At 38.9% G+C, this 121,896-nt stretch overlaps 2 protein-coding genes and 1 pseudogene across 5 annotated transcripts; 1 reads left to right on the top strand and 2 right to left on the bottom strand.

Annotated features, from left to right (window-relative positions):
• Positions 1–1,880: 1,880 nt before the first annotated feature.
• Positions 1,881–20,672, top strand: LOC106838231 (sulfotransferase 2A1-like). Its single transcript, XM_014852181.3, has 6 exons — positions 1,881–2,134; positions 3,379–3,587; positions 5,500–5,626; positions 13,207–13,301; positions 14,739–14,919; positions 20,251–20,672. Exons 1-6 carry the CDS (start codon positions 1,999–2,001, stop codon positions 20,361–20,363), a joined length of 861 nt encoding a protein of 286 aa, XP_014707667.1. The 5' UTR covers positions 1,881–1,998; the 3' UTR covers positions 20,364–20,672.
• A 26,085-nt stretch (positions 20,673–46,757) lies between these two features.
• On the bottom strand, positions 46,758–65,626 carry LOC106838230 (sulfotransferase 2A1-like). Of its 4 annotated transcripts, XR_011498536.1 has the most exons (7): positions 65,442–65,626; positions 63,988–64,196; positions 61,735–61,861; positions 54,436–54,548; positions 52,842–53,022; positions 48,277–51,408; positions 46,758–47,959 (listed from the first exon to the last, which is right to left on the bottom strand). XR_011498536.1 is itself a non-coding variant. In XM_070498901.1 (6 exons), the coding sequence occupies exons 1-6, from the start codon at positions 65,575–65,577 to the stop codon at positions 47,847–47,849; spliced, it is 879 nt and encodes a 292-aa protein (XP_070355002.1). In that variant the 5' UTR covers positions 65,578–65,626; the 3' UTR covers positions 46,758–47,846. The 4 variants fall into 4 exon arrangements, 2 of the variants coding, with proteins under 2 accessions (XP_070355002.1, XP_014707665.3); XR_011498535.1 differs by having other exon boundaries at positions 48,277–53,022; XM_070498901.1 differs by lacking the exon at positions 48,277–51,408.
• A 31,789-nt stretch (positions 65,627–97,415) lies between these two features.
• On the bottom strand, positions 97,416–110,789 carry LOC106845149 (sulfotransferase 2A1-like; annotated as a pseudogene).
• Between the last annotated feature and the right edge of the window lie 11,107 nt (positions 110,790–121,896).

Raw genomic sequence — 121,896 nt, 5'->3', positions numbered from 1 at the left:
CAGATTTAAAACTGTGGGTTATCAGCACATCATTTGACACACAAGTGCTCAATTCAATCTATTGATCCAGCCCAAGAATGAATAGGAAAGAGATGATGATTCTTCTCTTGATTATCAAATATTCTAATTTAAACTTTGTTGCCCTCAAATTTGGGTTTTATATCATTCATTAGATGGTCTTAATTTTAGCTTATGATGCCCATGGGAAATGGCAGAAAACTAGATGTTTCTTTAAGTTCTCGTAGAGTCGATATTCCATACATTTTGTGGGCACTCTCCCTTTTGCTTGTTGCATGAACATGTGAAGCTGTGGCCTTAGGGTCCTTCACTGGGAAATAGAAGGGCGGGGGCAATGAAATAACAATTGCTGTTCTGCATCTTCCGTGTGGTGGATATGCGAATTCTCTTAGCCCAGTCCCTGAAACCTGAGCATTTAATAAATTCTCGGTATGTTAATGATTAAATGGCAACTGAGAAATGGATCCTGTAGTCTAGTTATAATTTAATATAAATTGAGCCCCACGTGTCTGTGAGTCTAAAGCAAGTTCTTGACCTTTGGCTCAAAAAGAGAGATAGCAGTCCCCGGTTTCTCAATTTCCTTTCAGCTTATTACTATCACTGTATCTATTTATTTAGTTTTACATTTATTTTGAATTATCATCAAACAGAGAAATCTGGCAAAAGTGCACAAAGAATTCTTATATGCAATCGACACAGATTCACCAATGGTAAAATTTTGTAACATTTACTAGATCATTTTCTTTCTTTCTCTCTCGTATATAATATTAATTTTCTCAATCGTTTGAGAGTAAGTTGCAAATATCATTCCCCTTTATCCCTCAAAAATTCTATGTATATTTTCTAATAACAAGGACATTTACTGTATAAACACAGTAAAATTATAGAAATCAGGGAATTTAGCATTGATGCAATATTATTATCTAATCCACATTACAAATTTAAATGTAGCCAACTGTCCCAACAATGACAACATTTTTTGTGGTCAAGGATCCACTCTGAGATTTAGTTCACACGTTCCTTCAACCTGGAACATAGCCTCAGCTTTTCTTGTTTCCATGACAATTTGACAATTTGAATAGTACCAGCCAATTATTTTGTAGAATATCCCTCAACTGGATTTTATACAATGTGCGCTCATGAACACTTTCAGGCCTAGAGTTCATGTTTTAGATATGTTCCACATAGAAAGGGGGGAGAGTAAGTTAACAGCAGAGAGACCTGACAAATGTTACCTCATCCAGGTGATCAAGATCAACATCAACAATGATAGCCAAGTGGATAGGAAGTACTCTCGAAACGTGTGATGAGAATGGTATGTTACCTCCATGATCTCCCACCCCAAAACCATAAGTTCTGTCTAACCATGAGAAAAACAAGTGGCAAACCCCAATAGAGGGACTTCTCCAAAACACCTGACCGGTGCCCCTCAAAACTGTCACGATCATCAAAAACAAAGAAAGTCTGAGAAAATGTCACAGCCAAGAGGACCCTAAGGAGACATGACAACTCAACGTGATGTGGTGTCCTGGATGGGATCCCAGAACAGAGAAAGGATGTTAGGGAAAAACTAAGGAAATGTGAAGAAAGAATGGGCTCTGGGAACTCTCTACACAATCTTCACAATTTTTGTATATCTAAAACTGTCCAAAAATAAAGCTTATTAAAAATAATTTTTAAAATTTGCCCACATTTCCACATCCTTGGGCTTGTTATTGAATTCCTGATTCCCTCTCATGAGTTCAACTCAGATGATCCCAAAATGTTCTCTGAATGATTCACAGTTGCCCAATATCATCAACCTTGGAACCCTCTATCAAGATCCACTTGTCTTTATCAGAAGGCAAACTCCTCAATGAACCAAGATAGATTAATAATTGTTTTATCTTTAGTATTATAGCTGGTCTCCCAGCGGCTGCCACAACCTCCAGCAGTGGCTACAGCGGAAACTCTAACACCAGGAACAGAGAGCTTATCACGATGTCAGACAGGTTTGTGTGGTTCGAAGGGATACCTTTCCCTACCATGGGTTACAAACCTGAACTCATGAGAGAAGCGCGGGACAGTTTTGTGTTTAAGGATGAAGATGTCTTAATACTGACTTTCCCAAAATCAGGTAAGGAAGCTGGATCAGATGCTGAGACTGGCTGTGGCCATGTCCCTCAGTTACTTTGTAGACGAATGGAGTGTTTTCTATATGCCAGACAATGCGTAGTGCTGTGCGGGAATAGAGCTGTGATACCAGTTATACTCAGAGAAAAGGCCTTAGGCAGTTGCACAGTAAGATGAGTATCCAGAGGGCGTAATCTGAGTTAATATGGAGAACCTATGGGGATAAATCCTTAGTCAGAGTCAGATGTTTGTATGGAGGCGTGGAAGAGGATGGCCAGTGAGGTCTTTATAGAAGAAATAGAAAAAAAAGTTAATTATGTGAAATTAGGGATATGTTAATCAGCTTGATAATGGTCATCATTTCACAGTGTATACATATATCACTTCATTGCATCGTACACCTTAAATTGATACAATTTTTCTTTGTCTATTATACCTCAGTTAAACTAGGGAGGGATGAATAAACACAACTGCCACAGCCCAAAAAGTAAAGTAGAAGAAATAGCATCTAATTGAGATGAAAAAATGAATGTGAAACAATTTACTGAAGAGGGATATTTTCAGGTAAAAGTCTCAGCATGGACAATGGTCAGGAATTGGAAAAGAGAAAATTCAAGGGACTGAGAGGATGTGGATCATATTTCTATTAGGGGAGGGGCCTGGAGGGACTGCAAATTGGGCAAGGACTAAGTCTGAAGACATGGGAAGTGGCAAGGTGGGAGAAAGCCAAGGGCGGTGGGAACATGTTAAAAGGATTTAAACAAATAGCCAAAGGGTGGAAGCTACCCAAATGCCCATTGACAGATGATAGAATAGACAAAATGTAGTATATACACCTAATGGAGTATTATTCAGCCTTAAAAAGGAGTGAAGTTCTAACGCACAACACACTGTGGTGAACCGTGAGGACACTGTGCTGAGCTAAATAAGTCAGTCACAAAAGGACAAATATGGCCTGATTCCACTTAGATGAGGTACCCAGAGTAATCAAACTCATTAAAACAGGAAGTAGAATGGTGGTTGCCCAGGGTTGTCAGGGATGGGAGGGAGGGGAAAATGAGAGTTGTTGTTTAATGGGTACAGACTATTAGTCTGCAAGATGGTTGTACAACAATGCATACTTAACACTGCTGAACTGTGCACTTGAAAATGCTTAAGATGGTACATTTATGCTATGCATGTTTCATCACATTTTTTTTAAAAAAGTCGTGTTAAAATGAGTGACCGTAATTTTCTTTCTTTATTCAGGAACAAACTGGTTAATTGAAATTGTCTGCCTGATTTACTCCAAGGGGGATCCCAAGTGGATCCAATCTGTGCCCATTTGGGAACGCTCACCCTGGGTAGAAGCTGAGCATGGGTATAATTCACTAAAGGATAAGGAAGGCCCCCGCCTCATCAGCTCCCACCTCCCCATCCAGCTCATCCCCAAGTCTCTCTTCAATTCCAAGGCCAAGGTCAGTGCTCAATGGTCAAGATAAGTTTGATGAATGCTTTCCAAACTCTAATGTGCCTGGGAATCCCCTGGAGATCTGGTTGACATGCAGCCTCATCCAGTAGGTCTAGGATGGGCCTCAGATTCTGCATTTGGTGATGACAGTGTCCATACTTGAGTACGAGGGTGTAGATCCCGCTACAGCTTATACCACCCAGGTGTAAACCAGAGGCAAAGTGAAACGATAACACCAGAACCTTAGAGAACAATGTTTTAAACCCAGTCAGAATTTATAACTGTGTTATATACTAGATAAATTCTGTCTGTTGCTCTAAAAAATAATCAGCCAATCTTAATTAAGTGAATGCCTCCAGATGCTAGGTAGAAGCACCAGATTTAGAGTTGCCCATGTGGGAAGCAGCCCATTCATAAATCAACGCCTAAATCCAGGGAGATTGCTCTGGCATCGTGGCTGGTTTTTCTAACCACTATGTCTTCCTATATATAACTGTCTATTGAGCTCAGCAGCCGCAGGAATCTCTCATGGGGTTGACAGATCATCCCCAGGAGGGACAAGGACACACAGGATTTACCATATCTCAGAGTGTTTTTAGAAACATGCTTTGCTGGAAGGTACTTTTTGGTTTGTGATGTTTAAAAAATGTTTTATACTTCAGCTGGATGGTGAACCTTAGAATAATATTCTCCTCTCTTGGAAATTTCACAATGGGCTGCAACACAGTTAAGTTTTGTTTTTCTTTAACCCATCACCTCCCAGGTTTATTTATAATAAACTCATTCGATGTGTCTTATTGGTGTTTGTTAAATGCCTGCAAAGGGAACCTGAGGCCTAGAGAGAGTTGGGGCCTAGAATAATGTCACAAAGAAAGTTGGTGCAGAATAAAGACCATAAATCAGATGTTCAAATGCCAAGTGTTCTTGCGTGTACGTGTCTTTATGTGTGCACTTATCTTTAGTATCAGCTTGTTGAATCATTACATGTGTAGACAGCTGGGTTGACTCCTTGCAGGACATTTGGTCCTGTGCAAAATGTGCACAAACGTCTGGTCCACAACGAAGGGTTATTGATATCTGGTCCTCTTCAAAACATCCAAGGGACATTTGGTCCATAAGGTATTTGGCCCATGCTCAAAGGTCCTTGACATTTTGTCCCCTCCAAAACATCCGTGAGCATATTCTATGCCAAATGCTTTTGGACAGGACCACATATCAAGGACTTTTTGATGTGTGAACCCAATGTCTCTATCGACATTTTGGACAAGATCAAATATGACCAAATATCAAGGACCTTTTGGCATGAATTCATGTCTTATGGACCAAATGTCTTTATGGACGCTTTGCACAGGACCAAATGTCTGCTAATTGGATAACTACCTTCCAGATTTAGAACATTTCCACTTCTCTAGAAAATTCCTTCATGTGCCTCCTCAGTCAACACCCACTCATGCAGTTGATCATTTCTCTGGATTCTCACTCTATAGATTAGTTTAGCTAGTTCTTGAACTTCATATAAATAGACCTATACCATATGAATGTCTGCTGTGTATCTATGAATATAGCTCTGTTTATTAATCCATTCTCCTGGTAGTAATCTTTATACTTTACTACACAAATATAATACCACTCACCTTTTAAAACCTTCAGTTGCTTCCCATTGTGAGTGGACTATGATATCCCAGAGAGAAGGGACAATTCTTTGCTCTTCCATTGTTATATCCTTAGTATTACCCAAGTGACTGGTTCATAGGAACTTAAAAATATATATTAGGTTAATGAATGCGATAACTAATATATTAAAAGAATCCATTGATATTTATTGGCATTTTCTAGGAATTGGCTTTTTCTATGTTTATATGATCAAGAAGGATGAGAAATGACTGATTGATTTTTGTTGTCAAATTTTTCTCTTTAAGGTGCTCTATCTCATCAGAAATCCCAGAGATAGTCTTGTGTCTGGTTACTTTTTCTATAGTAATTCAAATTTTACTAAAAAACCGGAATCACTGGAACAATATTTTGAATGGTTCATCCAAGGAAATGGTGAGTGAATGTAGAATACGGAAGTGGGAGGATTGTCAGAGGCCTTTATCAGACCTCATCTTACACCCAACCTGAGATCTCTACATCTCACCATCCCAGGGGTATAAGGCTTCATCACTATGGAAACACAAATTTTCAAATCTACCTTCTCTCCCGCAGAGCAGCGGAACCGCAGCCAGCCTTTCAGCTTCCTGCATTGTAAAGCATCCTAGCTACGTTCTGAGTCTCCAGTGCCAGTCTAAACTAACACAGAGCACTGGCGTTCTTCTCTTCTCTTCTAATTTGTGGCTTTCTGAAAGTCAGCTTTTCCTTGGCTTCCAGGACAACACGACCCTGACTTTCCACTCCTTTTTAGATGTATCCTTACGAAACTCCCTTAATCCTCATGTGCTATCTGTCTCAGAAATGTATGCGTTACCTTAGGATCTCTATACTTTTTTTTTTTGTAGGGGAAGATTCGCCCTAAGCTAACATCTATTGCCAATCTTCCTTCTTTCCCTCCTCCCAAGGTGCCAGTACATAGGTGCGTACACTTTTAAGTTCTTCTGGTTCTTCTTTGTCAGCTAACACCACAACATGGCTACTGACAGATAAGCAGTATGGTTCCACGCCTGGGATCTGAACCCGGGACCCCAAAGCAGGGTGCGCCAAAGTTCAACCACCAAGCCATCAGGGCTGGCTCAGATCACCATACTTTTAATTACACAGAATTTCCAGGCTTTCTCAGATATTGAAATTTTGCAATTTTTCTCAAAACTTTGTGATCAGTCCCATATCTCAGCTATGATTTGTCTCCCTAGCTTCAGATCGGATTCTCTAACAGCCCGTGGACGTCTACACTGGAAAGAGTCATAGACACCTCTACTTCAATATGTTTAAGGTTGAACACATTTCCCGCATATCCCAAACTGTTCACACTGCGGGTTGATCTTATTCAATAAATAGGACCACCCCTCACCCAGGGTTAGCATGATTCTGACAAGTGTCATCTGTTTCCCATCCCACTCCCATGCCCCTCAGCACTTCTCTTTATCTATTTATCATTCAATTCCCATGACCTAGATTAATATCTTCACTCTGCTCTCAGCTAAAATGTCTCTGTACTTAGGGAAGTCTTCTTTTTCTGTACCATATAGAATACTATCCTTCCGCATCTTTATAGTCTTATCTTTTTTTAACCCTACTACTCATCATCAATGAGTATGTATTCTATTTATCTTTTTTATTGCATGTGTCTCCCAACTAAAATGTAAGCTCTTTGAGTGGTTCATTCTTGACCCAGGTCCCAGAGTGGTGCTTGCCACATAGTAGCCACTAATACACCTTTGTTAAATAATGAATATTTGTTCGTCACTCCTTCCATTGGTGCTTTATTTCCCAAAGACAGTGTTAGTTCTCATCTAGATTCACACAACAGACTCATTATTGATGTCTTCACCTCATGCTCTTTGTCCCTTCTAGGCTATGTTGCAGTAGTCTGTTACATATTAAAGGGTTGCCTGAATTGTTTGCCCTCATCATAAAGTTCAATCTACTAAGCGTGGCAGTCACGTTTCTTACTGAGCTGATCCTGGCAGAACTCTTCAGTCCTCTGTCCTGCTTTCCTTCAGTTTACTCTTTCAGAAAGAAAAGGCAACAGTGAAAGCCTATTGTGGAAGCCCAGACATGAAGAATACACCCCCCTCATCAATGCTTTATTAGATCTTGCCAACTGGTGCACAAAATAGTGTGAATTGTACTTCACTTGTCACTAGGAATCCAGGAAAGTGCAATCAATAGTGGTGTGTGATGAACACGTATCCTGTAAACCTCACCACTATCCCAATATCTTGCTTATCTGTCCCTCAAAACTCACACACAGGCCTCTTTCTTATCTAGTTAAAGACCACCAACACCAAAATCTTTATTGTTATCAACTAATATCAAAATCCTGAGTGTCCGCAGCCCTGTAGAAGGTCAATCCAAACGCTTTCCCCCATACCAATGAAGAAACCCTGGGAATTTAAGTCCTAGGGAATATTGTCTTCAGTTACAGGCAACAGGAGACCCTGCTCTGGACCCTGGGTCTTAGAGCAGAGCTCTGGATCATACATGATAACAAAGCCTTGGGGGGTCCCCTGCTCTGGACACATTTCCTTCCCAGCGAGGTAGAATCTGTAGGATTCCTGGGGCTTGCAACCCTTTCATCACCCATCCTCTGGGAACCTTGAACCCTAGAATTTCTTATGCAAAAGACCCACACATGTTTTCATGGCCTATGTAGTCATCTACTCTGGGTCCCACCTCCCAAGGCAGACCATATCTGCACCATGAGCAATGCTGGGTTAGGTGTAGCCAAGAGGAGAATCAAAATGAATCAGCAATAATTGTTGTTTGTAAGCATCACTGAAGCCATTAGGGTTTTGGTCAAATGCTTCTCCCAAAACTGTGTATATCCAAAGTTACAAATTAAATGAGGTGTTTCAAGTTTTAGGCTATTCAGTATAATGGTTCTCTGGTGCACGTGTGTGTGACCTTCTTTCTGGTTTATACACCTGAGAGTAGAACTTCTAAGGCATAGAAAATATGAACTTTAAACTTTAAAAGTTAATATCGAACTATTTTCCAGGGTGGTTGCATCAATTTATATTCCCACAAATAGCATATGAGAGTTCATGATATTCCATTTCCTCAGTAACACTCATTACTGTCAATATTTTTATGATTGTCTTTAGAATAATTTTGCAGATTAGTGGAGAGTTGACATATTTTTCTTAGTTTATCTCCTCTTTTATAGACCTTGTTTATCCCTCCTTTTATGTAAAGCATTTTTAATGTCTTACATGATATTTTATGACTTTTTCTATGAAAGGCTTGCAACTCTTTTTCAGATGTATGTCATTCCTTCTAGAGTAACATCCTAAAATTACATTTTCCAGTAGTTTGTGCCTGATTTGGGGATGGAACTGATTTTGAATATTGATTTAATATTCACCAATCTGAATGAACTCTCCTTTTTAATTCTCATTGTTTCCCTGTAGGTTCTCTTTGACTTTCAATGAAGTATAAATATAACCTTTAAATAATGATATTATCTTCATTTCTAATACATGCATGTTGTCTTTATTTTTTCTTCTCTTATCTCATTGGCCAGGGCCCTGGGACGATGTTGAATAGAAGAGATGATAGTGGCAATACTTGCTTGTTCTTAATTTTAAAGGTAATTATTCAAAAATGTTATGTTTTAACCTTATTGAGAAATAATCAACAAATTAATTGTATATATTTAAACTTGGTTATTTGACATACCTATACATTGTATAATGGTTACCAATAGCAAGATAATTAACACATCCTCTGCCTCGCATAGTTAGGTCTTTGTGTGTGTTGCGTGTGTGTGGTGGGACTTCTCAAGATCTACTCTCAGCAATTTTCAAGTACATAATACCAAATTATTAACCACAGTTACCATGCTGTATGTGGGATCCTCAAAACTTCTTCTTGTAACTGAAAATTTGTACCCTTGAACCTATATCTCCCCACTGTTTCTCTGCACATCCCGGGGCAACCACCATTCTATTTTCTGTTTCTATGAAATCTTAATTTTTTTTGTATTCCTCTTTAAGTGATGCCATACAGTATTTGTCTTTGCTTACTTAGCATAATGCCCACCAGGTTCATCCATGTTGTTGCAAATAGCAAGAATCCTTTCTTTTTTATAGCTGAATAATATATATGGGATATATATATAAATATAAAATATAAATACATAGAAAATAATATTCCATTACATATGATACATATAAATACAAAATGTAAATATAAAATGTAAAATAAAATATAAAATATTGAAAACATATATATATCTATATATAGATATAGATATATACACATCACATTTTCGTCATCCATTCATCCATCGAAGGACATTTAGGTGGTTTCTATGTGTTAGCTATTGTAAAAAATGCTGAAATAATCCTTCAGTGAACATGAGTGTGCAGAGATCTCGTCAACATTCTGACTGTGATTCCTTAAGATATACATCCAGGATAAGGATTGCTGGATTATATGGTAGTTCTATTTTTAAATTTTTCAGGAGCCACCATTCTGTTTTCCATAGTGGCTGTGTCAGATTACGTTGCCGCCACCACTGTATAAAGGTTTTCCTTCTCTCCACATCCTCACCAATGTTTGTTAACTCTCGTCTTTTTTATAATAGCCATCCTAACATGTGTGATGTGATATCTCATCGTGGCTTTGATTTGTGTTTCCTTGATGATTAGCCCTGTTGAGCACCTCTTCATATACCTCCTGGCCATTTGTGTGCCTTTCTTTGGAAAAATATCTATTCAGGTCCTTTGCCCATTTTTTAATTGGATTATTTGCTTTTTTTGCTATTGATTTGTATGAGTTCTTTATATTTGGGATATTAACCCCTTATCATATATAGAGTTGGCAAATATATTTTCCCATTTTGTAGGTAGCTTTTTAGAATTATTGATTGTTTCCATTGCTGTGCAGAAGCTTTTTAATTTTATCCAGTCCCACATATTTATTTTAGCTGTTGTTGCCTGTGTTTTTGGTGTCTTATCCAAGAAATCATTTCCAATCAAATCAAGGAAATTTTGCCTATGTTTGCTTCTAGGATATTTATGGTTTCAGGACTTGCATTTAAGACTCTGGTCCATTTCAAGTTGATTTTGATGGGTGATGTAAGATACGGGTCCAGTTTAACTCTTCTCCATCTGGATGTCCAGTTTTCCCAACACCATTTATTGAAGAGGCTATTCTTTCCCCATTGTGTGTTCTCAGTGCCCTCATCAAAAATTAGTTGACTGCATATGTGTGGATTTATATCTGGACTCTCTATTGTCTTCCACTGGTCTATGTGCCTGCTCTTTTTATGCCAGTACCATACTGTTTTGATTACTGTAGCTCTGTAATAAAGCTTGAAATCAGGGAATGTGAAGCCTCAGCTTTGTTCTTTCTCAAGATTGCTTTGTCTATTCTGGGTCTTTTGCAGTTTCGTACAAATTTTAGGATTTTTTTTCTACTTCTGTGAAGGATGCCATTGGAATTTTGATAAGGATTACATTGAATCTGTAGATTTCTTTGGATAGTATGGACATTTTTACAATATTAACACTTCCAACTTAAGAACACATAATATCTTCCCTTTTATTTGTGTCTTCTCAATCTCTTTCATCAATGACTCCTAGTTTTCAGTATACAGCTCTTTCTCCTCCTTGTTTAAATTTATTCCTAAGTATTTTATGGTTTTTGATGCTCTTTTAGATGAGATTGCTTTCTTAATTTCTCTTTTAAATAGTTCATTGTTAGTGTATAGAAATATAACTGTTTTTTGCATGTTGATTTTCTATCCTGGGACTTCATTAAATTCACTTGTTAGTTCTACCAGGTTTCTGATATAGTCTTTAGGGGTTTTTTTTACATATAAGATCATGTCATCTGAAAATGAAGATAATTTTACTTCTTTCTTTCTGATTTATATATTTTTCTTGCCTAATTGCTGTGGCTAGACTTCTAGGACTATGTCGAATAGAAATGGTAAGAGTGGTTATCCCTGTCTTTTTCCTCATCTTAGAGGAAAGGCTTTTACCTTTTCACCATTGAGTACAGGGTTAACTGTGGGCTTGTCATGTATGACTTTTATTATGATGAAAAACATTCCCTATATACATAATTTGTTGTGTTTTTATGAATTTTGTCAAATGCTTTTTCTGCATCTTCTGAAATGATCATACGATTTTTATCCTTCATTCTGCAGTGTGGTGTATCACATTAATGATTTGCATATGTTGAACCATCCTTGCATGCCATGGTGTATGATCATTTTAGTGTGCTCTTGAATTCAGATTACTAATATTTTGTTGAGGATTGTTGCATCTATATTCATCAGAAATATTGGTCTGTACTTTTCTTGTAGTGTCCTTATCTGGCTTTGGTATCAGAGTAATGCTGGCCTCATAAAATGAGTTTGGGAGTATTCCCTCCTCTTCAATTTTTTTGAAGTTTGAGGGAATTGGTATTAATTCTTCCTTAAATACTTGCTAGAATTTACCAGGAAACCATCTGGTCCTGGGCTTTTCTTGGTTTGGAGATTTTGGACCATTCATTCTATCTCATTACTTGTTATTAGACTATTCGCTTTCTATTTCTTCATAATTTAATCTTGTAGGTTGCATGTTTTAGGAATTTACCAATTTCTTCTAGGTTATCCAATTTGTTAGCATATAACTGTTAATAGTAGTTTCTTATGATCCTTTGTATTTCTGTGGCATAAGTTATAATCTCTCCTCTTTCATCTTTTATTTATTTCAGTCTGCTCTGTTATTTTCTTACTCTAGCTAAAGATGTGTCAATTTTATTTATCTTTTTAAAAAGAAGCTCTTATTTTTGTCAATCTATTCTATTGGTTTCTGGTCTCTGTTTCATTCTCTTCCCTGCTCTGATCTTTGTTATTTCCTTCCTTCTGTTAACTTTGGGCTTAGTTTCTTCTTCTCTTTCTAGTTCCTTAGGTGTAAAGTTTGCTTGTTTATTTGAGATCCTTCTTTTTCAAAATGTAGTCATTTATAGCTATGAACATACCTAATAAAACTGCTTTTACTGCACCCCATAAGTTTTGATATGTTGTGATACTATTTTTGTTTGTTTCATGATATTTTTGTGTTTCTCTTTGGAATCCTTCTTTGACGCATTGGTTTTTCCTTTCTCCTGGATTCACTTTAGATATTCATAAAGAATGACTTAGATTAGCTCTGTCATAACAAAAGTGGTAAGTTCTCTCATTGTTTGACCTGAAATTGTCTTTATTTTGTGCTCACGTTTCAATGATAGTTTAAGTAGAATTCTTAGTTGATAACTAATTTTCCACTATATTTGGAGTTAAGAAAGACTTGGGTATAGTAGACAGCCATTCAAAAGTATAATAAGATATGGAGGATGGAGTGAGAAGACTTACCTTCCTAGGAGGTAACATTAAATGTAGAGAAAGGCGGTTTTCAAGGAAACATACCTGAGAATTTCCTGCATTGATGAAATCTCAATTTGAAGAACCACCCCTAGCCTCACAAAGAATTATTACAAATAAATCTTCACCTAGTCTCTAGGAAAGCTGTGGTAGAAAGAAGGAAAGAAAACCTTAAACCAGAGCAAAGACAGATAATTTCCAAAGGAACAATAATTACAATAGCAACAAGGAAGGCAAGAAGACAGAAAAATATCTTCAAGGTCTGTGGGAAAGACCTACCAACCAAAAATTCTAAACACTCAACTGATATTGCGCAACAAGAATACTATTCTTCAAGCCACCTGGCTCTCTGGACATGATCACCTTAGAGACCCTTGAAAACTGGCACAGAGCCTGCTCCAAATGAACAAGGCTCCTTACAGGGTATATGCATAATGTTGGATAATAGTTTTCCATCTTTATTGTCATTCATTCCCAACTAGTTAGGACAGGCCTAAATGTGCCAGACATTTTGCTGTTAATTGTGCCCACAAAAGTGAACATAATAGATGGATTTTTGCTTTCATAGAGTTTGTAATCTACCTCCTCTTTCTGCTTCCCCAATATGCAGTGTTATATGGATCCTGGTTTGACCACACTTGTGGCTGGATGTCCATGAGAGGGAAGGAGAACTTCCTGATACTGAGTTATGAAGAGCTGAAACGGGTAACTGTGGTCCTTATGATTAGCACACAACCTCTCACCACCATCTTCACTCCTCTAACTTCCCTCCATTCCTCTGTGTCTCTATTCCACCTTCTCAGTCAAAGTTTAGCCTTGTGAAGGGTCATTAGGAGTGAGAATAGCTCCCTGGTCTTCATTTCCCTACTTCTGGTTGACACTGCCCAAGCTCCATGCTCTCTTTCTTCATGTTCTCTTCTTTGTTTCATCCTACAACATGTAAAGGTCATTTTTCATGAAGTGAGACACAGTAGAATGACTTATGCTCACCCTCGCAATGATTCTAAAATTTCTAGGGGTAGGACACATGACACTGCTGATAATCTAGTGGGGAGAGGGGACTGAGGAAGAAGGTGGGAGTGGGGAGAAACATGTCTGCTTCCATAAATGTGTCCAACTGCCTGACATCCCAGATTGACTGATAGAAGAAAGATAAAATCATGAAATCAGTCTGTGTAATTTTTCTGACAGGCCAAGTACTAGACTGAAAAGTGATGGGCAGGAAAAGCCGTAAGATGATGCTCAAACCAGTATGAGTGATTAAACCATTGGAAGAAGAACTTTCCTTATTAGTGGTATCCTGGAGAAAAGAGAAAATAACACAAACACAAGCTTTTGCTTCTAAGAAGGATTACTTCCCATCATCTTCCTCTGGCTACTTCTGTCTAATTCTCTATGACCTCCATGTCAATTTCATTTTTTTTTACCAAGAAGCCTTTTGTAGCAAGTGTACCTACCTCAGGTACATGCTCCTACACCTTCTAGTAATTATGCTTTCCAGCTGCACTATGAACATTTATTGTAGTAATTTCTATAGTTGAGTGTTTTCTGGCCATAATGAGGGCTCATGGGATAAAGAAAAATTTTAAAACATTATAGCTCTAAGAGGAAGGTGTATGTTTCAAAGCAAAGTCTTTCTGATTGTAAAATCAATTTTGTGCCAAATACTAGTTATTGAGACAATATATAAGAAGATATTATGAAACTGTGTGTTATTCAAATGGTAATTATGGAAAGGAGTGTTAATGGAGGGCACATCCAGGATTTGAAATCAATCCCTCCAATCTTTGTCAAGTTATTCATGAAACTCTCCTTGCTTAATCCTGATCAGAACCATCTAGAAGCCTGTCTAAAAGTGTCTTTAGAAAACCCAGCCCTGTATTTAGTGTTAAGGAGTCCTGAACTCAACTATACTGGGAAATCCATGTGGATCCTGCACCTTTCTATCCTGCGTGCTCCTTCTTTTTTACCTTTTCCTTTTCTTCCTCCTAGGCACATCTAGCCAATTGTTTCTAGCTTCTCACATTGTTCTCTCTTCCTCTTCCCTCTCCTTCTTCTCCTCACAGTGTTGTTTCTTCTTTCTCACCTACTTTTCTATTTCTTTCTGTTTCATATCTTCTCTCTTATTTTTTCTTCTTTTAGGACACAAGAAGCACTGTAGAGAAAATCTGCCAATTCCTGGGCAAGAAATTAGAACCTGAAGAACTTAACTCACTCCTCAAGAATAGCTCCTTCCATGCCATGAAAGAAAACAAGATGTCTAACTTTACCCTCCTCCATGATTATTCTTTAGTTGAGAAGAATGCATCACTTATGAGAAAAGGTAAAAGAAAATGCCATGCCTACAAAATAGATCAGAATATGTGGAGGGAATTCTGGTGCTCACAGTAGGGCACTAACACTTGGGAGTAGTGAGTGTTTGAATTTTTCAACTCTAGTTGCTCATCACCCAGAGAACTTCTCAGGTAGCCTTATCAAGGAGTCCCTTTTCATAGTGCTGATGCGGGCTGCAGGCACTTGGGGGGAACTGATTAGGTCTGCAGTGGTCATCTGACTTATGTGAGGTCATTCAGATTCTCTCTCCTCAGAATTTGACATGGTGCATATCCATTCTACAAACTATGACCAGGTTAGTTCACGACTCCTACCAACTTTCCAGCTGGGATTGATCCAGAAAATGATGAAACCCTGGGGATGGTAACGTTGGTGCTCTCACACTGGTGATTTCGCAAAGATAACTACCCTGAACAAAGAAATGTGTAAAAATGGACTCAACTGAGGAAAGGAGAGTGGAGAGACTTTTCACTTAGCTGAGAGCTTGTCTTTCTATCAGTCATTGTAAGGAATCTATGATGAATGATTAATCATGTCCATATCCTTGGGCTCAAGATGAGCTAATTTGCTCACAATTCCATAGTTCAAATATATCCAGGATGGTGATCCATAAAAGGAAGAAATTAAATAGTTGAAAAGACCTCAAACAATTGGCAGCTGCCTCCCAGGACAGAGGAAGAGAGAGCCACCACCCCAGTAGGCCAGGAGATCAAAGGATCAAGACCAAGATGCTCATTCTCGATCCTATAAATCTCAGTGAAGTTGTCCTGCTAGGTTTTGGATTTGCTTGGGACCCAGGATCCTTTTCTCCTTTCTAAGTTCTCCCTTTTGGAATAGGAAAGGCATAAACCTTTCCTACCATTATATTTTGGAAGCAGATAACTTGTTTGGTTTCACAGGTCACAGCTGGAGAGGAATCTCACCTTAGGGTTAATCCTACCTCAAGGCTCATTTATGCTTGATTTACATGATATTTAAATAAAGTTTGGGACTCAGAGTTGATGGTGGAATGGATTTAGACATCTGGGCAGCTGGGATGTGGCAAACGTATTTTGCATGCAAGAAGGACATGAATTGTGGGTGGGGAGGCCAGAAGAAGGAGTATAAGCTGAATTGCATCTCTCCAAAATTCATATGTTGAATTCCTCACCCCCAGTACCTCAGAAGGTAACTGTATTTGGAGATAAGGTCTTAAAAAGTTAATTAACCAAAATTAGGGTGAATCCTAATCCATATGATGGGTGTACTTAAAAGAAGAGGAAATTTGGAAACAGAAATATGCACACACCAAGAGAAGATCATGTGAAGTCAGCTATCTACACACCAAAAGGAGAAACCTCCAGAAGAAACCAATGCTTCTCTGACACCTGGATCCTGGACTTCAAGCCTACAGACCATGGGAAAGCAAATTTCTGTTGTTATAAAAAAATGACCTCCAGCAATCCTAGCTTTTGACACTTTACTAAAACAGAAGTAGAGGGAATACCTAGCATAGAGAGATTGTCCATTCTTAGATTTCATTTTATGCATCAGGGTTTGGCAGGGTTTAAAATGTCATATTTATGTACAATGCTTGTGTGAAACGGCTAAAAGGACAAAGGATAATTGCTTAAAAGAGAAAGGCAACGGGGGTGAATGACCCAGATTTTTTGGCAGGGACAAAATAGAGTGGATGCAATCGAATTTGGTGCATAATTCAATGAATACACCCACTGTTTCTTCTTGTCTAGGATGACTCCTTCAGGAGGCAACCACATTGGATTTCAACCTTTTCCAATTTTTCATGGGAGGTTGAGGGTAGATATAGTAAGGATGATAACAATTGACAATCGTCGTGTGATTATTATTGCTAACCTGGTGATCTGACTACACACATAATTCGTAACTGAATCATCACAATAATCCCATAGGGTATTATTTTCCTCAGAAAATTGTGATAACTGATGCAGCCAGTAAGACACAAGTCCCTTTGAAAACCGGATCTCTGATGCTCGAGAGTAAACTTATAACCACCATGCTTTACAACTTCACTATCCTAGGCCAGAGTAGACTAAGAATAGATAGGTGGGTGACAAAGAAAGCAAGAGAGAAAGAAAGGAATAATGAAAAGGATTAATATCCTGTGTCTCTATCTCAGGTCTGACTTGTGTCCTTTCTTTCATCTGGGAGGCACATGCAGGTCCAAGATTAATTTTAAAATTAATTATATCAATTATAATTAGATAGCTATATAGATCATGATTCACTGAAAAGCTGTATCAAATGTAGGTCAAGGACTGTTCTGTTCAGTTACTTTCAGGATAATTGGGGCTCTTTTCCACTCAGGACACAAGAAAAATACTTTTGATTGTCCCTTGGGGTCTACATATACCGACTGCATTTAGGAGAACCTTGGCTGTTGAAGTCTCCATTACTGATGACCTATCTGATTTTCAGATCAAAGCAATAGTTTTCTTTAACTGATTGTTGTTATTATTGTCCTTGATGATTTTTATTTCAGAAAATAGCTTCTGGTGTGGAGTAGACATTCTACAACTTTTGTTGATTAAACAGAAGGAAGAATGAATAAAAACATAATATATTAATTTTTTAAAGAAATTTGGGGCCAGCCCGATGGCACAGCAGTTAAGTGCACACGTTCTGCTTCGGTGGCCCCGGGTTCGCCAGTTTAGATCCCGGGTTGGGACGTGGCACTGATTAGCAAGCCATGCTGTGGCAGGCGTCCCACATAGAAAGTAGAGGAAGATGGGCACGGATGTTAGCTCAGGGCCAGTCTTACTCAGCAGAAAAGAGGAGGATTGGCAGCAGATGTTAGCTCAGGGCTAATCTTCCTCAAAAAAGAAAAGAAGAAAGAAATTTGATTTAAACCATAACAATCAACAAGCTGTTTGATCATTTAATTTTTATGACAAACTATAAATGACTATATTACAATATAATACAAATATATTTTATTATAAACTACATATGAAGCTGATAAAGTACAAAAATCAACAAAGTGTTTGCCCACCCAATTATGCTATATCTAAATATATTACACACCAGACTATCAAAATTGTTGTAGTATAGCTGTTAACACTAGATCAGTAAATATCAGTAAATATCGTAAGTATGACCTGAAGTTCTAATCAACTTTATTTAAAACTTCACATCATTCAGCCATTATTATTAGTATTGACAGAATTTAGTGCTTGACAGAATGTTTTAAAGGTGTCTTCATAACCAAGATGGTATGGGCCCATAAAAATCCACATATTGAAGCCCTAATATCCAGTACCTCGGAACGTAGCTGTATTTGGAGAACGGGTCTTTACACAGGTAATTAGGTTAAAATGAGGTCATTAGAGTGGGCCATAATCCAATAATAATGATGTTCTTAAAGGAAGAGGAAATTTGGACACGTACAGAGCAAAGATGATGTGAGGACATAGGAGGATACCCATTTATAAGCCAAGGAGGGAAGCCTGGAACAGCTCTCTCCTTCGCAGCCTCAGAAGGAAGCAACTCTGTCAACACCTTGATCTCTGACTTCTGGCCTCCAGAACCATGAGAAAATGCATTTCTGTTGTTAAGCTGTCCAGTGTGTGGTACCTGGTTACAGCAGCCCCAGAAAACTAACACACAAGACTTTGGGGAGACTTCTAAGCGACAAAAACTAGGGAGAGACATAAATAGAAAATTACAGCAGAAGGATTGGTAGTATTTTGAAAATGGGTAGGATATAGATCTTGAGGACCCTGCATAGAAACGTTGGATTCTCTCACGTGGACTGGTGTTTAATAGGAGGCCGCCATATTGAATTTACAGAGACTCTCATGCTTCAACAGCTCTTTCTGGCTTCCCAAATATCACGTGTGTTACAGGAGTCTATCAAATCAACAACGAGGAAAATTGTTCTAATAATGAAGAAAATGAGGAGCATGCTAGTAAGAGTGGATGTTTTTAGGGCACCAGTTATCTTGTAAGACATCCTGTTATATTACTTCTATGCATATAATTTAAGAGTATAATTTATATATCCTCTTATATATAAATTCTTATATACTCTCTCTATATATAATATATATTTCTATATATTAATGTATATAAAATTATAATTGTTCTGCTATATATTCATTTTACTAATGCATTAATTTAGTTATATTAATATAATACATAAGTATTAATTTATATGATAAAGAAATAATTATATAATTGTATCATTAAGGGTATGGCTTCTAGTGATAAAATCTTTGGCTTAAAATCCACATCCATCACTTTCTGACTATCTATCCTCTCCAAATCCTGTTTTTTCTCATTTGTAAAATGGAGATGATAATAGTATATTTTTCATTCTTTTAGTCATCCTTTCAACAAATATTTGAGTACATAGTGTCTATGACTCTTTGAAACACTAAATCATTGGCTATTTAAAAAGAAAAGCGTGTGACTTTGTAGAAGTTATGTATATCGGAGATACGTATGATACACACATACAAAAGAAATACATACAGCATACCATATGTGATAAGTGTATGAAGTAAAATACAGCAAGGGTGAGACTTACAGTTTTAAACAGGGTAGTGGGAGACAATCTCACTGAGAAGATGCAGTGGAGCTAAGACATCAAAGAAGGAAACCAGGAAAACGTGGATGTATCTGAGAGGACAGCCTTCCAGGAAGAAGGAGCAGGAAACGCACATAGGCTGATGAGGGCAATGTATGAGGCAGAATAAGAAGACTCGGTGTGAGGGGGTAGAGCGAGCAAGTGGATGGGCATAGGAGATGAAGTCATACAACAGGGACCAAACCACCTGAAGCCATAAGCCCTTTCACTGAGTAAAACCAGACGTCCTTGGAGAATCTGAGCTACAAGGGACATGATCTGGCTTAACTTCTCAAGGAGTCAAGCTGGCTGCCACACTGAGAACAACTTATAATGGAGAAGGATCAAAAACAGAGAGACTGGTCAGAAGTCTACTACAATAATCCAGGTGAAAGATGCTGTTGGCTTGGGACAAGGTGGTAGAAATAGAGGTGGTGAGAAGTGGCCAGATTCTGGAGGTATCAGAGGATATGGCTACAGTTTTGCTGATGAATTGTATACAGAATCTGTTGGGAGAGAGGAGAATATAGGAAATTGTTTCCAAGCAGTTGGAAGTGTAAATGGGTATGATTTCCAGGCAATATAAAGGCCTACCAATGAGCCATTGGTCATTCTGTTCTATTAGCTACAATTTCCATATCAAGTAGACAGAAGGGATAGATCCAGGAGGAAATATGTTGGTGTCTTGAGTCCTACCCCTAGATCTGATCTGAGTCTCTATTTCATGTTTGTCAGGCATTACTGGAGACTGGAAAAACCACTTCACAGTGGCCCAGGCTGAAGCCTTTGATAAGATATTCCAGGAGAAGATGGCAGATCTTCCTCGAGAACTGTTCCCATGGGAATAATGTTCAAAACCTTCTGGATCTTATATGAATCTTGATATTTGTTTTCCTGTCCTTGTACCTGTGCATGACTGGTGGTAATTGTGTAAAACCTGTATTTCACCCAAGAGCCTCGAATTATCCAATCTTTGCATCTTTGAAGACTTGATTGTGAAAAATTACCATGGGACCCCTAATTCACTTTGGTGCACTGCAGCGTTTTGAAAATGTTTGTAATGTTTCATACATAATGATACAGAAATAATATAATTTTTACCCGAAATTGTCAGAATTTTTTAATAAAAATGAGAAATAAAATTAACAAGCAGTTAAGCCTCATTTTCTTTCCGTTGTCTATATCTCACAATTTATTATTACTCTGACCTTCAGGTATATAATTCCCAACATAATATTTTTCTCTTACTATATGGTGTTTTACTATAAACGATATATGGTATTTTTGGAGGCATTTAAAACTTAGATAAATGACACACTGCATAATGCATTCATTGACTTACATTTCCACTCAGCGTTTTGTATTTGGGTTTCATCCATCTTGATTATATAACTAGTCCAGTATTTAGTATTGAGACTTATAACTTAGTTATCAGTTCTCCTGTGAGTGATTGTGAGTTTTTTCCTGACCAGTTTTTCCCTGACCAGTTTTTCCCTATTTAAATCACTGAGTTGGCCCAACATACGATCTTTCCCGGAGAATTTCTATGCACACTTGAGAAAAATGTGTATTCTGCTGCTTTTGGATGGAATATTCTGTAGGGGGATGGAATATTCTGTAAATATCTGTTAAGTCCATCTGGTCTAATATGTAGTGTAAGGTCAACATTTGCTTATTATTTTTCTGTCTGTTTGCTCAATCAGTTATTGAAAGTAGGCTATTGAGGTCCCCTATTATTATTGTATTGCTGTCTATTTCTCCCTTCATGTCTGTTAATATTTGCTTTATATATTTATGTGATCCTATGTTGGATGCATAAATATTTACAAATGTTATATTGGATTGACTCTATCATTACATAATGTGCTTCTTTTGTCTCTCATGACAATGTGTCTTAAAGTCTATTTCGTTTGATATAATTAAAGCTCCTCCTGCTTTGATTTCCATTTATTTTGAAGCAAGTCTTAATAAATTTAAGGAGATTTAAATCACATCAAGTATCTTTTCCAATCACAGTGGCATGAAACTAGAAATCAATTAAGTGAGGAAAACTAGAAAATTTCCAAAATGTGGAGATTAAACAACATGCTACTCAACAACCAGTGGGTCAAAGAAGAAATTGAAAGATAAATAAAATAATATCTAGAGACAAGTTAAAATGGAAATCCAACATATCAAAACTTAAAGGGATGAAGCAAAAGCAGTTCTAAGAAGAAGTTTATAGTTATAAATGCCCACATTGGGATACAGGAAATATCTCAACTAACCTGGATCTACAACTCAAGGAACTAGAAAGAGAAGAACAAACTGAGCCAGAAGTTAATAGAAGGAAAGAAATAACAAAGATCAGAGCGGATAAATGAAATAGAGACTGAAAAGACGATACAAAAGATCAATGAAATTGAAAGCTAGTTTTCTGAAATATAAACACAATAGACAAAACTTTAGTTAGACTCACCAAGAAAAAAACCAGAGGAATCAAATCAATAAAATTACAAATGAAAGAAGATACATTACAACTGATACCAAAGAAACACAAAGGATCAAAGAGACTACTATGAGCGTGAAATACCACCAGGACTACCTAGAAGAAATGGGAAATTCCTAGAAACATAGAACCTAACCAAGAATGAATGATGAAGAAATAGATAATTTGAACAGACTAACTACTAGTAAGGATATTAAATCAGTAATCAAAATCCCCCAACAAACAAAAGTCCAGAAACAGACAGCTTCACTGGTAAGATCTACCAAACTTTTAAAAAATAATATGAATCCTACTCAAACCCTTCCAAAAAAATTGAAGAGTAGCCAACACTCCCAAGCTCATTTGATGAGGCCAGCATTATGCTGATACCAAAATCAGACAAAGACTCTTCAAGAAAAGAAAATGATAGGCCAATATCCCTGATGAACATAGATGCAAAAATCCTCAAAAAAATATTAACAAACCCAGTTCAACAGTGCATTACAAAGATCATACACCATGATCAAGTGTGACTTATTCCAGGAATACAAGGATGGTTCAACATCCACAAATTAATCAATGTGATACATCACATTAACAAAATGAAGGATAAAAATCACATGATCGTCAATAGATGCAGAGAAGGCATTTCACAAAATTCAACATTGATTCGTGATAAAAATTCTCTGCAAACTAGATATAGATTGAACATAGTTCAATACCATAAAAGCCATATATGACAAGCTCACAGCCAACATCATATTATTCAACAGTGAAAAGCTGAAATCATTTCCTCTAAGATCAGGAACAAGACAAGGATTCCCACTCTCACCACTTTTATTCAACATTGTAGTAAAAGTCCTAGTGGCAGCAATCACACAAGAAAAAGAAATAAAAGGCATCCAAACTGGAAAGGAAGAAGTAAAACTGTGTCTATTAGCAGATGACATGATATTATATGTAGAAAACCCTAAAGAGTCCACAAAAAACTTTAGAACAAATCAACAAATTCAGTAAAGTTGCAGGATACAAGATCAATATACAAAATCAGTGGCATTTCTATACACTAACAACGAACTGTCAGAGAAATTCAGAAAACAATCCCATTTACATTTGCACAAAAGAATAAATACCTAGGAAGAAAGAAGGTGAAAGATCTGTATGCTGCAAGCTATAAAACCTTGATGAAAGGACTTGAAGAAGACAGAAATAAATGGAAAGTTATTCCATGCTCATGGATTGGAAGAATTAATACTGTTAAAATGTCCACACTAACCAAAGCCATCCACAGATTCAATGCAATCCCTATCAAAATTTGAACAGCATTTTTCACAGAAATAGGAAAAACAATTCTAAAATTGGTATGGAATGTCAAAAGACCCTGAATAGCCAAAGCAATCTTGAGAAAGAAGAACAAAGCTAAGGTTATCACACTATGTGATTTCAAACTATATTACAAAGCCAAAGTAATCACAACAGTATGGTACTGGCATAAAAAAAAAGACACATAGATCAATGGAACAAAATAGAGACTCCAGAAATAAACCCACACATACATGGTTAATTAATTTATGACAAAGTAGCTGAGACTATACAATAAGGAAGAACAGTCTCTTCAACAAATGATGTTGGGAAAACTAGACAGCCACGTGCAACAGAATGAAACTGGACCCCTATCTTACACCACACACAAAATTTAATTCAAAACGGACTGAAAACTTGACTGTAAGACCTGAAACCATAAAAATCCTAGAAGAGAACATAGAGGAAAAGATCTTTGATATTGGTTTTGGGAAAGATTGTCTGGATTTGACACCAAAAGCAAAGGCAATGAAAGCAACAATATACAAGTGAGATTATTTCAAACTAAAATCTTATGCACAGCAAACGAGACCATCAAAAAATGAAAAGGCAACCAATGGAATGGGAGAAAATATTCGAAAATCATATACATGATAAGGGGTTAATATTCAAAATACATAAAGAACTCATACAACTCAAGAACCAAAAAAGACAAACAATCTGATTAAAAAATGGGTAGAGGATCTGGATAGACATTTTTGCAAAGAAGATATACAAATGTCCAACAGGTACATCCAAAGGTACTCAACATTACTAATCATCAGGGAAATGCAAATCAGAACCACAAGAAGCTATCACCTCAAACCTGTTAGGGTACTTGTTACCAAAAAACCCTGAAAATATAACAAATGTTTGTGAGGATGTGGAAAAATTAGGACCTTTGTACACTGTTGGTGGGAATGTAAATTGGTGCAGCAATTATGGAAAACAGTTTGGAGGTTCCCCCAAAATTAAAAATACTATATGATATATAGTATAGATAGATAGATAGATATAGATATAGATAGATAGATAGATAGATGATAGATAGATAGATAGATATACTGTTATATGATACTATATGACCCAGCAATCCCATTCCTAGATATATATCCAAAAGAGTCAAATCATAATCTCAAAGAGATGTCCGCACTCCCACATTCAATGTGGCATTATTCTCAATAGCCAAGACATGGAGACAACCTAAATGTCCATTGAGAAATGAGTGGATAGAGAAATTGTGGTCTATGCATAGAATGGAATATTACTGAGCCTTACAGAAGAAGGAAAGTCTGCCATTTGCAACCTCATGAAGGAAGCTGCAGGACTATATGCTAAGTGAAATAGGCCAGAGAAGGACAAATACTGCATGATTCCACTTATAAGAGGTATCTAAAGTAGTCATAAGCATAGAAAGAGACAGTAGAATGGTAGTTGCCAGGTATCAGGGGAAGAGAGACATGACGAGTTGCCATTTAATGGCTATAAAGTTTTAGTTATACAAGATGACTAAGTTCTAGAGATTTGCTGTACAATATTGTGCCTATTATAGTTAACAATTCTATATTGTGCATTTAAAATTTTGTAGCCGGTAGATCTCACATTAAGCGTTCATACCACAGTAGAAAATTAATTAATTAACTAGTTAAGAATAAGTACATATTTTCCCCTTTTAAAAAAGAATGAAAAAGAAAAGCGTAAAATCAGTGATAAAAACTTCTACCTCAAAAAGGTTCAAAAAAGAGGGGCAAAATGAACACAAAGCAAGAAGAAGGAAAGAAATAATAAAGATAAGAGCAAAAATTCAATAAAATTGAAAACTATAGAGAAACCAATGAAACAAAAGCTAGTACTTTGAAAACTAATCAACTTGATAAAACTCTATCAAGACTTATTGAGAGAAAGAGAAAAGACAGTTATCAGTTAGGAATGTAAGAGGAGATATGACAAGACCCCACAGATATTTAAAAGATAATAATGGAGTGCTATGAACAAGTATGTACATAAACTCAACAATTTATATTAAATGGACCAATTCCTCAAAAAACACAAACCACCAAAAGTCACCCAAGATGAAACAGATAACCTAAATGGTCCTGTAATTAACAAAGACATTGGACTCATAGTTCAATACCTTCTGAAAAAGAAATCTCCAGGCTGGGATGATTTTTTTTCTTTGACGAAGATTAGCCCTGAGCTAACATCTGCTGCCAATCCTCCTCTTTTTGCTGAGGAAGACTGGCCCTGAGCTAACATCCGTGCCCATCTTCCTCTACTTTCTATGTGGGACGCCTGCCACAGCATGGCTTGCCATGTCTGCACCTGGGATCCAAACCAGCAAACCCCGGGCAGCTGAAGTGGAACGTGTGAACCTAACAGCTGAGCCACCGGGCTGGCCCCAATAGCATTCACCTTTTAAAACCTTTGGTTGCTTCCTATTTTGAGTAGACTATGATATCTAAGAGAGAAAGGACAATGCTTTCCTCTTCTATTATTATATTCTTAGCATTACTCCAGTGAATGGTTCATAGGAACCTAAAAATATGCATTTAGTTAATGAACACATTAACTAATTTTTTGAAAGAATCCATTGATGTTTATTGGCATTTCCTAGGAACTGGATTGTCTCCATTTTTCTGAAAATCAGGAAGGATAGGAGATGACTGTATCAATTTTTCACTATAGCATTTTTCTCTTTAAGGTGATTTATCTCATCAGAAATCCCAGAGATGTTCTCGTGTCTGGTTATTTTTTTCTGGAACATATTCAATTTTATTAAGAAGCCAGAGTCACTGGAATAATATTTTGAATGGTTCACCCAAGGAAACGGTGAGTGAACTTAAAACATGGAAGCTGGGGGATTGTCAGAGGCCTTTGTCAGACTTCGTCTTACACCCAAGCTGAGATCTCTATGTTATGCCATCCTGGGAGTATAGGGCCCCATCACCGTTGGAACAAAATTTTTCAAAGTCCACATTCTCTCCTATGGACCAAGAACCCCAGCCAGCCTTTCATCTTGCCCCGTCATAAACCATCCTAGCTACGTTCTGAGTCTCCAGGGCCTTTCTAATTCTAACAGAGAGCACTGGAATCTTCTCTAATCTCCTCATTTGTGGGTTTCTGAAAGTCAGCTTTTCATTGGCTTCCCAGACAACAAAATCCTGACTTTCCATCATGTTTTAGATGTGTCTTTATAAAACTCCCTTAATCCTCTTGTCCTATCTGTCTCAAAAAATGCAGACATTATCCTACATTCTCTGTGCTTTTAATTATGCAAAATTTCTAGTCTGTCTCAGATACTTGAAATTTTGTGATTTTTCTCAAAACTGTTTGATTTTTCTTTTTTGAAAACTCGGCTATGGTATGTATTGCTAGATTCAGACTTGATTCTCTAACAGTCCATGGACCTCTTCACTGGAGATTCACCTCTAATTCAATATGTTCAAATTGGAAGACATTTTGCCCCATATCTCAGACTGCTCCCACTACAGGTTGATCTTATTCAATAAATAAAACCACCCTTCTCCCAAAGTTAGCATGACTCTGAAATCTCACACGTGTCGTCTATTTCCCAAGCCACTCCCCCATGTCCCTCACCACTTTCTTTTATCTATTTATTATCTAAGTTGCGTGACCTTGATTAACACTTTCCTTCTGGTGTCTGCTAAAATGTCTCTGTATGCAGGGAAGTCTTCCTTTTCAGTGTGATATAGATAAGCTCTTTCACCATCTCTGTAGTCTCATCTTTTTTTTCCTTTATACTCATCACCAATGAGTGTGTATTTTATTTATGTGTTTATTGCATGTGTATCTTCCCACTAAAATGTAAACTCTTTGAGTTGTTCATTCTTGACCCCAGGTCCTAGAGTAGTGATTGCCTCATAGTAGCTAATAAACCTTTGTTAAATAATGAGTATTTATTTGCCAACCTTTCCATTGGTTCTTTATTAACCAGAGCCACATCTAAACATAAATTCACATAACAGACTCGTTATTGGTGTCCTCACCTCATGCTCTTTGGCCCTTCTGGGCTATGTTGCAATCATCTGTTAGATATTGAACAATTCACATTTCCTGAATTGTTTGCCCTCAGCATAAAGTCCAATCTTCAAAGCCTGGCAGCTGTATTTCTTATTGAGTTAATCCTGGCTGAACTCATCAATCTTCTCTCTTGCTTTCCTTCAGGTTACTCTTTTGGAAAAAGACAAGAGTGAAACCCTACGGTAGAAGCCCAGACATGAAGAGAACATCTCCCTCATCGATGTTATACTTGATCTTGCCATTTGGTGTCTAAAATAGTCTAAATTGTGCTTCAGTTGTCATCAGGAATCCAGGAAAGTCCCATCCACAGAGGTGGGTGATGAAGACATATCCTGTAAACCTCAGCACTATTCCAATATCTTGCTTATCTGTGCCTTAAAACTCACACACAGACATCTTTCTTATACAGTCAAGAACCACCGACACCAAAATCTTTATCACTATCAACTAATATCAATATCCTGAGCTATCTGCAGCCCTGTAGAAGTTCTATCCAAACTCCCCCATACTGATGAAAAAACCTTGGGAATTTAAGTCCCAGGAAATAGTGTCCTTAGACTTAGGAAACAAGAAACCATTCTCTGGACCCTAAATCTTAAAGCGGAGCTCTGGATCATATATGATTTAAAAAAAAAAAAAAGCCTTAGGGAGCTCTGGACACATTTCCTCCTCAGCAAGGTAAGGAATCTACAGGACTCCTGGAGTTTCCAACCCTTGCATCACCAATGCTCTGGGAGCCTTGACCCCTAGAATATCCTATGCAAAATACACCCAGCATGCCTTCAGGGACTGTGCGGTCCTCCACTCTGAGTCCCGTCTACTCAGGCCAACCATAGGTTAGGTTTGGCCAAGGGGAGAATCAAAAGGAATGAACCCTGATTGTTATTTGCACGCATCACTGAAGCAATTAGTTTTTTCATCCAATGCTTCTCCCAAAACTTTGTATGTCCAAAGTTACAAATTTGAGTGAGGTGTTTCAAATTTAAGGCTATTCAGAATAATGCTTCTCTGGTGCTCGTGTGCGTGACTTTCTTTCTGGTTTATGTACCTGAGTACAGAACTGCTAAAGCGTAGTGAATATGAATTTTTGCTTTTAAAAGATAATATCAAACTATTTTCCAGAGTGGATCTATCAATTTATGTTCTCTGTTACTCCATATCCTCAGTGACACTTGTTATTGTCAGTATTTTTATAATTGTCATTACAGTAATTTTACAGAATAATTAATGGAGAATTGGCATATTTTATTTAGTTTATCTCTTCATTTATAGACATTGTTTATCCCTCCTTTTATCTAAAGCTTTTAACATATCTTACATGATTTTTTATCATTTTTTCTATGAAAAGCTTGCAACTCTTTTTTAGATGTAGGTCATTTCTTCTAGATTAACCACATCTTAAAATTACATTTTCCAGTTGTTTGTGCCTGATTTGGGGATGTAACTGATTTTGAATATTGATCAGGTATTCACCAATGTGAATGAACTTCCTTCTAATTCTCATTACCTTTTATGTTCTCTTTGGTTTTCTATGCAGCATAAAAGTATGTTGTCTTTATTTTTTCTTTTCTCATCTCACTGACCAGGGTTCTGGGTCAATGTTGAATAGAAGTGATGATAGGTGTAAATCTTGCCTTGTTCTTAATTTTAAAGGCAATTATTGGAAAATGTTTTGTTTTACCCTTATTGAGAAATAATTGACAAGTATAACTGTATATATTTAAACATGATTATTTGATATACCTATACACTTTGTAATGATTACAGAGATCAAGATAACTAATATATCCATCACCTCACACAGTTGGGTCTTTGTGTGTGTGTGTGTGTGTGTGTGTGTGTGTGTGTGGTGAGACTGTTTAAGATCTATTCTCATCAACTTTCAAGTACATAATACTGAATTATTAACCATTGTTACCATGCTGTATATGGGATCCTCAGAACTACTTCTTCTCATGACTGAAAATTTTTACCCTCGTGCCTACGTCTCCCCATTTCCTTCTCCTTACATTCCCTGACAACCATCATTCTATTCTCTGTTTCTATGAAATCTGCTTTATTTGTACTCAGTATTTAAGTGATACCATACAGTATTTGTCTTTGTCTGATTTATTTCACTTAGCACCATCTCCCCTAGTTCCATCCATGTTGTCGCAATTAGCAAGATTTCCTTCCTTTTTATAGCTGAGTAGTATTCCATATGTATATGATATATATATATATGACATATATATATATATTCCACATATATATATATATAGAGAGAGAGAGAGAGAGAGAGACCATTTTTTCTTTATCAATTCATCCATTGAAGGACATTTAGCTTGTTTCCACGTCTTGGCTATTGTAAATAATGCTGAAATGAACATGGGTGTGCAGACAGCTCCTGAAGGTACTGACTTCAATTCTTTCAGGCATATACCCAGGTGTGGGACTGCTGGATCATATAGTATTTCTATTTTGAGATATTTGAAGAACTTCCACACAGTTTTTCATAATGTCTGCACCAATTTACTTTCCCACCATCAGCGTAGAAAGGATCCCCTTTTCCCCACATTCCCACCAATGTTTGTTATCACTTGTCTTTTTTTTTTTCTTTTTGGTGATGAAGATTGGCCCTGAGCTAACATCTGTTGCCAATCTTCCTCTTTTCACTTGAGGAAGATTGCAGCTGAGCCAACATCTGTGCTAGTCTTCCTCTACTTTGTATGTGGGATGCCACCACAGCATGGCCCGATGTGCAGTATTCAAGTCTGCATCTGGACTCTGAACCAGTGAACCCTGGGCCACCAAAATGGAGCATGTGAACATAACCACTATGCCAGTCAACCCCTTTGCTTGTCATTTTGATAATAGCCATCCTAACAAGTGTGACGTGATAGCTCATTGTTGCTTTGATTTGCATTTTCTTGATGATTATTGTTGTTGAGTACCTTTTCATATACCTACTGGTCATTTGTGTGCCTTCTTTGAAAATATCTATTCAGGTCCTTGCCCATTTTTTAATTGGATTACTTGCTATTTTGCTATTGAGTTCTTTATATTTTCGATACGAACCCTTTATCAGATATTTGGTTTTCAAATATTTTTCCCATTCTGTAGGCTGCCAATTCAAATTGTTGGTTGTTTCCATTGCTGTGCAGAAGCTTTTTAGTTTTATGTAGTCCCACTGGTTTGTTTTAGCTTTTGTTGCCTGTACCTTTTATGTCTTATCCAAGAAATCATCACTAATCCAATCAAGGAAATTTTCCCTATGTTTTATTCTAGGAGTTTTATGGTTTCAGGTCTTACATTTAAGTCTTTGTTATTTTGTGAGTAAATTTTTGTGAGTGGTGTAAGATACGGGTCCAGTTTCATTCTTTTTCATCTAGATAGCCAGTTTACCCAACACTATTTATTGAAGAGACTATCTTTTTCCCATTGCGTGTTCTTAGTGCCCTTCTCAAAAATTACTTGACTATATATTTGCAGGTTTATGTCTAGACTCTATTCTGTTCCACTGGTCTATGTGACTGTTTTTATGCCCATACTGTTTTGATTACCGTAGCTTTGTAATAACACAATTCAGGGAGCGTGATGCTTTAAGCTTTGTTCTTTTTCCTCAAGATTGCTTTGTTGGGGCCAGCCCCGTGGCCAATTGGTTAAGTTCGCATGCTCCACTTCGGTGGCCTAGGGTTTTGGCGGTTCAGATCCTGGGTGTGGACCTAGCACTGCTCATCAAGCCATGCTGAGGTGGCGTCCCACATAGCACAGCCAGAAGGACCTACAACTAAAATATAGAACTATGTACTGGGGAGCTTTGGGGAGAAGAAGGAAAAAAAAGATTGGAAACAGATGTTAGCTCAGGTGCCAACTTAAAAAAAAGAAGATTGTCTATTCAGGACCTTTTGTGGTTTCATACAAATTTTAGGATTTTTTTTCTACTTCTGTAAAGGATGCCATTGGAATTTTGATAAAGATTGCATTGAATCTTTAGATTGCTTTTGGTAGTACAGACATTTTCACAATATTAACACTTCCAACCCAAGAGCACTGGATGTCTTTCCATTTATTTGTGTTTTCCCAGTCTCTTTCATCAACGTTTTATAGTTTTGAGTCCTTCATATCTTTGGTTAAATTTATTTCTAAGTATTTTATTATTTTGGATGCAATTGTAAATAGGATTGTTTCTTAATTTCTCTTTCAGATAGTCATTGTAAGTGTATAGAAACACAACTGTCATCTGTATGTTGATTTTGTATGCCAGAACTTTATTAAATTCAATTATTAGTTCTACCAGGTTTTTGGCAGAGTCTTTAGGTATTTTTTATATATAAGATCATATCTTCTGCACATAAAAATAATTTTTCTTCTTCTTTTCTGATTTGAATGCCTTTATTTTCTTGCTAATAGCTGTGGCTTGGACTTCTAGAACTATGTTGAATAAAATGACAAGAGTGGACACCTTGTCTCTTTCCTAATGTTAAAGGAAAGGCTTTTAACTTTTCACCATTGAGTACAGTGTTAGCTGTAGGCTTCTCATATATGGCCTTTATTATGATGACGAATATTCCTTTTATATCTAATTTGTTGAAAGTTCTTATCACGAGAATGTTGAATTTTGTTAAATGCTTTACCTGCATCTACTGAAATGATCATATGATTTTTATCACTTGTTCTGTTAACGCGGTCCATCACCTTAGTGATTTGCTTGTGTTGAACCATCCTTGCATCCCATGGTGTATGATCATTTCAATGTTCTTTTGAATTCAAGATGCTAATATTTTCTTGGGAATTCTTGCATCTATACTTATAATTGTTCATAGTAGTCTTTTACGATCTTTTGTATTTCTCTGTCATCAGAGAAATACAGCTTTTCTGTTATAACAGCTCCTCTTTCATTTCTTTTACTTTTTGAATCCATTCTGGTTTTTTTCTTAGTAAAGCTAAAGGTGTGTCAATTTTGTTCATCTCTTTTAAAAAAAAAATCTCATTTTTGTTTTTCTATTTTTTCCTGTTCTCCATTTCATTTTTTTTCCTTCTCTAATCTTTGTTACTTCCTTCCTTCTGCTAACTTTGGGCTTTGTTTGTTCTTTTCCTTCTAGTTCCTTGAGGTGTAACTTTCAGTTTTTTATTTGAGATCCTTCTTTTTCTTAATGTAGTCATTTACAGATATGAACACTACCTATTAGAACTGATTTTGCTGCATCCCATAAGTTTTGATATGCTCTGCTTCAAATTTGTTCATTTCATTATTTTTAAATTTACCTTTTGATATCTTCTTTGACTCATTGGCTGTTCTTGTCTGTGGATTCATTTTATTTACTTATAAAGTATAACTTGAAATAGTTCTCTCATAACAAAGGTGGTAAATTTTCTCAGTATTTTGCCTGAAAATGTCTTCATTTTATACTCATTCTTGAATTATTGTTTAATTAAGTAGAATTCTCAGTTTATAATTAATTTTCCACTATGTTTGGACTTACATCTTGCATCTACATCTAATGTTACATCTTACAACATCTAAGGGTCTTTTTTCATGCATTGAGACAGAGGACAATGTCTTATTGCTCACACTGGCAATGGTTTAAGATTTCTAGGGGTAGGACACATGCTGCTGCTGATAACCTAGCGGTGGGAGGGGACTGAGGAAGAAGATGGGACTGGCTAGAAATGGCTTAGGACCCAGAAGTGTGTGCAATTTTCTGAACTCCAAGACTGATAGATGAAAAGTGTAGTCATGAAATCAGCCTGTGTAATTATTCTGAAAGGCTGAGTGCTAGACTGAAGAGTGATGGGCAGGAAGAGATGTCAGATGGTGCTCAAAACCAATAAGAGTGATTAAACCATTGGAAGAAGAGCATTCCCTCTTAGTGATATGCTGGATAAAAGAGAAAATAACATAAACACGGTCTTTTGCCTCCGAGAAATACTACTTCCCATTGTCTTCCTCTGGCTACTTTTGTCCAGTCCTCTATGACCTCCACATGAATTTCATTTTCACCAAGAAGACACTTGGAACATGTTAGGCTACCTCAAGAACATGCTCCCATACCTTCCTGTAACTATGCTTTCAAGCCAAAAAACAAACATTTACTGAAGTAATTTCTACAATTGTGTTTTCTGGTTAGACCATAATGAGAGCTCATGAGATAAAGAAACATTTTCAGCATTACAGCTGTAGGAGGATGGTCAGTGATTCAAAGCAAAGTCTTTCTGGTTTTTAAAACCCATTTCCTTATGATAATCTCCCAGCATGATCTGTCAAGTACCGTTTACTGAGATGATATATAGGAAGATGTTACAAAACTCTATGTGTTATTCAAACGTTAGTTATGGAAAATGGTATAATTGATGGCACAGCCAGGATTTGAAATCAATGCCTTCAATCTTTGTCAAGTTCTCCTTGAAACTCTCCTTGATTAATCCTCATCATAATTGTCTAGAAGCCATTCTAAAAGACTAAAAGAGCCTTTAGCAAATCCAGGCCCTGTATTTAGTGTTAAGACATCTTGAACACAACTATACTGGGAAATCCATGTGGATCCTGCATCTTTTACATCCTTTGTGCTCCTTCCTCAGCTAAAGATTTAACTCGACCACAATTAAATTCCCAACAGGACTTTTTGAAGATCCCTATAGTGCTTTTTGTAGATACAGACAAGCTGACTGTAAAATTCGTATGGAAAGGTAAAGGAACTAAAATAGCTTAAATAATTTTGAGAAAGAAGAGCAACATTGAAGGAGTTATGCTCCCCAATTTTAAGACTTACTATCAAGTTACACTAATCAATACAACGTGACACAAAGATAATGAAACAGAATAGAGAATACAGAAATAGACACACGCAGATGTGATCTATTGATTCTGAATAAAGGTGTGAGCAGGGAACCAGGCAAAGAAAGGGTTCCTGAGGATTTTATCCATAACTAACATGATCTGTCAAATCTTTTTCAGAACAAAAAGAAACTATATGTTCTGTTTTGCAGAAACTGATGTCCCCATTTTGCGGATGTTGCTATCTTGAAAAAATTCACATGCTTGCAGCACTGAGCTTGGGGAGATGCTGCTTTTGGGAAATATCCCAGGTGCTCTTCTTTGCTTGTGCAAGCAACCAATCTGCTTCTTCACCTACTTCTGCCTTGGTTGTGCTTTTTGGCTCCACACTCACCAAGAGGTGAACCCATTGAGTTTGGTACAAAGGGGCAAAACCAGTCAAATGGAGAAAGGATATTCCTTTCCATAAATGGTGATATTACAAATGAACTTGGACCTAAATTTCACATCTTATACACAAATTAGTTCAAAATGGATCATAAATTAAACATAAATCATAAAACTATAATACTTTTTAAAAATATATGAAAGAAAACCTTCATGGCCCAGGGTTAGACTACAGGGTTCTTAAACATGACATCAAAAGCATGACCCATAAAAGAAAACTGAGGAGACAGACAATAAAACATGTTTAAAGTTTTTCTCTGTGAAGACCCTGTTATGAGAATGAAAAGACAAACTACAGATGGGGAAAATATTTGAAAATAATATACGTGGCAAAGCAATTGTTCCAGAATATATTAGAATACATACAGGACTCTCAAAACTCTGCAGTAAGAAAGCAACCAATTTTTTTAAGGAAATTGTTTAAGGAACCATTTTTTTTCAATCTGAACACTTTGTCTAAGAGAATATAAAGATGGCAAATAAGCATATGAGAAGATGTTTAGCATCATTAGCCCTTAGGAAAATAAAAAATTAAAGCCACAATATGACACCAGTGCATACTTATCAGAATGGCTAAAAGAAAATTACTCACACGACCTAGTGCTGGCAGGGCTGGAAGCAGATGAACCTCTTATGCACTGCTGGTGTCTCAGTCGGTCCAGGATACTATAACAAAACACCATAGATGGAGTGGCTTATAAACCACAGAAGTTTACAAGTTTATAAGTTTCTCACAGTTCTGGAGGCTGGAAGCCTGAGATCAGGTGTCCATGTGGTCAGGTGAAGTCCCTCTTCTGGGTGGCAGACTTCTGCTAACATCTGTACAGGGTGGAAGGGAGGTGCTAGCTCTCTGAGATTTCTTTGATCAGGACACTAATCCCGTTAATGAGGGCTTTGCTTCACTCTCATGAACTGACCACCTCTCAAAAAAGCCCCCATCTTCTAATGCCATCTCCTTGGGCATTAGGTTTCAATATAAGAATTTGGAGAAACACAAACGTTCAGACCATGACAGTGGTAGAAATGCAAAATGGTAAGTCACCCTGGAAAACAGTGAGTCAGTTTCTTATGAAGTTGTGTCCTCTTTATAAATTAAGTCACAGCAACACTTTTGTGTCTGGCGTCCTTTACTCATCATGATTCTCACGAGAATCATACTCACGTTCAGCATTTCATTGGGCAAATGCACCAAAACTTATTTTTTCCGTGATGCTGTTGACAGGCGTTTGGGAAGTTTCTAGCTTGGGCTTATAATCCTGGATGCAGTGAATGGGTCTTTCTGTGTGTCTCTTGGTGAACATTTCTGTCGTGTAAACACCCAGGACTGGAATTGTTGGATCGTAAGATGTGTGTCTCTTAGGATTTAGTAGCTTCTGCCAACTGTTTTCCAAAGGGGTTGTTCCGATTTAAATTCCCATCAGCCATGGCTCCAAATCCTGGCAAAATTAGCATTTTCCAGCTGTCTGGTTTTAGCCTTAAATTATACAAGTGTAATGTTGTCTCTGTGTCGTTTCCTTACTTTCCTCTCAATGAATGTGGAGCTTCTCTTCCACCCAGCCAATGGCCCCAGCTTTGGAGAGGTCCTGCGTGGGTGCCACCTGGTGGCCCTGAGGCACCAGAACAAGTATGTGCACACCCTTTCTCTCACAGTCTCATGGAGGTACCTGGATGGACCATATCTTTGATTCGACCCAACTGTGTCTCTAGACACGTTGTTTACTGTAACAACAATTTAAAATCTGCCCTAGTTTAGGGTTATTTCCTGTTAGGCATTTTATTTAGAGGAATTTCAGGTAAAGAGTCAAACAAAATGTTCTTTTTAACAGCAAAATTTCTGGCAGGTACTGTATTCATTCAGTGTAAAAACAATGATGACCATTCAAAAGCTTCCGTTTTATGGCACTTAATTTATTTAGATGAATTTACGCAAAAGGGACCATCAGATACAGCAAATTTGTATTTTCTTTTAGTGAAATAAAGGCTTTGTATGCTCTTCATAATGACAGTGATATGTTAACTCTCTGAGTCCATCTAGTCCTCAGCAGATATTTGACTGAGGGCAATTCTCAAGCTTCGGAATCTCCTGAGAGCTGTAAGACATACCGGTGCCCAGGTTCCACCTGCAGAGACACAGCTTCACTGGCTTGAGGGATACGAATATGGAAACTCCCAGGGATGCCAGTGGGTGGCAAAGTTTGAGAACTGTGATGTAGAGATGTGGTTCTCAAAGCGTGGTTCCTGGGCCAGCAGCATCAGCATCACTTGGGAACTGAGACACGCAGAGTCTCAGACCCCAGCCAGATGTGCTGAATCAGAAACCAGGGATCTGGGAAAACCCAGAGGTCTCCCTGACATGAGCATCCTGTAGAGACACAACAAGCCCTGGTGGACTTGGAATTTGGGTGAGATAGGTAACTTGTCTGGTGGGATGGAGGCTATCTATGAGCAGACTCCAGGTGAAGACAGGTGAGGTGTTGAATTCCCCACCTACCCTGGAGCCAGACTGAGGAGCCAGCACACCTGGATCTCAGGGATGATTCTGTCTGACTCACACAGAGCTCTATCCTCTGCTCCACTCAGAGACTCAGTTTGTTGCTACTAGAAAATAGCTTACCTCTTTTATTTTCTCCAGGACCCGTGTTTTCATCCTAGAAATGGAGCTCCATAGAAACCAAAACTTGAAACTGTGATTACCCACTGCCTATTTCTCCAGATCTCTGGACAATGGTTACATTTTTTTTTATCTTTTGTTACATACTTTGTTCCTCCTGGATAAGGGAACATCCTGTGTCTCTGGGTCTGAATATATCCCATGCTGTTCCCTGGATATCTCAAAAGGGCTTTCTTCTTCATCTGTTGACTCAGGGACCCCATCTGTCCCTTCTGGCAAATGGCCCCTCAGCCCCAGTCTCTCTAGATTTCTATTTGACTGACCATTCTCCTTTCTCCAATCTTCACAAGACAAAGACACTTCTACCCACCCAGCCTCCATCTCCACCCCAGAGCACCCAGAACAGAATTAAGCTTGAACTTTACCCATTTGTTGAAGGTACAATGAACTCTCTTCATATATATCCTGAGTCCTTTTCCTGCATGCACTGTGGCTCCGTCTAAAAGCTTCACCGTCTCCAGAACAAAACACACAGTAGATTCTTATCTTTACCATGATGCCATGGGTACCAATGGACCTGCAAGGGTCACCATGGAAACCACCAAAGATGCATCTCTATGGATCATAGGGATCTCCACAGGTCCCAACAGATCACCAGCGCTGACCACAGCTATACGATTAATGGTGCAACAGTTTTGTTTGTTTGTTTTGCTACAGGGAGGGAAAAAAAGGAAATTCTTGCTCTGGCACTACCTGGGGGGAACACAGATATAGTTGTCCAATCTCACCATTTCTATTCAACATAGAAGTCCTAGCCACAGCAATTAGGCAAGAAAAATCCAAATCAGAAAGGAAGAAGCAAAATTGTCTTTGTGTGCAGATGACATGTCTTGTATAAAAACATCCCTGAAGACTCTACCAATAAGCTTGTAGAAATAACAATCGAATTTAGTAAAGTTCCATGATACAAAATCAACATACAGAAATCATTTGTGTTTCTGTGTGCTGCCATGAAGTATTTGAAAGGGAAATTAAGGAAGCAATCTTGTTTAAACAACATCAAAAACAATTAAGCCCTTGGGAATAAATTTAACCAAGGAGATGAAAGACCTGTATACCGAAAACTATAAAACGTTGATGAAAGCGATTGAGAAAAACAAATAAAGGGAAAGATATCCTGTGTTCTTAGGTTGGAAGCATTAATATGTGAATAACACACAGAGAATCATATTACCTTCATAATGTGTACTTGACACATGACCCTGGGTGTATATTATAAGGAAATGGATTTTATAACCAGAAAGACTTTGCTTTGAATCATGGACCTTCCTCTTAGAGCTATAATTCTTTGCAATCTTTTTTTTCTTTTTATCCCATGAGCTCTCATTATGTTTTAACGAGAAAACATACAACTGTAGAAATTACCCCAATAAAACTTCATTTTGTGGCTTGAAGCATAATTACTGGAAGATGTGGGAGTATGTATCTGAGGTAGCTAAACTTGTTACAAAATGCTTCTGGGTGAAAAAGAAATTCATGTGGGGGCCATAGAGGATCAGATAGAAGCAGCCAGAGGAAGACGATGGGAAGTAAAGATTCTCAGAAGCAAATGCCTGTGTTTACATTGTTTTCTCTTTTCTCCAGGATGCCACTAGTGTGTAAACTTCTTCTTCCAATGGTTTAATCACCCTTATTGGTTTTGAACATCGTCAGACAGCTTTTCCCACTGAACATTGTTCAGTCTAGTTGTTGGCTTTGTCAGAAGAATTACACAGACTGATATCACGACTTCATCATTCTCCTATCCATCAGTCCAGGGTGTCAGGCAATTGGACACATTTCTGGAACCAAACTACCCAAAGCAGTCTACAGATTCAATGCAATCCTTTACAAAATTCCAATGATATCTTTCATGGAAGTAGAAAAACAATCCACAAATTTGTATGAAAGCACAAAAGATTCCAAGGGCCCTAGGGAATGCTGGGTGATCCTGCGGATGCATGACCCCTCCCAAACTCCTTCCCTCACAGAGCCTCCCATGGCAGCAACCACAGTCTTGAAAGGAGAGAACGAAGTTCTCTCTTACCTGGTTCCAGCTCCTCCAAGGGGGGATCCAGCCTCTCCACCCCCCAGCGTGTGGCTGATGTCACTCTCCAAGGATTCCTGTGCTATTAGGGTATTTTCTGTTGGAATATGGTTGCTCCTTTTCGTTGTATGTTGGAGGGGAGGGAGTCCTGGGCAAGTTCACTCCGCCATGATGCTGACTTCACTCCTCATGCAGCATCCAGTTAGTGTTTCTTAACAAAAAAATGTATCTCCATTCCTTAAACATTTGCTGAAAATATACATCTTACTTTCCTTAATTGTTCATATATTTGCATCCTGTGAATTGGTAGATCCGCAAATTCTGTCTAGAAACATGTGATTTGTCATAGAAAAGTTCTCAGCATGGCAGCAAACACATTTATCAATAAACTCAGTATTTTTCCAGTTTTTCTATAATACAAAGCTGAAGGTAGATAATTCTATGTTTAGTAAATAATGTCTAATATCTTATCATACATGGAAATGACCTAGAAACTCAATAAATTTTGTCATTTAGTTTAATTTAGTAAAACTCTAAGGTTCAAGTTACCAAAAAGTTTTGAAGTTACTTTAAGTACATACATAATAAAACATATTATTGTTAAAGGTTCACCCCAAACTTTTATCTCTCCACATCTACTTAGTTTACTTGTTCCCAATAATTAGTCAGATTGGCTAAAAATATTCATGAGACATTACATAGAACTAGCTATCATTCTAAGCTATTATTTTTGATAAGTTTTGTGACAGAGATAATATGAGATTATTAGACCAATAAACCCTGTTAGGATAATGGCTATATGTCTATGTCATATCCAATGTTGATAACTCACATTCCTGCTTAAATCAAACCAACAAACTTCAATAAGCTTTCATTTGTCAAGGATTACATTATATCATGTTAACTTGAAAAACGTTTGTGTTGGTTTCTATTACATTTATATAAACACATGTTAAGGCAATGGAATAGAGCTCTTTTGGAAATTATACCATGTGGAGGTAAAAATATCATGCATATATAACATATTTATAGATACATGTACCCGGACACTCCACAACTATTGTCTTAAAATTATTACCATGATTTAGGTACAGTAATCCAAGCTCACTAGTTATGAAAAAATTATTGAAATCAAATTTTTTTGAATCTTTTTCTACTAACCTTAGTGGAGGAGTCACGTAAGCTAGATTTGGGCAAGGGTGCTTCTATAGGCATTTTTTCCTTGCTTTAGTCTTAGGAATTGGTGATGGGCTAGATACCAGTTCCTGGAGAGGTCACAAGTTGTTTGAGATAAAGGAAATGGGAGGAATCTGAACTGCCTACAGATCTGCATTTCCAGTTTTGCAGAGGTTTTCCAGTTGAGCACCATTGTTTTTAATTCCTCTGAAATTGGGTTGTAACTTAAATGACATTGTAAGTTGACCTACCTGTCCAACTACATCATCCCTAATTTGCTTCTTCCCCTCTGGGTGTTTAGTTTTATTTTAACTCAGGGAAGAAGGTCTAAAAGATTCCTGCCAGCCTCTGAATATCAGCTTCCAACATGGTCAAATTTTTAATCCTACTTTGCTAAATGGTGTCAGGTTTCACCAGGATGAACAGTAACTAACTCTAGTGGTACCGAACAACTCTACTGATGTATGATATAATAGTTTCCCAGAAAAACTCTCAGAGTCTCAACTCTGGAAGGGGCTCATTTAGTGCCCTCTTTTGAAGGTATATCATGAGATGTATATAAAGCAAAGACACAATAGGCTTTTTCAGAGGTACATTTTGTTTTTAGTCAGCTTTTTGCCACAAAACTTTCAAGAAAGTTATTTTAGAATTTTGATGTTTTTGCTTTTAATTGAGCTTCTTAAATGATCTCATCTAATCAGAACACTGCTTCTAATGGCAAATGTCATTCCCCTGAGGCTGACAGCAGTTTGATGGGACCCTTTACTGCAAACACAGTCCAACCCACATTTCTGTCCGACTGTCTCTGACCACAAATGGGGTGCAACAGCATTTATGTCTGACCATGTTTTGAGGCCTCAAAACTGACAATTATCACGCCAAGCCCTCAGGGCACAAAACAAGCTTGGTAACATTTTACTGTTCTTTGTAAATATTTGCAGCTTCTGGAATCTTTAGGTTTTGAGCAATTGTTCCAGAAATTGGTGCACTCGACTCTTTATAGATTAAAGCGTTCACTGTTCCTTGGCTTCTAAAACAAGTTTTGGATGCTCAAAAGGAGCCCAAAATGGCCACTGTAATTTTAAATTATCCCAGTTATCTACCAACTGTTCACAGTTATCCCCATTAGGGGGCTTGGTCCAAGGTGGCCACAGCATCAAGATCTTTCTAAGAGATAGTGTTTAGGGTCTGATAGCGTGTGCTTGTGGGAACAGCTCCCTCAAGAATAACCAAAATGTCAACTTTCTCCCTTACAAGTTTTGGCACCCACCAAGTTCAGATGAGTCAGCCCTGGACAAGATGCCACTGCTGATTGCTTTGCCACAAACAAAGAACACCCTATAAGATATGTTCCTCAAGAGGGGGTCTGTATGAGGCCATTGCACAGCATGAGCAGATGCTCTGAGACCTCTGTAAAATCCCCAGTCACTGGGAATGTCCCAAAGGACCAGAGGGAAGAGAAAGTCAAGTACCTCTTTTCTTTGTAGTCAGAAGACTCGCATGAGGTGAATTACTTAAGGGGAGTTTGTTATGGTCACTGAGAAACTCAGTCCCCAGACAGCCAATTCAATTTAGACAAACATTATCCTATAATACAATTCCATATGTAATGTAAATTGGATTGCTCACCAGATTACCAGGAGTAACTCACAAGTGAACATTTATCCTGTGTCAAATTATCTTGGATGGTTCAGCCCCATGGTTCAGGTCTCAGCCCCCTAAGATTCCCCAGAATAAACCTTAAGTTATATCTCCAGGGGATCAAACCAGGCAGATGAGGTAAGGGACAGTTACATTCTTAAAGTTACTCACCCAGGCTCCAGAGATGTCTTGATCCAAAAGAAGTTTCTTTTTGTAAAAGTTTTTTAAAAAAATCACTGAGGGGCCTGGGGTGCCATTGTGGGGGGCAGAAACCTGACAGCCAAGCCTCTAGATGAATCAGTCTAGGTGGCCAGTTAGGCTTGATGAGGAGGGACCACACCCAACAGGAGCTGCAGAGTCTCAAGCAGGTGGTCACAAGACCTTGATCCCTTCATGGTCACCAGAAATTTTTACCAGAACAAGGGCTTGCCACCCAATGTAAATAAAAAGCCAATAATTATGGCACCAGATTTTGAGAAAGTCAAGAATTTATTGCAAGCTCGACAGGCAAGGAGACAGGAGGCAAGGCCTTCAAATCTGTAGCCCTGATTCAAGATTTGGGGTGAAACTGAAGAAGTTGGGAAGAGAAGGCTGGTACGTGGAAACTCTGGCAGGGCAGGTTTCTACTGGAGGAACTAAACTTCTATGATTTTAACACCGTATCTTCCTAGACAACAGACCCTCATTTCTGAGGAGAGTGAGGCTTTCAGGTTCTAGTCCTGTCCTGTCCTTTGGTTCTATGTGGACAGACTTTTTGATTCCAGTCATTATTTCAGGTCAAGAAATCTCTGCACATGCTGTGGGTACATGACTTGCAGTTTTCTGGATCCCTCATCCTGTAAAATAACTTTTAACATTCTTCTTCTAAGATGTGGTCAGTGTATCCTGACTGCATGATCAATTGGTGCTGTGTTTACACCAGTACTATGGGAATCTTTATCAGCTGTTGGATTAGTCGGGTTATCTGTTCATCTTGGGTGACTTTTGGCAATTTGTGTTTTTTAAGGAGTTGGTCAGTTTAATATAAATTGTTGAATTTATGTACATGGTTGTTCTTAGAACTCCCTTATTATCTTCTAAACCCCTGTGGGTTCTGGTTATTTCTCCTCTTACATTCCTGATGTTGATAACTGTATCTGTCTCAATAATTCTTGATAGAGTTTTCTCAAGTGTATTTTTTTCAAAGTACCTGCTTTTGGATCTGAACAGAGTTTTCTCCAAAGAAGATATACGGATGGCCAACAGGCACATGACAAGATGTTCAACATCAGTAACTATCAGGGAACTGCAGATCAAAACTACAATGAGATAATCATCTCATTCCAGTCAGAATGGCTTTAATTAACGAGACAGGAAACAACCAGTGTTGGAGAGGATGTGGAGAGAAAGGAACCCTCGTACACTGCTGGTGCGAGTGCAAACTGGCGCAGCCGCTAAAGAGAATAGTATGGAGTTTCCTCAGAAAATTAAGAATGGATCTACCATATTATCCCCCTATTCCACTGCTGGGTATTTATCCAGAGAACTTGAAAACACAAATACATAAAGATACCTGCACCCCTATGTTCATCGCAGCCTTATTCACAATAGCCAAGACTTGGAAGCAACCTAGGTGCCCATCAAGGGACAAGTGGATAAAGAAGATGTGGCATATATACACAATGGACTACTACTCAGCCATAAGAAATGATGAAATTCAGCCATTTGTGACAACATGGATGGGCCTTGAGGATATTATGCTAAGTGAAATAAGTCAGAGGGAGAAAGTCAAATACCATATGATCTCATTCATAAGTAGAAGATAAAAACAACGACAAACAAACACATAGCAATAGAGACTGGATTGGTGGTTACCATAGGGGAAGGGGGAGAGGGGGAGGGTGAAAGGTGTGACTAGGCACACGTGTGGTGATGGATTGTGATTAGTCTTTGGGTGGTGAACGTGATGTAATCTACACAGAATTTCAAATATATTATGATGTACGCCTGAAAGTTATATAATGTTATAATCCAATGTTACTGCAATTTAAAAAAAAAGGGCAGAAAAAAACAAAGTACCAGCTTTTGTTTCATTGATTTCTCTATTGATTGTTTTCAATTGTATTGATTATTGCTCTAGTCTTTATTATTTCTTTCCTTTTGCTTGCTGTTTTTTAAGAGAATGCCTACTTATTGTTAATTAGTTAATTAATGTCTTATTGTGGTATGAACATTTAACATGAGATCTACCCTCTTAAAAAATTAGTAAATGCACAATACAGTTTTGTTCATTGTTCTAGGCACAATATTGTACAGCAAATCTCTAGAACTTATTCATCTTGTGTAACTGAAACTTTACACCCATTGAACAGAAACACCCCATTTCCTTTCCTCCCTTGATCTCTGGCAACTACCATTCTAGGCTCTCTTTCTACGAGTTTGGCTATTTGAGATACCTCATATGAGTAGGATCATGCACTATTTGTTCTCCTGTGTCTGGCATATATCACTTAGCTTAACGTCCTCCAGGTTCATTCATGTTGTTGCAAATGGCAGGATTTCCTTCTTCTTTAAGGCTCAGTAATATTGCATTGTTTGTTTAGACCACATTTTCTTTATCTACTCACTTGTGGATGGGCATTTAGGTTGTTTCCATGCCTTGCCTATTGAGAATAATGCTGCATTGAACATGAGAATGTAGATAACTCTTTGAGTTCATGATTTCACGTCTTTTGGATAAATATCCAGGAGTGAAATTGCTGGATCATATAGGACTTCTGTTTTTTATTTTTGAGGAACCTTCAAACTGTTTTCCATAGTAGCGGCACCAACCTACATTCCCACCAGTAGTGTACAAAGGTTTCAATTTCTCCACATCCCCACAAACATTTGTTATATTTTAAACTTTTTTGATAAAAGGCATCCTAACGGGTTTGAGGTGATAGCTCATTGTGGTTTTGATTTGTGTTTCCCTGATGATTAATGATGTTGGGCACCTTTTCATGTACCTATTGGATATTTGTATGTCTTTTTGGGAATACTGTCTATTCAGATCCTCTGTCAATTTTTTAATTGGATTGGTTTTTTTGTTACTGAATTGTATGAGTTCTTTATATATTTTGAATATTTATCTCTTATCAGATGTGTGATTTGCAAATATTTTCTCCCATTATATATGTGGCTTTTTCATTTTGTCGATGGTATCCTTTGTGGTCCAGAAGTTTTTTAGTTTGATGTAATCTCACGTTTATTTTTCCTTTTATTGCCTTTACTTTTGATGTCAAATCCAAAAAAATCACAGGCAAGGCTGATGGCAAGGATCATTTCCTCTGAGTTTCTTGTAGGAATTTTAAGTTTTTGTGTCTTAAGTTCAAATCTTTAGTCCATTTTGAGTTGGTTTTTGTGTGCGATGTAAGATAGACATCCAGTTTCATCCTTTTGCATGTGGCTGTCCAGTTTTCCCAACACAATTTATTAAAGAGACTATCCTTTCCCCCTTGTATATTCTTGACTCCTGTGTCATAATTTAACTGGTCATGATGCTCGAGTTTATTTCTGGGCCCTCTATTCTGTTCCATAGATACAATGTGTGTGGTTCTATGCCAGTATCGTACTATTTTGATTACTACAGGTTCGTAATATAGTTTGAAATCAGGAAGTATGATACCTCTAGGTTTGTTCTTCTAACTCAAGATTGCTTTGGCTACTTAGGGTCTTTTGAGATACCAAAGAATTTTAGAATTTTTCCTATTTCTGTAAAAAATACCATTAGAATTTTGGTATGGATTGTATTGAATCTGTAGGTGGCTTTGGGTAGTATGGACATTTTAACAATGTTAATTCTTCCAATCTGGGAGCATGGGCTATGTTTCCATTCATTTGTGTCTTCAAGTTCATTTCATCGATGTGTTACAGCTTTCAGTGTACAGAACCTTCACCACCTTGGTTAAATTTATTCCTAGGTATTTTATTCTTTTAGAGAAATTATAAAAGTGATTGTTCTCTTAATTTCTCTTTCTGACAGCTCATTGTTAATGTATAGAAATGCAACTGACTTTTGTGTGTTGTTTTTATATCCTGCAACTTTCCTGAATTTGTTGATTAGTTCTAACAGTTTTTTTGGTTGAGTTTTAGGGGTTTCTGTATATAGTATCATGTCATCTGCAAATAAAGACAGTTTTACTCCTTCCTTTCCAGTTTGGTTGCCTTTTATTTCTTTTTCATCTTGGATTTCCACGGCTAGGACTTCCAGCACTATGTTGAATAAAAGTGGTGAGTTTGAGCATCTTTGTCTTGTTCCTGATCTTAGAGGAAATGTTTGAGCTTTTCACCATTGAATATGATGTTAGCTGTGGGATTGTCATAAATGGCCTTTATTATGTTGAACTACGTGCCATCTGTACACAGTTTGTTGAGTGTTTTTATCATGAATCGATTTTGAATTTTGTCAAATGCTTTTTCTGCATCTATGGAGATGAGCATATGATTTTTATCCTTCATTTTGTCGCTGTGATGTATCACTGTCTATAGAAATTTTTTGTTTCCCTTTTGATTTCTTCTTTGACCCACAGGGTATTCAGTACCATGTTTAATCTCCACATGTTTGTAAACTTTCTAGTTTTTTTCTTGTAGATGACTTCACTTTCATACTATTGTGTTCAGAAAAGCTGCTGTATGTGATTTAAATATTGTTAAATTATTAAGACTTTATTTTATTCAAATGGAAATCAAAAGAAAGCAGGAGTAATTATACTTATCAGCAAAACAGCTTTAAGACAGACTGTAGTAAGAGTCAAAGAAGGTCCCTATATAATGATAATGGGATCAGTCCAACAAGATCTAACATTTGTAAATGTTTATGCACCCAACACAGGAGCAACTAAATATATCAAGCAGATGTTAACATAGCCAAAGGGAGAAATAATAAAACAATAAGAAGAGGAAATTTCAATATTTCACTTTCAACAATGGATAGGTCGACCTGGCAGAAAATCAGCAAGGAAACATTGGAATTACACTACATATTAAAGCAGGTGGACTTAACAGATATTCACAGAATATTGCATCCAAAAGCAGCAGAATGCAAATTCTTCTCAAATGCACCTGGAATATTTTCCAGGGTAGATCATATGTTAGGGCAAGGCAGTCACTCAAATAGGGGGAAACTGGTGGGGAGAAATCCAAGTTCATCCACAGGAGAATTGGTCACAGAATTATGTTACAAGTCTCAATAATAAATACTGAACTAATTATATAATCAACATGGATGAAAGCCAAACAGAAAATACTGAGTGGAAATGTAAGCTGATGAATGCGTTATACAGTAAGCCATTTTTCTAAGTTTTGAAAGCCTCCATAAATACTATATATTGTTTATGGTCAAACACCACATATTGGGAGAATAATACTACTTTGGGAAACATAAATTAAGGTCAAAATCTTAACAAATTGTGAGGTACAGGTAATTGAGAAAAAGGAGCCTGAATTGCTGCTCAATTTTATTAAAAATTTTTGACATAATTTTGGGTAGTACTTATATTATTTCTGTATCATTCTGTAGGTATGAAATGTTACACAAAAATCTTTTTTAAGAGCTGGATGCCTCAAAGTGAATTAAGGGTACCTTGGTAATTTTTAATAATCAAGAACTCAAAGATGCAAGGACTAGATAATTCAAAGCTCCAGGATGAAATACAGGTTTTATGCAATTACCTCCAGTCGTGCATATGTACAAACACAGGAAACAAATATCAAGATTCATGTAAGATCCAGAAGGTTTTGAACATTATTCCCATGGGAACAACTCTCGAGGAAGATCTGCCATCTTCTCCTGGAATATTTTATCAAAGGCTTCAGCTTGGGCCACCGTGATGTGATTTTTCCAGTCTCCAGTAATGCCTACAAACATGAAATAGAGACACAGATCAGATCTGGGGGTAAGTCGCAGGTCCCAACACATCTCCTCCACTTGCCACGGAAATTGTAGCTAACAGAGCAGAATGACTAATGGCTCATCGGTGGACCTTTATACTCCCTGCCAATCATACCCATTTACACTTCCACCTGCCTCAGAAAGGTTTTCTCTATCCTCCTCTCTCCCAGCACATCCTGTATACAATCATCAGCAATCCTGTGCCTCTGATACATCCAGAATCCAGCCAATTCTCACCACCTCTATTTCTACCACCTTGGCCCAAGCCAAAACCTTGTCTCACCTGGATTATCGTATTAGACGTATGGCTAGTCTCTCTGTTCTCCATCCTTCTCCATTATAAGTTAATCTCAGCATGGCAGCCATCTTGATTCCTTGAGAAGCTAGATCATGTTCATGTCCCTTCCAGCTGAAGTTCTCCGAGGACTTCTGGTTTCACTCAGTGAAAGTTCTTACAGCTTCAGGTGGTTTGGTCCCTGTCATTTCTCTGACTCCGTCTCCTGTGACCACCCACTTGCTCACTCACAGTGAGTCTTCTGATTCTGCTTCAGACGTTACCCCTCCTCAGGCTGTGTGCATTCCCTGCCCCTTCTTCCTCGAAGGCTGTTCTCTCACACACATCCGTGTCTTCCTGGTTTGCTTTTTTGATGTCTTTGCTCCAGTGTATCTTCTCAGTGAGGTTCTCTCCCACCGCCCAGTTTAAAACCGTAAGCCGCATCCTTGCTGTATTTTACTTCATAACACTTATCATGTATGATTTGATGTATGTATGTCCTCTGTGTGTGTCTGATGTATCTCCAATACGTGTAAGTTTAAGAAAGTCCCAGCTTTTTCTTTTTAAATTGCCAAAGACTCAGTGTTTCAAAGAGTCATAGACACATAGTATGTACTCAAATATTTGTTGAAAAGATGAATAAAATGATGAAGAAGGTACTATTATTATTTTCATTTTACAGATGAGGAAAAAAAGACTTGGAGAGTTACACAGTCAGAAAGTGAAGGATGTGAATTTAAAGCCAAAGATTTTATCACTAGAAGCCATCCTCTTAATGATACAATTATATTATTATTTCCGTGTCATATAAATTAACACTTTATGTATTACATTACTATATTAAACAAATTAATACATTAATTAATATTATCTAAGAAAATAATACATAATTATATATAAAATAATATCTAAAAATATAAATTATATACTCTTATACACATAGAAGTGATATCAAAGAATGTTCAATAAATAATTGGTACTCTATAGACATCCACTGCTACTCTCATGCTCATCATTATCTTCACAGTTAGAATCAGTTTTATCATTATTGATTTTTTTGGCTCCTGTATCAACCATAACACATCTGACTTTAGAAAGCCAGAAAGAGTTCTTGAGGCAACAGAGTCTATGTAAATTCAATATGGCGGCCCCCTATCAAACATCAGTCCAGATGAGAGAATTGAATGTTTCTATGAAGGGGCTTCAAATTCTAAATCATACTAGTTTTCAAAATCCTAGAAATCTTTTGGATGTTAATTTCTGTTTACATCTCTCCTTAGTCCTTGCCTCTTAAAAATCTCCCCAAACGATTCTCTGTTAGCTTTCTGAAGCTGCTGCAACCAAGCAACACAGACTGGGCGATGTTGACAACAGAGGGAGGCCAAAGTGCCACCAGCTCATTGACTATTACACTTTATACCACATTTCATTAATCATCATATTTTTAAATTAATTCTTCTGTCTGTTTATTCAACAAAAGTCATAGAACACGTAATCCATGCCAAGCATCATCCTTTAGAATAAAATCATCAAGGATAATAATAATTGCGGTCAATTAGGGAAAACTATTACCCTTATCTGAAAATCAGATGGGTCACCACTAATGGAGACTTCAACATCCAGGACTCTCCTAAGTATAGCCCTTGAGGGAAAATAAAAGTCTTTTTCTTGCGTCCTGAGCATAGAAGTGCCCACAAACGTCATGAAAGTAGGTGGAACAGAACAGCCTTTGACCAAAAACAGCCAACATTTGATAGGGCTTTTCATTCCATCATAATTTACATAACAAATTATTGAATTATAATTGATATAAGTAATTTTAAAATTAATCTTTGACCTGTAGGAGCCTTTCAGATGAAAGAAAGGACACAGATCAGATGTGGAACAGAGAAGCAGGATATTATCCCTTTTCATCCCTTTATTTCTTGCTTTCTTTTTCTTTCTTTCACCCACTCAACCATTCTTAGTTTACTCAGTCCTAGAATATCGAAGACCTAAACCATGATGGTTATGCTTAGTCTCCAGTGTCAGAGATCGGCTATCAGAGGGACTTGTGTCTTACTAGCTGCATCAGTTATCATCTTTTTCTGAGGAAAATAATCCCTCATGAGATTGTCATGATGATTCAATTACAAGCTACACGTGGAGTCAGACCACCAGCTCAGCAATAATAATCACACTGTAGCTTTAACTGTTCTTATCATTATTGTATCGATCCCTCCCAACTCTCTATAGTATATAAGAAATCCATGAGTAATTGGGAAAGGTTAAAATCCTATATGATTGCCTTCTGGAGGAGTCATCCTAGATAAAAAGAAATGAAAGGTGTACTCATTGAATTAGACGCCCCAAATTTGATTGCATCCACTCTATTTTATCCCTACCAAAAGTCTAGTTGTTAATTCCCATTGCCTTTCTCTCTTAAGCAACCATCTTTTGTCCTTTTAGCCATTTCTCACAAGAATTGTACAGAAATATAAAATTTAAAATCTGCCAAACCCTGATGCATAAAAGGAAATCCACGAATAGACAATCTCTCTATGCTAGGTACCCAATTTACTTCAAGTTTAGTAAAGTGTCAAAGACGGGGATTGCTAGAGGTATTATTTTTTAAATGACAGAAATGTATCTTCTCACAATCTGGAGCTTAGAAGTCCAGGACCCAGGTGTCAGCAGGGTTGGTGTCTTCTGCAGGCTCCTCTCCTTGGCATGTAGATGGCTGTCTTCACAGGATCTTCTCTTTGTGTGAGCATGTTCCTGTGTCCCAATTTTCTCTTCTTACAAAGACACCAGTCTTATGGATTAGGAGGAACCTATAAGCCTCATTTTGACTTAATTACCTCGTTAAAGACCTTATTCCCAAATACAGTTACATTCTGAGGTACTAGGCGTTAGGAAATCAACATGTGAGTTTTGAGGAGACATAATTCAGGCTATAATACTTCTTCTTTTGCCCCCCCACCCCCAATTCATGTCTTTTTCACATTAAAAATACATCCACCTGTCCCAACTGCCCGGAGTCTAAACTCATTCCAATGTCAACTTTAAGTCCAAAAGTCAGCAAAATATAATGTAAATAATGCATGGGTCAGAATCGAGGTAGGGATCATCCTGAGGCAAGATTCATCTCCAGTTGTGAACCTGGGAAACAAACAAATTACCTGCTTCCAAAATACAATGGTAGGAAAGGCATAGGATAAATATTCCAATTCCAATAGAGAGAACTCAGAGAGGAGAAAGAGATCACAGGTACCAAGCAAATCCAAACTCTAGCAGGACAACTTCCAAGAGATTTTAAGAATCAAGAATGAGCTTCTTGGTCTTAATGGTCTGACCTTCTGGCCTACTGGGGTGGTGAGCGCAACCACTCCCCCTGCCCTGGGTGGCAGCTGCCTTCTGATCGAGGTCTTTTGAATCATTTAATTTCTTCCATCCATGAATCATCATCCTGGATGTATTTGAACTATGGAGTTCTGGGAAATTAAGCTCCTATTCCATGCAGTAGACACTCTTCACTCATCTTGCGCCCAAGGATAAGGACACCATCAATCTTTCCTCACAGAGGGTCTGATATTGTCTGATAGCAAGACAGGCTCTCAGCTAAGTGAGAAATCTCTCCTCTTGATATTGACCCTGATATCAGTTTCCCCACATTAAACCAAGCATATATGGGGTTAAAACCAAAACACTCACTCCCTGCTTACTCTCTGGCTTCCTGGCTCCAGAATCCACTATCCTCCATGGAGACAGACACCATCAAGAACAAGCACCTGGACTATCTCCTCCCGCAAAGAGATACGGGCTGGTGGGAAAGCTGCTGACCAGCAAGGTCGTGAGCTCCCTCCTCTCTGCAAGTGTCTTAAGGCCAAAGACAGGCTGGTGGGAAAGCTCCGACCAGCAAGGCCATATGCTCCCCCTCCCCTACCTGAAACCCCAAATAAAAACCCTTCCTTTTAGCTTTTCGGGGAGTTTGGGATTTCAGCGTTAGCTGCCCTCTCTCCTTGCTCAGCGCTGTGCAAAAATAAAGTTCCTACTTTCTTCCACCAAACCCGGCGTCAGAGATTGGCTTGCTGCGCAACGGGTGAGCGAACTCACTTCAGGTTCGGTAACACTCTCCTTTTCTCGATTAACTCATTCTTTCCACATTTCCTTATTCAGGATAGTTCTCTATGCTAAATCACCAGTGCGGTAACACCAACATGACCATCTCCAAAACTGTCCTCACTTCTCAGGTCAATCCCAGCTGGCAAGTTGGCAGGAGTAGTGACTTAGCCTGGTCAGTGTTTGTGGAATGAATATTCCCCATGTCAAATTCTGAGGAGAGAGAATCTGAATGACCTCTCAAAAGTCAGATGACCACTGCAGCCTAGTCAACGTCCTCCAAGTGCCTGAAGCCCATATCGACACCGTGGAAAGAGGCTTCTTGATAATGGCACCTGAGAACCTCTCTGGATGATGAGGAACTAGACTTGATGAATTCAAACACTCCCCAGTCCTGTTAGTGCCCTGCTGTTATCACCAGTATGTCCTCCACGTATCCCGATATATTTTGAAGGCAGAGCAGTTTCTTTTACCTTTTCTCAGTAGTATTCCATTCTTCTCATCAAAAAACTGACCACGAAGGAGGGACAAATTGGACATGTTGTTTTCTTTCATGACCTGAAAGGAGCTATTCTTGAGGAGTGAGTTCATTTCTTCTGGTCCTAATTTCCTGCCTAGGAATTGGCAGATCTTGTCTACAGTGCTTCTTGTGTCCTAGAAGAAGAAAAAACAAGAGAGAGGATATGAAACAGAAAGAACATAGGTAAGGAGGTGAGAATGAGGAAACAACAATGTGAGGAGAAGGAGGAGAGGAGGGAGGAAGAGAAGAACAACATGAGAAGCAAGAAGCGCTTGATTGGTTGTGACTAGGAGGAAGGAAGGGCAAACGTAAAGAGGAAGGAGCACCAAGGATACAAAGGTGCCAGATCCATATGGATTTCCCAGTAGAATTGAGTTCAGGATCCCTTAACACAAAATACAGGGCCTGGGTTTTCTAAAGAGACTTGTAGGAAGGCTTCTAGACAATTATGATGAGGATTGATTGAGGAGAGATTGAGGGAGAACTTGACAAAGATCCAAGAGATTGACTTCAAATCCTGGCCGTGCCATTGATTCACGTTGTTTTACATAATTAAGATTTGAATAACACACAGATTTTCACAATATCTTCTTCTACATCATCTCAGTAATTAGTACTTGACTCATGATCCTGGGAGATTACCAAAAACAATGACTTAAACCAGAAAAACTTTGCTTTGTATTGTAGACTTTCCTCATAGAGCTGTAATGCTTTAAAATGTTTCTTTATCCCATGAGCCCCCATAAGGATCTAAGCAGAAGACACACAACTGTAGAAATTGCTCCAATACAAGTTGATTTTGTGGCTTGAAAGCATAATCACAGGAAGGTAATGTACCTGAGGGAGTAAAACTTATTACAAAAGGCTTCTTTGTAAAAGCTGAAATTCATGTGGGGGTCACAGAGAATTGGACAGAGGAAGAGGATGGGAAATGATTTGTTTCTCAAAGGGAAAAGCTTGCATTTACATTATTTCTTCTATTCTCTGGGATACCATTAATAGGCCAAGTTCTTCTTCCAATGGTTTAATTCTCCTTCCTGGCTTAGAGCATCAACTGACCACTTCTCCTGCCCATCACTGTTCAGTCTAGACTTCGCCTGTGAGAATAATTACACAGACTGATTTCCTGACTTTATCTTTCTTCTATCAGTCAATCTGCGATTTCAGGCAGTTGGACACACCTCTGGAACTTGACTTTTTTCTTTTAGTCCCATCTTCTTCCTCACTCCCTCCCACCCTAGGTTATCAGCAGCATCATGTGTCCTACTCCTAGAAATTTTAGAACCATTCCCAGTGTGAGCAAATGCAATTGTACTTATTAAAAAACACCTTTAAATGTTGTAAGAAGAAACAAGATGAACACATGGAGAAAGGGCATGGAGCTTGGGCAGTGTCAACCAGATGTAGGGCAATGAAGACAGGGAGCTATTCTCATTCCTGATGACCCTACACAACTCTAAACTTTGACTGAGAAGGTGGAATAGAGATGCAGAGGAATGGAGGGAAGTTATAGGAGTGAAGATGATGGTGAGAGGTTATGTGCTAACCATAAGGACCATTGTTACCCATTTCAGCTCTTCATAACTCAGTATCAGGAAGTTCTCCTTCCCTTTCATGGACATCCAGCCATGAATGTGGTCAAACCAGGATCCAAATGGCACTACATATTGGGGAGGTAGACAGAAGAGGTGTTTACAAACTCTATGAAAGCAAAAATCCACCTATTATGTTCACTCTTTCGGGCACAGTTAATAGCACAATATCTGGCACATTTAGGCCTGTCCTAACTGTTTGCTGAATGAATGAGAGTAAAGATGGAAAACTATTATCCAACATCATGCATTTACCCTGTAATGAGCCTTGTTCCTTTGGAGCAGGCTCTGTACCAGTTTTCAAGGGTCTCTAAGAAGATCCTATCTAGAGAGCTATGTGGCCTTAAGAATGGTATTCTTGCTGCCTCTAATCTGTTCCGTGTGTAGAATTTTTGCTTGATATGTCTTTTCCACAGCCCTTGAAGTTATTTTTCTGTCTTCTTCCCTTCATGTTGCTATCGTAATTATTGTTCCATTGGATATCATCTGTCTTTCCTCTGATTTCAGATTTTCTTTCCTTTTTTCTAGTACAACTTTCCTAGAGACTAGGCAAAGATTTATTTGTAATAATTCTTTGTGAGGCTAATTGTGACTCTTTAAACTGATATTTCATCAATTCAGGAAATTCTCAGGCATGTTTCCTTGAAAACTGCTTTTTTCTATATGTTACATTATATTCTAGTGAGACCAGTCTTCTCACTCTATCCTCCACATACTAACTATTTTATAATTTGCAATGTCTATCTACCATGCCTGAGCCATTCTTAACTCCAAAAACTGGTGGAAAATTAATTATCAACTGAGGATTCTACTTAGTTATAGCATATTTCAAGAATGAATTTCAAAGAAAGACGTTTTCAGGCAAAATAATGAGGTAATTTACCACTTTTGTAATGAGAGATCTAGTCGAAGTTATACTTTATGAATAAAAAAAGTAAACACAGGAGAAAGGAAAACCAATGAATCAAAGGGGAAATTAGAAAATGCCATAAAGCAAAGAAAAATGGAAGCACAACACATCAAAACTTATGGGATGCAGCAAAAGCAGTTCTAAGAGGGACTTTTATAGCTATAAACACCAGTGTTAAGGAAAAAACAAGAGATTTCAAACAAAAAAATTTAACTTCACAGCTCAAAGAACTAGAAAGAGAAGAAGAAACTAAGCTCAAATTTAGCAGAAGGGAGAAAATAACAAAGATCAGAGCAGGAAAAAAATGAAACAGAGACAAGAAAACAATAGAATAGATTAACAAAAGTAAGACCTCGCTTTTTAAAAAGATAAACAAAATTGACAAACCTTTAGGTAGAATAGGAAAAAAACAGAACAGACTCAAATAAATAAAAGATGAAAGGAGAACCATTACCACTGTTATCACAGAAATACAAAGGATCATAAAAGGCTACTATGAAGGATTGGGTAACATAGAAGAAATGGATAAATTCCTATAAACATACAACCTACCAAGACTGAATCATGAAGAAACAGAAAATCTGAATAGTCCAATAACAAGTCATGAGATTGAACCAGAAATCAAAAATCTTCCAACAAAGAAAAACCCAGGATCACATGGTTTCCTGGTAAATTCTAGCAAATATTTTAAAAAGAATTAAAACCCATTCCCTCTAACTTCGATAAAACTGAAGAGGGAGAACACTCCCAAACTCATTTTATGAGGCCAGCATTACTGTGCTGCCAAAGCCAGAGAAGGACACTATAAGAAAAGAAAAGAGCAGATCATTATTCCTGATGAATATAGATGCAAAAATCCTTATTAAAATATTAGCAAGCAGAATTTAACAGCACATTAGAATGATCATACACCATGGGATGCAAGGATGTTTCAATACATGCAAATCATTAATGTGATACACCACATTAACAGAACAAGGATAAAAATTGTATGAGAACTTCAGTAGATACATAAAGAGCATTTGACAAAATTCAACATTTTCATAATAAAAGATCTCAACAAATCAGGTATAAAAGGAATGTTCCTCATCATCATAAAGGTCAAATAGGAGAAGTCCACAGCGAATACTATAGTCAATGTGAAAAGTTAAAAGAATTTCCTCTAAGACCAGGAGAAAGACAAGGATGTCCCCTCACCATTTCCATCCAATATGACTTTAGAAGTCCTAACCACAATAATTAGGCAACAAAAAAATCTGAATCAGAAAGGAAGAAGGAAAATTAAATTTATTTTCAGATGACATGATCTGGTATATATAAAAAAAAATCCTAAAAACTCTCCCCAAAACCTGGTAGAACTAATAATAGAACTTAGTAGAGTTCCAAGAAACAAAATCAGCTTATAGAAAACAGTTGTGTTTCTATTCACTAAAAATGAAGCATTTGAAAGAGAAATTAAGAAAGCAATTCCATTTACAATCGCATCAAAAAGAATAAAATACTTTGGAATAGACTTAACCAAGGAGGTGAAAGACTTACATACTGAAAACTGTAAGACATTGAAGAAGGAAATCGAGAAGACACATTAATGGAAAGATAGCCTGTGTTCTTGGGTTGGAAGTGTAATATTGTGAAATGTCTATTACATCCAAAGTAATCTACAGATTCAATTAAATTCTTATCAAAATTGTAATGGCATCCTTTCAGAAGTAGAAAATTTCCTAAAATTTGTATGAAACCATGAAGACCCCAAATAGACAAGCAACCTCGAGAAAGAAGAACAAAGCTGGCGGCATCACACTCCCTGATTTGAAGCATTATTACAAAGCTATAGTAATCAAAACAGCATGGTACTGGCATCAAAACAGGCACATAGACCAGCAGAACAGAATAGAGAGTCCAGATGTAAACCCACACATATATGGTCAACTAATTTTTGATGAGGGCACTAAGAACACACAATGAGGAAAGAATAGTTTCTTCAATAAATGGTGTTGGGAAAACTGAATATCCACATGAAAAAGAAGGAAAACAGACCTTTATTTTATCCCACTCACAATAATTAACTTGAAATGGATCAAAGACTGAAACAAAAGACCTAAAACCATAAAACTCCTAGCAGAAAACACAGGGCAAAGACCCTTGACATTGGATTGGCAATGATTTCTTGGCTAAGACACCAAAAGCACAGGCAACAAAAGCTAAAATAAACAAGAGCGACGACATAAAATTAAAAAGCTTCTGACAGCACTGGAAACAATCAGCCACTTGAAAAGGCAACCTACGGGATGTGAAAAAATAGTTGCAAATCATATGTCTGATAAGAAGTTAATCTTCCAAATATGGAGAACTCATACAACGCAATAGCAAAAATCAAACAGACCAATTAAAAAATGGGCAAGGATCTGATTAGATATTGTTCCAAAGAAGACACACAAATGGCCCGTATGTGTATAAAAATGTGCTCAATGTCACTAACTATCAAGGAAAGGCAGATCTAAACCACAGTGAGATTTCACGTCACACTTGTTAGGATGGCTATTATCAAAAAGATAATAAATAAACATTGGTGAGGATGTGGAGAAATGGGACTCCTTTATATACTGCTGGTGAGAATGTAACTTGGTACAGCCATTAGGAAAACAGGATGAGGGTCCTCCAAAATTTGGAAATAGCAGTACCATTGATCCTGGAATCCCACTCCTGGGTATACATCTGGAGGATTGAAATCAGTATCTTGAAGCGATATCTGCAGATCCATGTTCATGTCAGCATTGTTCTGCATTTCCAGTAATTAACATACGGAAACAACCTAAATGTCCTTTGATGGATGAATGGTTAATGGTATATGTATATATACTATCCTAGTCAGTTATATTTTCAGTTATAAGGAGAAGAATTTCTGATAATCCCATGTGTAGTATGGTAACTATAGGTAATATTTAGTATTTTGTACTTGTAAGTTGCTGAGAATAGATTTAAGCTGTCTCACTACACAAAAATGCAAAGATTTAACTACGTGATGTGATGGATGTGTCAATTATCTTGATCTTTGTAATCACTAAACAATATATAGGTATATCAAATAACCAGTTTTAAATATATAAATTATATTTACCAATAAAGTTAAAATATAACCTTTTTTAGTAATTATCTTTAAAATTAAGAACAAGGCATGTATTAACACTATCATCACTTCTATCCAACACTGTCCCAGAGCCCTGGCCAATGAGATAACACAGGAAAATATAAGGACAACATATGTGTATTAGAATGGAGATTACAGTCATTACTTAAAGGTTATGTTTATACTTCATGGAAAATCAAGGAGAACCTACAGGGAAACAAAGAGAATTAAGAAGACAGTTCATTCAGATTGGTGAATACCCAATCAATACTCAAAATCAGTTCCATCCCCAAATCAGGCACAAACTACTGGAAGATGTAATTTTAAGATGTCATTAATCTAGAAGAAATGACATACATCTAAAAAAGAGTTGCAAGCTCTTTGCAGAAAAATATTATAAAAGATCACATAGACATTAAAAGAGCTTCAGATAAAAGGAGGGATAAACAATGTCTATAAGTGAGGAGATAAAGTAAAATATGCCAATTCTCCACTAATTACACTGTAAAATTCCTATAATGACCATCACAAAAATGCTGACAATAATGAATGTCACTGAGCATACGGAGTAACAGGAACTCTCATATGCTATTTCTGGGAATATAAATTGATACAACTACTCTGGAAAATAGTTTGATATTATTTTTTTAAATTGAAAATTCATATTTGCTATGCCTTAGAAGTTCTATGCTCAGATATATAAACCAGAAAGAAAGTCACGCACATGAGCACCAGAGAAGCATTATTCTGAATAGAAGCTGAAACATCTAATTTAATTTCCAACTTTGGGCATTCAAAGTGTTGGGAAAGTAATGACCAAAAACCTAATGGCTTCAGCGATGCTTGCAAGGAGCAATTATGGTCATTCATTTTGCTTCTCCCCTTGGCTGAGCCTAATCTAGTAGTACTCATGGTGCTGGTATAGTCTGCCTTGGCAGGTAGGACGTAGGGAAGTGGACCACATAGGCCATGAAAGCATGCTTTAGGCATTTTGCAGAGGACATTCTAGGGCTCAAGGTTCCCAGAGCATGGGGGATGACAGGGTCGCAAACTCCAGGAATCCTATAGACTCTTTACCTGCTGGGGAGGAAGTGTGTCCAGAGCAGAGATCCCCTAAGCCTTTGCTTCATGTATGATCCAGAGCTCTGCTCTATCCCAGCGTCCAGAGCAGAGACTCCTGTTGCCTGGGTCTAAGGACAATATTTCCTGAGACTTAAATTCCCAGGGTTTCTTCATTGGTTTAGGGGAATGGTTTTGGATCAACCTTCTACAGGGCTGCATGCAACTCAGGATATTGAGATTAGTTGATATCAATAGAGATTCTGGTGTTAGTGCTTCTTGACTGGATAAGAAAGAGGCCCGTGTGTGAGTTTTAAATGACAGAAAGTAAGATATTGAGACAGTGGCGAGGTTTACAGGATACGGCTTCATCACCCACCACTATTGGTTGGACCTTCCTGGATTCCTGGTAACAGTCAAAACACAATTCGGACTAATTTATGCACCAAATGGTAAGATCAAATACAACATCAGTGAGGGAATTGTTCTCTTTGTGTCTGGGCTTCCACCCTAGGATTTCACTGTTGCCTTTTTTTCTGAAAGAGTAACCTGAAGGACACGAGGAGACAAGAGGGAAGAGTTCAGCCAGGATCAGCTCCACAAGAAAGACAACCGCTGTGTGCTTGAAGATTGGCCTTTATACCAAGGGCAAACAATTCAGGAAATGTGAACTGTTCAATATCTAACAGATGATTGCAACATAGCCCAGAAGGGCCAAAGAACACGAGGTGTGGACACCAGTATGGAGTCTGTTATGTGAATCTAGGTGAGAAGTAACAGCGGGTTTGCTCAATCAACCACCAAGGGAAGGGGTGGCAAATAAATATTCATTATTTAACACAGGCGTATCAGCTGATTACTATATGGCAAGCACCACTCTAGAACCTTAGGTCAAGAAGGAAGAAATCAAAGAGCTCACATTTTAGTTGGGAGAAGCACGCAATAAAAAAAGTAATAGACTAGATACTCATTGGTGATGAGTACTAAGAACAAAAAGAGAGAAGATAATAGATACTGGGAAGGATGCTCTTATGTATAGTATTGAAGAGGAAGACTTCCAGAAATGCAGAGACGTTTCAGCAGCGATGAGAAGGAAGGTAATAATCAAGGTCGTGGGACTGGGATAAGAAATAGATAAAGGAAAGTGGTGAGGGGCATGGGGGAGTGGGATGGAAAACAGGAGACACTTGCAAGAGGACAGAATCCTACTGATGCTGAGTGAGGGGTGGTTTTATTTATTTCCTAAGATCAACCTGCAGTGGGAACAGTGTGGAATATGGGGGAAATGTGTTCAGTTTTGAACATACTGAACTAGAGGTATCTATGCCTCTCTCCAGTGAAGATATCTGTGCGCTGTCAGAGAAACACGGCTGAAACTAAGGAGACATATCATAGCTGAGATAAGGGACTCATCAAATAGTTTTGCAGAAAATTGCAAAATTTCAGGCATCTGAGAAAGTCTAGAAATTCTGCATAAATAACACTATAGAGATTTTAGGATAAAGTATACTGTTGGGTTTTTTTGTTTGTTTGTTTGTTTTGCCCTGAGCTAACATTTGTTGCCAATCTTCCTCTTTTTCATTGAGGAAGATTCTCCCTGAGCTAACACCTGTGCCAATCTTCCTCTATTTTGTATGTGGTCACCGCCACAGCACGGCTGTCAATGATGGGTGTAGGTCTGTTTCTGGAACCTGAAGCAGAGCATGCCAAACCTAACCACTAGGCCACAGGGCCAGTCTAAATGCATACATTTTTGAGATAGATTGGACAAGAGGATTAAGGCAGTTGTAGAAAGATGCATCTAAAAAATGGTAGAAAGTGAAGATTGTGTTGCCCAGAAAGGCAGTGAAAAGCTGTATTTCAGAAAGTCACAAATTAGGAGAGAGGAGAAGAATACAGCTGCTCTCTGTTGGTATTAGACAGGCGTGGAGACTCACAACATACCTAGGATGGTTTATGACGGGGCAAGCTGCAAGGATGGCTGGGGTTCTGCTGCTCTATGGGAGAGAAGGTGGACTTTGAAAATTTGAAGTTCCAATGGTGACATAGCCTTGTAGCCCCAGGATGCCCAGCTGTAGAGATCTCAGGTCGGGTGTAAGATGGGGTCTGATAAAGGCCTCTGACAACCTCCCATATTCCATATTTTACATTCACTCACCATTTCCTTTGATGAACCATTCAAAATACTCTTTCAGTGACTCTGCTTTCTTCACAAAATATGAAGTACGCCAGAAAAAATAACCAGAAATGAGAACATCTCTGGGATTTCTGATGAGATAAATCACCTGAAAGAGAAAAATGGAATAACAAAAAAATAATACTGCCATTTCCCATCCTTCTTGAACTTCATAAAAATGGGGAAAAAGGAATTCTTAGAAAATGCCTAAGTATCAATGCAATCTTTTAAGAAATTGGTTACTGCATTCATTAACCAAATGTGTGTTTTTAAGTTCCTACGAACCAGTCACTAGAGTAATATTAAGAATATCACAGTGGAAGAGGAAAGCATTGTCGTTTCTGTCTTGAATATCGTAGTCCACTCAGAACGGGAAGCCAGTGAAGGTTTTGAAAAGTGAGTGCTCTTATATTTCTGGAGCACAGCTTAAAGATCACTACTAGGAGACGATGAATAAACTGAGCTACATTCCTAGATACACAGCAGGCCTTCTTAGGGTATAAGTCTATTTTCATGAAGTACAGGAACTAGCTAAACTCAACGATAGAGTCAGAAGTCAGGGGAGTGGTCACTTCTGTGGGCGGGCATTGATTCGAGAGACGCAGGAGGGAATTTCCTGGGGGAGTGGAAATGTTCTAAATCTGGATCTGGAAGGTAGTTACCCAATTAGAAGGTATTTGGTCCCATGCAAAGTGTCCATAAGACATGGGGTCCACAACAAAGTGCTTGATATTTGGTCATATCTGATCCTGTTGAAAATGTCCATGGAGACATTGGGTCCCCACACCCAAAGGTCCTTGATATTTGGTCTATGCCCAAAAGCATTGGGCATGGGCCAAATATGCTCATGGATGTCTTGGACACGACTAAATGGTGCAGACCTTTGGGCATGGACTAAATGTCTTATGGACCAAATATTTTATGGACATTTTTGGCAGGAACAAATGTCCTGCAAGGAGTTAACACAGTTGTGTACATATGTAAAGATGAACAAGCTAACACTTACAATTAGTGCACAGACATGGACACACACATGGAAGAGCACATGGCATTTGAACATCTGACTTACACTCTGGATTCTTCACCAACTTTCTTAGTGACAGTATTCTGGGCCCCAGCTCTCTCTAGGCCTCAGTTTCCCCATGCAGGGATTTGACAAACACCAATAAGACACAGATAAATGAGTGTATTATAAGCAAGCTTGGGAAGTGATGGGTTAAAAACAAAACTTCATTGTGCTGCAACACATTGTGAAATTTCCAAGGAGAATATTATTCTAAGCTTCACAATCTATTGTTTCTTTTTCTTTTCTTTTTTTTTTTTGGTGGGGGGGGAGGGAAGATTAGCACTGATCTAACATCTGCTGCCAATTCTTCTCTTTTTCCTGAGGAAGACTAGCACTGAACTAACATCTGTGCCCATCTTCCTCTCCTTTATATGTGGGACGCCACCACAGCATGGCTTGCCCAGTGGTTCCATGTCCACACCTGGGATCCAAACCAGTGAATCCCGGGCCGCCAAAGCAGAACATGCCCACTTAACCACTGTGCCACTGGTCCGGCCCCTAAGCTTCACAATCTAATTTAAGCATATTTTTTTCTAAAAAATCACAAACCAATGAGCACCTTACAGGAAAGTACGTTTCTGAAAACAGTCTGAGATATGCTAGCTCCTGGATGTCCATGGTCCCTTCTGGGGACCATCTGTTGGCACCATGAGAGGTTCGTGTGGCTGCTGAGCTCAATAGTTAGTTGTATATGGGGAGACATAGTGGTTAGAAAAACCAGACACGATGCCACAACAATCTCCCTGGACTTAGGCATTGATTTATGAATGGGCTGCTTCCCACCTGGGCAACTCGATGTCTGGTGCTTCTACCCAAGTGGTGGAAGGCATTTACTTAATGAAGATTGGCTAATTATTTTTAGAGCCACAGAGTGGGGTTATCTTGTATACAACACAGTTATAAATTCTGGTTGGGTGTAAAACGTGGTTTTCTAAGATTCTGGCATTATCATTTCACTTTGCCTCTGGTTTAAATCTGGGTGGTATAACCTGCGGAGGGGTCTACAGCGTTGTACTCGAGTATGGACCCTGGAACACCCACTGCAGAATCTCAGGCCCACCCCAGATCCACTGGATGAGACTGCCTTTCAACCAGATCTCCAGGGGATTCCCAGGCACATTAGAGTTTGGAAAGCATTCATCAACTTATCTTGACCATTGAACACTGACCTTGGCCTTGGAATTGAAGAGAGACTTGGGGATGAGCTGGATGGGGAGGTGGGAGCTGATGAGGCGGGGGCCTTCCTTATCCTTTAGTGAATTATACCCATACTCAGTTTCTACCCAGGGTGAGCGGTCCCAAATGGGCACAGATTGGATCCACTTGGGATCCCCCTTGGAGCAAATCAGGCAGACAATTTCAACCAACCAGTTTGTTCCTGGATAAAGAAGGAAAAATGATGGTCACTCATTTTAACCTGACTTTTCAAAAAATTGTGATAAAACATACACAACATAAAGTGCACCATCTTAACCATTTTCAAGTGCGCAGTTCAGCAGTGTGAAGTAAATTCACGTGGTTGTGCAACCATTTTGCAAAACTGAACCTCTGTCCCCACTCAGCAACAATTCTCCATTTTCCCCTCCCTCCACTCCCTGGCAACCAACATTCCATTTTCTGATTTAATAAGTTCATTACTCTGGATACTTCATCAAAGTGAAATCATGCCATATTTGTCCTTCTGTGATGGGCTTATTTCACTCAACGCAATGTCCTCACAGTTCACCCACGTTGTTTTGTGTGTTAGAACTTCAGTCTTTTCTAAGGTTGAAAACTATTCTATTATGTGTATACACTACATTTTGTCTATCCATTCATCTGTCAATGGGCATTTGGGTTGCTTCCACCTTTTGGCTCTTTGCTTAATCCTTTTAACCTGTTCCCCTTGCCCTTGGCTTTTCACTGGACACTTCCAATGTCTTCAGCCTCAGTCTTGGCCCAGTTTGCAGTCCCTCTAGCCCTCTCACCTCATAGAAGTACAACCCACATCCTTTCCTTCCCTTGAATTTGCCAGGTCTTTTCCAGTTCTTGACCATTGTCCATGCTGATCCCTTTACCTGAAACTATTCTTTTTCACTAAATAGATTAGCGTTCATTGTTTCATCTCAACTTAGATGCAATTTCTTCTACGTTTTTTTTTTTGGCTAAGATAGTTGCTTTTTTATTCATTCCTCCCCAGTTTTATTGAGGTATGACTAGCAAAGAAAAATTATAGATTTAAGGTGCACAATGTGATGATTTGATGTATGTATACATTGTGAAATGACGACAACGATAAACCTAATTAACATATCCATCACCTCACAAAATTACCTTTTTTTCTATTTCTTCTATGAGGACTTCAGTGGTTATCCTTCTTCTCTCTCCATAAAAAAACCTGGCTCTGTCTTAAGCTTCACTCCTGTGGGTTCCCCCAGACCTTAGATTAACCCCCTGGACACTTATCTTACTGTGTAACTGCCTGGCTGAAGCCTTTTCTCTGAATGTAAATGGCATCAGGGCCCAGCTCTACTCCCACACAGCATCGCACATTGTCTGGCATATAGAAAGCATTCCATTCTTTTGCTGAGTGAATGAGGGACATGGCCACAGCTTGTCTCAGTATCTGATCCAGCTTCCTTACCTGATTTGGGGTAAGTCAGTATCAAGACATCTTCATCCTTAAACACAAAACTCTCCCATGCTTCTCTCATGAGTTCAGGTGTGAAATCCATGGTAGGGAAAGGTACCCCTTCAAACCACATATACCTGTCTGACATTGTGATGAGGTCTTTGTTCTAGGTGTTAGAGTTTCAGGTGCAGCCGCTGTTGGAGGTTGTGGCAGCTGCTGGGAGACAAGCTTTTATACTAAAGCTGAAACAATTATTAATCTCTCCCAGTTTGTTGAGGAACTTTTCGCTGATAAAGAGAAGGGGATATCGATAGACGGTTCCAAAGTTGATGATGTTGAGCAATCGTGAAGTCATTCCAAGAACATTCTGGGGTAATCATAGTTTGAATTCATGATAGGGAACCAGGAATTCAATAACAAGCCCAAGAATGTAGAAATGTGGCAAATTTTAAACATGTTTTTCATAAGCTTTAATTTTTTAGAACAGTTTTAGGTGTACAGAGAAATTGCAAAGACGGTAGAGAGAGTTCCCATAGTCCAGAATTTATTATAATCCTTAGTTTTTCCCTAATGTCCTTTCTCTGTTCAGGATCCCATCCAGACACCACATCACACTGAGTCATCATGTCACCTTAGGTTCCCCTGGGTCTTGACACTTTCTCAGAATTTCCTTGTTTTTAATGACCTTGACAGTTTTGAGGAGCGCTGGTCAGGTATTTTGGTGAAGTCTCTCTTTTGGGGTTTGCTGGATGCTTTTCTCATGATTACACTAGGCTTATGGGTTTCTGGAGAAAGATAACAGAGGTAAAACCCCATTATCATCACAACACTTCAGGGGAACTCACTATCCATGTGGCGGTGACTGTTGATGTTGACCTCGACCACCTGGCTGAGGTCACATTTGTCAGGTTTCCCTCCTACGTTTACTCTCCCCGGTTTCCATGTGGGCATATTTAAAACATGAGCTCTGAGCCGGAATGCATTCGTGCGTGCACATTGTATAAACTCCAATTGAAGGACATTCTACAAAATAGTGGGCTGGTGCTATTCCAGTTGTGAAATCGTTATGAAAAGAAAGAAAAGGTGAGGCTGTGTTCCAGAGTAAAGGAGCGTGTACACTAAACCTGGAGTGGATCCTGAACCACAAAAATGCTACCAGTATATCATTGGGACAACTGGCCACATTTGAATATGCAATGTGGCTTAGATAATAATATGCATCAATTCTAAATTCCCCGATTTCTATAATTTTACTGTGGTTATATAGGAAATATCTGTGTTCCTAGGAAATATGCACTGAACATTCTCTCTGGTGCTTTAAACTCACACAGACGTGGAATTGAATTCATACTAAACTAAACTGGAATACGGGATCCAGCTCTCCTTTACCAATTAATCGTTAATACACTGAGAATTTATTAAGTACTTTCAGGTTTCAGGGACTGGGCTGGGGGAATTCTCACATCCACCACATGGAGAATTCAGAACACCAATTGTTATTTCATGGGCCCAGACCTTCTCTTACCCAGTGAACGACCCTAAGGGCCACGGCTTCACATGTTCATGCAACAAGCAAAAGGGAGGGTGCCCCCCAAATGATAGATATAATAAAGATAATAGTTAAGAACTACCATGAGATTATTATTGATAAGCTGATGATTGGACTCCATATATAAATGGAATCATCACAACAATCCCATGTGGTATGATATTCCTCAGAAAAATGTGATAACGGATGCACCTATGAGACTTGAGTCCCATGGAAAACTGCATCTCTGATGCTAGAGACTAAATTTACATAGTAGACTAAAAATGGATAGGTGGGTGAAAGAAAGAAATAAAGGAAGAAAGGAAAGGATGAAGAAAATAAGTAATATCCTGCCTCTCTATCCCAGATCTGATCTGCATCCTTTCATTCATCTGGGAGGCGCATGCATGCATGTCGGTGGTTAATTTTAAAATTCGTTATATCCATTACAATTACATAATTATATCAGTCATGGTGTGCTGAAAAGACATATCAAATGGTGGTTCTTCTTGGTCAAGGGCTGTTCTATTTGGCCTACTTTCATGATGTTGGGGCACTTTTAGGCTCAGGACACAAGAAAAACACTTTTTTTTTCTGCTTTTTCTCCCCAAATCCCCTAAGTACATAGCTGTGTATTTTTGTTGTGGGTCCTTCTAGTTGTAGCATGTTGAAAAATACTTTTTATTGTCTTTACGGGATTACACATGCCAACTACACCTAGGAGACTCCTGGCTGCTAAAGTTGTCCCCTAGTGGTGACCTCATTTTCAGATAAAAGCAATAGTTTACTCTTACCAATTATGGTTATCATCATCCTTGATGATTTTGATTCCAGAGGATAGTACCTGGCATGGATTAGACATTCTATGACTTTTGTTGAAAACACAGATGAAAGAACTAATAAAAACCCAATAGATTAATTTATCAAAGAAATTTGGTTTAAAGTATAATAACCAATGTGCAGGCAACACTTTGCCCACCCAATCATGACGTATCCAAACAGGTTACCGATCAGAATATCACAATCATTGAAGTATAACTGTTAATAGTATAACAGTAAACATCGTAAGTATGACCTAAGCTTTAATGAACATTATCCAAAACTTGACATCGTTCAGCCATAATTATACATTAGTACTTAACAGAAAATTTTAAATGTGTCTTCAGACCCAAGATGTTGTAGACTGAATTGCATCCCCCCAAAGATCCGTATGTTGAAGACTTAACATCCAATACCTCAAAATGGTACCATATTTGGAGATAAGGTCTTCACAGAGATAATTAAGTTAAAATGAGTTCATTGGAGCTGGATGTAATCCAACATGACAGGTGTCCTTAAAAGGAGAGGAAATTTGGACAATCATCCATACACTGGGAAGACATTGTGAAGACAAAGGAGGAAGACAGCTTTTATAAGCCAGGAGAGAGGCCTGGAACAGATCATTTCCTCACAGCCTCAGAAGGAATCAACTCTGTCAACACCTTGATCTCTGACTTACGGTCTCCAGAACTATGAGAAAATCCATTTGTGTTGTTTAAGGCACCCAGCCTGTAGTGCCTGATCTCAACAGCCCTCATAAAATAATACACAAAAGTTTGAAGAAGTTGTCAAGAGACAAAGAATCAGGAAAGACATGAACAGAAACTTACATCAGAAAGATTTGTAGGATTTTGAGAATGGGTAGGATTTAGAACTTGAAGCCCCTGCATAGAAACACTGGATTCTCTCATCTGGATTGATGTTGGAAGGGGGCCGCCATATTGAATTTACAGAGACTCTGGTGCCTCAAGAGCTCTTTCTGGCTTCTCAAAGTGAGAGGAGTGTAATGGATACATGAGCCTAAGAAATCAATCATAATAAAAATGGTTCTAATAATGAAAATAATGATGAGCATCAGTAACAGTGGATGTTTTATAGGGCATCAAGTATTCATTAGACAACCTGCTATATTACTTCTCTATGTGTAAGCTGAGAGTATATACTTTATATTTATATTTATTAATTTGTATGTAAGTATATATTATTCAGTTATATATTCATGTGATTAATGTATTAATTTAGTTAATATAGTAATACAATACATAAGTGTTAATTTATATGACTTAAAAATAAATAATAATGCAATTGTATGGTTAAAAGTATGGCTTCTGGTGTCAAAATAATTGGCTTCAAATCCACAAACATCACTTTCTGACAGTGTAACCTCACTGTCTTATTTTCCTCATTGGTAAAATGGAGATAACAGTACGTCCTTCACTCTTTTAGCCATCCTTTCAACAAATATTTGAGTACCTACTATGTGTCTATGACTCTTTGAAACACTAAGTCTTCGGTAATTTAAAAAGAATTTAGTTTATGACTTTCTAAAAGTTACATACACTGGAGATACATCACGCGCACACACAAAGGAATTGCATATAGTGTATATATTTGATAAGTGTTATGAAGTAAAATGCAGCAAGAATGAGGCTTACAGTCTTATACTGGGTGGTGGGAGAGAACCTCACTGAGAAGACGCTCTGGAGCAGAGACGTCAAAGAAGCAAACCGGGAAGACGTGGCCGTGTCTGAGAGGACAAACTTCCAGGAAGAAGGAGCAGGAAACGCACATAGACTGATGAGGGGCAATGTGTGAGGCAGAATGAGAAGACCCAATGTGAGCGGGTAGAGTGAGCAAGTGGCTAGTCATAGGAGATGGAATCACAGAAACGACAGGACCAAATCCCCTGACGCCAGAGGAACTTTCACTGAGTGAAACAGGGAGTCCTTGGAGAATTTGAGCTGGAAGGGACGTGATCTGATTTAGCTTCTCAGGGAATTAAGTTGACTGTCATGCTAGCATTAGCTTATAAAGGAGGGAGATCAAAATCAGAGAGAGTAATTTGATGTCGAATACAATAATCCAGGTGAGACATGATGCTGGCTTGGGCCAAGTTGGTAGAAACAGATGTTGTGAGGATTGGCCAGATTCTAGATGCATCAGAAGATATAGCTGCAGTATGGCTGATGACTGTATACGGGGTGGGTGGGGAGGGAGGGCAATATAAGAAATTGTTTCCAGGTGGGTGGAAATGTAAGTGGGTATGATTGCTAGGCAGTAGAAAGGCCCAGCAATGAGCCATTGGCCATTGTGCTCTATTAGCTACAATTTCCATGTCAAGTGGACAGAAGGAATGGATCCAGGAGAAGTGTTGGGCTCCTGAGACCTACCCCAACGTCTGATCTGAGTCTCTATTTCATGTTTGTATGCATTTCCAGGCACTAGAAAAATTACTTCACAGTGGCCCAAGATGAAGCCTTTGATAAAGTATTCCAGAAGATGGCAGATCTTCCTCAAGAGCTGTTCTCATGGGAATAATGTTCAAAAACGTCTGGATCTTATACAAATATTGATACTTGTTTCCTGTACGTCTACATGTGCATGACTGTGGGTAATTGCGTAAAACTTGTTATTTCCTCCTGGAGCCTTGAATTCTCAAATCTTTGCGTCTTTGAGGACTTTGTTGTTAAAAATTACCAGGGAACCCCTCAATTCACTTTGTTCCATTCCAGCTTCTTAAAAATGTTTGTAATGTTTCATACATACAGAATGACACAGAAATTATATAAGTGTTACACAAAATTATGTCATAATTTTTTAATAAAAACAAGAAATAAAATTATGAAGCAGTTCAGGTTCCTTTTCTTTCCATTGCCTGTATATCCAGAATTTCCTATTATTCTGGCCTTAAGGTATATAATTCCCAACCTACTATTATTCTCTTACTATGTGGTGTTTGACCATAAACACTATATAGTATTTAAGGAGGTTTTTAAAACTTAGATAAATGGCATACTGTATAATGCATTCGTCTGCTCTACAAAACAATTTTTTTTAACATGCTGTTGATAGGATGGAGTCAGTTTAAAGTAGTCCTGTGGTTACACAAGCGCCATGGGAATCTTCCCAGTGGCAGAACACAGTGTCTCTATCACTGGCCAGGCTTGGTGAACCCTTGTGCTGGAGACGCAGGACATGTGCCAGCCCTGGCCTTGCCCTGGCCCCAGCCTGGGCTCAGAGTCACTAGTCATCAGACTTTAATACTTTGGAGATTTTTAACCACATATTTGAGGAGATAGAAGAATTCAGGGTTCAGTCCGGTTTACCAACTGAAAACAAAAACCTCAAAGACAATTAACAGAACTACAATCTAATAACCACAAATGGGTATTATGGTTTCTAACGAAACATGATTTTTCTCTCTAAAATCGTCTTGGTTTTTACCAAGGATAGCGAAATTAAGACTAACTGCTTTGCAAAATAAGTGTAATTTCAGTACACTTAGCTGATATTCACATAAGTACAGGAAGAATTCCAATTGATCATATGGGCTCTTTTTAAACCTTCTTTGTGGGAACTGTTTATAACAATCTCATATTGAACCTCAAAGGCCTCTCGTGGCCAGGAAAGCCAAGCCAGGAATTGTTATCAGACTCTTCCTGTAACACCTTTAGATTTGGGTGAATTTCCCTCTTCTCAAGGTCCCCCAAATATCATGAGATTCTTGCACCTGCCAGGAAGTGATCTTCTTTTTTAGTCACCTGGTAAGGTAGCTGCGAACACCCTAAACAAGGTACCAGGCCAACATCCAAGTGGCTTTATTTTTTCCATAAAGTGAACCATTGTTCCTTAAAGCTGTTTGGTCATATCTGACTCTATGCATGTTTCTCTCAAATATGACATTCCAGTCAAAGCCTTGGTAATATGACCAATGTTTCCAGTTGTGTCCTGTTATAAGGAGAATAGATTCTTATTGAGCTTATGCAAGTAACTATATTCCTTTGAAAACAAGAATACTCACTTATCAAGGGTTTCTGAATTCTAGAGGGATGAGGTAGGGAGATAAGCATAAACTTTACAATTCTGCTTACAAAGGCATAATTTTGCCAAACTGCTATAAATCATAGTTAGCTTCAGAGAAAATAAAAAAGGTTTCTTTCAACCTGGTAAAACAGAATGTGAAAAACAATTAGCAATATTTCAAACAAAAGTCATAAAATTATAATCATCCTCAGCAGTTCATTCAGTCCCATAGAATCAAATTTGATCTTTTGTTAACAGTTTTATGAAGCCACTGCTTTCTCCATTAGAGTTCTGTAATTTCCTACTCAGTTCAGTTTTATGATCTGAACGTTTACTGGAAAGCTGTATTCTAGAGTCAGTGTCAGAGTCCTGTCTTGAATCTCTCTGAAGGTGAAACATATTTGCAAAAGCAGAGTAAAACAATACTATCTGTAAATGAGAAGAAAATTAAAAACAGTAATTCACAAAGAAATTTGGCTATTTGTGGCTTATAACATTTTAAGAGAATAACTGGGATTAAGACTGATAACCATCACAGATCATAATTTTAGGAATGTCATATAATTTTTAATACACTTATATTGATGACATTTACCCACACAATATAACCTAAGAAGGTTTGCTATTGTTTATTTGACAATCCTTCTTACATAGTTTAACATACCAAATAGGCCTAAATTTTTAGCATCTTCGTCTTTATAAGAAGAGAGAACAAATTCTTTGAGAATTTCCAGGGACCCACTGGAAATTCTCGAAATTACTTTTAGGTCAAAAGACTACTTAGGATTTGAGTTTGGGGGAAGTTTGTCAAAAATATCAGAAGGATCATAGGTCCCTTTGAAACAATGCTTAGTTATCCATTTAACCATTGTGTCAAGAGGAAGATGTTAAAGGCAAACATAGAGAATTAAACAGTTAAGAAAACCTTTGTTTTCTTAATAGAGACACCTCAGCCTTTTTGAACATAGGAAATTGTTTTGACAAAACATAGAATTTCTGCCTCTTAGGTAGACTTACTCAAATATAAAGAAAATCCTTTTATAATCTCTTTTTCAAGAACGGACTAAAAGTTCAAGAAAAGCATCCCATTAAGAGAGAGAAAAAGACCAAATTTTAAGTTTGCATCAACTTACTTTTGAATTAAAACTCAATCACTTAATTAAATTCAATTTAATCATAGCCAATATGACCCTGCACAAAACTCTTTCTTCAGGGTTCCTCTTTTGCAAATCTTCTATAAGTTTCTCTTGGCATTCAGAACTTGTCCCATGCCTCCCATCTTCCCTCCTAGTAGTTGAGGACAAGTTTATCTTTCTTTTTTTTTAAATTCTTTTAGCTTCTTTTTTTTTTTCTTGAGGAAGATTAGCCCTGAGCTAACATCAGCCATCAATCCTCCTCTCTTTTTTTGCTGTGGAAGACTGGCCCTGAGCTAACATCCATGCCTGTCTTCCTCTACTTTATGTCTGTGGGATGCCTACCACAGCATGGCTTGATGAGTAGTGGCAAGTCTGCACCCAGGACCTGAGCTTGTGAACCCCAGGTCACCAAAGCAGAATGTGCAAACTTAGCCACTGCACCACCAGGCTGGCCTCAAGTTTATCTTTCTTAACAAAACAAAATATCTCCATTCTTTAAACCTTCTTTACTGAAAACATACATCTTACTTTCCTTAATTTTTCATGTATTGGCATCTTGTGGTTTGGCATATCCACAAATTCTGGGTAGAAACATGTGATTTCTCATAGAAAATTTCTCAGCATGTCAGCAAACATATTTATCAATAAACCCAGTATTTTTACAGTTTTTCTATAATACAAACCTAAAGGTAGATAATCTATGTTTAGTAGTTAACATCTAATATCTTATCATATGTGAAAATGACTTAGATACTCAATAAATTTTATCATTTAGCTTAATTTAGTAAAACTTCAAGGTTTCAAGTGACCAAAAGGTTTTGAAGTTTTAAGTACATGTACCGTAAAGTTCACCCCCAAACTTTTATCTTTTCACATCTGTTTAGTTGACTTGTTCCCAATAGTTAGTTAGATTGCCTAAAAATCTTCCTGAGACATTAGACAAAACTAGCTATCTTCTAAGCTATCATTTTTGATAATAAGTTTTGTGACAGAGATAACATGAGATTATGAGACCAATAAACCCTGGTAGCATAAAGGCTGTATGTCTTCATCATATCCAATGTTGACAACTCACATTCCTATTTCAATCAAACCAACAAACTTCAAGAAGCTTTCATTTGCCAAGGATTATGCTATATCATATTAACTTGAAAAACATTTGTGTTAGTTTCTGCTACATTTATATAGGCACTTATGTTAAGGACATAGAGCTCTTTTGGAAATTATACCATCTGGAGGTAAAAATATCACACATATACAGCATACATAAAGATACACATATCTAGAGACTCCACAACCATTGTCTTCAAATTAGTACCATGATTCAGGTACAGTAATACAAAGCTCATTAGTTATGAAAGAATTATTTAATTCAAATTTTTAAAAGCTTTTTCTTCTAACCTTAGTGAAGGAGTCACTCAAGCTAGATTTGTGCAAGTGCTTTTCTAGGCACTTTTTTTCCCCTTTAGTCTTAGGAATTGGTTATGGGCTAGATACCAGTTCCTGGAGAGATTACAAGGTGTTTGAGGTAAAGGAAATTGGAGGAATCTGAACTTCTGTGGACCTGCATTTCCAGTTTTTCAGAGATTTTTAAGTTGAGGACAGTTTATCTTAATTTTCTGAAATTGGGTTGTAACTTAAATGACATTATAGGTTGACCTGCTTGTCCAACTACATTATCCCTAATTTGCTTCTTTCCCTCTGGGTGTTGAGTTTTATTTTCACTTGTGGAAGAAGACCTAAAAAATTCCTGTAAGGCTCTGAATAACAGCTTCCAATGTGGCCAAATTTGTAATCCTACTTTGCTAAATCCTTTTGTATATCTTGTCAGGTTTCAGTCAGGATTAGTAGTAACTAAATCTGATGGCCTTGAACAACTCCACTAAGTTATAACATAGTAGTTTCCCAGAAAATCTCTGAGAGTCTCAACTCTGGGAGGGGCTCATTTTGTGCTGTCTTTTGAAAGTAGAGTATGAGGTGTCTATAAAGCCAAGATATAATAGGCTTTTTTTTTTTAAGGTACCTTTGATAACTTAGTTTTAATTAGCTTTTTGCCACATAACTTTCAAAAAAGTTATTTTAGACTTTTGATGGATTTGCTTTTAACTGCACTTCTTAAATGATCTTATCTAATCAGGGTGTTCCTTCTAATTGCCAATATAATTCCCCTGATGCCAATAGCAGTTTTGTGGGACCCTTTACTGCAAATGGAGTGCAACCCACATTTCTGTCCAACCATCTCTGACCACAAATGGGGTGCAATGACATTTTTGTCTGACAATATTTTGGGGCGTCTAACCTGACAATTATCATGCCTAGCCCTCAGGGCATAAAACAAGCTTGGGAACATTTTGCTATTCTGCAGAGTTCATTGACCCCTCCCACCCACCTTTCAGGGATGCTGGGATCTGGGGCTTACATGAAAGACTGTGCCAGGGCTCATGGCCAAATATGGCCACTTCGACCCTGACCCCAAGGCACAAGTTACTAAGACAATGTCCTGCATCATGTTCCTTGTCTGGGCTGGCCATCCCAAGAGGCATCTGACTGGACTTATAGAAACATCTCATCTATGGGAACAAAAAGATAAAAAACATCCCATCCATGGGAACAAGAAGAAATAACTCAAAGTATCTAAATGTCTGAAACCCTGAGTCAAAACCCAGAAAACATTAGAATAAAAGGGAGTCAAAAGCATAGGACAATTGGGGCTCTCAGTGAGGAGAGGAGGCTTTGCCTTAGACCCGGACAGTTGGCACTCTCACCTGCCATACAAACTATTGGGACTTCCCCAGCTGATTGTGGTGTGGATGTTGTAAGTACCGATTTGTTGTTTGCTCCCCCGCTCCTTTTTCTATTCCCCTTTATCAATAACTCTGATTGCTTAAACAACTAAGTAGCCTTGATGGTAACTGTCCTTCCTTGACCTTTGCATCTGCGGACAACAGCTATTCTTTGCAAATATTTATGGCTTCAGGGATCTTTAGGTTTTGAACAATTGTGCCAGAAGTTGGCCCACTTGACTCTTTAGAGATTGAAGTTTTGTCTGTTCCTTGGCTCTTCAAACAAGTTTTGGACGCTCAAAAGGAGCCCAAAATGGCCACTGTAATTTTAAATTATCCCAGTTATCTAGCCAGCTGTTCACAGTTATCCCCGTTAGGGGGCTTGGTCCAAGGTGACCACAACATCAAGATCTTCCTAAAGGATAGCGTTTAGGGTCCGATAGTGTGTGCTTGTGGGAACAGCTCCCTCAAGAATAACCAAAGGGTCAACTTTCTCCCTTACATGTTTTGGCACCAACCAAGTTCAGATGAGTAAGCCCCGGACAAGATGCCACTGCTGATTGCTTTGCCACAAACAAAGAAGACCCTATAAGATATGTTCCTCAAGAGGGGATCTGTATAACACCCTGTATAATGCCCTGATGCATCCATAAAATCCCCAGTCACCTGGGAATGTCCCAAAGGACCAGAGGGAATAGAAAGTTAAGGCCTCTTTTCTTTGGAGTCAGAAAACTCTCATGAGGTGAATTTCTAAAGAGAGTTTGTTATGGTCACTGAGAAACTCAGTCCCCAAACAGCCAATTCAATTTAAACAAAAATTATCCTATAATACAATTCTACATGTAACGTAAATTAGAATACTCACTACATTACCAGGAGTAACTGAGATCCTGATTACCAGGAGTTACTTAGAACCAGGTTGCCAGGAGTAACTCACAAGTGAACACTTATCCTATCTCTCATTATCTTGAGTGGTTCAGTCCCATGGTTCAAGTCTCAGTCCCCCAGGATTCCCCAGAATACAACCCAAAGTTATTATTTCCAAGGGATCAAACCAGAGAGACAAGGTAAGGACCATTTGCTTTCTTAAAGTTATTCACTTAGAATCTTCTTAGACTTAGAGACAGAGATGTCTTCATCCAGAAGAAGTTTCCTTTTGTAAAAGTTTTAAAAAGCACTGAGGCTAAGAATTCATCCACTTCTTCTAGATTGTACAACTTGTTGACGTAAAGATTTTCTAGTATTCTCTTATAATCATCTGTATTTCTGTGGCATCCATTGAAGTTTCTCCTCTTTCATTTCTGATTTTATTTATCTGAGCTTTCTCTCTTTTATTTCTTTGGAAGTCTGGCTAGGGATTTGTCGGTTTTGTTTATCTTCTCAAAGAACCAGCTCTTTCATGGATCCTTTCTTCTGGCTTTTTTGTTTCAATCACATTTATTTCTGCTCTGATTTTTATTATTTCCCTTCTTCTGCTGGCTTAGGGCTTTGCTTGTTCTTCCTCTTCTAATTCAGTTAGGTGTAGTTTGAGATTGCTTATTTGGGATTTTTCTTGGTTGTTAAGGTGAGCCTGTATCATGATGAATTTCCCTCTTAGGACTGCTTTTGCTGCATCCCATATGAGTTGGTATGGGATGTTTTCATTTTCATTTGTCTCTAGATATTTTTTGATTTCTGCTTTAATTTCTTCAATGATCCATTGGCTGTTCAGTATCATGTTGTTTAGTCTCCACATCTTTCTTCCTTTCTCAGGTTTTTTTCTTATAGTTTCATAGCATTGTGGTCAGAAAAGATGCTTGTTATTATTTCAATCTTCTTAAATTTATTGAGGCTTACCTTTTTTCCCAACATATGGTCTATCCTTGAGAATGTTCCATGTGCGCTTGAGAAGAATGTGTATTCTGCTGTTTTTGGATGGCGTGTTCTATATATATATATATCTATTAAGTTCATATGGTCTAGCTTTTCATTTAATTCCACTGTTTCCTTGTTGACTTTTTGTCTGGATGATCTAGCCATTGATATGAGAGGAGTGTTGAGGTCCCCTATTGTTCTGTTATTTTACATAGGTCCTTTTAGATTTGTTAATAGTTTCTTTATATACTTTGGGACTCCTCTTTTGAGTTCATAGATATTTATAAGTGTTATGTCTTCTTGATGGAGTGCCCTTTTCATCATTGTATCCTGCCCCTCTTTGTCTCTCTTCCCCTGTCTTATCTTGAAGGTTATTTTGTCTGATATAAGTATGGCAACACCTGCTTTCTTTTGTTTGCCATTGGCTTGGAGCATCATTTTCCATCCCTTCACTCTGAGCCTGTGTTTGTCGTTGGAGCTGAGATGTGTTTCCTTGAGGCAGCATATTGTTGGGTCTTGTTCTTTAATCCATTTCACCACTCTGTGTCTTTCTATTGGAGAATTCAATCCATTTACATTTAGACTGATTATTGATATATGAGAGCTTAATGCTGCCATTTTATCTTTCATTTTCTGGTTCTCCTGTATTTCCTTTGCTTCTCATCCTGTGTACTTTGGACTACCAATTCTGTTAGGTGTTTTTTAATGCTGAATTTCTTAGTTTTCTCCTTATTTATTGTTTGTTACTCTGATCTATTTTTTCATTTAGTGGTTACCATGATGTCTGTATGCAAAATCTTGTAGATGAGATAGTCCCTTTTGGAATGACCTCTTATTTCCTTAAACTAAGCCAATTCAGTCCCTTTCCTCTTCCTCTCTTAAGTTGTTTTTGTCACATTTTATTTCATCTTGTGTTGTGAGTTTGTGGTTAAAATGACAAGATTATCTTTGTTTTTGGTGTTCTCCTTCTCTTTATGTCTAATGTTTTACATGAGTATTTGCTAACCTGTTTTTCTGGGTAGCTCCAATTTTCTGATTTTATCTACCTATTAATCTCCTTATTCAGGGCTTTGTAACCCTTTTCTTCTTTGTTTTTCAGGTACGAGAGCCTTCTTTCGGATTTCTTATAAGGATGGTCTTGTGGCAATGAACTCCCTTATCTTTTGTTTATCTGGGAACCTTTTTATTTCTCCATAATATCTGAAGGATATTTTTTCTGGATAGAGTATTCTTGGATGAAAGTTTTCATCCTTCAAAGATTTGAATGTACCATTCCACTCTCTCCTAGCCTGTAAGATTTCTGCTGAGAAATCTGCTGAAAACCTGATAGGGATTCCTTTGTAAGTCATTTTCTTCTGCCTTGCTGCTCTTAGTATTTTTTCCTTGTCATTCACTTTTGCCAGATTCACTACTATTTGTCTTACAGTAGCTCTTTTAGCATTGACAAAGTTAGGAGATCTAGTGGCCTCTTTCACGTGGATTTCCATCTTCTTCTGCAGGTTTGGCATGTTCTCCACTACTATTTCTTTGAACAAGCTCTCTGCTCCATTCTCCTTCTCTCCTCCCTCTGGAACACCTATAATCCTTCTATTGCATTTCCTAATTGAGTTGGATAAGTCTCTGAGAATTTCTTCATTTCTTTTTAGTCTTAGTTCTTTCTCCTCCTCCATCTGAAGCATTTTTATATTTCTGTCATCACTGATGCTGATTCATTCCTTGATGATATCAGCTTGACTGTTTAGGGAACCTATATTCTGCTTTATCTTATCCATTGTGTTTTTCATCTCCAATATTTCTGATTGGTTCTTGTTTATAGTTTCATCTTTTTTATGAAGTAGCTCCTGAAATGGATAAATTCTTCGACTGTTACTACCTCCTAAAGGTGAATCAAGAAGAAATACATAATCTGAATACACCAATCACAGGTAGAGAGATTGAAATAATAGTCAAAAACATCCCAAAAATCAAAATTTCAGGACCATTTGGCTTCCCTGGTGACTTCTACCAAACATTCAAAGAGGAATTAATACCTATCCTTCTCAAACTATTCCAAAAAAATAGGGAAGACAGAACACTTCCTAACACATTCTATGAGGCCAACATCACCCTGATACCAAAGCCTGAAAAGGACAACGCAAAAAAGGAGAACTACAGGTCAATATTGCTGATGAACACAAATGCAAACATTCTCAACAAAATTTTGGCAACCCAAATATAACAATACATAAAAAGATCATACACCATGATCAAGTGGGATTTGCACCAGGGACACAGGGGTGGCTCAACATCAGCAAATCAATCAACTTGATATACCACATTAACAAAATGAGAAACAAAAACCACATGATCATCTCAATAGATACAGAGAAAGCATTTGACAAGAGCCAACAGCCATTTGTGATAAAAGCTCTTAACGAATGGGGATAGAAGTAAATTACCTTAACACAATATAGGCCATATATGACAAACTCACAGCCAACATCATACTCAATGGGGAAAAACTGAATGCCATTCCTCTGAGAACAGGAATAAGACAACCATGCCCACTGTCACCACTCTTTTTCAACATAGTACTGGAGGTTTGGGCCAGAGCAATTAGGCAAGAGAAAGAAATAAAAGGTATCCAGATTGGAAGAGAGGAAGTAAAACTCTTGCTGTTTGTGGATGACGTGATTCTATATATAGAAAATTCTAAAGACTCCATCAGAAAACTATTAGAAATAATCAACAACTACAGCAAAGTTTCAGGGTACAATATCAAGTTACAAAAATTGGTTGCATTTCTATACACTAATAATGAACTAGCAGAAGAGTAGTCAAGAATACAATCACATTTACAATCCCAACTAAAAGAATAAAATATCTAGAAATAAATTTAACCAAGGGGGTGAAAGATTTATACATTGAAAACTACAGGATGTTACTGAAAGAAATCGATGATGATGTAAAGTAAGGGAAAAGTATTCCACGCACATGGATGGAAGAATAAACATAGTTAAAATGTCCATATTGACTAAAGCAATCTACAGATTCAATGCAATCCCAGTCAGAATCCCAGTGACATTCTTCACAGGAATGGAACAAAGAATCCTAAAATTCATATGGGGCAACAAGAGACCCCAAATAGCTAAAGGAATCCTGAGAAAAAACAACAAAGCTGGAGGCATCGCAATCCCTGACTTAAGAAAGTACTACAAAGCTACAGTAATAAAAACAGCATGGCACAGGTACAGGAACAGGCACACAGATCAGTGGAACAGAATTGAAATCCCAGAAATAAAACTGTACAACTACAGACAGCTAATCTTCAACAAAGGGGCTAAGAACATACAACGGAGAAAAGATAGTCTCTTCAATAAATGGTGTTGGGAAAACTGGGACCACATGCAAAGGAGTGAAAGGAGATCGCTATCTTACACCATACACAAAAATTAATTCAAAACAGATGAAAGACTTGAAGGTAAGAGCTGAAACCATAAAACTTCTGGAAGGAAATATAGGTAGTACACTCTTTGACATCAATCTTAAAAGGATCTTATTGATATCATGTCTTCTCGGACAAGGGAAATAAAATAGAAAATAAACAAGTGTGACTTCACCAGACTAAGGAGCTTCTGCAAGAAAGGAAACCAGGATCAAAACAAAAAGACAACCCACCAACTGGGAGAAAATATTTGAAAATCATGTATCCGACAAGTGGTTGATCTCCATTATACATAAAGAACTCACACAATTGAACAACCAAAAAAGAAACAGCCCGATCAAAAAATAGTCAGAGGATATGAGCAGACATTTCTCCAAAGAAGATATACAGACGGCCAATAGGCACATGAAAAGATGCTCACATCAATAATCACCAGGGAAATGCAAATCAAAACTATACTAAGATACCAACTTACACCCGTTAAAATGGCTATAATCACCAAGACAAAAAATAACAAATGTTGGAGAGGTTGTGGAGAAGAGGGAACCCTCATACACTACTGGTGGGAATGCAAACTTGAAACCAACAATTCAAGATTTATTCACCCCTAGGTTCATTGCCGCATTATTCACAATAGACAAGATGTGGAAGCAACCCAAGTGCCCATTGACGGATGATTGGATAAAGAAGATATGGTATGTAGATACAATGGAATACTACTCAGTCATAAAAAAAGAGAAAGTCAACCCATTAGCAACAACATGGATGGACCTGGAGGGTATTATGTTAAGCGAAATAAGCCAGATGGAGAAATATAAACACCAGATGATTTCACTCAGATGTGAAAGATAAACAAATACATGGACAAAGAGAACAGTTCAGTGATTACTGGGGGAAGGGAGATGGGGGAAGGGCACAGGAGGTGAAGTGGAGCAGACACATGGTGATGGACAAGTAATGATGTACAACTGAAATTTCACGATGTTGTAAACTATTATGAACTCAACTTTTTTAAAAAAGTAAATGAAATAAAGCATTGAGGGGCCCAGAGTGCCACTGTGTGGAGCAGGAACCTGACAGCCAAGCCTCTAGATGAATCAGTCCAGGTGGCCACTTAGGGTTTATGAGGAGGGACCATACCCCACAGGGGCTGCAGAGTCCCAGGCAGGTGGTCACAAGACCTTGGTCCCTTGGTGATCACCAGAAGTTTTTACCAGACCAAGGGCTTGCTACCCAATGTAAATAAAAAGAAAATAATTATGGCACCAGCTTTTGAGAAAGTAAAGACGTTATGGCAAGCTCAACAGGCAAGGAGACAGGAGGCAAGGCCTTCAAATCTGTATCCCTGATTCATGATTTGGGGTGAAATTGAAGAAGTTTGGAAGAACAGGTTGGTACATGGAAACTCTGGCAGGGCAGGTTTCAGTTGGAGGGCTTAAACCTCTATGGTAAGCTGCATAAAGGGGTTTTAAATGAGGATCTTCCCAGATCAACGGACCCCTTGCTTTGGAGGAGAGTGGGGCTTTCAAGTCCTGGTCATGTCCTGTCCTTTGGTTCTCTCGGGACAGAATCTTTGATTCCAGGTGTTATTTCAGGTCAAGAATTCTTTTCTGCACATGCTGTGGGTACATGACTTGCAGTTTTCTGAATCACTCATCCTATAAAACAACTTTTAGCATTCTTTTCCTAAGATGGGGTCAGTTTAAACTGGTCCCATCTTTACACCAGCGCTACGAGAATCTTCCCATCAGCAGAACCCAGCATCTTCAGCGTTGGCCAGGCATGGTGGGTTCTTATGCAGGGGCCCAGGACATTATGCCAGTTTCACCAGCCCTGGCCTCAGCCCTGGTCCTAGCCTGGCCCCATGACCCCTATGCCTTGGACTCCTCATCAGACCCAGGTGTAATCTCTGATTACACAGCACTCCTCCCACCCTAACACCCCTTCAAGGGACCTTCTTCCTTCTCCATGTTTCAGTACCAAGATGAGGATGAGTCTTCCGATGAGAATGACTTGGGCCCTGGGAGGTTACAGGATTTATAGAGGATTCTGTCCTCCAAAACTCCTGAAGATCCTGCAGGGCCAGAGTGGTCAATGGTGTTGTTGACCTGCATGCACCACCGTGTGGCTGTGGGAAGTCAAGTCAGGTTGATCTTTGCAGCTGGTTACTCTTCTGCGGTGTGGACACACCTCCATTCACACAACCTGTGGAAGGGGACATTTGTTCAGTGGGCGGCCATCATAGGTCACGCTACTCTGAGTGTCCTCACCCCATTATTTAGGGTGCACGTGGGCATTTCTGTGGGTCCCTGTGTCCAGCAGTGAAATTTCTGCTTGCGGCGTGTATTTTGCTTTGAAGGAAGCTGTCCAAGAGCTTTCTAAAGGGTCTTGACCAGCCTTGTTGGGAATTGAATTGGAATTGCATTAAATTCATGTGACTTCAGATGAATTGACATCCTTACGGCACTCGGCTTTCCCGTCTAAGTCTACTAGTTCTTTATTCGTTCATTTGGTTGTTTACAAAGACTCTCTAGGAAGTATTACTGTTGAACCACAGAGGTCTTCTGTACTCCTTTCAGAAGGTTTATGTACAGTGTTTCACCTTTATTATTTCCTAATATATTAGATGGTATTATTAATATAAAAGAATCTGTGTGTCCTGTATAAAGGATCCAGTTGATATATTTACTTTGTATACAGAGACCTGGCTCAATTCTTCTTTAACTCTAATAACGTATCTGGACATTGTTTTGGGCTTGACCATTTGAACATTAGTAAACTTCATGGCCATCTTGTAAGCACTGTTTCCTGCAGAGCCAGCGAGTATATCCCCACCTTTGGTATCCACACCCCCTTACCCCTTCTCTCTGCCCCTCTCTCTCCAGTCTCCTGCTTCCCCTGCCACCCGCCTTGTGGGTGCCTTGGCTGCCAGATGTCCTCACAGTGGGGTCTCTGACCCTGTCTTGGTTCCATTTAGCAAATGCTCCAAGGCCCTTGGGCCGGGTTTGCCTCAGAAGACCAGAGAGAGAATTAGATCTGATTTGGGAAGGGATCACACATGTGACAGGCTCTGGAAGGAGTGCAGGAGGTAAGGGAGGAGACAGACAGCCAGGATGTAATGAAAGCCCCTTCTGCTTAGGTTACAGATGCTGGTGGGGATGTACACACAAAAAAACACAGGAACCCCGCCCCAGTCAGACCCTGACATTGGGGGGGAGGGCAGGGCAGAATCTATGTTTCAGACTATCCCAGGGGAAGGAGCTGAGGTAGGGGGATTCTCTGTGGCCTTCCTAGGGGTGGAGTAGGAGCTAAAATTTAGACTCACACCGTGGGCAGCTGAGTGGGAGGGTAGTGCCCCTGGGGACCACCAGTCACCAAAGGGCCACCAGTGAATGGAAACAGATTACTTTTATAAAGGAATGGAGACTGAGTTTGCTTTTGTCCTGACTGGCTGTAAATGGATTAAGTAGCATGGGATTCCTCCCTTCTTCATCTTCTCAATTCGAATTCACCTCATACTTAAGCAATCCCAGCAACCCCACCTCCTTCTGAATCAAAAATCTTTCCCATCACCTAGGAAGCTCTGCCCCTCTCTCCTCACTATCCCGGGCTGTGTCCCAAGCATCTTCAGTGGCAGCATCTGGACTTCCTGCTCAGTGCAGGAAGGAGGGAGGTAGTGACTTCCCAAGGGCAGGTCTTGGGAATTCCCCATTTCTGTGACCCAGTTTAGCACCAGAGCAAGAATTTCTCTTTGTTGTCCTACCTGTAGCAAAGACAAACAAACAAACAAAACTGTTGCACCATCAATCCTATAACTATGGTCAGCACTGGTGATCTGTTGGGACCCATGAAGATCCTGTGATCCATCATGATCCATCTTTGGTGGTTTCCGTGGTGATCCTGGTAGGTCCATTGGTATCCATGGCATCACAGTAAACATAAGAATCTACTGTTTCACTCAGGAGAAAGTGAAGCTTTTAGACTCAGCCACAGCACAGTGGCTGAACAGGACTTTGGATATATATATGAAGAGAGTCGTTTGTACCTTCAACAAACAGGTAAAGTTCAAGCTTCATCTTGTTTCAGGTGCTCTGGGATGGAGATGGCGGTGCTTTGCTTTGTGAAGATTGGAAAAAGGAGAGAAGGAGGTCAAAGAGAATTGGGAGAGATCGGTAGAGATCAGGACTAAGGGGTCTATTTGCCATAAGGGATGGATGGGGTCCCTAGATATATTGGTGAAGAGGAAATCCATTTTGAGATACCCAGGGAACAGCATGGGATATGCTCTTGCCTAGAGACACAGGATGTCCCATTGTCCAGGACAAAGTGTGGAACAAAAGATGCAAAGAATGTAACTATTGTCCAGGGATCTAAAGGAATTCTCAGACAGTTGATCACACTTTCTCGTTTTAGTTTCTATGGAGGTCCATTTCTTCAGTGAAAATATGGCGTCAGAGAAACTAGAAGAGCTGACTCACTTCCTAGCCGTGACAAACTGAGTCTGTGAGTGCTGCAGAGGAGGGAGCACTGTTGGAGTCAGACAGAACCATCTCCTGAGACTCAGGTGTGCTGGCTCCTCAGCCTGGCTAGAGGGAGCATGCGGCACGTGACACCTCACCTGTCTTAATGTGGAGTCTGCTCACACGAGACCTCCATCCAACCAGACAAGTTGCCTAGCTCCCCAGAACTCCAAGTCTGCCAGGGCCTGTCGGGTCCCTGCAGGGTGCTCCACTCAGGGAGGCCTCTGGGTTTTGACACCCTTTGTGACCCCCAACCCCTGGTTCGAATTCAGTAAATCTGGGTGGGGCCTGAAACTTTGCATTTCTCACTTCCCAAGTGATGCTGATGCTGCTGGTCTCAGAACCACACTTTGAGAACCACGGCTCTAAAGTAAGGTTCTCAAACACTGTCACCCCTTAGAGCCCCTGGGACTTTTAACATTCTTATTCCCCAGACCGATTAAGTGGCATCTCTAGGCATGGGACCCGGGCACCAGTATGTTCTAAAGCTCCCAGGGGATTCCAAAGTGCAAAGCTGGAGAACTGCTCTCAGCCGCATCTCTGCTGAGGAGGTGATGGACTCAGACAGTTCATAGATGCTGTCATTATTAAGACCACACCAAGCCATTATTTCACTAAAAGAAAATTCAAAATGGCTGTATCTGATTGTCCCTTTTACATAAATCCATCTAAATAAATCAAATGCCATAAAAAAATGTTTTTATTGGGTCATTGTCGTTTTTATGCTAATTGAATGTAGTACCTGCCAGTAATTTTGCTGGTAAAAAAAAAAAAAAAAAAATTCTTTGACTCTGTACCTGAAATTCCTCTCAATAAAATGCTTAACAGGAAATAACCCTAACCCGGTACAATTTTAAAATTGTTGTTGCAGTAAACAACGTGTCTAGAGACACAGCTGGGTCAGATCAAAGGTGTGGTTCATTTCGGGGGCACCCGTGAGCCTGGGAGAGACAGGGCTCCACATACCTGTTGTGATGCATCTCGGCCACCAGGGGGCACCAACACAGCTCCGCTCCAGAGCTGCGGCCCCGGGTGGGTGGGAGAGATGCTCCACCTTCAGAGGGAGAAAAGCAGGGACAAGACATGGAGGCAACATCATGTTTGTTTCCATTAGTATAATTTAAGGCTAAAACCAAATAGCTAGAAAATGCTAATTTTAAAGAAATAGGAACCACAGCTGGTGGGAATCTAAATTGGAACAACTCTTTGTTAAACAGTTGGCAGCAGCTACTAAATCTTAATGCACACACAAGTTATGATCCAGCAATTCCAGTCCTCAGTGTTTCCCCAACAGAAATGCAACATTCTGTTACCCAACAGAGACACACAAAAAGACACATTCAAAGGTTCATCCAGGGTCATAAGCCCAAGCTGGAAACTTCCCAAATGCCCATCAACAATATAATGGATAATATAAGTTTTGGTGCATTTGCCCAGTGAAATACTGACCATGAGTAGGAAGCTCATAGCATAACGATGAGGAAAGGAAACCAGACTCAAAAATGCTGCTGGGACTTGATGTATAAAGAGGACAAAACCTTATAAGAAACTGCCTGTTTTCCAGAGTGAGTTAACAACTTTGCATTTCTAACAGTGCTGTGGTCTGAATGTTTGCGTTTCTCCCAGTCTGTATGGTGAAAATCTAAAGCCCAAGAGGGTGGCATTAGAAGGTGGGGCCTTTGGGAGGTGCTTAGGTCATGAGAGTGAGGTGAAGCCCTGGTGGGTGGGATTGGTGCCCTGAGAAGAGAGACCCCAGAGAGCTGGCCCCCTCTTCCACCCTGTTTAAACAGATACAAACAGAAGTCTGAGAAATCTGCCACCCAGAAGAGAGGCCTCTTCTACCACACTGGGACCTGATCTCGGACTTCCAGCCTCCAGAACTGTGAGAAATCAATTTCTGTGGTTTATAAGACACCTTATCTACGGTGTTTTATTATAGCAGCTGGGACAGACTGAGACACCAGCATTGCATAAGAGGGTTCAGCTGCTTCCACCCCTGCCAGCACTCGGTCACACGAGTACTTTTCCTTTTAGTCATTCTGATAAGTATGCACTGGTGTCTTATTGTGGTTTTAATTTTTTATTTCCCTAGGGGCTAATGATGCTAAACTGCTTCTCATGTGCTTATTTGCCATCTTTATATTCTCTTTGGTGAACTGCGTGTTCAAATCTTTTGTTCATTAGAAAAAAAAAAGGCTGTTTTCTTACTGTAGGGCCTGGGCCTTGCTTGCTCAGCAGAAACCCCCAGGCCCATTGCAACCATGTGTCCTTCTGGCTCCCTTCTGGGCAGGCAGCCCAGCTCCTGGGATTTCTAACGATCTGAGCCTGGCCAGCCTGGATCCTCCCTTATACCATGTGAAGAGCATCGGTCTTATGGGGACACAAAGCCCCTCGATGTGAGCTACTGCTGCTGGGAACGAAGGTCATACCAAGGACAGCCCTTTGGCCAGCATGCATGCCTTGTTCCTCTGCCTACTTAAGCAGGCTTCCCTTAGGGGGCGGTTGCGGGTGCACACTTCCGTCCAGCCAGCCGCCACTGGACACCCGCCCTGTAAGTAAGTCCCAATAAACCCATATGTCTCATTCACAGTCTCTGGGTCATTTCTTCCGTCTCTTGGCACGATATCCTGCCATCTGGGCTTGTGGCAGAACACTTCCTGTGGAATTTTGAGAGTTCTTTGTATATTCTGCTCTATTGTGGAACAAGTTCTTTGCCAGATATATTTTGACAGATATTTTTCCCCATCTGTTGTCTTTTCATTCTCTTAACAGGGTCATCCACAGAGCAAAACTTTAAAACTTTTCATGAAGTCTGATTTTTCATTTTCCTTTCTTGGATCGTGATTTGATATCATGTCTAAGAACTAGTAACCTAATTCCAGATCACGGAGATTTTCTCTTCTATTTTTTCTAAAAACTATACTTTTATGATGTACATTTAGATTTATGATCCCTTTTGAACAAATTTTTGTATAAGGTGTGAAGCTTAGGTTCAAGTTCATTTGTAACATCACTATTTATTGAAAGGAATATCCTTTCTGAGTTTAATCAGTTTCACACCTTTCCTCAAAATCAATTGATCATATTTGCGTGGGTCTATTTTTGGGTTCTCTATTCTCTTCCATTATCTTCATGTCACATTATATTGATTACCGTAGCTTCACAGGAAGTCTTACACACGGGCAGTACAACTCCTCCAACTTTATTCTTCTTTTTCAGAATTGTTTATGGTATTTTAATTCCTTTACCTTTCCATACAAATTTTACAGTCATCTTGTCTATATCTACAAAGAGTACTGTAGGGGTTTTACAAAAATTCCTGTTGGGATTTTGATTGTGGTTGGGTGAAACCTTTAGCTGGATTTGAGGAGAACTGACATCCTTACTACGCTGAGTTTTCAAACCACAAACATAGTTATGTTTCTTCACATATTCAGACCGTCTTTGACTTTGTCCATCGATATTTTGTGGTTATCAGCATACAGCTCCTGTCTATATTTTATTTATGCCTAAGTTTTATTTTAGGAGGTGCTATAATAGATGCTTTTTTTAAATTTCAGTTGTCAATTATACTGTGTTACTATATTGAAGTACAATTAATTTTTGCATGTCGCTCTTGTATCCTACAATCTTGCTAAATTCTCTTGCTAGCTCTAGGAGTTTGGGTTTTTTTGTTGTTGTAGATCTTATGATGTCTGCAAATAAGGACAGTTGTAGTTCTACTTTTCCAAGCTGTGTGACTTTTCTTTCCTTTTCCTGCCTTATTGCATTGACTCAGACTAACAGGATATGGGTGAATACGGGTGGTAATCGTGAACATCACTGCCTGGTTTCCAACTTTGGGAAGGATGCATTCAGTATGAAGGAGGGTGTTAGCTGTAGGAGTTTGTGGATGCGTTTATTAGGGACAGGAAGTTCCTTCTATTCTTAGTCTGATGAAAGTTTTTATCAAGAACGTGTGTTGAATTCTGCTAAATGATTTTTCTGCATGAGTTGACAAGTTTATGTGACTTTTCTACTCTAGTCTGGTGGTATGATGGATTACACTGATTGATTTTTGGATGTTGAGTCAGCCTTGCCCTCTTGGGAGAAATCCTATATGAATCGTGAATTACTATTCTTTGTATATATTACTGGAAGCGATTTTTTAAAAAAAATTTATTTGAAAATTGCATTGTGCTTATAAACAATCTTGGTCTGTAGTTTTCTTTCTTTGTAGAGTTTTGTGTTGTTAGTGTCAGGACAGTGCTGGTCTCAGAAAACGAGTTGAGACGCGTTCACTCCTCTTCTCCATTCCGGAACAAAATGTATAGAATTGGTCTTATTTTTCCTTAAGTCCTTGGTAGAATTCACTGATAAAATCAACCAGGTGTGGAGATTTCTTTTTCAGAAGGTATTAAACTATGAATCCAATTTCTTTATTAGTTATAGGACTAGTCAGGCTATCTGTTTCATCTTGGGTGACATCTGGCAGTTTCTGTTTTTTGAGAAATTGGCCCATTTAATAGAAACTGTTGACTTTATGGACATGGTTGTTCTTAGAACTCCCTTATTATCTTCTAAACGTCTGTGGGTTCTGGTAATTTCTCCTCTTACATTCCTGATGTCGATAACTGTATCTTTTCTTTCTCAATATTTCTTGATAGAGTTTTGTCAAGTTCATTTCTTTTCAAAGTAACAGCTTTTGTTTCATTGATTTCTCTATTGCTTTCTGTTTTCAATTTTACTGATTTCTGCTCTTATCTTTATTATTTCTTTCCTTCTCCTCGCTTTGGGTTTGCTTGGCCCTTCTTTTTCTACCTTCTTGGAGTAGAAGTTTAGATCACTGATTTGAAACTTTTCTTCATCTTTTTGTTCTTTCTTTCTTTTTTTGAAGAATGTCGTCTTATTTTTAACTAATTAATTAATGTTTTGCTGTGGTAAGGACATTTAACATGAGATCTACCCTCTTAACAAATTAGTAAATGCACAATACAGTTTTGTTCTTTGTTCTAGGCACAATATTGTACAGCAAATCTCTAGAACTTATTCATCTCATGTAACTGAAACTTCACACCCATTGAACAGAAATGCGCCATTTCCTTTCCTCCCTTGATCTCTGGCAATTACCATTCTAGGCTCTCTTTCTACGAGTTTGGCTATTTGAGATACCTCATGTGAGTAGGATCATGCAGTATTTGCTCTTCTGTCTCGCATATATCACTTAGCTTAACATCCTCCAGCTTCATTCATGTTGCAAATGGCAGGATTTCCTTCTTTAAGGCTCAGGAATATTCCATTGTTTGTTTAGACCACATTTTCTTTAGCTACTCATTTGTGGATGGGCATTTAGGTTGTTTCCATGCCTTGCCTATTGAGAATAATGCTGCATTGAACACGGGAGTGCCGACATCTCTTTCAGGTCATGATTTCACTTCTTTTGGATAAATACCCAGGAGTGAGAAAGCTGGATCATATAGTAGTTCTATTTTTAATTTTTGGAGGAACCTCCAAACTGTTTCCTGTAAGTGGCTGCACCAACTTACGTGCCCACCAGCAGTGTACAAATGTTCCAATTTCTCCATATCCTTGCACACAATTTATTGAAGAGATTATCATTTCCCCATTGTATATTCTTGACTCCTGTGTCATAATTTAATTGGCCTTAGATGCTCGGGCTTATTTCTGGGCTCTCTGTCCTGTTCCATTGATCCAATGTGTGTGTTTCCATGCCAATATCATACTAGTTTGATTACTATAGCTTTGTAATGTAGTTTGAAAGCAGGAGGTATGATACTTCCACCTTTGTTCTTCTTAGTCAAGATTGCTTTGCCTATTCAGGGTCTTTTGAGGTTTCAAAGAAATTTTAGAATTGTTTTTCCTATTTCTGTGAAAAATATCATTGGAATTTTGGTACGGATTGCATTGAATCTGTAGGTTGCTCTGGGCAGTTTGGGCATTTTAACAATATTAATTCTTCCAATCTGTGAGCATGGGATATGTTTCCGTGTTCACTACCTTGGTTAAATTTATTCCTAGGTATTTTTTCCTTTAGAGAAACTGAAAAAGTGACTGCTCTCTTAATTTCTCTTTCTGATAGCTCTTTGTTAGTGTATAGAAACACAACTGATTTTTATGTGTTGTTTTTATATCCTGCAAAAGTCCTGAATTTGTTAATTAGTTCTAACAGTTTTTTTGGTTGAGTTTTAGGGTTTTCTGTATTTAATATGACATCATCTGCAAGGCGACAGTTTTACTTCTTCCTTTACAATTTGGATGCCTTTTATTTCTTTTTCTTGTCTGATTTCCATGGCTAGAGCTTCCAGCACTATGTGGAATAAAAGTGGTGAGATTGAGGATCTTTGTCTTCTTCCTGATCTTGGGGGAAACATTTCAGCTTTTCCCCATTGAATCTGATGTTAGCTGTGGGTTTGTCGTATATGGCCTTTATTATGTCGAGCTAAATTCCATCTATACCCAATTTGTTGAGAGTTTTTATCATGAATTGATTTTGAATTTTGTCAATGCTTTTTCTGCATCTATTGAGATGAGCGTGTGATTTTTATCCTTCATTTTGTCGATGTGACATATCGCATTGGTTGATTTGGGGATGTTGAACCACGCTTCTATTCCTGGAGTAAATCACACGATCATTGGGTATGTTCATTTTAATGCACTGCTGAATTGGGTTTGCTAATATTTGTTGAGGAATTTTGCATCTATGTACAGCAGTGATATTAGCCTTTAATTTTCTTTTCTTGAAGTGTCCTTGCCTGGTTTTCATATCAGGATAATGCTGGCCTCATCAAATGAGTTTGGGAGTGTTCCCTACTCTTCAATTTTTTGAAAGAATTTGAGGAGGGCTGGTATTAATTCTCTTTAAATGTTTGGTAGAACCCATGAATGAGGACATCTGGTCCTGGACTTTGTTTATTGGGAGATTTTTGATTATAGATTAAGCTCCTTACTAGGACTTAATGTGTTCAGATTATCTCTAGATTCACGATTCAATCTTGGTAGGTTGTATGCTTCTAGGAACTTATCAGTTTCTTCTAGGTTGTCCAGTTTGTTGGCATTTCACCATTCACAGTAGTCTCTTATGATCCTTTGTAGTTCAGTGGTATCACTTGTAATGTTTCTTCTTTCATTTCTAATTTTACTGACTTGAATTCTCTTTTTTTTTTTCTTGGTGAGTCTAGCTAAAGGTTTGTCTATTGTGTTTCTCTTTTCAAAAAACCAGATTTTAGTTTCTTTGATCTTTTTTATTGGCCAAAACTTTTAGTCCATTTTTAATTTATCCACTCTGATCTTTGTTATTTGCTTCCTTTTACTAACTGTGGGCTTAGTTGTTCTTGTTTCTCTAGTTTCTTGAGGAGCAAAGTTAGGTTGTTTAGTTGAGATCTTATTTCTTAATGTAGACCTTTATCGGTATACACTTCCTTCTTGGAACTGCTTTTGCTGCATCCAATAAGATTTGATATATTGGATCTCCAATTTTATTCATTTCTAGATTTTTTTTTATTTCTTATTCGTTTTTTTTTTTTTTGTAAGGAAGATTGGCCATGAGCTAACATCTGTTGCCAATCTTCCTTTTTTTTCTTTTTCTCCCCAAAGCCCCAGTACATAGTTGTATGTGCTGGTTGTAGGTCATTCTAGTTCTTCTATGTGGGACGCCTCCACAGCATGGCTTGATGAGCAGTGTGTAGGTCTGCACCCGGGATCCGAACTAGTGAACCTCTTGCTGCCAAAGTGGAGCATGTGAACTTAACCACTCGGCCACAGGGCTGGCCCCCTGATTTCTTCTTTGACCCGCAGAGTGTTCAGTGACATGTTGTTTAATCTCCACATATTTGTAAATTTTATTGTTTTTTCTTGTAGTTGATTTTAGTTTTATACCATTGTGTTCACAAAGGAGGCTTTATATGATTTAAATCTTGTTAAATTTATTATGACTTTAGGTGCCGGCCCCATGGCCGAGTGGTTAAGTTCACAGGCTCCACTTCAGCAGCAAGGGGCTCACTGGTTCGGATCCTGGGTGCAGACATGGCACCGTTTGCCAGGCCATGTTGAGGTGGCATTCCAGAGGCACTCACAACTACAACATACAGCTATGCACTGGGGGGCTTTGGGGAGAAGAAGAGGGAAGAAATAAAAAGATTGGCAACAGCTGTTAGCAGCTCAAGAGCCAATCTTAAAAAAAAAAAAAAGACTATTATTCAAACGGAAACCAAAAGAAAGCAGGGCTAACTATACTTATATGGGCAAAACAGCCTTAAGACCGACTGTAATAAGAGACAAGGGAGGTCATAATATAACGATAATGTGGTCAATCCAACAAGATATAACATTTGTAAATATTTATGCACCCAATGCAGGAGAACCTAAATGTATAAAGCAAATATTGACACATCTGAAGGGAGAAATAGACAGTAGTACAATAATGATAGGGGATTTCAATATCTCATTTTCAACAATGGATAGATCAACGAGACAGAAAATCAGCATGGAAATGTTGAAATTATACTATATATTAGCCCAGAGGGACTTAACAGATATTGACAGAATATTGCATCCAAAAGCAGCAGAATGCACATTCTTCTCAAGTGCACCTGCAATGTTTTCCAGGATCGATCATATGTTAGGCCAAGACAGTGATTTAAATAGGGAAAAACTGGTGGGGAGAAACCCAAGTGCATCCACAGGATAATTGATGACTAAATTATGTTACAACTCTCGATAAGAAATACTGAACCAATTATATAATCAACATGGATGAAAGTCAAATAGAAAATACTGAGTGAAAATTTAAGTTGATGAATGCATTATACAAGCCACTTATCTAAGTTTTAAAAGCCTCCATAAGTACCATATATTATTTATGGTCAAACACCACATAGCAAGAGAATAATTCTATTTTGGGAATCATATACATTAAGGTCAGAATATTAATAAATTGTGGAGGTACAAGCAATCGAGAGAGAAGCAGCCTTAACTGCTTCTTAATTTTATTAAAAAATTTCGACACAATTTTGGGTAATATATTATTTCTGTATCATTCTGTAGGTTTGAAATGTTAGAAACATTTTTTTAAGAGCTGGTATGCCACAAAGTGAATCAAGGGTCCCATAGTGATTCTTCACAATCAGGTCCTCAAAGATGCAAGGATTTGACAATTCAAGGCTCCAGGATGAAATTCAGGTTTTATGCAATTATCTCTAGTCATGCACATATACAAGGACAGGAAACAAATATTAAGACTGATGTAAGATATAGAAGTTTTTGAACACTATTCCCATGGGAACAACTCTCGAGGAAGATCTGCCATCTTCTCCTGGAATATTCTATCAAAGGCTTCAGCTTGGGCCACCGTGAAGTGATTTTTCCAGTCCCCAGTAATGCCTACAAACATGAAATAGAGACTCAGATCAGATCTGGGTGTAAGTCGCAGGTCCCCAACACATCTCCTCCAGTTGACACGGAAATTGTAGCCAATAGAGCAGAATGTCCGATGGCTCAATGGTGGGCCTTTATACTGCCTGGAAATCATACCCATGACACTTCCACTGGCCTGGAAACAATTTTCTATGTTCTCCTCTCTCCCAACAAATCCTGTATACAATTCATCAGCAAAACTGTGGCCATATCCTCTGATACATCCTGGATCTGGCCACTTCTCACCACCTCCATTTCTACCACCTTGGCCCAAGCCAACATCATGTCTCACATGGATTACTGTGTTAGATCTATGACTAGTCTCTCTGTTTTTGATCTTTCTCCTTTATAAGTTAATCTCAGCATGGCCGCCATCTTGATTCCTTGAGAACCTAAGCCGGATCATGTCCCTTCCTGCTCGGGTTCTCCAAGGACTTCTGGTTTCACTCAGTGAAAGGGCTCATGGCTTCAGGTGATTTGGTCCCTGTCATTGTCTGACTGTCATCTCCTATGACCATCCACTTGCTCACTCTACTCACTTCTGATTCTGCCTCACACATTCCGCCCCCTCAGGCTGTGTGCATTTCCAGCCTTTTCTTCCTGGAAGGCTGTTCTCTCAGACACATCCATGTCTTCCTGGTTTGCTTCTTTGACGTCTTTATTCCAACGCAACTTCCAGTGAGGTTCTCTCCCACCACCCAGTTTAAAACTGTAAATCCCCTTCCTTGCTGTATTTTGTTTCATAACACTTATCACATATGATTTGCTCTATGTATTTCCTGTGCGTGTGTGTGGCAAGCATCTCCAATATATGTAACTTTTAGAAAGTCACACGCTTTTCTTTTTAAATTGCCAAAGACTGAGTGTTTCAGAGAGTCACAGACACATAGTTTGTACCAAACATTTGTTGAAAAGATGACTAAAAGCATGAGGAATGTGCTATTATTATCTCCATTTTACTGAGGAGGGAAAAAAGGATTTGGAGAGTTACACAGTCAGAAAGTGATGGATGTGGATTTGAAGCCAAAGATTTTATCACCAGAAGCCATACTATTAACGATATAATTATATTAGTATTTCTATGTCATACACATTACTACTTATGTATTATATTAATATATTACAAAATTAATACATTAAATAAATATATGAGAATAATATACTGTATATAAATTAATACATAAAAAGGTAAATTACATATTCTTAACTTATATGCATAGAAGTGATATAACAGAATGACCAATAAATAATTGGTGCCCTAGAAACATCCACTGTTACTCTCATGCTCATCATTATCTTCATTATTAGGACAATTTTTATTATTATTGATTTCTTAGGCTCATGTATCCATTATACTCCTCTCACTTTGACAAGTTAGAAAGAGCTCTTGAGGCACCAGAATTCCTGTAAATTCAATATGGCGGCCCCCTATTAAATATCAGTCCAGATGAGAGAATCTCATGTTTCTATGAAGGGGCCTCAAGTTCCAAATCCTGCTCATTTTGGAAATCCTGGAAAACTTTTTGATGTTGCTTTCTGTTCATGTCTCTCCTTAGTCCTCAGCTCTTAGAAATTTCCCCAAACTCTTGTGTGTTCATTTTCCGGGGCTGCTAACCAGGCACCACACACTGGGCAGCTTAACAACAGAAATGCATTTTCTCACAGTTCTGGAGGCCGGAAGTCAGAGGTCAAGGTTTTGACAGAGTTGGTTCCTTCTGAGGCTGCAAAGGAGAGAGCTGTTCCAGGCCTCTCTCCTCGGCTTATAAATGGCTGTCCTCCTTTATGTTTTCACATCCTCATTCCTCTGCATGTGTCCATGTCCAAATTTCCTCTTCTTTTAAAGACCCCAGTCATATTGGATTGTGGCCCACTCTAATGACCTCATTTTAACTTAATTATTTCAGTAAAGACCCTGTCCCCAAATATACTCACCTTCTGAGTTGCTAGAGGTTAGTGCTTCACATATGGATTTTGGGGGGACACAATTCGGCCCGTAACATTTTGGATATGAAGACATCTTTATACACATTCTGTGAAGCACCAAGGTATTAATAATGGCTGAATGAGTCAAGTTTTGGACAAAGCCCATTAGAGCTTGAGGTCATCCTTAATACGTTCACTGTTCTAGTGTTAACAACTATACTTCAAAGATTCTGATATTCTGACATGTAAAAAAAAAGTCTCACCTCTCCTTTCCTCAGTTGACTCATTCTGTATGTATTTCGTTGTTCAGGATAGTTCCCTGTGCTAAATCACCAGTGGGGTAACACCAACATGACCATCTCCAATCCTATCCTCATTTCCCAGGTCAATCCCAGCTGGCAAGTTGGCAGGAGTAGTGAATTAGCCTGGTCAGTGTTTGTATAATGGACATGCCCCATGTCAAATTCTGAGGAGAGAGAATCTGAAGACCTCTCATAAGTCAGATGACCACGGCAGCCTAGTCAACGTCCTACCATTGGCTGAAGCCCACATCAATGCTGTGAAAAGAGACTTTGTGATAATGGCACCTGAGAACTTCTTTGGATGATGAGCAATTAGACTTGATAAATTCAAACATTCCTTAGTCCCAACTGTTAGTGCTCTGCTGTTATCACCTGTATGTCCTCCACGTATTCTGATATATTTTGAAGTCAGAGCATTTTCTTTTACCTTTTCTCAGTAGTATTCCATTCTTCTCATCTAAAAACTGACCACACAGGAGGGAAAAATTGGACATGTTGTTTTCTTTCATGACGTGAAAGAAGCTATTCTTGAGGATGGAGTTCAGTTCTTCTGGTTCTAATTTCTTGCCCAGGAATTGGCTTATCATCTCTAAGATGCTTCTTGTGTCCTAGAAGAAGTAAAAACAAGAGAGAGGATATGAAATAGAAAGAACATGGACAAGGAAATAAGAATGAGGAAACAACAATGTGACGAGAAGGAGGAGAGGAGGGAGGAAGAGAAGAACAATGTGAGAAGCAGGAAGCGATTGATTGGTTGTGACTAGGAGGAAGTAAGGGAAAACGTAAAGAGGAAGGAACACCAAGGGTAGAAAGATGCAGGATCCACATGGATTTCCCAGGATAGTTGACTTCAGGATACCTTAAAACTAAATACAGGCCCGGTGATTTCTGAAGAGACTTGTAGAAAGGCTTCTAGACAATTATGATGAGGATTAATTGAGGAGAGGTTGAGGGAGAACTTGACAAACATCAAAGAGATTGACTTCAAATCTTGGCTGTGCCATCAATTCTTACCATTTTATATAACTAACATTTGAATAACACACAGAGGTTCACAATATCATCTTAGTAATTAGTACTTGACTCATGATCCTTGGAGATTATTAAAAAATGTCTTATAAACAAAAAACTTTGCTTTGAGTCATAGACCTTCTTCTTAGAGATATAATGCTTGAAAATGTTTCTTTATCCCATGCGCCCTCTTAATGATCTAAGCAGAAGACACACAACTGTAGAAATTACTCCAATACAGGTTTATTTTGTAGCTTGAAAGCATAACTACTGGAGGGTAATGTACCTGAGGCAGTTAAACTTGTTACAGAAGCCTTCTTGGTGAAAATGAAATTCATGTGGAGGTCACAGAGGATTGGACAGAGTAGCCAGAGGAAGAGGATGGAAACTAATTCTTTCTCAGAAGCAAAAGCATGTGTTTACATTATCTTTTCTTTTCTCTGGGACAGCATTAATAGGTAAAGTTCTTCTTCCAATGGTTTAATCCCCCTTCCTGGTTTTGAGCATCATCTGACCGCTTCTCCTGCCCATTACTGTTCAGTCTAGTACTTGACCTGTCAGAATAACTACACAGACTGATTTCATAACTTAGTTTTCTTCTATCAGTCAATCTTAGGTGTCAGGCAGTTGGAGACATCTCTGTAATGACACTTTTTTCACTAACCCTATCTTCTTCTTCAGTGCCCTCCCACCACTAGGTTATCAGCAGCATCTTGTATCCTACCCCTCGAAACCTTAGAACCATTGCCAGTGTGAGCAAAAGCCATTGTATTTGTGGAAAAGCTCCTTTAAATGTTGTAAGATGAAACAAAGCAGAACATATGGAGAAGGAGAGCATTGAGCTTCGGCAGTGTCAACCAGAAGCAGGGCAATGAAGACAGGGAGCTTTTCTCACTCCTAATGACCCTTCACAAGGCTCAACTTTGACTGAGAAGGTGGAATAGAGACACAGAGGAATGGAGGGAAGTTAGAGGAGTGAAGATGGTGGTGAGAGGCTGTGTGCTAATCATAAGGACCACAGTTACCCGTTTCAGCTCTTCATAACTCAGTATCAGGAAGTTCTCCTTCCCTCTCATGGACATCCAGCCATGAGTGTGGTCAAACCAGGATCCATATGGCACTGAATATTGGGGAGGTAGAAAGAGGGGGTATTTACAAACTTGATGAAAACAAGGGTACATCTATTATGTTCACTCTTTTGGGCACAGTTAACAGCACAATATCTGGCACGGTTAGGTCCATCCTACCTATTTGCTGAATGAATGAGAGTAAAGATGGTTAAATATTATCCAACATCATGCATTTACCCTGTAACAAGCCTTGTTCCTTTGGAGCAGGCTGTGTACCAGTTTTCAAGGGTCTCTAAGAAGATCCTGTCTGGAGAGCCATGTGGCCTTAGGAATGGTGTTCATCCTGCCACTAATCTGTTCAGTGTTTAGAATTTTTGTTTAATGGGTCTTTTCCAGAGCCCTTAAAGATATTTTTCTGTCTTCTTCCCTTCACGTTGCTATTGTAATTATTGTTTCTTTGGATATCATCTGTCTTTCTCCTGGTTTCAGATTTTATCTACTATTTGCTACTACAACTTTCCTAGAAACTAGGCAAAGATTAGCTTGTAATAATTCTTTGTGAGGTTAGGTGTGGTTCTTTAAACTGAGATTACATCAATTCAGGAAATTCTCAGGCATGTTTCCTTGAAAATTTGTTTTCTCTATATTTTACATTATATTCTAGTGAGACAAGTCTTCTCACTCTATCCCCAGTATACTAACCAGTTCAAAATTTTTAGTGTCTGTCTCCCATACCTGAGCCTGTCTCAACTCTCATGTCCTGCAGGAAGTTAATTATGAACTGAGAGTTCTACTTAGTTATACTATCTTTCAAGAATGAGCATGAAAGAAAGACATTTTCAGACAAAATGCTGAGAAGATTTACCACTTTTGTTATGAGAGAGCTAGTCTAAGTTATACTTTATGAGTAAATAAAGTGAATTCAGGATAAAAGAACAGCCAATGAGTCAAGGAGGAAATTAAAACAGAAATATCACACAACAAAGAAAAATGGAAGCACAACATATCAAAACTTATGGGTTGCAGAAAAAGTAGTTTTAAGAGGGAATCTGATAGCTATAAACATGTACATTAAGGAAAAAAGATCTCAGATAAAAAATTTAGCTTCACACTTCAGGAACAAGAATGAGAAGAACATCCCAAGCTCAAAGCTAGCAGAAGGAAGGAAATAACAACGATCACAGCAAGAAAAAAGACTGAAATGGAGACAAGAAGCAATGGAACAGATGAACAAAATTAAGGGCTTGTTTTTTAAAAAGATAAAATTGAATAACCTTTATCTAGACTAAAAAAAAACAGAACAGTCTCACATAAATAAAAGATGAAAGGAGAGTCATTGCATCTGTTGCCACAGAAATACAAAGGATCACAAAAGACTACTGTGATCAATTATATGCTAACAATTTGGATAACCTGGAAGAAATGGATAAATTCCTAGAAACATTCAACCAGCAAGACTGAATCACGAAGGAATAGAAAATCTGAATAGTGCAATAACAGGTAATGAGATTGAATCAGAAATCAAAAATATCCCAACAAAGAAAAGCTCAGGACCAGATGGTTTCCTTGTAAATTCTAGGAAATATGTTGAAAAGAATTAAAACCAATTCCCTTAAACTTCGATAAAATTGGAGAGGGTAGAACACTCCCAAACTCATTTTAGCAGGCCAACATTACCCTGTTTCCAAAGCCAGATAAGGACACTATAAGAAAAGAAGGCAGCAGACCAATATTCTGGATGAATATAGATGCAAAAATCCTCATCAAAATATTAGCAAGCTGAATTTAAGAGCACATTAATATGATCAGACACTATGGGATGCAAGGATCTTTTAATATATGCTAATCATTAATGTGATACACCACATTAACAGAACGAAGGATTAAAATCCTATGAGAATTGCAGTAGATACAGAAAAAGCATTTGACAAAATTCAACATTCTCATGATTAAAAACTCTCAATAAATCAGGTATAAAAGGAACGTTGCTCATCATAATAAAGGTCATATAGGAGAAGCCCGTAGCTAATATTATACTCAATGGTGAAAATTTAAAAGAATTTCCTCTAAGATCAGGAGAAACGCAAGGATGTCCCCTCTCACCATTTCTATCCAATAGAGTTCTAGAAATCCCAGTCACAGCAATTAGGAAAGAAAAAATCCAAATCAGAAAGAAAGAAGAAAAATTAACTTTATTTTCAACTGACATGATCTTATCTACAAAAAATCCTAAAGACTCTCTCCAAAACCTGGTAGAACTAATAATTGAATTTACTAAAGTTCTAATAACAAAATCAACTTACAGAAAACAGTTGTGTTTCTATTTACTAACAATGAAACATATGAAAGAGAAATTAAGAAAACAATCTCATTTACAATAACATCAAAAGGAATAAAATACTTTGGAATAAATTTAACCAAGGAGGTGAAAAACTTACATACTGAAAACTGTAAAACATTGGTGAAGGAAATTGAGAAGACACATTAATGGAAAGATATCCTGTGTTCTTGGGTTGAAAGTGTTAATATTGTGAAAATATTCATTGTATCCAAAGTAATCTACAGATTCAATTCAATTCTTACCAAAATTGTAATGGTATCTTTTCAGAAGTAGAAAATTTCCTAAAATTTGTATGAAATCACCAAAGATCCCAAATAGACCAAGCAACCTCGAGAAAGAAGAACGAAGCTGGCGGCATCACACTCCCTGATTTGAAGGATTATTACAAAGCTACAGTAATCAAAACAGCATGGTACTAGAATCAAAACAGGCACATAGACCAGCAGAACAGAATAAAGAGTCCAGAAGTAAACCCACATAAATATAGTCAACCAATTTTTGACAAGGGCACCCAGAACACACAATGGGGAAAGAATAGTTTCTTCAATAAATGTTGTTGGGAAAATTGGATATCCACACGAAAAAGAATGAAACTGGACCCCTGCTTTACACCACTCACAAAAATTAACTTGTCATTGATCAAAGACTGAAATGTAAGACCCGAAACCATAAAACTCCTAGAAGAAAACATAAGGAAAAGACCCTTGACATTGGCTTGATAATGATTTCTTGGATAAGACACCAAAAGCACAGGCAACAAAAGCTAAAATAAACAAGTGGGACTACGTTAAACTAAAAAGCTTCTGCACAGCAATGGAAACCATCAGTAATTTGAAAAGACAACCTACAGAATGGGAAAAATTGTTGCAAACCATACATCTGATAAGAAGTTAATCTCCAAAATATAAAGAACTAATACAACTCAGTAGCAAAGTCAAATACCCCAATTAAAAAAGGGCAAGGACCTGAATAGATGTTCTTCCAAAGAAGACACACAAATGGCTTGTAGGTATAGAAAAAGGTGCTCAATGTCACTAATTATCAAGGAAAGGCAAATCAAAGCCACAGTGAGATTTCACAGCACACTTGTTAAGATGGCTGTTATCAAAAAGACAATAAATAAACATTGTTGTGGATGTGGAGAAATGAGAATCCTTTATACCCTGGTGGTGGGAGTGTAAGTTGGTACAACCATTAGGAAAATAGTATGAGGGTTCCTCAAAAGTTTGAAAATAGAACTACCATTGATCCCGCAATCCCACTCCTGGGTATATATCTGAAGGGTTGAAATCAGTATCTTGAAGATACATCTGCACATCTATGTTCATTTCAGCATTATTTCCAATAATTTACATATGGAAACAAATTAAATGTACTGCGATGGATGAATGCATCATGATTATCACATATATATGTATAGGAATATTATTCAGATATAAAAATAAATAATAAAGATAATAAAAATAAAAATGATTTGTGACAACATGGATGAACCCTGGGGGGCATGATGCTACATGAAATAAGTCAGACAGAGAAAGACAAACAGTATATGGTATCACTTATATGCATAATACAAAACAAACAGATTTCCTAGAAACAGAGTATAGAACGGTGGTTGCCAGGAGGTGTGGGGAGACGGAAATGGAGAGAGAAAGGTGCAAGGCTACCAATTTTCACTTATAAGAAGAAGAATTTCTGATGGTTCCATGTGTAGTATGGTAACTATAGTTAACTTGGTATTATGTCCTTGTAAGTTGCTGAGAGTAGATTTAAGCAGTCTCACCACACAAAAACACAAAAATTTAACTATGTGAGGTGATGGATGTGTTAATTATCTTATTCTTGATAATCATTACACCATACATAGGTATATCAAATAACCACTTTTAAATACATACAGTTATATTTCTCAATTATTTCTCAATGGAGTTAAAATATGACATTTTATTTGTTTATTTATTTTTTGATGAGGAAGATTGGCCCTCAGCTAACATGTATTACCAATCTTCCTCTTTCTGCTTAGGGAAGATTCTCACTGGGCTAACATCTGTGCCAATCTTCCTTTATTTTGTATGCAGGACGCTGCCACAGCATGGCTTGATGGGCAGTGTGTAGGTCCGTGCCTGGGATCTGAACCTTTGAATACCCGGCTGCCAAAGTGGAGTGTGTGAAGTTAACCACTATGCCACCAGGCCAGCCCCAAAATATAACATTTTAAAATAATTGTCTTTAAAATTAAGAACAAGGTAGGTATTACCCCTATCATCACTTCTATTCAGCATTGTCCCAGATCCCTGGCCAATGAGATAAGAGAGGAAAAAATAAAGACAACATATGTGTATTAGAAATGAGGATAATAGTAATTACTTAAAGGTTATATTTATACCTCATGGAAACTCAAAGAGGACCTACATTCAGATTGGCAAATATTGAATCAATACTCAAAATCAGTTTCATCCCCAAATCAGGCACAAACAACCGGAAAATATAATTTTAAGATGTCATTAATGTAGAAGAAATGAAATACATCTCAAAAAGAGTTCCAAGCTCCTTAAAGAAAAATATTATAAAAGACCAGTAAGTCATTCAAAGACCTTTAGATAAAAGAAGGGATAAACAATGTCTATAAATAAAGAGATAAACAAAGTAAAATATGCCAATTCTCCACTAATTATTCTGTAAAATTCCTATAATGACAATCACAAAAATAATGACAATAACAAGAGTCATTGAGGATACGGAGTCACAGGAACGCTCATAGGCTCTTTCTGGGAGTATAAGTTGACACAACCACTCTGGAAAATGGTTTGATGTTATTTTTTAAATTGAAAATTCATATTTGCTATGCCTTAGCAGTTCTGCACTCAGGTGTATAAACCGCAAAGAAAGTCACGCACATGTGTGCCGGAGAAGCATTATTCTGAACAGACTTAAAGCTGAAACACCTCATTTAATTTCTAACTTTGGACATCCAAAGGCTTAGGGGAAGAATTGACTAACAACTAATGGCGTCGGCGATGCTTGCAAACAGCAATTATGGTTCATTCATTTTGATTGTCCCCTTGGCTAAGCCTAATCTAGCAGTACGCATGATGCTTTGACAGATAGGACCCAGAGGAGAGGAGAGGACCACACAAGCAATGAGAACATGCATGGGGTCTTTTGCATGGAAATTCTAGGGTTCAAGGTTCCCAGAGCATGGGTGATGAAAGGGTTGCAAGCTCTAGGAATCCAATAGACTTTACCTTGCTGGGAAGGCAATGTGTCCAGAGCAGGGGACCCCCTAACGCTTGGTTAATGTGTATGATCCAGAGCTCTGCTCTAAGATTCGGGGTCCAGAGCAGGGTCTCCTGTTGCTTGGGTCTAAGGACAATATTTCCTGGGACTTAAATTCCCAGGCTTTCTTCATTGCTATGGGGAAAGGTTTGGACTGGCCTTCTACAGGGCTGCAGAAAAGTCAGGATATAGATATTAGTTGATAACAAAAAAGATTTCAGTGTTGGTGGTTCTTGACTGGATAAGATGAGGCCTCTGTGTGAGTGTTAAGGGACAGAAAGCAAGATATTGAGGCAGTGGTGAGGTTTACAGGATATATCTTCATCACCCGCCAATATTGCTTGGACATTTCTGGATTCCTGTGACAGTGGAAGCACAATTCAGACTATTCTATGCACCAAATGGCAGGATCTAATGTAACATCGATGAGGGAGTTGTTTTCTTCATGTCCGGGCTTCCACCACAGGATTTCACTCTTACCCTTTTTTCTGAAAGAGTAAACCGAAGGAAAGTAGGGCAGAGGACTGAAGAGTTCAGCCAGGATCAGCTCAACGAGAGCTACAACTGCCGGTCTTTGCACTGCCAGTTGGACTTTATGCTGAGGGCAAACAATTCGGGAAATGTGAATCGTTCAATGTCTAACAGATGATTGCAACATAGCCCAAAGGGTCAAAGAGCATGAGGTGTGGACACCAACAACGAGTCTGTTACATGAATCCAGGTGAAAAGTAACAGTGGCTCTGATTAATAAAGCACCAATGGAAGGGGTGGCAAATAAACATTCCTTATTTGGCAAAGGTGTATTAGCTGCTATTATGTGGCGAGCACTGCTCTAGAACCTGATGCCAAGAAGGAACAACTCCAAAAGCTTACATTTTAGTTGGGAGACGCATGCAAAAAAACTAAATAGAATACATACTCATTGATGATGAATGCTAAGAACAAAAAGAGAGAAGATAATAGAGACGGGGAGGATGCTCTGATGTATAGTATTGAAAAGGAAGACTGCCACAAATACAGAGACATTTCAGCAGAGACCCAAAGGAGGAAATAATCAAGGTTGTGGGACTTGGATAATAAATAGATAAAGGAAAGTGGTGAGGGGCATGGGGGAGTGGGATGGAAAACAGATGACCCTTGTGAGATGTCAGAATCATACTGATGTTGAGTGAGGGGTGGTTTTATTTCTTTCCTAAGATCAACTTGCAGTGGGAACAGTTTGAGATATGGGGGAAATGTGTTCAGTTTTGAAGACACTGAACTGGAGGTCTCCATGGCTTTCTCCAGTGAAGAGGTCTATGGGTTGTTAGAGAAACACAGCTCAAGCTAAGGAGCTATATCACAACTATGATAAGACACTCATCATATAGTTTACAGAAAAACTGCAAAATTTGAAGCATCCGAGAATGTCTAGAAGTTCTGCATAATTAAAAGTATAGAGATCCTAGAGTAATGCATGCACATCTTTTTTTGTTTTGCCCTGAGCTATCATCTGTGCCAACCTTCCTCTATTTTGTATGTGGTCAGCACTGTAGCATGGCTGTCAATGAGTGGTGTAATTCCGCGCCTGGAACTGAACTCGGGCTGCTAAATCATAGTTCGCAGAACTTAACTACTAGGCCATTGGGCCGACCCCAGTGCATACATTTTTGAGACAGATAGGACAAGAGGGTTAAGGGAGTTTTAGACAGATGCATCTAAAATGTGGTGTAAAGTCAGCATTGTGTTGGCCAGGAAGCCAATGAAAAGCTGTGTTCCAGAACATCACAGGGGCCAGCCCGGTGCCACAGCAGTTAAGTTCATGTGCTCCACTTTGGTGCCCCAGGGTTTGCCGGTTTGGGTCCTGGGCGAGGACCTACTCACCGCTTATTAAGCCACGCTGTGGCAGGCGTCCCACATATAAAATAAAGGAAGATGGGCACAGGTGTTAGCTCAGGGCCAATCCTCCTGAGCAAAAAGAGGAAGATTAGTGCTGGTTGTTAGCTCAGGGCCAATCTTCCTCAAAAACAAAACGAAACAAAAAACCAGAAAGTCACAAATTGGGAGAGAAGAGAAGAATATGAGTCCTCCCTGTTAGCATTAGACAGGCCCTGGAGACTCAGAACATGGCTAGCATGGTTGATGACAGGGCAAGCTGAAAGACGGGCTGGGGTTTTGCTGCTGTGCAGGACAGAGTGTGGAATTTGAAAACTTGGGATCCAATGGTGATGCAGCCTTATAGCCCTATGATGCTGAGGTGTAGAGATCTCAGGTCGGGTGTAAAATGAGGTCTGTTAAAGGCCTCTGACAATGCCCCAGCTTCCGTATTTTACGTTCACTCACCATTTCCTTTGATGAACCATCCAAAATATTCCTCCATTGACTGTGGTTTCTTAGCAAAAGCTTAAGCCCCAAAGAAAAAATAACCAGACATGAGAACATCTCTGGGATTTCTGATGAGATAAATCACCTGAAAGAGAAAAACGGAATAACAAAAAATTAATACAGCCATTTCCCATCCTTCTTGATCTTCATAACAATGGAGAAATATCAATTCTTAGAAAATCCCTAAGTATCAATGCATTCCTTTAACAAGTTGGTTATTGCATTCATTAACCAACTGTAGATTTTTAATTTCCTATGAACCAGTCACTGGAGTAATACTAAGAATATAACAGCGGAAGAGGAAAGCATTGTCGTTTCTGTGTTGGATATCATGGTCTACTCAGAATGGGAAGCAACTGAAGGTTTTAAAAGGTGAGTGCTATTATATTTCTGGAGTATGATTGTGAGATCACTCCTAGGGGACGGATTATTAACTGAGCTGTATTCATAGATACATAGGAGACGGATAAATAAACTGAGCTACATTCATAGATACACAGCAGACCTTCTTATGGTATAAGTCTATTTTTATGAAATACAAGAACTAGCAAAACTCATCTATAGAGTTAGAAGTCAGGCGAGCGGTCACTTCTGCGGGTGGGCATTGACTGGGGAGGCGCATGAGGGAATTTTCTGGGGGAGTGGAAATGTTCTAAATCTGGATCTGGAAGGTAGTTACCTGCTTAGCAGATATTTGGTCCCGTGCAAAGCTTCCATAAGACATGGGGTCCACAACAAAGTGCTTGATATTTGGTCATATCTGATCCTGTTGAAAATGTCCATGGAGACATTGGGTCCCCACACCCAAAGGTCCTTGATATTTGGTCTATGCCCAAAACATTGGGCAGAGACCGAATATGCTCATGGATGTCTTGGACAGGAATAAATGGCAAGCACCTTTGGGCATGGACTAAATGTCTTATGGACCAAATATTTTATGCACATTTTTGACAGGAACAAATGTCCTGCAAGGAGTTAACCCAGTTGTGTACATATGTAAAGATCAACAAGCTAACACTTACAATTAGTGCACAGACACGGACACACACATGGAAGAGCACATGGCATTTGAACATCTGACTTACACTCTGGATTCTCCACCAACTTTCTTAGTGACATTGTTCTGGGCCCCAGCTCTCTCTAGGCCTCAGTTTCCCCATGCAGGGATTTGACAAACACCAATACGACACAGATAAATGAGTGTATTATAAGCAAGCTTGGGAACTGATGGGTTAAAAAACAAACTTCACTGTGCTGCAACACATTGGGAAATTTGCAAGAAAGGAGACAATTATTCTAAGCTTTACAATCTAATTTAGGCATAAAACTTAAAAAAAAATCACAAACCAATGAGCACCTTCCAGGAACGTCTGTTTCTAAAAACAGTCTGGGATGTGCTAGCTCCTGGATGTCCATGGTCCCTCCTGGGCACCATCTGTCGGCACCATGAGAGGTTCGTGTGGCTGCCGAGCTCAATAGTTAGTTGTATATGGGGAGACATAGTGGTTAGAAAAACCAGACACGGTGCCAGAACAATCTCCCTGGATTTAGGCATTGATTTATGAATGGGCTGCTTCCCACCTGGGCAACTCGATGTCTGGTGCTTCTACCCAAGTGGTGGAAGGCATTTACTTAATGAAGATTGGCTAATCATTTTTAGAGCCACAGAGTGGGGTTATCTTGGATACAACACAGTTATAAATTCTGGTTGGGTGTAAAACGTGGTTTTCTAAGATTCTGGCATTATCATTTCACTTTGCCTCTGGTTTAAATCTGGGTGGTATAACCTGCGGAGGGGTCTATACACTTGTACTCAAGTATGGACCCTGGAACACCCAATGCAGGATCTCAGGCCCACCCCAGATCTACTGAATGAGGCTGCATTTCAACAAGATCTCCAGGGGATTCCCAGGTACATTAGTGTTTGGAAAGCATTCATCAGACTTATCTTGACCATTGAACACTGACCTTGGCCTTGGAGTTGAAGAGAGACTTGGGGATGAGCTGGATGGGGAGGTGGGAGCTGATGAGGCGGGGGCCTTCCTTATCCTTTAGTGAATTATACCCATACTCAGTTTCTACCCAGGGTGAGCGTTCCCAAATGGGCACAGATTGGATCCACTTGGGATCCCCCTTGGAGTAAACCAGGCAGACAATTTCAATCAACCAGTTTGTTCCTGGATAAAGAAGGAAAAATGATGGTCACTCATTTTAATCTGACTTTTTGAAAACTTGAGATAAAACATACACAACATAAAGTGCACCATCTTAACCGTTTTCAAGTGCACAGTTCAGCAGTGTGAAGTAAATTCCCGTTGTTGTGCAACCATCTTGAAGAACTGAAACTCTGTCCCCACTCAGCAACAACTCTCCAGTTTCCCCTCCCTCCAGTCCTTGGCTACCAACATTCTACTTTCTAATTTGATAAGTTGATTTCTCTGGACACCTCACTGAAGTGAAATCATGCCATATTTGTCCTTCTGTGACTTGCTTATTTCACTCATCACAATGTCCTCACAGTTCACCACATTGTAGCGTGTGTCAGGACTTCATTTTTAAGGCTGAAAAATATTTCATTAAGTGTATATACTACATGTTGTTTATCCATTCATCTGTCAATGGTGTTTGGGTTGCTTCTAAATTTTGGCTATTTGCTTAAATCCTTTTAACCTACTCCCACTGCCCTTGACTTTTCACCACCAGGACACTTCCAATGTCTTCAGCCTCAATGCTTGCCCCATTTTCAGTCCCTCACCCCATCTCCCCTCATACAAATATGATCCACATCCTTTCAGCCCCTTGAATTTTCCAGGCTCTTTTCCACTTCCTGACCATTGTCCATGCTGGTATCTTTACCTGAAAATACCCCTTTTCACTAAATAGTTTCACATTCATTGTTTCATCTCAATTTAGATGCTTTTTCTTCTACTTTTTTTTGGTGGTGACAGTTGCTTTATTCGTCCGTCCCCAGTTTTATTGAGGTATAACTCGCAAAGAAAAACTGTGTATACATTGTGAAATGATGACTACATTCAAGCTAATTAACGTATCTATCATCTCATAATTACCTTTTTTGTCTATTTCTTCTACAAAGACTTCACTGGTCATCCTCCTCCACTCCTCCCTACAAACACCAGACTTTGCCTTGGGAGTCTCTCCTGTTGGTTCCCCTGATACCTGAGATTACCCCTCTGGACACTCATCTTACTGTGTAACTGCCTGGAGGAAGCCTTTTGTCTGAATATAAATGGCGTCAGGGCCCAACTCTATTCCTCCAGAGCATCACTCATTGTCTGACATACGAAAAGCACTCCACTGGTCTACTGAGTGAATGAGGCACATGGCCAGACCCTGCCCCAGCATCTGATCCAGCTGCCTTACCTGATTTGGGGTAAGTCAGTATTAAGACATCTTCATCCTTCAATGCAAAACTCTCCCGTGCTTCTCTCAGGACTTCTGGTTTGTAACCCATGGAAGGGAAAGGTATCCCTTCAAACCACACATACCCATCTGACATTGTGATGAGCTCTTTGTTCCAGGTGTTCGAGTTTCAGGTGTAGCCGCTGTTGGAGGTTGTGGCAGCTTCTGGGAGACCAGCTTTTATACAAAGCTGAAACAATTATTAATGTCTCCCAGTTTGTTGAGGAGGTGCCTGCTGGTTAAGAAAGTGGACCTTGATACAGAGTCCCAAGGTCGATCGTATTCAGCAACCATGAAGTTATTCCAAGAACATTCTGGGGTAACCTGAGCTTGAATTCATGAAAGGGCGCCAGGAATTCAATAACAAGCCCAAGCATGTAGAAATGCGGGCAAATTTAAAAAACATTTTTCATAAGCTTTAATTTTTAGAACAGTTTTAGAATTTTAGAGAAATTGCAAAGACAGTAGAGAGAGTTCCCATAGTCCGTATTTATCAGGATTTCCTTCGTTTTTCCCTAATGTCCTTTCTTTGTGCCAGGATCCCATCCAGAAGCCACATCACACTGAGTCGTCATGTCTCCTCAGGCTCCTCTTGGCTGAGACAGTTTCTCAGACTTTCTTTGTTTTTGATGACGTTAACAGTTTCGAGGAGCACTGGTCAGGTATTTTGGCGAAGTCTCTCTTTTGGGGTTTGATGGGGTTTTTCTCATGATTAGACTGGGCTTATGGGTTTTGAGGAGGAAGATCATGGAGATAAAACACCATTTTCAGCACAATATTTCAGGGGTACTTGCAGTCCACGTGACTATCACTGTTGATGTTGACCTTGATCACGTGGCTGAGGCAACATTTGTCAGATTTCTCTACTGTGCGTTTACTGTCCCCCCTTTCTATGTGGGCATATTTGAAACATGAACTCTGGGTCTTTTTATTTTGTTTTATTACTTTTATCATTATTTTTATTGCGGTAACATTGGTTTATAATATCATATAAATTTCAGGTGTACATCATCATATAATTTGATTTGTGTGTAGATTACCACACGTTCACCACCCAAAGACTCAGTAGAATCCATTACCACACACATGTGCCCTGTCACCTCTTTTGCTCTCCTCGCTCTCCCCTTTCCCTCTGATAACCACCAAACCAATGTTTGTTTCTATGTGTTTGTTTGTCGTTGTTTTTATCTTCTACTTACGAATGAGCTCATATGGTATTTGACTTTCTCCCTCTGACCTATTTCACTTAGCATAACACCCTCGAGTCCCATCCATGTTGCCACAAATGGCCAGATTTCGTCATTTCTTATGGCTGAGTAGTATTCCATCGTGTATATATACCACACCTTCTTTATCCATTTGTCCCTCGATGGGCACCTAGGATGCTTCCAAGTCTTGGCTATTGTGAATAATGCTGTGATGAACCAGGGGTCGGGGGCGGGGGGGAGGGAATGTATCTTTATGCATTTGTGTTTTCAAGTTCTTTGGATAAATACCCAGCAGTAGAATAGCTGGATCATATGATAGATCTACTCTTAATTTTTTGAGGAATCTCCGTACTATTTTCCATAGTGGCTGCACCACTTTGCTCTCCCACCAGCAGTGTATGAGTGTTCCCTTCTTTCCACATCCTCTCCAACACTTGTTGCTCCCTTAATTATAGCCATTCTGACTGGAGTGAGATGATTATCTCATTGTAGTTTTGATTTGCATTTCCCTGATCGTTAATGATGTTGAACATCTTTTCATGTGCCTGTTGGCCATCTGTCTTCTTTGGAGAAATCTGCTCAGACCTCTTGCCCATTTTTTAATGGGGTTCTTAGTTTTTTTGTTGTTGAGATGTATGAGTTCTTTGTAATTTTGGATATTAGCCCCTTATCAGATATATGGTTTGCAAATATCTTCTCCCAATTGTTAGGTTGTCTTTTCATATTGTTGATGGTTTCCTTTGCTGTCAGAAGATTTTTGGTTTGATGTAGTCCCATTTGTTTATTTTTTCTATTGTTTCCCTTGCCCTGTCATAGATGGTACTTGAAAATATGCTGCTAAGACCAATGTTGAAGAGTGTACTGCCTATGTTTTCTTCTAGAAGTACAATGGCTTCCGGTCTTACATTCAAGTCTTACATTCAATCCATTTTGAGTTAATTTTTGTGTATGGTGTAAGATAATGGTCTACTTTCATTCTTTCACATGTGGCTGTCTAGTTTTCCCAACACCATTTATTGAAGAGACTTTCCTTTCTCCATTGTATGCTCTTGGCTCCCTTGTCAAAAATTAGCTGTCTGTAGATGTGTAGGTTTATTTCTGGGCTCTTGATTCTGTTCCGTTGATCTCTGTGTCTGTTTTTGTGCCAGTACCATGCTGTTATGGTTACTATGGCTTTGTAGTATATTTTGAAATCTGGGAGTGTGATACCTCCAGCTGTGTTCTTTTTTCTCAGGATTCCTTTGGTTATTCGGGGTCTTTTGTTGTTCCATATAAATTTTAGGGTTCTTTATTCTATTTCTGTGAAAATTGTTGTGGGAACTTTGATAGGGATTGCGTTGAATCTGTAGATTGCTTTAGGAAGTATGGACATTTTAACTATGTTAATTCTTCCAATCCAAGAGCACCGAACATCTTTCCATTTCTTTGTCTTCCTCAATTTCATTCAACAATGTTTTGTAGTTTTCAGTGTACAGATATTTCACTTCTTTGATTAAGTTTATCCCTAGATATTTTATTCTTTTGCTGCAATTGTAAATGGCATTGTATTCTTAATTTTCCTTTCTGCTAAATCATTGTTAGCGTATAGAAACACAACTGATTTTTGTATGTTGATTTTGTATCCTGCATCTTGACCATATTCATTCATAATTTCTAAAACATTTTTTGGTGAATTCTTTAGGATTTTCTATTATATAATATCATGTCGCCTGGAAATAGTGACAGTTTCCCTTCTTCCTTTCCAATTTGGATCCCTCTTATTTCTTTTTCTTGCCTGATTGCTCTGGCTAAGACTTCAAATACTATGTTAAATAAGAGTGGTGAAAGTGGGCATCCTTGTCTGGTTACTGTTCTTAGAGGGATACCTTTCAGTTTTTCTCCATTAAGAATGATATTAGCTGTGGGTTTGTCATATATGTTGAGGTATTTTCCTTCTATACTAATTTTATTTAGAGTTTTTATCATAAATGGATGCTGTATCTTGTCAAATGCTTTCTCTGCATCAGTTGAAATGATCATGTGATTTTTATTCTTCATTTTGTTAATGTGGTGTATCATGTTGATTGATTTGTGGATGTTGAACCATCCCTGCATCCCTGGAATAAGTCCCACTTGTTCATGCTGTATGATCTTAATGTATTGTTGTATTCGATTTGCGAGTATTTTGTTCAGGATTTTTGCATTGATGTTCATCAGTTATAGTGGCCTGTAATTTTCTTTTTTTGTGGTGTCCTTGTCTGATTTTGGTATCAGGGTAATGTTGGCCTAATAGACTGAGTTAGGAAGCTTCCCCTCCTCTTCAATTTTTTGGAAAAGTTTGAGAAGGATAGGTATTAACTCTGAATCTTTGTTAGAATTCACCAGGGAAGCCATCAGGTCCTGGACTTTCAGTTTTGGGGAGGTTTTTGATTTCCATTATGATTTCCTTACTGGTGATTGGCCTATTCCATTTCTCTATTTCTTCTTGACTCAGTTTTAGAAGGTTGTATGATTCTAAGAGTTTGTCCATTTCTTCTAGATTATCCAATTTGTTGGCGTATAGCTTATCATCATATTCTCTTATTATCTTTTGTATTTCTGAGATGTCCACTGGAATTTCTCCTCTTTCATTTCTGATTTTATTTACTTGAGCCTTTTCTCTTTTTTTCTTGGTGAGTGTAGCTAAAGGTTTGTCAATTTTGTTTATCTTTGCAAAGAACCAGCTCTTGCTTTCTTGTATTTTTTCTATTGTTGTTTTAGTCTCTATTTCATTGATTTCTGCTCTGATTTTCCTTCCTTCTACTGATTTTGGGCTTTGTTTGTTCTTCTCTTCAGTTCCTTTAGCTGCACTGTTAGACCGTTTGTTTGGGATTTTTCTTGTTTGTTGAGTTAGGCCTGAGTTAGTATACACTTGCCTCAGACCACTTTTGCTGAATCCCATAGATTTTGGCATGTCGTACTTTCATTTTCTTTTGTCTCCAGGTATCTTTTGCTTTCTCCTTGATTTGTTCATTGATCCAATTGTTGTTCAGTAGCATTCTGTTTAATCTTCACATATTTGTGGTTTTCTGATTTTCTTCCTGTAGTTGACTTCTAGATTCACACCTTCGTGGTCTGAAAAGATTCTTGTTATTATTTCAATCTTCCTAAAATTTATTGAAAGTTGTTTTGTGGCCTAATATGTGATCATCCTTGGAGAATTTTCCATGTGCATTTGAAAAGAATGTGTATTCTGTGGTTTTTGGATGGAATGTTGTATGTACATCTACCAAATCCATCTGGTCTATTGCATCATTTAAGGCCAGTGTTTCCTTATTGATCTTCTGTTTGGATGATCTATCCATTGGTGTGAGTGGAGTGTTAAATCCCCTACTATTATTGTGTTACTTTCTATTTCTCCTTTTATGTCTGTTAATAATTGCTTCTATATTTAGGGGCTCCTATGTTGGGTGCATAGATATTTACAAGTGTTATATCCTGTTGTTGGATTGTTCCCTTTCTCATTATGTAGTGTCCTTCTTTGTGTCTTGTTACAATTTTTGTTTTAAAGTCTATTTTGCCTGATGTAAATATTGCTAGCCCAGCTTTCTATTCTTTGCCAATTGCTTGGAGTACCTTTTCCCATCCCTTTACTGTCAGTTTCTGAGTGTCCTTAGTTCTGAAGTGTGAAGTATATGCAGCATATATATGAGTCTTGTTTGTTTATCCAATCGGCCACCGTATGTCTTTTGATTGGAGCCTTTAGTCCAATGACATTTAAAGTAGCTATTGATAAGGATGTACTTATTGCCACTTTGTTATTTTTTTCTGGGAGTTTTAGTAGTTCTTCTCTGTTCCTTTCTTCTTCTCTTGCTGTCTTCCCTTGTGGTTTGATGGCTTCCTTTAGTATGATGTTTGGGTTCCTTTCTCTTAATTACTTGTGTATTTATTGTAGGTTTCTGGTTTGTGATTACCGTGAGGTTCATATATAATAATCTAGGCATATAGCAATCTGTATTGAGTCGATGGTCCCTTTAGTTTGACCTCTGTCTAAATGCTCTACTCTTTGCTCCCCTCCTCCCACACTTTATGTTTTTGAGATCATATCAAACCTCTTATTTTGCATGTATGTATCCCTTATTGTCTTATCATTGAAATAGGTAATGTTAACACTTTTTCTTTTGACCTCCATCTTATCTTCATAAGTGGTTGATATGCTATCTTTACTGTATTTTTGCCTTTGCAAGTGTTTTCTTGCTTCTTTTTTTGGATAATTTTCTTATTCCTATTTGTGGTCTTCTCTTTCCCACTTAATAATTCCCTTTAGCATTTCTTCTAAAACTGGTTTCTTGGTGATCAATTCCTTTCATTTTTGCTTGTCTGGGCTTTATCTCTCCTTCCATTCTAAGTGATAACCTTTCCAGGTAGAGCATTCTTAGCTGCAAGTTTTTTCCTTTTGGCACTTTAAATATTTCATGCCGTTCTCTCCAGCCTGTAAAGTTTTGCTCAGAAGTCAGCTGATAGCCATATGGTGTTGCCTTTGTATGTCACATGTTGCCTTTCACTTGTAGCTTTTAGGATTCTCTTTTTATCTTTAATTTTAGACGTTTTAATTATAAGGTGTCATGGTGTGGGCCTCTTTGGGTTTGTCTTATTTGGTCTTCTCTGTGCTTCCTGTACTTGGATGTCTGTTTCCTTCTTTAGGTTAGGAAAGTTTTCAGTTATTATTTCTTCAAATAGGTTCTCTTCCCCTTTGTCTCTCTCTTCTCCTTCTGGGACACCTATATTACGAATGTTAGTGGACTTGATGTTGTCCCAGAGTTTCCTTAGACGATTCTCATTCTTTTTAGTTCATTTTTCCTTTATCTGTTCAGCTTGGGTGATTTTCTCTAGTCTTTTGTCCAGCTCACTGATCCATTCTTCTGTATCATCTACTCTGCTGTTGAGTCCCTTGAGTGAATTTTTCCTTTCCAGTATTGTGTTCTTCATTTGTGGTTGGTTCTTTTGTATATTTTCCAATTCTTCATTGATGTTCTCAGTGTGTTCATCCAGTCTTATCCCAAGATCAGAGAGCATCATTATGACTTTTGGTTTGAATTCTTTATTAGGTAGATTTTAAATTTTTGTTTCATTTAGTTCTTTTGCTGTGGTTTTGTCCTGTTCCCTTGCTTGGAATGTCTTCCTTTATCTCCTTGTTTTGCCTCTTTCTCTGTTCTTCTATCTATGTATTAGGTGGGTCAGCTACGTCTTCTGGTCTTGGAGAATTGGCCTTATATAAGAGATGTCTTTTGAGGCCCTGCAGTGTGCTCCCTTCTTGTCACCAGTTCCAAATGTTCCAGGAGAGACCCCTGTGTGGGCTACATGTGTTCTTCTGTTGTGTCAAGTTTGATCTTGCTGCAGGTGCCCTGGGAGTGTGGGCTGTCCCCCTGAGGGGCTGGTTGTGGAGCTCAGCTGTGTGTGCCTGCTGTGGACCCGTCAGTCACTTATTGGGCATGGGATGCCCCAGCAGTGTTGGCTGCAAGGTCTAGTAGCACATTCCTGTTGCAGTTTCTCTGTTAAGCGAGTAGGCCCCCAGCATGACTGGTTGCTGGGTTCAGGGGCTTATAACTGCTGTAAACCCACAGCCTGCAAAGCTGTTTGCATGTCTCTCAGGATTGCAGCTGAGTGGGGCTGGCCCCATGCATGGGAACACCCAGTTGTCTCAGGCTTTGGAAGGTGGGGTGGGATGTAGCTAGTCTTCTGTCTCTGATAAGCCCCACAGCCCACAGATCCATATACACCACTAACACAGTCGTGGCCCATGCACATGTCCCAATCCCCTGGAGCACACCCACTCACCCTGCTGCAGAGGCCCCCACCCACTCCACCAGTGCCGCACCCACTTCACCCACCTCTCATGCATGCCCTGCCCCACAAAGGCAGACCCACTGCCTCCCTGCAGAGGATCCAGGTACCCAGTCTGTGCAGGCTGACAAGCTGCCCGAGGGCTTGCTGTTGGGTGGGGCTAGTACCTAGGGCAGGCTGCCTACACTGGCTGAGCTGGATTAAATCAGTGCTCTACTGGGCAGGGTTGTCCCTGGGCTAACAGGCCAGGGAAGAACTCCAACGGTGTCTGCCAACATCTGCGTCAGTACACCTGTATTAGGTCACAGTAACGGCTGCCACCAATGTCTCAGTCCCTTGTGAGGTCTCACCTCTCACCAAGATGCACCCATAGCCTATCAAGTGAGTCTCTTTTCACCAAAGGACTGTTCTCCTTTCTTTCTGGTCATTTTAGGTTGCTTTCTGAAATGGGTGATTTTGTGTGTGACCCCTTTAGGAGCTGGGCGTTTTCTGATAATGTCCAATAGCTTTTCTGGGTTTATTCCCTATTGTATTTAATAGCCAGCAAAGCCAGATATTATGACACTCCTCTCAACTGTGCTGAATCTAAAGGATGCCTATAGTGGTAACGTTCTCCTGCTCAGCTTCCCCGCTCCTCCAGGAATGTCTGCATACCTTGGTGTTGCTTCTTCCAGGCCATGAAGGGAAGCAGCTCATGAAGGTGGCTTTTCTCTCTCCAGTATAAATTTCTGCCTCTTCCACCTCAGTCAGGAATGTCCCTTATTGCAGGTGTTCTTTTCATCCAGTTTTCAGTTCTCTCTCAGGGGTAATTGTTCCAAGACTAGTTGTAGCTTGGTTGTGTTCGTGGGAGGAGGTGAGTTCAGAGTCCGCCTACACCACCATCCTGACACCAACTCTTCACTCTTGGTCCTTTGTATTCCTGAGTGCACATTGTATAAGCTCCAATGGAAGGATATTCTACAAAATAATGGGCTGATACTCTTCAAATTGTGAAATTCTTCTGAACAGAAAGAAAAGTTGAGGCTAAGTTCCCGATTAAAGGAGCATGTGTACTAAATCCTGGAGTGGATCCTGAACCACAAAAATGCTGTCGTTATATTGTTAGGACTATTGGCCACATTTGAATATACAATTTGGCTTAGATAATAATATTAAATTCATGCTAAATTTCCTGATTTCTATAATTTTCCTGTGGTTATATAGGAAATATCTTTGTTCTTGGGAAATATACACAGAATAATCTCTCTTAAACTCTTTTACTTTATTTTATTTTATTTTATTTTATTTTATTTTATATTTAAAGATTGGCATCTGGGCTAACAACTGTTGCCAAACTTCCTTTTTTTTTTTAGTGGATTGGCACCTGGACTAACAACTGTTGCCAATCTTTTTTTTTTTCTGCTTTTTCTCCCCAACCCCCGCCCCCCACCCCCCCCGCACACAGTTGTATATCTTAGTTGCAGGTCCATCTAGTTGTGGGATGTGGGACACCGCCTCAACGTGGCCTGACGAGTGGTGCCATGTCTGCGCCCAGAATCCGAACCCTGGGCCACCACAGCGGAGCGTGCGAACTTAACCACTCGGCCATGGAGCCGGCTCCCTCTCTTAAACTTTAAATTCCCACAGAGGTTGGGTTGAATTCATACTAAACGATAAGTGGACTACAGGATCCAGTTCTCATTTGCCATTTAATCATTAACATTCTGAGAATTTATTAAGTCCTTTCAAGTTTTAGGGACTTGGCTAAGAGAATTCTCGTATCCCCCACTCAGAAAATCCAGAACACTCTTCGTCATTTCATTGGCCCCACCCTTCTATTTCCCAGTGAAGGACTAAGGGTCGTGGCTTCACATGTTCATGCAACAAACAAAAGGGAGGTGCCTACCAAATATATAGACTCTTTACTGGAGGAGAACTTAGAGAAACATCTAGGATTGTGTCATGTCCCTGTGGGCTTCAGTCAGCTCACATTAAGACCATCTAATGAAGTACCTAAAACCCAGATTACAAAGCAACAGTGTTGAGACTGCACCCCTCCTCCCTGTCCCCTGTGTGTCTTCCTCCCTGTTTCCTCCTGGGGAGGTGTGGTTGAAGAACCTTGGGAAAGGCTCTAGTCTGCAATGACTGCTCCGGTGGCCATGCTGGGGAGCACATGCTGTGCTCATGAGCTCTGGAGCCCTAGCCCCTGCCCCTGCCCCTGTGGGCCCTGCGCTCTCTGAGCACCCCTACTCAGCCCCGTGTTGCCAAGCAAGGGCATGCTACCTGATGCACCCCAAACGCCAGCAATTATGGCACTGGGATTTAAGAAAAGAAAAGGCTTGATTGTGAGGTCAACAGGCAAGGAGACAAGAGGCAAGGCCGTCAAATCCGTCTGCCTGATTCAGGCTTGGGGTCAAATTTGAGATGTTAGGGAGAAGAGGCTGGTGTGCAGAAATGCTGGTGGGGCAGGTTCTGATTGGGGGTCTTTGAACATTTATGGTCATGTGTGGAAAGGGCTTTACCTGGATCTTCCCACGCGATGGACCCTCATTTCTGATGAGAGTCTGGCTTTCCAGTGCTGGTCGTGTTCCTGCCCTTTGGTTCTGTAGGGGGAGACTCTTTGGTTCCAGGTGCTATTTCAGGTCACGATTTTCTCTCTGGGCATGCTCTAGCCACATGACTTGCAGCTTTTTGGCTCACTGCTCCTGGAAAACAGCATTCTGTTGATAAGATGGGGTCAGTTGAAACTGGTCCCATGGTTACACTAGTGCTGTAGGAATGTTCCCAGCAGCAGGACCCAGTGGCGTGCAGCCCTGGCCAGGCTTGGTGACTTTGTGCAGGGTGCCCAGGTCATGGTCTCAGCTGCTCTAGCCCTCGGCCCTGCTCAGCCTCCTGAGCGCTATCCCTCAGACTTGTCTTCAGACCGTGTTGTAATCCTTGATTTCATAATGCTCCTCTCACTCCAAGACCCCTTCAAGGACCGTTCCCATGCTCCATGACCGGGTCCCAAGAGAGAGATGACTTTGACGATGAGAACAACTTGGACACTGAGCGGTTCCATAATTTATGAAGGATTCTGTCCCTGAAAAGTCCTGCAGAAGCCCCAGGGCTCCAAAGGGACTAGGTTGTCACCATCCTGCACAGGCCCCCACGTGGGTGTGGGAAGCGGGGGCGGGTTGGTCTTCACAGCTGTCTACTCCTCTGCAGCATGGATACACCTCCATTTATCCAACTTGCAGAGGGGCGTTAGCTGTTCACTGTGCAGCCATCACGTGTCAGGGTGCTGTGAGTGTCCCCACCCCATTATTTAGGACATGTGGGCATTTCTGTGCGATGCGAGGTCTAGCACTGGAATTGCTGCTCGTGGTGTGTGTTTTGCTTTGGTGGAAGCTGCCTGAGAGCTTTCTAAAGGGGCTGCCTCATTAGCAATTTAATTGGGATCTCATTAAATCCATAAGTGGTTTGGGATTAATTGATATCTTTACAACACTGAGCTTTCCAATGTAAGTCTACTACTTACTTATTCATTCATTTGTCTGTTTACAAGGCTCTCTAGGAAGTGTTACTATTGAACCACGGAAGTCTTCTGTACATCTTTCTGTAGGCTTCTGTCTAGTACCTCACCTTTATTATTGCTTGATATTTTAGATGGTATTGCTAATTTTGTTTTAAAATCTGTCTATGCTATATAAAGAGTTCAGTTCATATATTAATTTTGTATCTAGGGACCTGGCTCCATTTTTTAAATTCTAATAATTTATGTGGACATTGGGCTTGACGATTTGAACATTAGCAAAGTTCACGGTCATCTCGTAAGCACTGTTTCCTGCAGAGACAGCGAGTGTGTTCCCTCCTTTGGTATCCACAGATCCCAACACTGTAGGGGACCCCTCCCCCCTTCTCACTGCCCCTCTGTCTCCAGTCTCCCACTTCCTCTGCTGCCCTCTGGTGGCCGTCCTGTCACCTTGGTGTCCCCACAGCAGGTTTCTGACCGTGTCCTGGTCCCATTTAGCAAATGCTCTGATCCTTTTAGCCAGGCCAGTCTCAGCAGACCAGAGAGAATTCGATCATATGTGGGAGGGGGTCACTCAAGTCACAGGCTGCGGGGGGGAATGCTGGGGGGACGGAGGAGACGGACAGCCAGGATATAAGGAAAGCCCGTCCTGCTTCTCTGACAGACCCTGGTAAGGATGGACACACACCAAGCACTGGAACCCCACCCCACTCAGACCCTGACACTGCGAGGAGGGCAGGGAGGAGTCTGATTCTGCCT

Source organism: Equus asinus, chromosome 26 (genome assembly GCF_041296235.1).
Source record: "Equus asinus isolate D_3611 breed Donkey chromosome 26, EquAss-T2T_v2, whole genome shotgun sequence".
NCBI lineage: Eukaryota > Metazoa > Chordata > Mammalia > Perissodactyla > Equidae > Equus > Equus asinus.
This window is presented reverse-complemented; position numbering and strand designations above follow the sequence as displayed.

What these genes read in the sequence shown, in the direction of transcription:
- LOC106838231 (XM_014852181.3), top strand. Translation starts at nt 1,999, where the DNA reads ATGTCAGACAGGTTTGTGTGGTTCGAAGGGATACCTTTCCCTACCATG. An exon ending in ACTGACTTTCCCAAAATCAG is followed by an intron (nt 2,135 to 3,378) that starts GTAAGGAAGCTG and finishes TTCTTTATTCAG; the next exon opens with GAACAAACTGGTTAATTGAA. An exon ending in TCTTCAATTCCAAGGCCAAG is followed by an intron (nt 3,588 to 5,499) that starts GTCAGTGCTCAA and finishes TTTCTCTTTAAG; the next exon opens with GTGCTCTATCTCATCAGAAA.
- LOC106838230 (XM_070498901.1), bottom strand. Translation starts at nt 65,577, where the DNA reads ATGTCAGACAGGTATATGTGGTTTGAAGGGGTACCTTTCCCTACCATG. An exon ending in ACTGACTTACCCCAAATCAG is followed by an intron (nt 64,197 to 65,441) that starts GTAAGGAAGCTG and finishes TTCTTTATCCAG; the next exon opens with GAACAAACTGGTTGGTTGAA. An exon ending in GGGTAACAATGGTCCTTATG is followed by an intron (nt 53,023 to 54,435) that starts GTTAGCACATAA and finishes TTCTTCTTCTAG; the next exon opens with GACACAAGAAGCACTGTAGA.